This window comes from Thalassophryne amazonica, chromosome 10 (genome assembly GCF_902500255.1).
Source record: "Thalassophryne amazonica chromosome 10, fThaAma1.1, whole genome shotgun sequence".
NCBI lineage: Eukaryota > Metazoa > Chordata > Actinopteri > Batrachoidiformes > Batrachoididae > Thalassophryne > Thalassophryne amazonica.
Window position 1 is genome coordinate 64482523 of NC_047112.1, and position 110198 is coordinate 64592720.

The 110198-nt window shown below is 41.7% G+C and overlaps 3 protein-coding genes and 1 long non-coding RNA gene across 6 annotated transcripts; 2 read left to right on the forward strand and 2 right to left on the reverse strand.

The window, feature by feature from the left end:
- Positions 1-418: 418 nt before the first annotated feature.
- plvapb (plasmalemma vesicle associated protein b) lies at positions 419-17292 on the reverse strand. Of its 2 annotated transcripts, none has more exons than XM_034180130.1 (9): positions 16848-17290; positions 15654-15830; positions 15346-15448; positions 15030-15231; positions 14731-14950; positions 8341-8490; positions 5721-5858; positions 2047-2132; positions 419-801 (listed from the first exon to the last, which is right to left on the reverse strand). In XM_034180130.1, exons 1-9 carry the CDS (start codon positions 17049-17051, stop codon positions 798-800), a joined length of 1284 nt encoding a protein of 427 aa, XP_034036021.1. In that variant the 5' UTR covers positions 17052-17290; the 3' UTR covers positions 419-797. The 2 variants fall into 2 exon arrangements, with proteins under 2 accessions (XP_034036021.1, XP_034036020.1); XM_034180129.1 differs by lacking the exon at positions 419-801 and adding an exon at positions 1201-1779 and having other exon boundaries at positions 16848-17292.
- On the forward strand, positions 4579-24164 carry LOC117518889. The gene is made up of 3 exons (XR_004563113.1): positions 4579-4588; positions 8708-8711; positions 24046-24164. It is a non-coding gene; the product is annotated as an uncharacterized LOC117518889 (long non-coding RNA).
- A 3290-nt stretch (positions 24165-27454) lies between these two features.
- On the reverse strand, positions 27455-32838 carry babam1 (BRISC and BRCA1 A complex member 1). The gene is made up of 9 exons (XM_034180131.1): positions 32685-32838; positions 31306-31754; positions 31149-31207; positions 30648-30768; positions 30440-30518; positions 30174-30198; positions 29717-29846; positions 29500-29586; positions 27455-27808 (listed from the first exon to the last, which is right to left on the reverse strand). The coding sequence occupies exons 2-9, from the start codon at positions 31729-31731 to the stop codon at positions 27608-27610; spliced, it is 1128 nt and encodes a 375-aa protein (XP_034036022.1). The 5' UTR covers positions 31732-31754; positions 32685-32838; the 3' UTR covers positions 27455-27607.
- A 7041-nt stretch (positions 32839-39879) lies between these two features.
- On the forward strand, positions 39880-73082 carry ushbp1 (Usher syndrome 1C binding protein 1). 2 transcript variants are annotated; one of them, XM_034180133.1, is made up of 14 exons: positions 39880-40148; positions 44932-45155; positions 45263-45384; positions 46738-46901; positions 49786-49968; positions 50076-50323; positions 52275-52415; positions 52546-52634; positions 57458-57596; positions 63638-63851; positions 68136-68291; positions 68946-69043; positions 70133-70255; positions 72844-72982. In XM_034180133.1, exons 1-14 carry the CDS (start codon positions 40143-40145, stop codon positions 72848-72850), a joined length of 1914 nt encoding a protein of 637 aa, XP_034036024.1. In that variant the 5' UTR covers positions 39880-40142; the 3' UTR covers positions 72851-72982. The 2 variants fall into 2 exon arrangements, with proteins under 2 accessions (XP_034036024.1, XP_034036023.1); XM_034180132.1 differs by having other exon boundaries at positions 39881-40148; positions 72840-73082.
- The last annotated feature ends 37116 nt before the right edge of the window (positions 73083-110198 follow it).

Consider the following 110198-nt stretch of genomic DNA (forward strand, 5'->3'; position numbering starts at 1 on the left):
ATAATAATGGTTGATAATTTCCAACACAGTAGGCCCAAGGATGGAACCACAGGTATTTAAACAGTTTTGTTGGTGTCGGATCCTCCCAGTCTCTCCTACAAGGTTCACCATCATTGCCAACATGAGCTTTGAAATCTTCCGGTAGAACTAAGAAATCCCCAGCAGATGTGTGAGTATGAGAGAAATTACAGCCTCACTTTCTATTTGATCAAAATATTTATCTTTATTCCAGTGATGAGGCAGATGTGATGTAAATAAACTTCAGTTGTATTTATCCATACGAAATATACCAAATGATATTTACAGATAGTGAGTGTGCGATGTTTTTGTTTGTCGGTTTGCTTGCGTCGGTTTCTTAGCCAGAGAAGCAAAGTACAAAAAAAAAGGCAATTAAGACCTACAAATTTATTACAATGTAGGGGTAAATAAGTCATTTTATTTAAAGGGGGGTACAGTGCACAAAAACCCTCAATGATGAGAAAAATATACATGTATAAATATTAAATCAGTGTGACGAACTTTTTGCTTGTTTTTTACATTTACCAGAATATAATAAAAAAAATAGCAGGGCTTTTCACAGTCTATTGTTTAAACTCAACAGTAAAATATACATTCTGAAGCAGACACGGCAAAATAACATTAAATATGTTATCAGTATGGAGTTCCCAGTTTACAAAATATTTACAGTTTGTCAAGATTGTTTTAGTCACTGATTTGTACGTTTTAAAAAAATATATAAAAGCAAATTGTTGATCACTGTATGCCCTCGAAGTACTTTTTCTCATGTTTGTTTCCTGTCACCTGCAAGAAAAAAAGAACAATTATTACTTCTGCTAAAGAAGTCATGTTTTTACTGTTGTGTTTTTTTTTGTTTTGTTTTGTTTTTTTGTTTTTTTTTTTTTTGCAGGGAGAGATTAACTTAGAGGAGCGCCTTAGAAATAGCCTCCCCCGAGCCTAGTAATAGTGACCACCAAGACCACTGCAACATTTTCAAAACATATTTTTTTTGGTAATGATCTGTTGCATCAAAGCTAACCATGTTTAATCTGTTTATCCTCATTTCATACGCAATCTTTTAATTTGGAGAATGACTATATATATATATATATATATATATATATATATATATATATATATATATATATATATATATATATATATATATATATATACTGTATATGAATTATGTGTTAACCTGCAGGAAATATGTATTTAGTCCTTTAGTTATCATCATAAGAAATCGCTAAAAAAAACACATTTGAATATGACTGAATATGAATCAAAATGTTCCATAATGTTTGACTCAAAGTACTTTAAATAGCTCTTCCATATTGGAAAATCTCAATATTAGATTAATTAGTCATAGGGGCTCCTCTGACAAACAAAATAAAAGAGAATATTTGGAAAGTCTGTTTCATTATATTCCACTTCTCTGTTTTTGTATTGAATTCCACAGCTGAAGTAAATTTCAGTTCAATTTATTTTATATGTATAGTGCCAAATCACAACAATGCCACTGCTTATGCCATTCAGTTGCAAGGTTTCAACACATTTTACCAAAACGTCTTAACAAACAGAAGAAATGAAAAAGAAAAACAGAAGTGCAACAAAAATAGAGCCCTTAATTGAAACTAGAAGCAGTCCATCTTGGGTCTTTAATCTATGTGTGTCTGTGTCCAGCAGTGGTAGGTCCCAAAACGATACAACTTCCAGTCATTGGAGCAACAGGCAGGGCATCCTGCGGTCAGGGCCAGGATTCGTCGAAGGTCTGGTCAGTACCTCGGACAGAGAGAAAAATAGCACAATCAATTGGCTGGAAATACCTGCACCTAAGGCATTATTTCACCAGCAGTAAATCAACAGGGAAGCAGAGAGATTGCTAAGGTGGTTGCCGGCAGCTAGAACTGTGCTTCACCAACTGAATGACAATTTAGATGTTAGTTCAAAGTGTTTTACTTTGCAATGAGTGTTTTAATACTTTACAGCCATCAACAGCACAATGTGTGATTAACACTCTGAAACATGCATGTGTAATATAAAAAGTACCCCTGGGTGATGCCAGATGTTCTGATGCTCCCGGACTGTTTGTTTGCTGTTTGCGGGGCCACCTGTTGGCCAGAGGGCACACCAAGCTGCAAAACAAAAGAGTCATTAAAATGTCATTTCCACACCCTTGTGTTGATACCCACACACCACCACCATGCAACAATTCCTAGAAAAAGTGGCAGTACTAATGTGATGCTGTGTGAACTTTTGACTAATTAAAAACTTTCTCTTTATCTCGCCTGCCCATCCTTCCTGCTGCTGCCTTTTTGTGCCAACTTTGCACATGCCACCTTACTGTAATCATTGTGTTCAAACTCATTAACAGCACAAAAGGGTGGATGGTTCCAATGTTAAATCCCATGACTGGCTTTGGGAACTTAAGTTGAGGAAATACGATTTACGCTTTTCATGTGTGCACTATGGGTACAACCTTTGTGAAGGACCTTTAGCTGTCCATGTAAAGTTGAAGTTTATGGGTTTGGTTTCATCACACCGCAAAACCTGTTATTTCACACGTTCCTGATGCGTGCCCTTAAAACTCCATAGGATATCTTTTAAATCACTTCAGAAGTGTTGTCTGGTTACAAGAACAATGTTTTTAGATTTAGAGCTTTATTTTTCACTAACCTTTACAAAATATATGAGAAACACATTAGAGTTATACAGGAACGCAGCTGTTTCTGAGTGTATTCCGTCTCAGAGTGATGCTGAAAAACTAATTCATGCATTTATTTCCTCTAGGCTGGACTATTGTAATTCATTATTATCAGGTTGTCCTAAAAGTTCCCTAAAAAGCCTTCAGTTGGTTCAGAATGCTGCAGCTAGAGTACTGACGGGGACTAGCAGGAGAGAGCATATCTCACCCATATTGGCCTCTCTTCATTGGCTTCCTGTTAATTCTAGAATAGAATTTAAAATTCTTCTTCTTACTTATAAGGTTTTGAATAATCAGGTCCCATCTTATCTTAGGGACCTCGTAGTACCATATTACCCCATTAGAGCGCTTCGCTCTCAGACTGCAGGCTTACTTGTAGTTCCTAGGGTTTGTAAGAGTAGAATGGGAGGCAGAGCCTTCAGCTTTCAGGCTCCTCTCCTGTGGAACCAGCTCCCAATTCAGATCAGGGAGACAGATACCCTCTCTACTTTTAAGATTAGGCTTAAAACTTTCCTTTTCGCTAAGGCTTATAGTTAGGGCTGGATCAGGTGACCCTGGACCATCCCTTGGTTATGCTGCTTTAGACGTAGACTGTGGGGGGGTTCCCATGATGCACTGTTTCTTTCTCTTTTTGCTCTGTATGCATCACTCTGCATTTAGTCATTAGTGATCGATCTCTGCCCCCCTCCACAGCATGTCTTTTTCCTGGTTCTTTCCCTCAGCCCCAACCAGTCTCAGCAGAAGACTGCCCCTCCCTGAGCCTGGTTCTGCTGGAGGTTTCTTCCTGTTAAAAGGGAGTTTTTCCTTCCCACTGTAGCCAAGTGCTTGCTCATAGGGGGTCGTTTTGACCGTTGGGGTTTTTCATAATTATTGTATGGCCTTGCCTTACAATATAGAGCGCCTTGGGGCAACTGTTTGTTGTGATTTGGCGCTATATATAAAAAAAAAAGTTGAAGTTGATCTTGGATTATTTACAGCAACCAGCCTAGTCACTCGGATTGGCAGTCGGTGTGCTGTGTTGCTTGGTAATTACATAAAATAGACTACAAGTGTATTGTGGCACCGCCTAGCTGGTGGCAGAGCGATCACTGTCTCGTGCAACTGCGAAAATTCCCACTTTTATTCAAAATGAATGGCAAGTCACCGCTTTGCCTCTGTCGTTTGCAGCTAATGTGACCGTACCTTAGCTCTCACACCGGCAGGTCAGAAGACAGTCTCGGACACGTGCGTTAGACCCAGTGTTGCCACAGTTACTTTGAAAAAGTAATCCAATTACTGATTACTCCTTGAAAAAGTAACTTAGTTACTTTACTGATTACTCAGTTGGAAAAGTAACTAAGTTAGATTACTAGTTACTTTTTTAGTTACTTTCCCCAGCTGCCGACAACAACCCTCTGCCACCTCAACATGACAATGATACTTGTTTTGCCAAAACTCACTTTATAGTCACCCTTTCTTGACTTCAATGAAAATAAATACTTGTTTTATAAAAAGTAAAATAAAGACCTCTTTCTTGACCTCATATTTAACTGTTGACAGCACTGTAACAGTAAAACTTGAAATTTCTAACCTACATTGTTTATAAATGTAACTATTAAATTTTTTCTAACATTTAAATTCTCTGTAAACATTTTACTTGTCGAAATTATTATTATAAGTAGTATTAGTAGTTGTAGTAAAAAAACGACTTCAAAACTGGACCTTTAATCTAGGGGTGTTGTGGGGGGGTACATCCCTGCCCCACGCCCCCATTCCATCTGGATTCATCCCTGCCTTGGCGTTTGGGCACAAAGAATGGATAACATTTACTTACGCAGGAAACATGACCAGATTTACAGGTAAGAAAGTTTTATTGTGTTTTCACATCATGTGGTCCTCAGAAAGAGAGTTTAGGTGCATTTGAGTGGAAAATAGTGTTAGTTGTTGACGTGCCTGACGCGTGGCGGAGGACCAGCTGTTTTTAGCAGCAGATACGGAGCGGCTCAGAGAGAGAGAAAAAAAAGCATAAAAATGTCTTTGTAAAGCTCAGTGCATTTGTGCTGTTGTCACTGCTTTAAGAGGTGAGGACAAGTCGTAGCTGCTGCCCGGGAGCTGCTGCAAAAAACCGTGGATGAGCTCGCAGCTCACTTAAAGTGGGCAGTTCAGTCCTCCTGCCCACGGACCACGTTTAATGCTGCTATCGACCCACAATGCAAAAATAATAGTAACGCACAGTGACATGGAGAAGTAACTTTAATCTGATTACTGATTTGGAAAGATTAACGCGTTAGATTACTCGTTACTAAAAAAAAGTGGTCAGATGAGAGTAACGCGTTACTAAGTAACGCGTTACTAAGTAACGCGTTACCGGCATCACTGGTTAGACCGCACCACCACACACAGCACCGTGACACACAGCAATACTGTATATGTTGCATAAATATGAAGGTTCCCGAAAAGTTTTAGCATGCAAAGATCAGATGATGCTCAAGATGTACATAATTAACTAACTGAACAAATTAAACAGTATCTTAAATTCAATCTTCGGTTTATTCACAGTACAGAAAGTATTAAATGAATAAGAAATTAAAATACAAATGGAAAATCATTTTAATGATCTAATTAACGCATTTAAGGGCTTGACCTGCTCCTTCGTCTCCTTGAGGGATGCTTACTGCCGACTCGCGACTTCAGTTTCACTTGTTGGATTCAAGGAACAAATGTATGATTTCAGAGTTTCCAAACACAGATGTTTAAACTGTATTTTAAAAAGTGTTAATTGACTTAAAGTTAGCAGAAGTAAATGTAATGGAAGCTAATCGGTCTGCAAATTGTTTTCAAAGCTTGCTGAGAACCTGTTCTGGTAATGAAAAAGTTAGTTTTGGTAATTAGCTGTTGGCTGAACTGTGTCCACCTGTGATCATCACGAATATGCTTCCATGTGTCTAAAGCTAGTGCTGCTCCAAACAGTCAGCACATAAGCATCTCTGTGAAGTTTTTCTAAATGATCACCCATGTGATTTTTGTCGGGACACCTCACCTTGCAGTTGGGTTGTGCAGTGAGTGTTTGGATCATCCTCTTCAGGGCTTGAAGCTCTGTGTCTTGACCAGCCAGGCGGTCTGCCTGCACCTTCTTCTCTTCTCTCAGCTGGTTCTGCTCTTTCAAATACATCTCCATCTAAACAAAATGTGCACATCTGATTTTTAAAGGGGCCCTATTGTGTACAGTCAGTTTCCAGATACTTTTTACAGTTACACAAGATTGTTTCACAGTTGTATGCCAACAGTCTCTCAGGTTATAAGCAAAACCTTGTCCTGAAATGACTTGGTTTACACTTCTGGTACATAAAGTCCTGCCAACTCTGTATGACACACCCACTTGGAGTGTAGGAGGAAAAGGGAGGTCTGATGAACACCTCAAAATAAGTGTTTGTTTGTTTGTGGAGACTTTAACATAGATTTTCTAAATCCTCATAGTCAAATACAAAATAGCGGAATTTTTAGATTCTGTGTTTTGTATGGGATTGTATCCAGTGATAACACATCCAACTAAGATTACTATGACACAGCGACACTCATTAACAATATATTAACAAATGTTATTCTTGGGAATTTAATGGGTGGGTTACTTATTAGTCATATTAGTGATCACTTGCCTGTTTACTTACAATTCCTTAGTTGATAAAATTGATCATATTGAAATTACAAATTTCAAAAGGAAAATAACAGAAGAAACTGTGGCAAATCTTAGAACGGATTTAATGCACCAACATTGGTGTGACATTTACACCGGAAGTGAATTAGGTTTATAATTAGGTTTAAAATTTATATTTTCTTTAAAATTAAATATTTGTACTAGTTATCATTGGTATCCAAATAAATTCACACATTCATTCAAAATGATACCTTATTACCACAGCATTTCAAGTTTTCATTGAAGGTTCCCAAACATATCCTAAAAGACCATAAACACAATCTTAACCTAAAGTCACTGTAAAATAAATAAAAACTCATTGTTTTTATAAAACTATAAATACATAAATACCTTTGCAGAACAACTTGAGAAATGTTATGGTATGAAGCTGCTGAAATTTTCAAAAATTTACATTTCAAACCAGTAAATCCAAAAGCATTTTTCTGCTAAATTATCATTATGATATTAAAGTAATTATTTCTGTAGAATTTAAATGGAATTTTTACATTTGGACATTGAATCCCATTTGGTCTGGGCCACCATAAGAGGTATGGCACGAGATCCATATGTTGAACTGGTTTTTTAGCACAAGTCCAGCTGTATGTGCTGGTGAATGGGCCTCAGGCAACCTTGAACCTGGGATATTCTGCTTGTTGCGTGTTTACCGTTTGTTCCACTATGCTGTCACACATTAATAACTACTCTGAAAATATACTGAATTGTATATCATGTTTTCATATTAACACATTTTTACTGTATTTGTAGAAAGTATGAAAATAAGAGGAGTTCTGACAATATGTCTGTTTAGAATTGAGTAGGCTACATATCAGTAGGATAAAAGGGATTCTGCAGTGAGCATGCTTATTTCCCAAAGAGAACATCTCTGGTTCCAGGCTGCCTTTACCTGCCAATCTCATTTATCAGTTTATTTGCAAATTACAATGGGTTTTATCCTATAAAACTATAAGTTACAGTCTCCATCTATCCATTTTCTATACCCACTTACTCCAACTAAAGGTCACGGGGCGATGGAGCCTATCTCAGCAGTCGTAGGGCATGAAGTGGGGTACTCCCTGGACAGGACGCCAGTCTGTCGCATGGCCACATACAGACAGACAAACATTCACACTTGCACACACACCTACTGACAGTTTAAAGTTTCCAAATCACCTAATCTGCATGTCTGGGTGTGGGAGGAAGCTGGAGCACCCGGCAAACATGGGGAGAACATGCAAACTCCACACAGAAAGAGTGGGAAGAAATCCCACAATACTTCTTGCTGTGAGGCACCAGTGCTAAACACTAAACCACCGTGCTGCCTAGCTACAGTCTCTTATACAGTGAAAGTAGAATATAATGGATTCAGGTGGACCAGCAAATTTTGTCCGTTATAATCGAAATCTGCTATATGTATAAAATGGACAAAATCCATTATATGTATGTAACAGATTAGTTACAATCAGGAGATGCCCAACGATCTACGGGGTAGCCCCAGCACCAATTAGGCTTATGTATTTCCTCGATAAAAAGCCTGACCTTGAATACGGGCCTGCCTCATTTAATGGTCGGGTCAAAACCTCATCGGAAAAAAATAAAACGCCTGCCTTAAATAAGCACTGGGCATTACATGCATTTAAAGGATTACATTTGGTCGAGTCACTCTTTTTTCTAACTAACTGTGACCATGCAATGGCATTGACATGCACATGACCTTTTTAAAGTTCTCCGTCATGTTGGTGGGCGTCTTAATGCAATTTACAGCAGGAACAGTGGCTTTTCTGGATTAATTTGTCCCTCAATGAGCTCCACAAGCCATGTTTTAATAAACCTGGTGTCCTCTTGTATGTTACTAAATGCATCAGAGACATCTCACCATATATGATGAAATCAGTTTTTAAAAATCAGCCACGCTTCCTGTGTGTGCCCTGTGGAGCTCACTGTGGGTTAATATGATTATATCACATACCTGGCTGTCATGAGTCTGCTGCCTCTGCTCGAGCTTTCTGCTGGCCTCAGCCATCTTCTGATCATGACTGTTTTTGCACTGCTCCAGGTCAGAGGTCAAGTGTGAATTGTTCACCTCAAGACGACTGGAAAGGGATTGGATGTCAGCCACCTGGAGGGACCAAATGTGATGTCCTTCTCACCTGAGACAGACACTAAACATTTTGCACTTGCTTTTAAATCTCAGAGTAGAAGTTAGCAAGAATGATGGAAAAAGCAAAAAGCAAGTTCTATTTATTTTTGTCTGTGTGGAAACAACTAAAGAAGAAAGGGAAAGAAAATCTGCTCTCGTGTATCATTTTGCAACCAATCAAGTCAGAATGAAATAGTGTTGTAAGGAGTAAAAACACACTTGCTGAGGATGTGTGTTGTTATCAGCAGTCCTGCTTTGACCCCCTGAGTTCTCCTCAGAGGACATTTGACTCTTTAGCCAGCTTTATCATCAACTTCCTCCCCTGAGAAGCTGGTTTCCCATCCAAACCCTGCTGTGGAATATTCCAGTCATTTCTAAATGACGTTTAAGGCGGGGGGGGGGAGGGACTGACAAGGTCAGTGTGGAAAAGAAAGGGTTTGGATATTAAAAACAATAAATACTACATGATAAACCTAAATAAGTTGGCCATATGTTAAATAAATGAATAAATAAATAAGTTGAAGTAACTGATAACCTAATTGTTTTCATGTACTATTTTCAAGTTCATGTACTCAATTATGTTATTAGAACTTAAATATTTGAAGTTAGTCTTCCATATATCATTTGATTTCATCTAAATTAAAATGCAATGTAATTAAAATGTTTCAATTTACAGCATTCAAGTTAGTACAACATAATTTTAAGTACTAATGACACTTTTTTTCAAACAATACTCAAGGTAGAACTGCAGATTTGACACGAGGTATACCAAAGGTACTGTATACCATTTGTGCCCGAGGAGCACAAATGAGGGGGAAAATAAAGTAAATTTTCACTATTCTTTTACTAAAACTAGTTAATACTTCTTATTATTATCACTTACTGAGGCGTTGCTGGGCCGGTAGCATATATTTACATTTATGCTACCTGTCCATACCTGCCCACAGTAACAGGCAGGTATCCCAGTACCCGCCCGCTGTGCATAAAGTGATGACGTCATAGCATGCGCAACACAAGAACTGTCCGCAGACGATAACACGAAAAGGTGAGAAGTGTGTGTTGATCCCAATATGGATATTCCAGATGATTTTATCATGGATAGTCCAACAATGAACAGCAGCCAAAGCAGCCAGCTTGATGAGGACACCCTGGCGAATTTGGAGTGCAGCGCGCGCCAGCCGACACGACAAAAGTGAGCCGTTTTATGTACGCGTTTGCTGGGTGTCATGCGTTTTGAAATGACATTAAATATTGTTAATGTCTTTCCACGTGTTGTGTATCTCAGTAAGTGATAATATTGCAAATAACATGCAGTTGTCGTGTGGTATGCATTTTCTGAGGCCCTCCGTCCACACCCAGTCGCCAAAAATGACAGATATTCGCCGTCGTCTAACTCTGGCGAATACCTGTCATTTTTGGCGACTGGGCGTGGATGTCGGGCCTCTGAAAATGCATACCGTCCTCCAAACGCATGTTATTGTATTAATATAAAAAAAAAAAAACACAAGCCCATATTGATTTAACTACACTGTAAACCTGGATTTTGTTTAACTTAAACTTTTGAGTGATCATTAATTATTATTCCTTTGTGTTTTGTAAAAAACATTCTCATATTAACCTAAATTAGTTGATTGCACTATTCAGCTGAAATTTTCAGTGCAACGATCATGTTAAGCAGAGTTAACTTTATGTCTTAAGTTTCTGTAAGGGAGGGGAGGGGCCCATTTGAAATTCTACCTAGCAACCGGTGTGCGCGTATGTCCTGTGTGAAGACCGCTCATGGCGCTGTGCTCAAATTCAAAAGCTGTGGATTTTTGAGAGCAACACATAACTTTCTGGTCAAAAGATGGTTTGGTGACAAGTTAGCTAAATGCTGAAATTAGCTTAGTGTTTAAGTGCTGCTTTTTTTTTTTCTTCTTCGCTTGACGCCATGTACACTTGGCCGCTACGGCTGTAGGTTTTTGAAAGAAACACTGATTTAAAGAAAGTGGAATGTAGGCTTCAAGTTAGTTATTTGTTGATAACATTCTGGAAATTAGTTTAGCCAAAAGACTGGTCCAGTGACAACATGTTAACTAAACTGAAGTTATTTTTGGGCAATATAACTACTAGTTATATTGCCAACTCTTCATTTGGCGTGCTATTACTAAATCAAACATTTCAACATTTCAACTGTTGCTTTTATTAACATGCACTTAATTTTTTTGTTTAGGTTTAGATAAACAAACAAAATTGTAGAACTTAAAATCTACTCAATTATATTATGTGCCATTTTGTTGCCTTTTTTGAGTAAACATTTGTCACATTTTTTACAGTGCAGTTTTAATGTATGTCAGTATTTTTCCTGTTCACAATATGGCAGGTATTGTTAAATGCTGTGTGTTCATAGTCCTTCTTGGAATTTTCGATTTTTCCTGTTTTTACTTGTCTGTTCCTTTGTAATTTTTAAAAAAATAAAAGTCTTTGGAACATTTAAATGTATTGTAGCAATCGCCGGGCTGGTCGCTACGACTGTGAACTGTTATGCCACAGTGCATCATGGGAGTATGGGGTTTTGGGAGTTTTAAGTGTTGTAACTGTGTTTCTTGTTAGTTTAATAGTGTGGTTAGTGTTATTGATTCATTGTGATGAATAGTTCAATTGGGTTAGTCAAGTTTAGTTAAGTGTTCTGTTGCCACCATAAGTGAAAAATGTATTGCATTTGATGCTTTCCACCACTTTCTGTGTTGTTGGGGTTGAAAATAAAACAGCATCTCCTTCTGGCAGAGTGCAGAAAAGCTCTGTGTCTCGTTCGTCAACACTGCTTGCCCCAATATTCTTTCATTCCTTTCCTTCCATACACTTTTACTGAAACAATGTATTATGATCCAAAACCAAGATGGTATAATGAATTAAATTACAAGAAAAGACATTACTTAAATTAACAAATTGTTTTAAGTAGTGATTAATAATGTTTATTATCTTGTTATATATGTTTATGTATGTTTAACTTAAAAGTTATTTTATACATCAATGACAAATCATTTATGTGAATTAATAATTTTGAGTAACAACTACTACTGTGATGTGTTCATACAACTTAACCTCATTAGTTTTAGCTTGTGGAAAAACTAAAGTGGTTTAGGCAACGGGTTTCCATGTAATTTTCTATTAAACTCAACTAATTTGGGTTAAGAGAGTACATAGCAAAGCCTATTAAATACCAATGGTGATAATAGTTTCCTCACCACCACCCCCACCTCCACCCAAAAAGTGTCTCATGATGAGCTCTTCTCAAAATAAAATAAAAAAAACATCCCAAACTGTCTGGTGCCCAGGGGAGGAAAAAAAAGAAAAGAATAGGAGGAAAAATGGGCCCAAGGCAGAGGTATAGTAAAAATGTTATGATGAATGTGGTCGACATAGGCAGTAAAGCCGAGCACATTTTGGTGGACTGTCTCAAGCCAGCCCACCTGGATCTGGACAGACCCATGGGGCTTGCCTGTCCTCCTCCATGGGCCTCCTACTCAGTCCAGGCTCCCCGTGGGAGGCCTAGGGCTTCCTTACCGGGGGCCTTACCCCACAGTGCCTCCCACACTCTGGTGCGGAGGAGTGCGGAGGAGTCGGGTTATTTGCCCGCTCCTTCAGTGACATTTGTTATTTTTGTTTATGGTGAATTCTGGGGGGTTGTATGTGGCGGAGATAATTCAACATGTAGTTTACATTGTGGACATAATTCACGGGTTGTCATTTGTGGTTACTGTGTTCTGTGTTGTGCGATGTACTAATGTATGTCCAGCGCACATCAATGTTCGTCTCACTCTGAGCTACACAGATGTGACCTCTCTGATGTTTTTGCGCTGTTACTGTTGTGTTTTTGATGGTCCATTGTGTCAAGCTGGTTTTGAAGTTCGTGAGTTTTTGCACCTGTGAAACAAAATAAATGAAACACTGTTGCATTGTCAACATGGGAAGCTCTCGTTTTGTTTTCCATCCATCACAATTTCTACAGAACACTGTTATCTGGATGGGTATCCATTAGCTAATTTATTACCTCCACCAACGAAGTTGGAGGAGGTTATGTTTTCACCCCTGTTTGCTTGTTTGTTTGTGAAGAGCCCGGAGCCCACAATTTTTCATATATTGTTATGAAATTTTTACTGACGATTCATATCCTGACAAGCAAGAAATGATTACATTTTCAAGGGCAAAGGTCAAAGTCAGGAAAAATTTTGGAAAAGTGGAAAAAAACCCAATTGAACAAATTTTCAAAAAATTTTCAGAACTCTGTCAAAAAAAATCAATATTTCATCATATTTAAGAGCGTTAATATGAAGACTCGATATTGTGTATTTTACTTTTGCGCACAGAAACAAAATTATTTCAGAAAAATCAAAAACTACCAGGGTCAAAATTATTAGCCCCTTAAGAACGGACCTTTTTGTTGAACTATAGCACAAAGAGGTTAATATATAAAAACTAGAATCCATAGTCGCACTAAACACTGTTTACACTTTATTAAATGTTAGGCAACATTTAATACTGCATTAACTAATGTCAACTCATGATTTAATTAATATATTAAATATGATAGAGAGATACTGAACACCCTTAATAAATGATTACTGCACTAAACACTGTTAACACTTTAGGCCCCCTGACACACAATACCACGCACATCATCATGATGATCCCACCCGCTGTGATCCCAGCTGGACGCAGTTCTTTGTTGCAGAAAGCGTTTTGTCGTTTTGTTTTGCCATCTATAAAGGTAATTATTTGTGATGTTTACATTGTCATGGCTTGGTAAAACAGCTGCGTGTTCTTTCTTTCTTGTGTGCAGCTGTTAAATATGTTGAACACACTCAGAAAAACGCTCGCAAAGTTTGTGTTAAAATGCCATTCTGACCTGGATATTGAGACAGTAAAATTTATTAACATTAAATTATGTAAGGAAAGGAAAGTATTAAACTTACTCTGACACCCACACATTCCAAAATATTTGTGTTGAAAGTTACACGTATCTCATATGTTCAAGCTGCGCTGCTGAGATGTCCTGCTGCTGCTGTGATCAGCGCAGCACGGTTCCTAAAACATTACAATACATTTATATATATTGGATTTTTACACAATTATTTTTGACCGAGTGTGGGTGCATGTCTCTGTGTGAGGCTGTGACTGTTAGCGGCCCAGCACCGGTCATTATAATCTCCGAGCAGCGGTTCGGTTATTTAAAGTGCAAAATTAAAAAAAAAAAATCATTGGTCTTGTCAAACAATTTTAATCACTAACGACAAATATTTTAACTAGACATCAGTCCAGCAGGAGAAAATATCAACTAGACATAAGTGAAGAGTCAATGGTCCGTGTCCTCGGACGACACAGGCAACATACACCTGTTTATTGTCCAAACGTCACAGACAAAGTGACAAGAATAACCAAAGCCACTGATTTATGGAAGGAAATATTGTCTCCCTTCTTCCTCTGTTTGTGGCTTTGCCAACATGCACAGCTTTCCGGCATATTCCACCTGTTTCTTGACAAGACTGAGCGTCTATGGGCGCTTCCCAATGAGTTGCCCGGAATTAAAATGGCGACCATGCCTCCTTGCCGGGACAGGGCTCAGTGTCACTATGGACTCTAGTTCTCATATATTAACCTCTTTGTGCTATAGTTCAACAAAAAGGTCTGTTCTTAAGGGGCTAATAATTTTGACCCTGGTAGTTTTTGATTTTTCTGAAATAGTTTTGTTTCTGTGTGCAAAAGTAAAATAATGTAAGCATCCAAAATAAAACTAGGATGCTTACAAATACTGTTTTGAAAATTCCTTGCTCTGTTAAAAAAGCACTTGTGAAAATTTTAAGAAAATGTTAATTTGGGGCTGGGCTAATAAATTTGTCCTTATCTGGTTTGGTAATCCAAAAAGATTTTGAATGAAATCTAATTTGTTGACATTGTTAATGTGATTAAAACTTTTACACAAAGTTTGTCATCACAGTGGTTCAGTCCTCTTCGACAGTCAGCACGGTCTGGACCAGAATCCTGACTGTAGAATTTTTAATCATCGTCTTTCTCACATATGGTTGTTTCCATCATTTCTCTGATAATATGGCCAAATCTTGACACACAAAAAAGAACACGTACGCAGTAAAACCTGAGCCAAATTCCATTAAAAATCTGTAATAATAGAGATATTTTGAAGGAGTTAAAACATTGAGACACTAAAACTGGTGCACACACCTTGTTGCCCACGTTGTCTAAATATATCTGGAACTTGTTCTCTACATCTCTGGACAGGTTTGTGCAGCTGTTCCGTATCTTCTCCATTTGCTCCTGCTGGCTGTCACAGGTGAGGTGAAAGGTCATCTGGTGGGGAAACAGGTTGTTAATCTTGGACAGGAAGGCACTGGTTACAGTCTTGATCCCATCCAGAGACTGAGCAAAGTCCTCTTTGCACTTCCTGGGCACAAATCATTGAAAATAAAGGTCACATTTTGGCTCACATTTGAACTCGTGGATAGAATTAAAGGGGTGTGTACTTGGTGTAGGTGGTGAGCTGCTGCTTCAGGATGGTGTTTTCTTTGCGCAGCGTGATGGCATCCTGGTGGTGACCGTTTCGGTCTTTGAGGGCATCGTTTCTCTGCTGGCTCAGGTCTTGAACCATTCGGGTGAAGTTGGCATTGATCAGGTGTATCATGGCGTTCTGCTGCTCGTTCAGGCTCTGCAATGTCTTTATTTCACCTGCAGGCAAACAAAATTATCACTACTAACATTAAGCACCCATTAAACAGAGTTTTTTTTTGGGGGGGGGGGTTGGTCATGTTTCCTGATGTGTGGAGTCACATGATTACGTACTGCCACTGTTGATCGCCACAGAAGCCGGCTGGGCAGAGCTGGAACATGGCGCCACCGCCGCGCTCCGTGCCAATGCTATCTTTTTAAAACCTTCACACTGAGTCTGTGAGGAAAGAAAGCATCCACATTTACACCATGATTAATGATCTGTGGGTCATGTTTTATTACCACAGAGACTCATAGGAAACCTGTGACAATACTTAAGGAAATTATCATCTTGTTTGACTCGGAAACCAAACACCTTGTAAAAATGTCACTTTAAAGACTATGTTTATTTTATTTTTTAAATGAACACACGCTTCACGTACTAATTTCAGATTGAGTGCAGTCTCCGTTTTGTTGGCTTTGATCTTCTCCTTTTCCAGATCTTTCTCCAGTGCAGCTTTCTCGGCCATGCGAGCTCCAAGCTGAGTTCTGATATCTGCTTTCTCCTTCTTCAGCTCAATGTTTTTGTCACTCAGGATGTTGAAGCTTCGCTCCAGGTCCTGAATAATAACAATAATCAGATTATTAATCATCATCATTGCTGTATGTTTACAGCTTTGTTGTTGTTGTACTTTCCGCTGCTCCTGTTTTTGTTTGGGGTCACCACAGCAGACACAGCCTGATCCGCATTAGTATTTGACACAGGTTTTGGCACATGCCCTTCCTGACGCAACTCCAGTTTTACCTGGAGAAATAAAGACAGCTGCTGGTGTTCCAAAGGTCTCCCATCCAAGTATTAATCAGGTCCTGCACTGCTTAGCTTCTGAGATCTGACAGGATCAGGCTGACACAGAGCAGACCGACTGAATCTGTTGAAAACGATTTTGTTTTTTGTTTTTTTTTAGAATTAGTCATAAAATGTGTGATTTTTAAAAAAAAATCCCAAATCTTAAAAAGTTGGGATAACATGGAAAACGCCCCTCCACACACACACACGCAAAAAAACAAAACAAACAACAACGCAGTGATGTTTCTATTGACTTTGACTTCTATTTCTACAGAAGTCTATAATTCTTTGAGAGCTGTCATTGGTATCTTGGTGGCTTCCCTCACGAGTGTGCTTCCAGCAAGGTCACTCAATTTTTGAAAAATGCCTGCATCACACAGATTTTCCATACAGTATGACACTGTTAGTAATTCTTAATGGTTGATATAAATGAAGTCCAAGCCACATTTAGTTCACATCTCTGTCCACTGACCTGTCTGAAGAAAACTGGCTGTAAAAGTGATCAGTCCTTATATTTAGAATAAGTTGCCCACATCCTATCGATTTATTTATTTATTTTTTTGTTGTTATTTGGAAATGTGTGGCAGGCCTTAAATACATTAACAACTGAAATTAAGTTGACTTAACAAACTTTATATCTTGGGTTCATGCAGTCTGCAATGAAGGATAAGTCAACGTAAATGCCAGAATCACTGCAAGTTTTTTTTCTCTCTTTTCTTTTCCCATATTGTCCCATCTGACCAGGTTTACACAAAATATTTAAAAACACTGAAAATGTCAGATCACTGACCTTGACCCTTTTCTCTTCTGCAGACTTCTCTGGCTGCCCATAGATGAGGAAAAGCACCAGGCTGACTATGATCAGAGACTGGATCAGCGAGGAAAAGAAGAAAATGATCCTCATGTAGTATCCACAGCTTTTCCCTCTGGACCTGTGCAGTGGCTCTCTGGCCTCCAGGCCAAATTTGGCTCGGGAGTAGTTGGAGCTGTACATGGCTGCTGGAGGTGGAATGATGGCAGGAGATTTGGAGATTTGCTGCTAAGCCGGGAGGTTTCCCTTCTGATGTGAGTTCCTCTGCAGTGCAGGTGCTACGTTTTCAATCTGAAGTGTGAAAAAAGTCGTTGATGGAGAGTGAATTTGTGCTGTCAGCAGGAAAGGCACAAATGGCGTGGATGGATGGATTGTAATGGTAACCCTAAGGTGTCTAAAGGGGCCATGTTTATAAAGGCTGCTGGAGACTCATTTCCAGTCCATCCTGGCCCTCCCCTCTCCCCCCCCCCCCCCCCCCCCCCCACATCTGTCACTGTGACATGTCGGATGAGCGTTGCTGCTCACGTTATTTTCCTGGACGCTGCAACAGAATCAACCCACTGAAACAACATTTTAAATTAGTCATTTTCAGCTATCAACTATTTTAAATAAATCTGCTGGGAGTGCACGCTGGCACTGCACTTCACCGCATCCACAACACCGCAGAACCCCCTTGGGTCCTGCATGGCAACCACCCAGGAAGTCAACTGGTCCCTCGTGCTGCGTGTCATATGATAAAAATCAATTAATTTACAGAAATTTAACTGCAGTGTGTCAGAGTATCTGATAAATTCTACCATCTGTGGATTTGATAGGTGGGGGGGGGGGGGGGAATTCCGCCATATCCTGTCCCTAGCCAGCACGGAAAGGAGTCAAGGCAGTAGAGGAGTGAAAAAATGAAAACAATAGGGACCTGTCATTCTTTAGGAGTGAGGGAATAACAAATTCTCCCTGCAGTGCAGACACACTGGATCCTCCCCCTCACCGTTATCTGGGTGTGAAAGGGGAAAGGTCGTCTGAGCCGGTGCTTTTCCTGCTCCCCATTGTCTCCCTGACAACCTGTCCTCACCGGAAAACCTAATTTATGAAGTTATGTTCGAATGACAGAAAGCGAGTGACTATCAGGAGACTGGTCTGACATCAGCTCAACTTCTGAACAATAACAGGAAACCTAAACGCTTAAAGACCAAGATTAAAAGAAAAATAATAATAACAATACGATTACAGAGCAGACACCATCAGGGTAAAAAAAAAGTATTATTTTATTCTTGAGGTAATATCCATGTCTTATAAGAGATAAGACTTCACAGTGGAACTTGCTACACAGATTCACACAGGTGGTGTTATTCTATGTGTTTCCTTTCGTTCTTTTTGGTAGTGGGCACATAATGTAAACACTACAGATCTTTTAACTTTGAGAGTAAATAAATAAGGGGACTGGTGTCAGAATGGATTAAACAGGATTAAAAATGTCCCCATTCCCCACCCGCTTTTTCACCAAGATCTTCTGGCCTTCTGCTATTATGGCACATCATCACACACACACATATATATATATAAGTCCCTTCGGCTGCTCCCTTGTTTGCACTCGGGGTCGCCACAGCAAATCCAAGGTGGATCTTCTTGTTGAATTGGCACAGGTTTTACGCAGGATGCCCTGACGCAACTCCACAACTCCACAGGGGTGACAAAGAATGGAGAGGTCTGTCATTTTTATCGTAGGTACACTTCAATTGTGAGAGACAGAATAAAAATAAATAAATAAAAAATAAAAAAAAATCCAGAAAATCACAATGTATGATTTTTTAATAATTTATTTGTATGTTACTGTTGCAAATAAGTATTTGACCCTCTACCAACCAGCAAGAATTCTGGTTCACACAGACCTGTTAGTTTTTCTTTAAGAAGCTGTTGTGTGGGCCGCCAGAAGAGGAGGTACTGCTGGCCCACCACCAGAGGGCGCCCTGCCTGAAGTGCGGGCTTCAGGCACGAGAGGGCGCTGCCGCCACGGACACAGCCGGGAGTGACAGCTGTTACTCATTATGTCCTGACAGCTGTCACTCATTCTTCATCATCCCACTCCATAAAACCCAGACGTCATCTCCACCTCATCGCCGAGATATCGTACTTCACTGGAGGTAATATCCTCAGCCGTTTGTGTATAATCTGTATATTGTGAGTGTTTGCAGGAGTACCGGTCCCTCTGTTGGTGGAAGCTGAGTGAGTGCAGGACGGCACTCTTTTCCCCTGAGGACTCACTGCATACTCTGCAGCATATTGAGTGAGAGGTGGAGGTGGCATTCCCACCGTTGTTGTTACGGGGTGTACACACACCCACACTTGACTGTCTTTGTTCTTTGCCGGCAGTACCAGATCCGACAGTCGGGGACAGTGATCACCTGGGAATTCGGGACTTGGCGGCTCCAGTATTCACCAGGTTCGGTGGCGGCGGAAATCGTGTGGTTCCGGCTCTTCTCAGGACAGACGTCTTCTATCCTCGAGCCTGCCCACACGTCACCTTTGTGGATTGACTGTAATCATATTCTGAGATTGTCTGTGTATTCGTTGTGCACCTTCACAACATTAAATTGTTACTTTTTGGCTCATCTATTGACCGTTCATTTGCGCCCCCTGTTGTGGGGCCGTGTCACTACACTTTCACAACAGAAGCCCTCTTATTCTGCACTCTTTACCTGTGTTAATTGCACCTGTTTGAACTTGTTACCTGTATAAAAGACACCTGTTCACACACTCAATCAATCACACTCCAACCTGTCCACCATAGCCAAGACCAAAGAGCTGTCTAAGGACACCAGGGACAAAACTGTAGACCTGCACAAGGCTGGGATGGACTACAGGACAACAGGCAAGCAGCTTAGTAGATGGCAACAACTGTTATGATTATTTATTAGAAACTGGAAGAAACACAAGATGACTGTCAATTTCCCTCGGTCTGGGATGCAAGATCTCACTTTGTGGGGTAAGGATGATTCTGAGAAAGCTCAGAACTACACAGGAGGACCTGGACAATGACCTGAAGAGAGCTGGGACCACAGTCACAAAGATTACATTAGTAACACATGATGCTGTCATGGTTTAAAATCCTGCAGGGCAGCAAGGTCCCCCTGCTCAAGCCAGCACATGTCCAGGCCCATTTGAAGTTCACCAGTGACCATCTGGATGATCCAGAGGAGGCATGGGAGAAGGTCATGTGGTCAGATGAGACCAAAATAGAGCTTTTTGGAATCAACTCCACTTACCATGTTTGGAGGATGAGAACAACCCCAAGAAAACCATCCCAACCGTGAAGCATGGTGGTGGAAACATCAAACTCTGGGGGTGCTCTTCTGCAAAGGGGACAGGACGACTGCACCGTATTGAAGGGAGGATGGATGGGGTCATGTATTGCAAGATCTTGGCAAACAACCTCCTTCCCTCAGTAAGAGCATTGAAGATGGGTCATGGCTGGGTCTTCCAGCATGACAATGACCCCAAACACACAGCCTGGGCAACTAAGGAGGGGCTCCGTAAGAAGCATTTCAAGGTCCTGGAGTGGCCTGGCCAGTCTCCAGACCTGAACTCAATAGAAAATCTTTGGAGGGAGCTGAAACTCCAAACCTGAAAGATTTGTGTGGAATCTGTATGGAGGAGTGGACCAAAATCCCTGCTGCAGTGTGAAAACTTGGTCAAGAACTACAGGAAATGTCTGACCTCTGTAATGGCAGACAAATGTTTCTGTACTAATTGTTAAGCTTTGTTTTTCTAGGGGGTCAAATATTTATTTTATGCAACAAAATGCAAATTAATTATTTAAAAATCATACAATGTGATTTTCTGGATTTTTTTTTTAGATTTTGTCTCTCACAGTTGAAGTGTACCTACAATAAAAAATACAGACCTCTCCATTCTTTGTAGGTGGGAAAACCTGCAAAACTGACAGGGGTCAAATACTTATTTTCCCCACAGTATGTGTGTGTGTGTGTGTGTGTGTGTGTGTGTGTGTGTGTGTGTGTGTGTGTGTGTGTGTGTGTGTGTGTGTGTGTGTGTGTGTGTGTGTATATATATACACACACACACATATATAAAACTGTTGTTCCAAAAACTAAAAAGAACTCATATCAGCGGTCCAGCGATGGTTCCACGACTGTGCAGAGGTGCCTCAGGACGAGCCTCTCATGTGACTTCATAACATGTGATGTTTGGGCCACACGTCTGTAGTCATTAAGTGTGTTGGGGTTCTTCTTCTTGGGCACAGGAACCAGGCATGAGGTTTTCCGCTGCTCAGGAACAACCATCGGGCTCAGGCTCAAGTTGAAGATGTGCTGGAAAATCCTACACAGCTGGATAGCACATTCCTTCAACAATGGACACAGGCAACTAAATTCTCTTCTCACATCCTCAGCAGTGATGGTGATGGGAGGCTTAGAGAATAGTGAGGGAGTAGTGGAGGGAGCGGAGTGGGGGCAGGTTGGTGGGAGGAGGAGGAGGAGTGCTACGTAATTGGGGTGTGAGGTGAGTGCACATGGGATGGGGAGCACTGAGAGGAGCTGAGGTAAGAGTGGGAAGAGTCCATGTTGTCAAACCTATTGAAGAACATGTTTACCGCATTGGCCTCATTTTGGTCTCCTTCCATCACCTGGTCCATCTTCTTAACCTGACCACTGATGGTTCTCATCCCACTCCACACCTCCCTCATGTTGTTCTGCTGAGGCTTGCTCTCTAGCTTCCTCCTCTAACTGTCCTTCCCCTCTGTGATCTTCTTCATCATTTCAAGCTGCATCCTCTTCAGCTCCTCTCTGTCTCCACTCTTGAATGCAGCCTTCTTCCTGTTCAGTGTCGCCGTGATGTCCTTGGTCACCCATGGTTTGCTATTGGTGTAATGGCGCACAGCCTTGGTTGGGATGATATTGTCTGTTCAGAAGTTGCTATAATCCGTTATTCGGTACTTTTATGTTTCCCATAATGCCCCTGGCAGCCCCCTGTGCTTCCCAGAATGCACTGAGGTGCCAGCAGAGTTCCGGTGTCTCACAGTGCATGTAAACAATGGCTAACGAGGGTGTGGATGGCGTTGATCCAGCGAATTCACGGGTGATTATGATGATGACACATTCTCCCAAGTTGAGAGGGTTATCTAGAGGAGGTGTAGCACCTGTGATGAACTTCTGCCGTGCCCCGATGTTGTCTTGTTGTCCAGACTTGTTGCCCTGAACCGTAACTCTGCTGAAACTCTCTCGCGTGAGTCACAGCCGTGAGACGGCACGAGATTCACAACTGCGAAACACTGAATACAGTCCGTAATGCTTCCAATGTCCTCCCCCTGCACATCACAGAGCACGCCCCAGTCAGTCACCTTAAAACATCCATGAAGACTGCCTTCTGTCCTGTGACCACCTACATACCACTCTGGTGTTCACAGGTTACAGCCAAACTGCAGGGATGTAAATTGGCCCCAAACAGACCAGGTTATGGTCCACTTTGCTGTAGGGCTGTGGCACTGTATGCTTCCTTGAGATTAGCATACAGCAGGTCTATTGTCTTATTGTCTCTTGTTTTAGAATCAACAAACTGCACTGGGGTGCAGCGTCTGTAGCCTCGCCTTTGTGAAGGTGATGACGTCACATTCATGAATTTTCTATACCTGCTTCTTCTAATTAAGGGTCAAGGTGGTGCTGCAGCCTATCCCAGTAGTCATAGGGTGTAAGGCGGGGTACACCCTGAACAGGACACTAGTCTATCGCAGGGTCACATACAGACAGACAAACACATTCATACCAAACACGCACACCTATTGTCAATTTAACGTTTCCACTCAACAAAGCTTAATGTCTTTTGGAGGAAGCTGGAGCACCTGGAGGGAACCCACCAAACACAGGAAGAACATGCAAACTCCACACAGAAAGGCCGTAGATGGGAAGCGATCCCACCACCTTGCTGCTGTGAGGCAACAGTGTAAATCACTAAGTCACTGTGCCTTATAAGCAAAACAATGCTGCGTTTTGGTTTGATGTGATTTGTGTCAGATTTGTCCATATTTTGATCAATATGCCTTCATTGCATGTTCTGTGAAATTGGAGATATACAGGATTATAGCATATATTTTGTATTGTTTCATTTATGCACTCATTGCATTTGGGGTACATAATGGTACCTCTGTTTTTCTAAAGCTGAGCAAAAATAAAGAACAGCTGAATAAACTCACTTCTGGGGGTGACCTGATTGCAATGTTGTGGTAAACCTTCTACAGTTATTCTGATGAAGCTTTTTCTTGAGCACTGACTTAAATAGATAAAACATCTTTGGCCAACTGTTGTGAACAGGATACAGTTCTATCATCCATCACTCATTCTCTGGGTCTTCTGGTGTTCCGGAGCTCACTGAAGCCTTTTTTTACTGAGTCTTAAATCGTTTGTTTCATGACCATATGATGTGAACTTCACCAGAAGTGATGGACCTCACCTTATTAGCTGACAGCAACAGATTCCAAATGTAACACTTGAAATCAACTCCAGAACATCTACCAGCTCACTTGTAAATTAAATGATTCAATCTCTCACAGTCGTGGTTATGTAGGAGTGGACAGCCTACTGTCCTGTTACTTTTGATTCCGTAAAAAATGAATTTGGGTCCCATATACAAAAGAGTTCAATTTTGTTATCCACATATTCTCCATCAACTTAATGACAGAGATACTTTTGGACTTTTCACTATGTGTTAATAGCAATAAATTCAAGATGGATTACTTTTTAACCCATTTCTTGTAAAAGACATCACAATGACTCAAACACACCTGGCCATAAAACCAATGGTTTCTCAAATTTTGGTCCCACAAAAAAGAAGAGGATTCTTAAACCACTCACCTAATTCAGATGTAACTAATCTTGAACTAAGTGTATAAATCTGCATTTTAGCTCATTTGCTTCTGTAGCTCTTAACAAAAGAATAGCAACAAGTTTAAGATACAAAGGCTGAAACAATTTTTAAAATAGAAGCTGTTTTGTATCCAAAAACAGTTATGAGCGTCACTCGAACCTCAGGTCAAACAGCTGAAGTTCAGAGTTTCTGCTCTCTTAAAGGAAACTGCTGACATCTGCTGGTCAAAAGGTACAAAGCACAAACCAAAAAGTTAACATAAAAAATTTAATCTGCAGAAACCAACTCAAACAAGTGACAGTATGAGGAGTCGTTTTCATGATTCAATTATTCAGAGAAAGAAATGTCAAAGAACAAAACACATCATATAGGACAATCCTACATTACTGTACATTCTCTGTCTAACACAAAACTACGTGAAGAAGATTGGAAAACAAAAGACTAAGGAAGAAAGAAAAAAGGCAGCAGCAAAATCAGGCAAAAAGAAGAAGAGGGAAGAATAGGAAGAACTTGTGTGTGAGTGAGAGAGTGAGAGAGAGAGATGGTGCTCTGAGACCCGTTGCTTTCCCCCAGATTCTATAGCATGAAGTGGATGAGAGTCGACATCTCCCCCCGGGATGGGACGTCAGAGGTACTTGAACAAAAAAAGCTTCAATGACTAAATTAAGCAATAAGAACCAAAAGACACCATGACAAAGCTGTGACAGGTAGTGGAGTTTGTTAGCAGCACAGAGCTCTATATAAGAACAAGAGCAATCAGAGATATATGACATCTGCCAATCCAGATCCAGATCACCTCCAAAATTTAATGGCTTCTTCCATGGCCTAATATGTAGTTTTAACGTAATCCTCCTAACATAGACATACACTCATCTTCAACCGCTTAGTCCAATTAAGGGTCGCGGGGGACTGGAGCCTATCCCAGCAGTCATAGAGTGTGAGGCGGGGTACACCCAGGACAGGACGCCAGTCTGTCGCAGGGCCACAAACAGACAAACATTCACACCCACTCGCACACCTATGGACAATTTAAAGTTTCCAATCCACCTAACCCGCATGTCTTTGGATGTGGGAGGAAACCGGAGCACGGGGAGAACATGCAAACCCACACAGAAAAGCCACAGGTGGGAATTGAACCCATAACCTTCTTGCTGTGAGGCAACAGTGCTGCCCATCCTCCTAACAGTAATCCTTCAAAGCTTATATAAAGTGAAACTTGATCCAGAATCCGGATCCGGATCACCTCCAAAATTTAATGGTTCTTCCATGGCCAAATATCTGTGTTGAAAATTGAATCAAAATTCGTGCAGCAGTTTTGACGTAATCTTGCTAACAGACAGACAAATAAATTAACTCTGATGATTTTATTGCTTGGTGGACTTAACTGGAGTGCGCAGTCACACTGAGACATATCCCAGCAAGGGGGCATGGTCACCATTTTGGATCAGGACAACTCAGTGGGCAGCACGGCCTGACACTCAAAGAATGTAGTCAAGAAACAGGTGCAAAATGCTGGAAAGCTGCGCATGACAAAATTCCTTCCATAAGTAAGTGGTTTTGGTTATTCTTGTTATTTTTCCGTGACTTTTGGGCAATAACCTGGTGTAAATCTTGCTTGTGCCCAAATCTGAGGATTCAGTAACCACCTGGAATTTTATTCAAAGCTGAGTGTATTCAGTACTATACAAAAAACGGATTTAATTGTGGAATTAATTAATTAATGCACTCACTCTGTGTGCCCATCTGGATTGTGTGATATTGTGCCTTCATGTCTGCAGAATTTGGAAGCTGGAACATATTGGATCTGTTTAAACATTCAACACTAAAATAATATAATAATTTCATAGCTGATGACCCATTTGCTTTTAGAACTATTGGGATTAAAACCCATCCGCTCACAGAATCAGAAATCATTTACAGCTGCAGGTGTCTCTTCCGTGTCTCACGGTGTATAACTCACTTGGAATCCTCTCAAAGTTATATAACATATATTGTAATGGATTGATGAGCCGCACTGTGCTGAACGCATCAACAGCGGCAGGACGTCTCAGATTAGCTCAGCTGTGAGCAGCTGGAACAGATCAAATCTGTGTAACTTTCAACAGTAATATTTTGGATTATATAAGAGCTGAGTGGATCCTTGTCATTTTATTGGTGCGTTCTATGTCACGTGACATGGATTATTCATTCCATTTACCATGTAAATTTGGTTCCGTACGTTTTGTACCATTGCATGCTACGAAACCCGCCCACGCACACTAGTGGAGGCAGCGTTTAGCTAAACGTGACAGAGTTTGTTTTGCTGAGGGACGTCAATTTGAACAAGCTAATTCTTCTAACACACACACACAAAACAAATCCACTATGCTGTAAGCTGTCTGGAGACATGAAGAGCCGTTAGGATGAAAAGGTGGAGAAATTAATGACAATTTTTCACTTGACTGACGAAGTACTTGATGTTGTCTCCCCCCCCCCCCCCATTTTTTTTTTTTTTTGAAGTATGACAGACTCCATCTGTTTTTCCAAATTGACTGAGAACAATTTTGGACTCCTATTAGTGTTAGACTGCTGAAGTCAAAGCAGCAGTGATGCATTAAAATGTAAGTCCCTTTTCTGTTATAAATTAATATAATATCAAATGACAAGGATCTATTTCAGCCATTATGTAAAACAATGTTTTTACATTCTTTCAGTGGTACGAATATTTCATGAGGTGAAAGATGGAACGTTCCATTCAACGAGGTGAACTATTCGTACCATTGTACTCATAAACATTCATTATTTGTATAATGTGTGGGTGGGCGGGGTAAGTTTAATACTTTCCTTACATAATTTAATGTAACTTAATTTTGCTGGCTCGATATTCAGGTCAGAATAGTATTTTAACACATGGGTGATTCTTTAACTACGGGCACTATTGGCCTTGTAAATGTAATTTCCACCACACCACTGCCTTACAATATAAAGCGCCTTGGGGCAACTGTTTGTTGTGATTTGGCGCTATATACATGTGCTCTGATGTCACTGTTTATCTCCATAGAAACTACCCAAACAATCTTTCATACAAACTGTTTAAAGGGACATTACAGTGTTGTGGTGGAAATTACGGCAATAGTGTGGGACAACTACATTTTGTTTAAAAAAAAAATCACAACAGTTGTATGACATTGAATACCCCAATTATGTTTTGATTATTTTACTGATATTTTATTCAGAGATATTTTAAAACATTAGAAAAAATGTTTCTTTACCATTCATTTTTATCATTGAAGATCAAAAGTCTGGGTGTGGGACAAGCACAAAACGGCAATATTTGCATATAATGATGCTGAAAAAAGGTGAAAAAGTCATCACAGACTACTAGAACAAATTTCTTAACACACTTTCATTGTAAAGATAACTATAAAAGTGTGAAATTTCCCCTTTTTTCTGTTTTTCATACAATATGATCAAAGGACATAATAAGTGCCCGTAGTCTAAGAATCACCCACAAATGTTGCAAGCTTTTTTCTGTGTGTTCACTTGCGTATCTCATTTAAATGCACATGAAACATTTCACATCCGGGCACTTCGTCAGTATATTTTGCCCGGTTAGGAGGTGTCATGTTGCTCTCCATGAGGGGACACTCACGGCAGCACAGAGTGCGCATTCTAGTTCTTATACAGAGCTCTGTGGTTAGCAGTCACAGTGTAAGACTCACAACAGAACAGTGCTGTCAGAGAATGAAGAAACTCTAGTTTTTTTTATTTTGTTTTCCTCATCTTATTCTACACCAATCTTGTGTTCACCAGTTCTCAGTCTTTAGTAAAAAGTCAAATTTTCCCATCAAGTTAGGCTGGGCTATATGAGTGAGTCCTGTTGAGGAGTTTTAGACCATAGCCTCAAACTCCTGGGGGTCGTCCCCCTCCAGCAGGCTGTAAGATGCATGACTCTGGAACGGTCTCTGCAAGGGGTGAGCCAGAAGTTTGGCCATGCAGTTGTGCAGCTCGATGGCAGGTCCACTCAGGGACACCTCAAAGCGATAGCACATGCCCTTTGAGTCCAGGTTGCTGAATGAAGTGTAGTTGTCCTGGTAGAAAATAAATAAATAAATAAATCAGTAGGTACAGGAGAGTAAAGTGCTGGAATATATTTAATGCAAATATAAGAATCATTTAGATTCGACACTGCTGTATGACTGAACAGAAATCTTCACACGGTGCGTTCAGTTCCAAGTAACTGACATCACACCTGGAACCACAGTAGTATTGGTTCTACAGTTTAGCCACTCTAACTGGACCAGCGGCTTTAGACACCAATACATGAAACACCCACTGGATCAAAATGACACACTATTAGGACCATTTTTCCTAATTACATGGGGTACGGGGGGGTGACCCCCTGTTTAAGATTTGGTAACAACCAAAGGAGGTAAAAACATTAACTGGGGGACAAGGGTGTCATAACACTTACAGTAACCTTCTAATCTTTAACTGTAACTATTATATGTTTGCCATATAATAGAAATACAATTTCACACAGTCATAAGTGGACCATATCATGTCTAAACGGTAGCTTATTTATTTATTTGCAATTTGTGTAAAAGCTAAGTAAAACAGCATCACAAAATGACAGCGTTCCCAATGAGTGATGGAATGTGACTGCCGGTGTCGCAGACCGAACGGTCCCCCTAAAATTCAGTCCACCCTGCCTTCACTGCGCATGTGTCATTTCTGAGTGTCACCAGCGTTTCACCAATTATGACCTTGTTTCTGTTTAAAACTGCACTCCAGTCATCATCTATCTCAGCGACAGATATCTGAAGCTTTTGTACAACAATCATTTCCACATAAATTCAGCTTTATGTCATAATAAAAGAAGGGGGAAGCGATCAGAGCGCCTGCGTTCACTGCACCTCCGCCATTTCAAAGTGTCAGTAGCGACTCACCGATTATTGCCTTGTTTCTGCTTAAAACTGACTTTAGAATGATTGAAGAGGTTTTACTTTGTCATCTGATGGTTAATAATCACATTATTCCCTTTGATCACTTTGGGTGTAGAGACTCAGAGTCAGACATGTTGCGCATGTGCAGTGAAGGCAGGGTAAACCAATTTTTTGGAGAGGACTGTTTGGTCTTCGACACTGGGTTTTGTGCTCTCATGATAGCCATTACTCCAGCAAAAGATCTCGCAACAACTGTAATTCCAACAGTCATGGCGATGGATGGGAAAGTCCTGCTAAATATTGTCACATCTTTGTTTTTTTTAATTCAATATTGCTGTAATGTTATCTTTTATAAAGTTTACAAGCACTCTGTCTACACATAACACACCATGTATTTTAGAATGTCATATGTGAGTGTAATGTCATATTTTAGAATGTCATGTGTGAGTGTAAATGTTTGGTTTTTTGCAATACTTGAGGGTTGGGTGTGTTTTTGGTGTTTGTAATATAAGCATTTTTATTAAGCATAATTTCAATTTGCTGCTTCAAACTGAACAATAATGGAGGGTAATGGAAACCCACCTGCAGTCGTCACTACAATGACTTATTTAAGTCTACGATTCAAATATCAAAATTAATGACAAATCAAAGTTATCTGACGAATGCAATGTTTGAATCTGTTTTCCATCTGTCTCCTTCTGGTCAGGTCCAAAATTTAACAGACTTTAACACTTCCAGTTTCCAGCACTACTCAAGTTCCTTAACAAAATGTCACCCCAGTGATGTCACGCTATGTGTGCACACAAAACAGATGGCTGTTCAGCTTCTGCACTCACCCTCCAGCTGGTCTCATCCCCCTGCTCCTCTGTGCCATTGTGGAGGTACACCACATCAAAGAAAAAATATGGAGACTGAAGCATTTTCTGTCACACAAAAGCAACATGTTCAAGTCAAAGACGCATCAGAAAGAGAAGCAAAGTGTCTCCTCACATGAGGTGAAATAAATGCAGTTTAATAAGTGCAGACAGTAAAGGGGTGCAAGGTCATACTTACACTAACGGCCTCAGATGGGTTAAATTGCAGCTGGCATGCATGCCGGCTGTAGATGAGCACAGTGCGCACCACGTATGGAGGAGGGATGGTCTGAACATTCTCCATCAGCGGCAGCTCAATCTTCTGACGGCTAAAAAAGAAGAACCAGTTACTTCAGCTGAACGACTGACATTGTTTTTAAAAGACAATCAGGCCTTTGACCAACAGCTCATGTTTTATTAGCAACATCACTCAAAAGAAGAACTTAGCATTTTGGAGAACATGAGTCCATTATTGCCTTGTGCAACATTATAAGCATCTGACTTAAAGTGAAGGACATTCAATTTGCTCAGATTTGGATAAAGATCCAGATGTGGTGAATTGTTAAATTACATGTGCTTGAATGGGTTCTGCTTGATTTTCATACATGAGCACTATTGTTCTCAAGCTTCTTTTTTTTTAAGTTTTCATCACTTACATTACATTAAGAAGATCTTCTAGGTCTAAAGAGCATTGTTAAGGCTCCACAGTCATGAGTAGATCCTGGTTGCTGTTTCATTTTATATATATATATATATATATATATATATATATATATATATATATATATATATATATATATATATATATATATATATATATATATATATATATGTGTGTGTGTGTGTGTGTGTGTGTGTGTGTGTGTGTGTGTGTGTGTGTGTGTGATCACTGTTGAAGGATTAACTTTCAATTAAAGGATACTGAAGGACTCGCACACATTCGTTTCCAGGTCATACAGACAGCTGCACAGCTCCCTGGGGTCAGAAGTGAAGCCTGACAGCTGAAGCAGGTACAGCAGGTAAGAAAAAAAAAGTAGAAGACAATAAACCATCAACATATCAGACACAATGCACACAGAAAAACACTCTGGAATAACACTGAGAACAGAATAAGAAGCTCCTGCGCTCACCCACAGAGCGTCGTCATTGACGACAACCAGTGCAAATTCATGGCGCTTGTCAATCTTGTGTTTTGTTCTAACAAACATCTCAATCATCTTCTGGGAAATGTTCAGAGCATTAGTTTTGGATCTGCATAGAAAGATATCAAATCAGCCACTGAGAAAAGGCATGTGACAAAAGCTGCAGTCAATTATTATTTTTACCACTGATTGATCAGTGCATCTATGATTTACATAAATCAATGACAAAAAGACCAAAAATTCAAATGTACAAGGGGTGATTGAAAAGTTCTGCGCCTGACCCAGAAAAAGTAGGGTGTGGTTTGTCCATCGCTTGGATTCTGAGAAACCAACATTTCTCAGCTTTGAACCCAGTGAGTCAAAACTTCACACATGCTCAAGAAATGTGGTTTCTCAGAAGGCAAACTATGGAGGAACCGCATCCTACCTTTTCTGGGTCAGGTTTCTCTCACACGTTGAGAGAAATGTTACCATGCAACATTTTCTTACCCATTAAATGACTCCAACTTCTGTAAAGACATCTCTTCAGAAAGATCTAAGCAGATAATCTGTGATATGAAGACAGAACATGACATCATGAACCTTAAAGCGCACACCTCGATAACATACGAGTAAATCTGTTGAAGCTTCTGCAGAGCAGCCTTACCACTTTCTCTGGGCAGTTGACACGAGGAACTCGTATCTGATACTCTACTGGCGGAGAGGCAGATGTTGTTAGTGCAGCTGGTTGCTGTGTGGGTTTGGGCCTCTCTTTGGGTGCCGCCACTGTAGACAGTGATACTACGGCACTGGCTGCTGCCGCCACAGTGGCTGCAGGAGCCACAGTCTGCGCTGCAGCTGCTGACATGGCAGTGGTGATGGAACTCGGAGGGCTGTCAGAGGTCGACGCCTCTCCTTCTCCATCGACACGGCTGCCCACAGCAGGCTGAGAGATGCCAGGGCTGCCGTTGCCGCCGAGGCTGCCCGTGCTGCTACGGCGGTCCTCTGCACCTTCAGGGTTGGAGCGTGTCCGAGGTCGCAGCTCCACCAAGCGCTCCTCTCCATCTGCTGGACCAGGTTCTGGTGTCTCCATGGATATGCAGTTGCAGGGTGGTCCTTATTTTACAAAGTTTTGAAATTTAATACTCTGACCCCCTGAATAGGCTCCAACTGATGAGAAAACATGCTGTGTAAAATTCTGTTTGCATGAATACATTTTTAGAAGTAGCTCAAAAGCATTGAAATTTTTGCTATTTTCTGCTATATAACGCTATACAAACTGAAGCTTAATGGTGCCCCAACCCATCCTAAACAACATATAAAAAGTCCTGATGAATTCTCCTGGTGTTCACTGAGAAATTCAACATGACCTCCACAGGTGATTCTAGAGCTTTTCAATGTCAACATTCAACTTCAACATTTCACACCTCTAAAACTTTATTTATACAAACAAAATTTTACACAGCACGTTTTCTCATCAATTTGAACCTATTCAGAGGGGCCAGAGTATTAAAATTAAAAACTGCAAAATAATAATAATAAATAAATAAATAAATAAATAAACAAACAAACAAGAACCATCCGAACGCAGTTGACTAAAGAACGATGTGTTTGGTTTGGTAGCGCGTCAACTCAGCTGAACACAGAAACTAGGTTGGAAAATGTTTGTGATAATTCTATCAGAGCACAAATCGACAACTACTCATGTTGTTTGATAGAATCAACAGTCCAAAACTATAAACACTGTTCCACAGAAATAAAAAAAAACCCTCAATGGAGAACCTGGATGATTTTGTTTGTTTTTTAAACTACATCATCATGACAGCTTCCAACATAAAGTTCTACGTGTAGCTAACTTAAATTGCGTGAAATAATTATCATTATTTGGATTTGCAGGATTGGCCTTTTTTTTCTTTTAAACTATTAATATTTTTGATGAACGTCAGTGCATGGAGCTAATCACAACTCTATGAGCTGCTAGCATTAGCTTTAATAGGAATTACATACAAATAAACGACTGGTAAAATAAAACATAGATATACTTACGTGATTAACAAGTTTGACGCTTGTATAGATTAACAGTTGCAGAGATCAGTGTAAATTGAAAAACATACTAACGCACTAATCTCTATATTCAGATCAGTGACACTAAGACCAAGCGAACCTTTATTTTGAACGGAACAACTTCCTCAATGCCCGAACAGGAAGTGAGCGGTCACACAGCATTATGGGAAATGAAGTCCATTAAGAAAGTACCTAAGCATTTTTTTTCCGAGAATGTAACTAATTGTTTTTAAACGATTCATTATACTGAAGGCATGATACGACATGCTAATGACTGTATGACCCTTGCTGCATGTTATTTTTAATCAATCAACTTTCAATCAACTTTTTTTTTATATAGCGCCAAATCACAACAAACAGTTGCCCCAAGGCGCTCTATATTGTAAGGCAAGGCCATACAATAATTATGAAAAACCCCAACGGTCAAAACGACCCCCTATGAGCAAGCACTTGGCTACAGTGGGAAGGAAAAACTCCCTTTTAACAGGAAGAAATCTCCAGCAGAACCAGGCTCAGGGAGGGGCAGTCTTCTGCTGGGACTGGTTGGGGCTGAGGGAGAGAACCAGGAAAAAGACATGCTGTGGAGGGGGGCAGAGATCGATCACTAATGATTAAATGCAGAGTGGTGCATACAGAGCAAAAAGAGAAAGAAACAGTGCATCATGGGAACCCCCCCACAGTCTACGTCTAAAGCAGCATAACCAAGGGATGGTTCAGGGTCACCTGATCCAGCCCTAACTATAAGCCTTAGCGAAAAGGAAAGTTTTAAGCCTAATCTTAAAAGTAGAGAGGGTATCTGTCTCCCTGATCTGAATTGGGAGCTGGTTCCACAGGAGAGGAGCCTGAAAGCTGAAGGCTCTGCCTCCCATTCTACTCTTACAAACCCTAGGAACTACAAGTAAGCCTGCAGTCTGAGAGCGAAGCGCTCTAATGGGGTAATCAAATGTTATCTTTAATCATTATTGTTATACTATATAATGTATTATATCTCCACCAAGTTGGAGGAGGTTATGTTTTCGCCCGTTTGTTTGTTTGTTTATGAACAGCCTGGAACCTACAGTTTTTCATAAATTCTTATGAAATTTTTAGAGAGGATTCATGTACTGATAGGCAGGAACTGATTCAATTTTCAAGGTCAAAGGTCACAGTCAGGAAAAATCTTGGAAAAATCCCTATCCTTTAACATTGAACAATTTTTCAAAAATTCATAACTGCAAAAAATACTGAATTTCTTTCATATTTGAGTTCATTATGTAGGATGGTATCCTTTATTGCCTGACAAAGTTTGAGCTGGATATGATCCAGATTACAGATTTTGTGGCCATTTAAATTTAAAATTGAAAACATGTATATTTTACATTATATCTTAATCAAACGTGCCTCAAGGTGATCCAGATTACAGATTTTGTGGCCATTTAAATTTAACATCGAGAAGATGTATATTTTACATTATATCTTAAAAAAACGTGCCCCAAGCACTGTCATATTTGAAAGTGAGGTGCAGACTAGCATTCACTATCGCCTGACAAGGTTTGATCTGGATTTGATCCAGATTGTGGATTTTTTGGACATTTGAATTTAATATTGAAAAGCCCATTTTGTATTATATCTCAATCAAAAGTGTCTCAGTCACTCTCATTTTTCTCTTATGGATTTACCTACACCACCAAAATTGGATGGAGGTTCCAATTTTATGCCAGTTTGTCTATCTTCCAGTTATCAGTCAGAAACCAATTAGCAAAAAGCATTGACAAATTGTGCATAGCAGAGATAACTAATGTTCTGTGAAAATTATCTGACAAAGAATTCAGAACCAGAAAAAGTGGTGAAAAAACCTGACAACACCACAAAATTTTTAATTCAAGTGCATGAACTAAATACATACTCCTGACATTTGATCACATCTAATTTAGCTCATGAAAAGTCACTTCTAACAGGACTTTGACGTTGAAAAATTTTCCCAAGGTAAAAATTTGTGGAATTGGAAACTAGTGTTAGCGGAGGTTTGCACTCTACGAGTGAAGTGCTCTAGTTATTATTATTATTATTACTACTACTTGGAACAGGAAGATCAAGTCTGAGTCAAGGCCAAGATTTTTGGGATTTTGGAGTGGTCAAGATGAAGTCTCTGGGAGATGCAAGATCTAGTTCATTCCAGGAGTGGATTCAAGTTCTACAACACTATAAGTATAGTATGTATATATTTTTATTTATACTACCCCAACTATTCATGTATCCATTGAGAGCACTGACTTTCTGTGCAGAAGGTTGCCTAGTCAAGTCCAGGTTGGAACTGGCACCCAATGCCCCCTGCTGCCCACTCAGCAGTAAAAGCTGTATCTAATAGTTGGGAGAGGTGGCGAGAAAAGAAACTACCTCATCATGCCATGATGCCGCATATGTGCAACTCTAACTAGCACATCCATGCAGCTCAGTGAAAAAATATGGGACCTTGTCTAGTGATATGTATTTACAGTTTTTATTGATTGCTTTGACGCAACAGTCAACTCAAAATCCACATTTTCAAAATAGTTAACACAGAGGCCTAAACAGTGCCCCCAATGGTCAAAATGACACATTTTGTTTGCAAAAGGCTCTAACTGTGCCAAAACATTTAAAATAAGAAACAAAAGCAAATTTTGCCTTCAAACAGCACAACTTGCCCACAGGTGTATGAACACTTACAATCAATCATAACACAATGGACAACAAAATACAGCACTCAGTGTGAATCAGTGCACCATTGGTTGACATTGTAGCCCATAACTGTTACATGCAGTGCCGTTTGCTGCCTTCTTGCAAAAAATGGATCCAGAATCAGATATGCTTTGATGCAAATTTTATTGATTCCTTTACATTTTTTCCAGGCTTTTTCATGGCTGACAACTGAAATATTCCTACAGAAAGTATGTAAATCAAAATATGTAAAATCCATTACTGTAGGCCTATGAGAAATTAGGAGAAAAAAAGGTAATCTTTTACAAGAACAAAAATCTTTAGTAGGCCTATACCAGGGGTAGGCAACCTGTTCCAGAAAGAGCCATGAGGGTGCAGGTTTTCTTTGCAGCCACTGACTCCACCAGGTGATTTTACTGATTAATATCACTTTGAGCAGATGGAATCAGTTAATCAGTGAAATCACCTGGTGGAGTCAGTGGCTGCAAAGAAAACCTGCACCCTCATGGCTCTTTCTGGAACAGGTTGCCTACCCCTGGCCTATACTATAAGAGAATAGATTACAGTAAGAGTACAGTACAATTGATACTCTGTCTCTTCTGTCTTGACGAACGGGCCACATGGCCTCATCCACATCCCATTCAATGTTCTCTCTGGCAATGCTGCGAGGGAAAAACCTTCTGGCATGCCTGATCCAGCCTTGGCATGCCTCTGCATCAATATCTTGGGCTGCAGCAGTCACTGCATTGAGCAAGGGCATCCGATCATAGGGGTGATGATCATAAACCTTCCATCTCCAAGCACTAAAGAATTCCTCTATCAGATTCAAAAAAGGGGAATACGGTGGAAGGAATTGCACCATCATCCGAGGGTAGACTGCAAACCACTCATTTACAATATGAGAGTGGTGGACTGCCACATTGTCCCATATGATGATGAACAGTGGCAAGCCAGTCCTCAACAGCCCTCTCTCCTGAAGTGGGATCAGCATGTCATGAAGAGCATTCAGGAATGCTATGAGGTGCTCAGTGTTGTAGGGCCCAATGGTGGGGATATGACACAGGACGCCATCATTGGAGATGACAGCACACATAGTTATGTTGGCGCCCCTCTGCCCTGGACCTGCAATAGTGGCCCTATGCCCAATGAAGTTCCTTCCTCGTCTCCTGACTTTACACAGATTGAAGCCGGCCTCATCAACATAAATGAAGACGTGATGTGCCTCCTCAGCTTCAAGCTCCATTATTCTCTAAAGAAAAAAAGTCAAAATTACAATTAGGTACAAGTCACTCTAGTTGATTCTACAGTAACTGCATGATATGACAGGGCAGACAGTAACAGTATAGTAATGTTTCCTTACCTCCACATATTGGCATCTGGCCTCCTTCACAGCATCAGAGTTCCTTTGAAAAGGAACTCTGTAGAGCTGTTTCATTGCCATATGGTTCCTCCTGAGGATGCGGTCTATGGTGGTCTCACTCACAGTATTTATATTTCTTAAATACTCTCTGATCTGCAATTACTGCAGCCCTGATTTCTTGCAGCCTAATGGCATTATTTGCCACAACCATGTTGACAACAGTTGCGTCCTGCTCAGCATTCTAAATTCTTCTTCTACCACCAGTGACTGGTAGCCTTTCAATTCTATAAAAAAAATACATGAAATGGGAATGTGGAAAAAATTACATGAAGTGCTGTATATCACTGTACTGCAAATATTTCTGTATATATTGTAGGCCTACAACAACATTACCTGTTCTCCTGTCAAAAATCTCTGACAAATGAGGCAACAGTGTTTCTGTTTACAACAGGTTGGACTCTTTGTCCAGCCTCTCTAAGTGAAAGGCCATAATTTATAACATGATCAATTATAGTTGCCCGAATTTCATCAGCAACTTGAGCCCTTCCAACTATACCTCCACCTCACACACGGACTCCTCCTCCTCAGACTCCGACCTCTGAATCTCACTCTTATCTGCCTTAGACCTCCTTGATCCATGCTTGCAAAGAACAACACAGGCATGGCACCTTTTAAGGCCTACTACAGACTGATTGCAAGTTGAAGATTTGTATGAAGTGTCAAACAGGTGCTTCAGTGATTGCATACTGATCAGATAGTTTCTAATAGCTGGGAACATATGGTTTCTGTTAGGATACCGTAGCTAAAACAATGGAGTTTTGACTGCTTGAATGACATCTGTGTTAACTGGTTTGAAAAGGGTGGGGGAAATGTGTCAATCCAATGAGAATGGGTTAACACATTTGCAAGAGGTGTCTTTTGCTCTACTGAGATGGTGATGATGAAGACTGAGAGGTTCCCAGTTTCTTCAAACGGGTCAAAGCGATCAATAAAAACTGTAAGTAAAACTCAAACTTTAATTTAAGTCAACTACTATATACAGCAACACACACACACACACACACACACACACACACACACACACACACACACACACACACACACACACACACCACACACACACACACACACACACACACACACACAACATTACTGTAAATCAGTATAGGGTAGTTGTATTTTTTCATAGGGTAGTTGTATTTTTTCTTAGTGTAGTGGTTTTATTTTTAAGGTAGTGGTTGTATTTTTTTATACGGTAGTGGTTGTATTTTTTCATGGGGTAATAGTATTTTTTTCTTAGAGTAGTTGTATTTTTCATAGAGTAGTTATATTTTTTTCTTAGGGTAGTTGTATTTTTTCATAGAGTAGTATTTTTTCATAGAGTAGTTGTATTTTTTCTTAGGGTCATTGTATTTTTCATAAAATAGTTGTATTTTTTCATAGGGTAGTTGTATTTTTTCATAGAGTAGTATTTTTTCATAGAGTAGTTGTATTTTTTCATAGAGTAGTATTTTTCATAGGGCAGTTGTATTTTTTCTTAGGGTAGTTGTATTTTTCATATAATAGTCGTATTTTTTCATAGGGTAGTTGTATTTTTTCATAGAGTAGTATTTTTTCATAGAGTAGTATTTTTTCATAGAGTAGTATTTTTCATAGGGCAGTTGTATTTTTTCTTAGGGTAGTTGTATTTTTCATATAATAGTCGTATTTTTTCATAAGGTAGTTGTATTTTTTCATAGAGTAGTATTTTTTCATAGGGCAGTTGTATTTTTTCTTAGGGTAGTTGTATTTTTCATAGAATAGTTGTATTTTTTGATAGGGTAGTTGTATTTTTTCATAGAGTAGTATTTTTTCATAGAGTAGTTGTATTTTTTCTTAGGGTCATTGTATTTTTCATAGAATAGTTGTATTTTTTTCTTAGGGTAGTTGTATTTTTTCATAGAGTAGTATTTTTTCATAGAGTAGTTGTATTTTTTCTTAGGGTCATTGTATTTTTCATAAAATAGTTGTATTTTTTCATAGGGTAGTTGTATTTTTTCATAGAGTAGTATTTTTTCATAGAGTAGTTGTATTTTTTCATAGAGTAGTATTTTTCATAGGGCAGTTGTATTTTTTCTTAGGGTAGTTGTATTTTTCATATAATAGTCGTATTTTTTCATAGGGTAGTTGTATTTTTCATAGGGTAGTTGTATTTACATAGAATAATTGTATTTTTTCATAAGGTAGTTGTATTTTTTCATAGAGTAGTATTTTTCATAGGGCAGTTGTATTTTTTCTTAGGGTAGTTGTATTTTTCATAGAATAGTTGTATTTTTGATAGGGTAGTTGTATTTTTTCATAGAGTAGTTGTATTTTTTTCTTAGGGTAGTTGTATTTACATAGAATAATTGTATTTTTTCATAAGGTAGCTGTATTTTTTCATAGAGTAGTATTTTTTTCATAGGGCAGTTGTATTTTTTCTTAGGGTAGTTGTATTTTTCATAGAATAGTTGTATTTTTTCATAGGGTAGTTGTATTTTTTCATCAGGTAGTTGTACGTTTTCATAGGGTATTTGTGTTTTTTTTCATTGGGTAGTTGTATTTTTCATAGGGTTGTTGTATTTTTTCATTGGGTAGTTGTACTTTTTCATAGGGTATTTGTGTTTTTTCATTGGGTAGTTGTATTTTTTAATAGGGTACTTGTATTTTTTCATCGGGTAGTTGTACTTTTTCATAGGGTATTTGTGTTTTTTCATTGGGTAGTTGTATTTTTTAATAAGGTAGTTGTATTTTTTCATCGGGTAGTTGTACGTTTTCATAGGGTATTTGTGTTTTTTCTTAGGGTAGTTGTATTTACATAGAATAGTTGTATTTTTTCATAAGGTAGTTGTATTTTTTCATAGAGTAGTATTTTTTCATAGGGCAGTTGTATTTTTTCTTAGGGTAGTTGTATTTGTCATAGAATAGTTGTATTTTTTCATAGGGTAGTTGTATTTTTTCATCGGGTAGTTGTACGTTTTCATAGGGTATTTGTGTTTTTTCATTGGGTAGTTGTATTTTTTCATAGCGTAGTTGTATTTTTTCATCGGGTAGTTGTACTTTTTCATAGGGTATTTGTGTTTTTTCATTGGGTAGTTGTATTTTTTCATAGGGTAGTTGTATTCTTACTCGTTCTGTTCTGCTCTTGGATAAACAGGAAAGAACACAGGAGTGACGAGGACTGGGTGGGGATGACTTTTTCAGTGTTTCCACTTGCTTCATTCATTGCAATAAACACTGTCATGCAGCCAGCAGACTGTCGGTGCTACAGTATTACAACTAGAAATAACTGCACCAAACCACTATACAGCAAGACCAAACTATCATCTTTGTTTTGTTCAGGTACGAGGAACTGAGTCACCACTGAGGACATCGAGATCTTAAGCATGGAGGTACAAGCATATTGTAAATTCTTATGACTGTCTGCTTGCTACATGATCGTGATCACAACATTGTGTTTATTGAGTGCAACTATCATATTTGGTCCAATTGTTAAAGTAGTTACTGGGATACTTAGTTGTTACCACTGTGAATGAATAACACATTCCCTGGTTTTATTAGCATCATTCACTTTCTTGACATTTTCTAAAGAGCTGCAGCTCTAGAGATTGCCATTAAGTGTGAATGTGACAGTGTTCATCTGGTGTTCCTTGCTGGATGTTTTATTATTATTACTATTATGGAGCACTGGGTGCAGTGATAAACTGCCAGAAATCACTGGATGTGGTAAATGTTCATATGCACAGGAGGCACACAAAGCCTTGATAGCTGGCGTGTCCAGACTAATGGTTTGTTGCCACCTTTCATGTGTCTATGCAGTATAACAAGAAAAAGTGATCACTGGAAAACAACCTGCATCAGGTTATAGCAGAATAAAAACATCCTGAAGTATGTACTTACTTATCTGTTGGTTTTAGGTGTTTAATTGACATTTTCTGTGCACAACAAAAGATGGCTAGCTCTACAAATATTTACAAAGCAGGAAATCTGGTCTCAGGATGTTTTAGTTTCCTCCTTTTCCGCTGCACCAAACAATAGCTGTTCAATGTTCATCAGCTTTTTTTTAAAACAGCATAACAGAAATTCATATTGATGGATAAATGTTGAGAAGTTATTTGGAGATTTTGGAAAAGCCCAGATATATATCCTGTAAAATTTAGATAGTGAACAGATAGGTAAATGAGTCCATTCCATATAGTGTGTTAATGCAGCAATAATGCAAAATCAGTAAATATCATCTCACAAGTTAACAAGTTAAAAGTGCATATACAACCCCTGGCAAACATTGTGGAATCACCGGCCTCGGAGGATGTTCATTCAGTTGTTTAATTTTGTAGAAAAAAAGCAGATCACAGACATGACACAAAACTAAAGTCATTTCAAATGGCAACTTTCTGGCTTTAAGAAACACTATAAGAAATCAGGAAAAATAATTGTGGCAGTCAGTAACGGTTACTTTTTTAGACCAAGCAGAGGGAAAAAAAAAATATGGAATCACTCAATTCTGAGGAATAAATTATGGAATCACCCTGTACATTTTTATCCCCTAAACCAGTGTTTCTCAACCTTTTTTGAGTCGCGGCACCCTTTTTATATTTACAAAATCCTGCGGCACACCACCAACTAAAATAATATTATAATTCTATTACCTCTGGTTTTGCGCAAAACCCAATTATCGCAATAGAAAATCGATACAGAAAACGTCGCATTTCGAAAATCCTCAAGCATTTTGCGCTCTGATCTCAAGTAGGGCTGTCACGATTAGACATTTCTGGAGACGATTAATTGTCAGACAAATAATTGCGATTGACGAATATATTGTCTATTTTTTTTCTTTTTTCCCCCCTTCTTTATATTCTACTATTGTAGTATAATTACACAACTCTGGAAGAACGTTTGGCTTCTGTGAGTGGAGAAACTGGGAATGGTGCAACATTTTTATTTTTATCTTCATTTTACATACAGTCCCAACTTTTTCTGATTTGTGGTTGTTTCTGTTGCATTTCTGAAATTGTTTCTCCTCATCAGTCACGTTTTGTGCTTAAACACTGCATTAAGCTCAAGACTGAACAAATAAATACCTTTGGAAAATAACAGCTGTTAAAGTTCAGAGTTCTCACCTGCTTTTTGTGATCTGTGCGTCTGAACATTTTTTTTTTGTGTGTGTATCTCAGTTCATTCATATATTCTCATTTTTAAATATGTTTTTAAAGATATTTGACCGTTTATTTCATCTCATGATCTCATAAATTCAGCATACGACGCGCACATGGTGTGAACAGGACGGTAACGGCAGAATCACACCTTTAGAGAAAGTTCAGAGAGAAGTAAAGGCAGCTTCATGTTTCCGTTTTGTTAACATGTTCACTCCATTTAAAATCCTCTCTCTGCTCCGCGCTCGCTGCGCACTGAACGTGTCGCGCCTGCATTCAGGAATCTCCCTCACCCCTCCCCTCCCCTCCCCCCCCCTCCCCTCCCCTCCCCTCCCCTCCCTCGCAGTCTGGAGCCTGTTAACTCCGCGCGCGTGCACACACAGGCACAGACACACACACCGACAACTCCGCATTTTAGACGCGGCTTTTGAAGGAGACGGCACCGTTTTAATTGGCCGTCAGCCTCCTTGTTATTGTCCCGCCTTAAGACGAGAGCGAGGCTGCCGAACAATGACGTCAGATTCTGAGTCGTTTTATGCTTTGTGGATAAAATAAATAATTCACGGTAATCGCGAATATGAAAAATAATCGCGAATATGAAAAATACCCACGGCACCCCTGACGATCGATCACGGCACCCTAGGGTGCCGCAGCACCCCGGTTGAGAATCACTGCCCTAAACTAACACCTGCATCAAATCAGATCTGCTCGTTAGTCTGCATCTAAAAAGGAGTGATCACACCTTGGAGAGCTGTTGCACCAAGTGGACTGACATGAATCATGGATCCAACAGGAGAGATGTCAATTGAAATAAAGGAGAGGATTATCAAACTCTTAAAAGAGGGTAAATCATCACGCAATGTTGCAAAAGATGTTGGTTGTTCACAGACAGCTGTGTCTAACTCTGGACCAAATACAAACAACATGGGAAGGTTGTTAAAGGCAAACATACTGGTAGACCAAGGAAGACATCAAAGCGTCAAGACAGAAAACTTAAAGCAATATGTCTCAAAAATCGAAAATGCACAACAAAACAAATGAGGAATGAATGGGAGGAAACTGGAGTCAACGTCTGTGACCGAACTGTAAGAAACCACCTAAAAGAAATGGGATTTACATACAGAAAAGCTGAACGAAAGCCATCATTAACACCTAAACAGAAAAAAACAAGGTTACAATGGGCTAAGGAAAAGCAATCGTGGACTATGGATGACTGGATGAAAGTCATATTCAGTGATGAATCTCGAATCTGCATTGGGCAAGGTGATGATGCTGGAACTTTTGTTTGGTGCCGTTCCAATGAGATTTATAAAGATGACTGCCTGAAGAGAACATGTAAATTTCCACAGTCATTGATGATATGGGGCTGCATGTCAGGTAAAGGCACTGGGGAGATGGCTGTCATTACATCATCAATAAATGCACAAGTTTACGTTGATATTTTGGACACTTTTCTTATCCCATCAATTGAAAGGATGTTTGTGGATGATGAAATCATTTTTCAAGATGATAATGCATCTTGCCATAGAGCAAAAACTGTGAAAACATTCCTTGCAAAAAGACACATAGGGTCAATGTCATGGCCTGCAAATAGTCTGGATCTTAATCCAATTGAAAATCTTTGGTGGAAGTTGAAGAAAATGGTCCATGACAAGGCTCCAACCTGCAAAGCTGATCTGGCAACAGCAATCAGAGAAAGTTGGCGCCAGATTGATGAAGAGTACTGTTTGTCACTCATTAAGTCCATGCCTCAGAGACTGCAAGCTGTTATAAAAGCCAGAGGTGGTGCAACAAAATACTAGTGATGTGTTGGAGCGTTCTTTTGTTTTTCATGATTCCATAATTTTTTTCCTCAGAATTGAGTGATTCCATATTTTTTCCCTCTGCTTGGTCTAAAAAAGTAACCGTTACTGACTGCCACAATTTTTTTTCCTGATTTCTTATAGTGTTTCTTAAAGCCAGAAAGTTGCCATTTGAAATGACTTTAGTTTTGTGTCATGTCTGTGATCTGCTTTTTTTCTACAAAATTAAACAACTGAATGAACATCCTCCGAGGCCGGTGATTCCATAATTTTGGCCAGGGGTTGTAATGAGAACACACTCTTCAAAATGTGGTGTACATTAATGCATCGGATCATTCAACAAAGCAACTTTGTTTTGCTTGTGTAACATCCCATAGACATGTCTGCCACCTGCTGGGTTGTTCGTAGTTGCTGGACTGATGATGAATTAGGAACAGGTGTAGCTGTCGATAAGACAGAACACACATAGAAATGTGTTAAATTAGAGAACAAGCTGCTTTCTGATTGTTTTGCAGCAGTAATGCTACACACTAAGAAAATGTACAATTAATATTAAACCAACATTCAACACACAATTAAAATATACAATTAACTGTAACAACTTGTTACAAATTATACATTTTTACATTTAAACAACCAAGTTTAGTGGGATTGGATGACAAAACATGATTTAGTAACTACAGCACAAAATTTTTTCAAGTGTAAAAGTCAAATAACGCGGTCATACCTCCATACAACCCTGTGGAAAGGATTTTGTATGAAGTTAGTTGTTACAAAAAGACAGCAAAGATGCTGGATGCTGGAGTGACGTATACGTATATGAGAGAGATCTTTGCAGCAACAACATTTGCAAAATCAAAGAAATCTGTTCCTTTTCTGACTGTTTCACTGCAGGTACTACATTCTAAAACTCAAATAATAGTCACGTCATCCACACAACCCTGCAGAAAGGATTTTGTATGCATGCAGTCGAAGCAGGCATTTCTTCATTCTCTCTCTCATCATACTTGCGGTTTTGAAGTTATATGTATTTTAAATGAACTTGTTTCTTTCATTTCCAAAACCTATGTTTGGTGGCCACTAAGACCATCACTCCTAATTATTTATATGTATCATTAATATTAAATGTAAAATGAAAAAACAAACAAGAATATGATTTAATGTAAAAACTTAAACTATTACTAAAATACTGAGCGTGAATCCCAACTATTTCACTGCAGGATTTCAGACTTGTCAGATGTGATAGTCTGGATGCTGGGTCAGACTGTGGCAAGGATGTGATGATTCCAATGGACTGCATGACCTTTGAACCTGAGAGTGCTGACCTTACAGTGACTCCTGAGCCTTCAGCTGCAGAACTGGCTCAGTGTGAGGTTGAACTGAACGCTCTGCTCAGCATCATCGCTGAGCTGAACAAGAAAATGGGATCGGTAAAAGCACCGAGGTAACAGTGACGTTGTGACTGTGACCCTGATCCTATGATTAAATGAATCAGTATTAATGAGGTTGCATTTGTAGTATCTACTATTGGGGATGTATGTTTCTCTGCAGTGAACAATCAGCACCATGTAGACCTTTGGTTCCAGACCTCCTGTCTCACAGGCTGATCAGAAGAAGCCCAGAGAGGAGAACCGCTGTCAGTCCCACATACACACCTGTCCTAACCAATCAAGGTTGGCACTAGCAAAATATGTTTGTGTCTGTTCAGTAGCTTTTGGGTGCTGAGCACTTACTTTGAGCATTTATTTTCACTTTATGGCAAAAATGCAAAAGAACATCCAGTGTGTTATTTTTCAAACATGCAGCACAACTGTGTAAGACTATGGTGAAAAAGAAGTTAGCAGGCTACATGGCTTCCTTTTATAGTGGTTCCTTTTTCTTGTGTGATACAGTGGCTTGTAAAAGTGTTGGTATTTCACGCATTTTAATTTGTTTATACCTTTTCATATACAAAAAGTAAATCAGGCTTCTCATGATAAAAATTTCTAAAATGATCTTATTTAAACTCAAACTCAAAGCAAATCTCTACAACTTGATATAAATGAATTAAAAATATAAATGCCAAGATGATGGGTTGCATAAGTAATCAGCCCCTTTGGTATAATACTTGTAAATAATCAATTTAATTGCCAGTTTTCTTCAGACAAGTCAGGGGATGGATACATGAACATTTCCAAGTCACTGAATATGTCTTGAACTTTATTTACATCAATTATCGAGAAATACAAACAATATGGCACTCTGTGGTAAATCTGCGTGGAGTAGACAGTTCTCAGACACTGAAGATTTTCATTCACCAAAACATCAAATCTAGGCTTGCATCTCAGATGTACCTTCTGGCAAAATTTAACTGAATTTCAGGTCTTCTTTTTAATAAAATCCTTCTCTTTACCACTTCATCATGAAGCTGTATAACTGGGGATACAAAATGCAAAACATGGACTGTGCACAATTTCTCCAATCACAGCTAGAGAAGCCTTTAACTTCTTCTGGGTTGTCTGGGTGTCTTGGTGGCTTTCCTCACTTTTCTCCTTCTTGCACAGTCACTCAGTTTTTGAGAACTGTCTACTCCACACAGATTTACCATTAGTGATGCAACCCATCATCTTGGCTTTTATATTTTTAATTCATTTATATCAAGTTGCAGGGATCTGCTTTGAGTTTGAGAAAGATAATTTTAGAAATTTTAGAAGCCTGATTTTCTTTTTGTATTTGAAATGTCATAAATAAATTAAAATGTGTGAAATACCAAGGGGCTGAATACTTTTGTCCACTACTTATATTGTCCACAGCCATATGCTGTGGACAATATAAAGCCACTGAATTATTCAGTGATTTTTATTTATTTATTTATTTATTTATTTGGCAGTATAAATAAAACTAAATTGAACTGAAAGACCAGTAACACTCATTCTTGCTTTATATGCCAGATGAAAACCCTAAAAACAACATATTGAACGCCATTTGCTTTTCACTTGAAACAAGAAATGCAACCGCACAATGCACATCTACTTGTCATCCACTAGGAGGCAGCAACGTGGTGTGGACAAAACTTGAGGAGGTTTTATCAGCAGTGGAAGACTCTATCAGCTGCAGAAGGTCCTGGGCTGAACCAATCACAGCCTCCGATCAGGCCAAAGTCAAAGAGCAGCAGAGAGCAGCTCAGGAAAGTTGGATTAAAGCCACTCAGGTCTCATGCATCATGTTTCATTTATGCTTTTGAATTTAATGTAGAAGTGCAAATTACTCCAGCATGCTGTTCTGTGAAAATATAAATCTAAAGATATCACAGGCTATGCTCACATAACTGGATGATATGACCTGAAAATTGGATTTTTTTTTTTTTTTTTGCCTTTTTGGGAAAGAATTCTGGCATTCTCCAGGTATGTGTTGTGGTTCCTACTCTGTTCAGTGCCTGCATGTACCAGGTATTGGCTGTGGAATACAGAAACCTGGGTATCTTTGCTGCTGAGGAAATATTTATTTACCTTGATTTTGCAGATGATGCTGTAATCTTTGTGGAATCAAAGGATTCCCTAACTGCAGCACTCAGCGAGGAGTCAAGAGTGTTTGGGTTTTGATTGCTCTGGATAAAGCCTAAAATTTACACTTTCAGTGACTTTCTGTGGAAGCTTCTGTTAGACGTATATATCTCTTTGTAGTTACAGTGTGAAATAGGTCAGAACCACTCCAATAAGAGTCTTGTAAACCAGAGTCATCCAATGTGTATATCGTCATATAGCCAAAGAAGGCATGCCAGCTTTGTCATACAACTCACAGTGGTGGGTGAGGCGGCTACAACCACTGATGAATCTCAAGGCACAATGATACTGCAGGGTTAAGGACTGTAGACAACTGGTTGAAGCACACCTATACACCACATCACTGTGCTATGGTTGGCATGCTCCCAGCCCAACCTGACCCATATAGGGCACAGATGTCATATTTTCTGATTAGTGCAAGCAACCCAAATTATTATGATCATTTTTTTTAGATCAGCTACATCGAGTGTCAAACCAGTACATTCTGATTGCCGATCCCAAGCCAAGCAAATGAGAAGGATAGATGGAGGAAGACACACACTGTAAATTTTGTCACATTGGCTGCACAAGCTAGTGCCTTCTGAGTGCTGGTCCCAAGCTCAGATAGGGTAACATCAGGAAGGGCATCTGGTGCCGAATCAAACATGCAGGTCACAAATTAAATTTCCAAATCAGTTGAGGTCCTGTTTAACAATGACTGCCACCAGTCCAACTGGGTGCCAACAGAAAATGGCTACTGTTGGGTGAAAAAGAAGAGCTGGAGAAGGTGTCTGGGGTCAGCAAGAGAAGAGGAAATTTAAAAGTATGAAAGTGAGAATATGGACTTTGAATAATGGCAGTATGACTGGTTAAACAGAGAGAGTTGGCTGATATGATGAAGAGGAGAAATTAAGACATACTGTGTGGACAACAGACCAAGCAGAAGGGAATGAGGCTAGGAGCATCAGAGTGGTGTTCAAATTGTTTGGTCATGGTGGGGATGGGAAGAGAAATGGTGTTGGGGGTCACTCTAAAGGAAGACTACTCAGAGTGTGTTAGACAAGTAGTGTCTGTCAGGGTGATGAGGGTGAAGTTGGATAATGAAGGGGCAATGATGAATGTCATCAGCACATATGGTGGCGGTCAAAGATCTGTGAACCCTTGAGCTGTTACATGTCTGAATTTTGTACTGTCATAACATTCACTCACTCACTCATCTTCAATTGTTTACTCCAATTAAGGATCAGGGGGGCTGGAGCCTATCCCAGCAGTCATAGGATGTGAGGCGGGGTACACCCTGGACAAGACGCCAGTCTGTTGCAGGGATGTCATCTAATTTAAAAAACATAATTCACTGTTATGTGTCGACGCGGGTTGAGGAGCGAACCTGCATCAGACGGAACCCAGCGCTAAAAATAACCAGAAAGCGGTTCCAATAACAAAAACAATTTATTTATTCACCCGCTGGTGTATAATAAAGTGTAAAAACTAAAATAGCGTCCTTCTGGTGGAGTGAAGGCTGGCACGCTCTCCAGCGCCCAAAAGGATCGAAGCCCACCAGTCCTGGACCCACTACCACCGCCAAACACCCCCCAGGTGGACACGACAAACCGACCCTCTGCGAAGCATAGAAGAGGCGAGGCAAGTCAGCAGTTACAACCAACATCCTTCAAAAGACACACACCATCAGCAACACATTCAGGTCCGCACTTTAAGCTCTATGCAAATGAGCAGCTTCTCACAACAGGTGGAGGATCACCTGTCCGCACGCCACAGCAGTGAGAAGCAAGCTGCACAACTCCCATCACAATTCAAACATACTGCACAACAAAACACCAAGCCACTATCAACAATCAGTCAAACACTTAATCACCTCTGATGTGTGCTGACAGCATGTGTCCCTCACCCCTCCTGCCTCACGGGCTCGATGTGTCAAACCCAGGCGCGGTCATCAGCGTCTCACAAACGAACATCACAAGGTCGAGTTCCCGGCAGCTCTGCCCGAATCACACATGACCCAAATGCAGAACGCCATCCAATCATCTGCTCCAGCCAAAAGTCTTCAAGGCTGCACGCGAGCACCATCCACAGGCGCTGCACATGATGTTGATGAGGGTGAAGGACTCTTCAGCCAGCACCTTCTCCACAGACAAATCAGTTTTCATGCCACCTGGAGAGCAAAGAAAAGAAAAGAACACCAAAATGTCCAGCCACACACCCCCCAACACACAACAATTCACGCTTCTTTATATTAAAAAAAGTCTAAACAATGGTGTACGTAGATACACACACCTTGAAGTAGTATATAACACAACAAAATTATCACTTTTATAGCCAGAGCCACTTGCATAAAGTGTGCAGCCCTACATCAGTCTTTGGCAAATATTTTCTGTACCGATTATGTTGTTTATTTTGATTATCTTTGAAACATTCATTATCGTTGGTGTCATACTTTATGTTGGTTGACAGATATTTACAGGACAGATATTTTTGATGAAATCTGCTGCATTCCTTTTTAATTTTGCTACCTGCCATACATGTAATCCATTACAGATACTGGATGAGATGGAAAAAGAGTTTGGAATTTCGTGCCCGTCAGGTTTGCCGAAGTACCAAGACGATAATCTGGATTGGGACAAACAGGAGAAAACTCACAGAAGTACTGTGCAAAATCACCAGGAGAAGATGGAGAGAACAAAAAGCACCAACAGGCAGATGGAGGAGGAGAAGAACAAGGTGAGGGATACTGAGATGCCAGTTTGTTTGTTTTGTAACAGTGCAACATGAATCATCAAGTGGTTTTCAAGTAGATCCAGTGTACCTCTGCTTTACTTGCCTTTCAGATGATGGTCCTACATGCAGCCTGGAAGTCAGGCAGCTGCTCTTCTTCCTACAAACCCTCAGGAAACTCCCCTGCTGGCAGTCTCAGTCCTGACTGGGCCTCTCCTCCTTTCCCTGGTTCTCCTTCAGTCCTCAGAAGAAGAACCCAAGCAGGAGCTCCTGGTGGGGACAGTTCTCTACTGGCTGCTGTTAACTCAGGAAGTCAATGTCCTAGTCCTGGTTCGGAAAATGAGACTGAACGGCTGAACAGGTGAGACAGAGACACAGCTCGTGATATTTCAAAGACTCTCAGCGGGAACATCTGTTTGTTTGGATGGTGACTCTGTTCCATTTGTGTGAAGACCACCAGAATTGTCAGTTATAATCACACTGATACACTGATGCTCGGACGACAAGGTGCTGACCTGCACCACCGGGTATAACGTGGGGGTTCGCGGCTTGCACAGACACTTCAACAGATGACAGAAACCAGTTTCAAAGTTTTGAAGTCCATCAGTGACAGACACTTACTGTAGCTTTAATGACTAAGCTTTGGTCACTTGAGCATTTAGAAGAAAAACAGTTTTGTTAATACTGCATGAAACATTATTACTTGACAGAAGCAACTTTTCCTTGGAAATGAGTCAGGAAGTGCTATGCTTTAAATACAAATAGCATTTGGTCATTTGGCCAAATTTCATTTGGTCTGTGCTACAGCCTTCCTGTTAGCCAAAGGAACAGTTCGACTCCCAGCATGCTGTTTTTCTTACGAGCAGCTATTGTTTTGCAAGCAGACCTTTTACCATTTTAGTGAGAGGTGTCTCAGTGGAATGATATGTTCTAAATGCAGACTGCAGTGGCTCAGAGAGATTATTCTCAGTAAGTCAAAGTCAAATAAAATAACATTTCCATCCTCTTATTTTGAACACTTTAATAAAAGGATCAAGAGAACACTTAGTCATACCTCTGCTGAGCCTGAACAGTCTTCTGTCAGTCTGGATTTAAATGGATTAAAGGGCAGGTCGGGGGTATTGTTTTTCCAAAGTACAAATAACACATAGTAGTTCAAATAATGTGAAAATCAAAGTGAGCCATAAAAAAACATTTCTTTAGGGCTTTTCTATCTGATGGAGATGCTTAACCACTTTACAATGATGCCTCACATTCGCATATTCACTCAGACATTCGCACATACAGACAGCCAGGATAACATGGCAGCACCGATGTCACCGTGGTGCCATGCAAGGTGACCCACCAAATTGAATTAAAATCTGCACACATGTAGAGAGCTCAGAAATTTGTGTGATCTGGTGAATCTGGACCCCATGTCCATCCATCTAAGGCCAGCCATCCTTTCAGTAGAGTTTATGACAAACTAATTTGCACCAACCCTTGGTGATGGTAACATCACCATTTTTGGTTTAAAATCTATTGCCTCCATTTACAAATAATGTTATTGATACAAGAAATAATGGCAAAAATGCAATTTTCAATTTTTTGTCTAGTTTGATCTTGAAAAATCTAATTTGGTCATTTTTGTCAGGTGACACAGGAATAGAACCCAAATTTAGGACATGAGTCATGACACTTGTTTTTGAGCACAATACATGGCTCTATTGACTGAAGTTCAGGGTTCAGTTTATAATACTCAGAACTGGAAATTCCAAAACACATATACTCATGGACAAACTGGCTGACTGGACTTGAACACAAACAAACCATAACAATAAATCGATAAATACCAACTGAGCACATGGACAGATACACTGGGACAAATGCACAAAGATGTAAGACAGGTGTGTAACAAAGCAGAGACAAGCCACAGAATACACACACACACACACACACACACACACACACACACACACACACACACACACACACACACACACACACACACACACACACACACAACACACACACACACACACACACACACACAGAGGAAAAAAACACTGCATACACAACCAGATGGATGCACAGACAAAACCCATGTTACTTACACAACAGGAGGGTAAACTAAATTTAACTCTGCTCAAAATGGTGAAAAACTAAAAATCTCAAAACTCACAAGGATGAAAACAGAAAGTTAAACAACAATAAATCATCATAATTCCTTGTTTGGATCTGTCAAGTTGATTAAATTATTATTTTTTTGCCATAAACGTTAACCACGCAGATGCTGATCCTGACCTCCTCCCCTTCCTCTCTGGGTATCACAGGTGCATCGAGAGGCTGAAGGTGAGAAATGAGCGGCTGACCGCAGCTCTGGAGAGAAGGAAAGGAGAGTCCGAGCTGACCAGCATCACCCTCAACAAACTGGAAGCTGACTGTTCTGCCATGCAGACTGCTCTCAGATACCAGTACCCACATAAACACACTCATAACATCACTGTGGTCATTATTCCTTATGTGTGTTCTTCTAACAATCACACAAAGTCTGCAAATGGAACTATATTATAAATGATGTTATTTTGTGGTTTTGATGGACAGTGAGGAGTGTGAAGAGGCCTACAGTGAGCTGCTGTCACTTCACGAGGCCCAGAAACAGCAAAGTGCTCCTCTACAGACACTCACAACAGGTGCTTGAATACACTCAACAACACACTTATTGTATGAATACACCACTGTCATTCATACACAATAACACCAGTAAGTCATTTTTTAAATAAAAGAATAATGGTAGTTTTTTGGGGTTGGCTTTGTTTTATACTGCAGACTTTAAAACAATGTGCATAATCAGTTTGTAATAAAATTTACAGGTGGGAAAGAGGTTGCAAAATACGACAACACATTCATTATGATGATAGTTTGTAAATCAGCTGCTTCATGTGATCTTGGGTGCTGTCTTCTACCCTGAACAAAATAGTGCACGGTGCCGTGCGAGTGTCATTGTTAGTTTCTACCTGATGCAGTTTTCTTTTTCAAGCCCAGCACCTGTCTTCTTTTGATTCAAAATGTACCCATAAGTGTGGGTGTCTAAAAAAGAGGTGTGGGTCAGGTGCAAAGCTGAGGTGCGACTATCGTCCGCCAAAAGAAAGTATTTCTAGTTTAGACTACCACAAAGCAGCATTTTAAGAGTGCAGCACTCAAATGCACTTTACACAAGTGGATTCACCACATGTACACTCTGCACATTGTGGAGAAACAGGTGTTAAAAAGAATTGACAAGACTACTGTCACTGTAGTTTCCAGCATTATATCTGCTTTCCTCCATTCAGTATCATTGCGCTGTGCGCTGTGCATCTTGTAAAGTCCTGTTTAAAGGGGATGGCAGGTGACACTCACAGGTGATTGGTTGATATTATGATACACCTACAGAATGTCCACAACACACCCTTGCATAATGTGGACCTGCAGTCCAGCCTCTTTGTACCCAGTGCTATGCTTTTTATACCAAGGTATAGAACTCCAAGACCAACACTCTGAAGTTTCAGGACTCCAGCACTGAAAATCATCAAACTAATTCACTCAAAATAATTCTAAAGTGCTGGTTTGGACTGTGGTATAAAATACTCAATTGAGTAATGAGTTTCAGCTTCAGCTTGACATTTATGAATTGCAGTTTGTGGCAGCTTGACCATAATTATTTCCATTTTGAGCATAATGTCCAATATGTTGTGCACAACCTGACTACAGTACCACACAGCATTTTTCAGCTACTTCATGAAATAGAATGTCTGATTTTTGTTCTTTGTTAGTGGGTCAACAGAAAATTCAGACTGAAATGTCTAAACAGTTCTATTCAAGCAAAATATTTTATTTTGTTTTATTTTAATGAACAAATTATTTCTGTAGTTACAAACAAAATTTCGTAATGAAAAAGAAAAAAAAGGTTATACTCCCGTCACACATAGCCAGAATCACGCAGAACAGCGTCAGAATGACAAATTGTTGTACATCTGAAAACTGTCGGTTTCAGTTCCAAGAGAGTCCACACTGTTGGTCAAAATCAGCTGTGATGCACATGTTCAAAACCCTCCAGGCACCGTCAACATGGGACACCTATCCAATGGCGGTCCATGTGCAATCTGAGGACCATCTGACTGCAATTTACATATTCTGATGGCAGCAAAACAGGATGTGAAACGATTTGAGCACATATGAGTGAACCTCAAGATGGATCTGGCATGGCAAAGCCTGCCGGTATGACCTGCATGTGCCATGTATAATAATGTCCACCCCCCTCCCCTGAAGTGCAAAGGAACTGTTGAAATGTATGTGTCACACTTCACATGATATTAATTATGAATTATTATCATGTACAGTGAATATGAACAGCAGCTATTAAAGTGAAAGCACCGTGTGCTACTGTGCGCATGCAGGCGCAAATCTGAACAGGCTGTTACATCCACAATAGACCTTACAGGACAGATATTTGTCCATTCCTTCCCATGGGCGACTTAAATAATGTGAACTATTGTCTCCATCATATTTGTATATAACACGGGCAACTGCGCCTTCTCCGTGGTGCGCAGTAACGCGTCAGTGCACGCATCAGGCTCTGAGCTGATCGGACCTCCCCTTGTAATATATGATCACCTTCTAACTCTGTAGGAGATATGACATGGAACTGTTGTGCCAGGCGCAGTGTGGACGTGGAGCTGAGACGGCAGCCTGTGGTTAAAATCCTCTCACCCGGCTGGTGTGTGCTGGAATGAACCACGACAAAAATAAATCTGATGTGATAATCCAACTATTGCGGTGTCCAGAGTTGCATTGTACTACTGAAGTGAACCAAAACACACAAAAAAGAAATTAAAGTTTGCTGGAAAGGCCGTGTCCGACGCATGGCACAGCATGGCTCACTGCCAGCAAACTTTTAGCAAAGTTGTCCAGTGGCACACATGCACATGTGCCCCGTGCATGCTTAGTGGCTCATGCAGCGTTATGTACACACACACACACACACACACACACACACACACACACACACACACACACACACACACACACAGCTAGGAGACAATTGCAGCCCCACACGTGCGCACTCGCGTGCACGTGCGCATGAGGAACACATCGCTCTCTTCCACTCCAGTCCCATGTTTGCCATCCAGATGTTTGGACATCGGGCAGTCTTCAGCGCCTTTTATGGCCGTCTGATTACAGTCTGCGTGATCTAAAAAGTTGTCTACATGCACTTTGGATGCCATCGTGCAGGTGTGAACGAGGTACTCTGGATGTGTTGTGACACTGCTGACCACTCCTCTTTTCCTCCCGACTGCTTCGGTATAATGGCAATATTTGCCGTGTCGGGCTGGTTCCTGCGCATTCTTGCTGTGTGACAGTGGTGTACCGGCTAGTTGATGACACAAAGCCAGTTCCTGATGATTACTCAATAATAAAACAATTGCAACAACCTTATTAAATACAACCTGACATTAACAATGAATTTTAAGGTGAAAAATAGTGTAATGTTTTCCATAGTCATATTTATTCATAAATATCACAGATTTAGGAGTGTTTCATTGTTTTTCCTACTTTATTATTTTTTACAAAACCTGTATATGTACTCTGTAGGTGGATGAATAGATAAGACCATCCCCTACAGAAGGTGAATACAATAACTGAAAATCATAAATGTTATTTTGTGTTTCCACAACTCAAAAGACATTTAATTAGGATAAACTGATGGAAAATCTGGTGAATTTGTGATGCACAAGATCAATAGCAAATTTGTGTCACTTATGCAATAGATGGATGATGGAAATTAGGAGCAGGAGTGGTTGAACTTACATGTAACTTGAAACATGTAGCTTTCTTTCATTTCCAAAGGCTAGATCTGGTGGCTATTAAGATCTCCACTGCATGTTAAAGCTTTTAGACAGGAATGTGTGCACATGCTGTCATCTCTCTGAATTAAAGGTCAGACAATGTATGAGGAAAACAACAGGAGCAGAATTTTTCTGTCACAATTTAGTTCCTAAATGAGAAACAAACAGCTTCTGTAAAGGCTGGTCATGAATTAGAGAGCTATGAATCACAGCTTGTTTCAGAAAACATTCTATCCAGGATGATTCAAATTCAGCCTGTTTTCCTATTAATTTTGGAATCCTGAAAATGTTCTTTCATTATATTGTTGATAAAGAAAGCTTAAATGTTGTCAAAATCTTAGCAATATGTTTGAATATTGGATGGATGGATGGATGAGATTTATTGTCATTGTCATTACAAGTGCAACAACAACGAGATTACGTCCACACTCACATTTCCACAGACAAGATACAGCAATTAGTCCACAATTATTACTTGTTTACCGTGATAATGGCACACATCAGAATGAAGACACACATATACATTTGACATTGGTTTATGTGCACCTAAACTTGAAACAGTCCCGTTTTCTCCAATTGAGGTGATGTGAGTGTGTGGTAGCCGCTGCACACAGGAAGTCGTGCCACCACTAGCTTGGGGGGAACGGGGACCTGCCCGCAGCTAAACGTGCAGCCCTCGAGGGGAGAAGGGGTGGTTTTGAGCGGTGGCCGGGATGGGGTGTGTGATGGGGGGCAGGAGGGGAGGTAAGAGGGAAAGTGGAGCATGCTTCAGTCTTTGTCCATGTGTGAGTCTGTCTGTCCTTGTGTATTGGAGTAAGAGAGATAAGGAGGCAGCCAATCTTCCCAAGGCCATAGAGATTCTTCTGGAGGATAAACAATGGGCATTTTATCCTTGAGAGGCTGATAAGCCGGCTGTGTTTGTGGTTGAGCAGTGAAAAACACTTTTCCAGCTTCACATGAACAAACCAGATCCCAATTATTAAAAATTCCCCGGCCTCTGAAATCTTCACCTTCTCCTACAAGGCACACATTTGCTCCGAGATGTTATCCAATTTGCGTCTGAGTTCAAAGTTTAACACAGCCTGAGAATGCATCGTCTTGCCCAACTCATTAATCATGACGGACAAGCGAGGGGTTGTGGTTTTGGCGGCAGCGGTCTTGCCAATCTTCCGGTAGGTCAGGGCAGCACATAAGCCAATAAGTACCAGCCCTCCTACTATGAAACCAAATATGAATAAATCGACGACGTCCTCCACAGAGAAAGGCGGAAAGCATGCGACCCGCCACGTCTCCCAGGTGTCGAGAACATAGCCCGCAGGGTAAGTTCCATCTGGGCACGCAGGGTCCCCCGGCCCTGATCTTGTTGTAGAAAAAATGGTGTCAATAGCGTTCAGAGACCAGCTGATCAATTCCATGGTTAATCCAATATAGTTTGAAGAATTCACAGCTTGGTGAAGTAGGGACTTTGAAGGTTGGAGCAGAGATAGAGGAGAGAGGAGGAGATGCGACCGCCCTCGCCGGAGTCCCAAGGTTCTGTGATGAGGAAACAAATTGTGATCAAAAATGTATTCTATTTCATATTACAGCTTCTGTCTTGTTCTTGAATCTCACTGCGAATTTTCTTTCTTCAGAACGAGTCAGTAACATCATGCAGCAGCCTGACAGTCCAGCAGATCAGCACAGACATATAGGAACGGAGGAGATTTCCACGTCCTTCTCAGCAGCAGAGAGCGCAGAAGAGACGCACACACAGAGTCACTCAGAGCAAAGGTGCCATAAAGTTATGGGCGCATCCAGAGGCTTCTTCTGGGTGGGGCTAAGTTTGGGGATGATTATTTACTGGTGGACTGACAGAATGTGTCATCAATTCTGAATTTTTATGTGAAATTCAAATGACTGCTATAGACATGTTAATTCACACATCCATGTACTGACAGAAACAACAACAGCATTTTTGCTTAAAAATAATAATTTCCTTTATGACAGGATACAAATGCAAATTTGGCAAATTTACAGGCAACAAAAGCACAACAACCCATTCTAATCAGACAGAAGTCTAAACTGCTACGGCAGAGATTCCCAAAGATTAGACTGTGGCCTCCTGGTGGGCTGCAAAAGTACTGGAGGTGGGCCAAGAAAGGTCATAAAAAAAATCAAATCATTTATAATATCTGCAATTTCAAATTTTGTAATAAATTTTAAAATGACCTCAAATCATTTATTTTTAAAATGTAATTCAACAAAGCCATGGGCTTCACAATACGCCACAATACGTCATTTGGTAATCAAAATTGTGATTAAAGATGTTGGTAGGCCCCAGATGATTTTCATATTTTAAAATTGTCCCTGGTGTTCTTAAGTGTGGGAATGGCTGTGCTACGGCTTTTTTTTTTTTTTTTTTTTTTAAGATTTACAAAATTTTATACATTTATTGCAATTTGTAATGGTAATGTAGCAAATGTAATGTAATGTAAAGGTAATGTACAAAAATGTAGCCATATCCTGCCTGAAAATTGTGAAATGCTGCACCTTTTGGGCTACAACATGGATATAAAGCATACCTTTTGTGTGTTTGTATCTGTTATTACAGAACTGCCATGGTACACCATTTTTTTATTGGTCAATTACAGATGAATAAAGCTTTTGATTGCTTAATTTCAATTTAAGACAGAACAGCTAAGTGAAATAGAAATTACTCATTAGTGTAACAAAGTCTAGCATTTGGAAAGTTACAGTTTTGTGTAATGTTTTCTATAAAATCTTAAAAAGTCATGCACACCCCTTTTGGAGGTCATAGAAGTAAAGAATACTGTATACGGCTGTGGGTAGCTCAGTTGGATACTTAGGACTTGAGTCACCGACACGTCAATGTGGGTTTGATACACAGTCACACTACCTGTCCGTGTCCTTGGACAAGACTCTTCATCTGCATTATAAAAGGGTACCGGCGGTAGCTTTGGAAGTAACCCATGATGGATTGTCTACCCCTCCAGGGGGAGTCATAGACTCTTGTTTGATTCCTGTTATAGTATCCAGAGATATGGAAAGTGTGTTGTGTGGGCCGCTGAAGAGGAGGTACTGCTGGCCCACCACCACCAGAGGGCGCCCTGCTTGGAGTGCGGGCTCCAAGCACAAGAGGGCGCCAGACCCAGAGGAGGTGACAGCTGTCACTCATTACTCCAGCTGTCACTCATCTACACCACCATATAAGCCGGACTGCAACTCCACCTCCCCGCCGAGAAATCGACTACCAGTACTAAGGTAATTCTTCTCTGCTGTTGTTAGTGTATCTAAACTGTGATCTGTGTGCAGCCGCGTACCTGTGAAGTCTGTGGAAGACTGGATTGGCGGATAGTGAGAGGACGACGGTCTTCGTCTCTCACTCCATCCAGAAGGAAGACAAACAGGAGCTGCACAAGTGATAACGTATCTGGAGGTGGAGGTGCTCCCTCCTAACGGTGTCTGGACTGTTAATCACTGAGTGTGCGGACTCACACTCACACATCATCTTTCTGTTTTCTGCCAGCAGTACCAGGGTCGACAGCCGAAGACAGAGGCCACCTGGGGACTCGGGACTTGGCGGCTCCGGTGTTCTTCAGGCCGTTGGTGGTGGAAGCCGTGTGGGACGCGGCTTCTCTCTCGTCGGGCGTCTTCTATCTTCGAGCCTGCCCACACGTCACCTGGTGTTTATTGACTGTGAACATTAAGACACGTTTCGTTGTGTAATATCACAACATTAAATTGTTACCTTTTGGCTTACTCATTGTCCGTTCATTTGCGCCCCCTGTTGTGGGTCCGTGCTACGACACCTTCACAACAGGATTTCTCGGCCATCGTCATGGACTCCGAGGGGCGTCAACTCCAGCTTGAACGGCCAATGGAAGAGCCAGGAGCGCAGGCGTCAGCGGGAGGCGGGTTGAGTGAGCTGCAGCAGATCTTAACCGCCTTCAAGGCCCGGTTAGTGTTTGTGACCGAGCAGAGTGTCCTCCTTAATCGGAAGGTGGAGGCTCTCACCGCAAGGGTGGAAGCGCGCGATCAGGGCGCTGCTGCAGCCACTCCTCTGGCTGGTCCTGGGCCCGTATCAAACGTTCCACTGGTCGTTCAACGAACCCCCCCACCGTCCCCTGAAGCATACATAAGCCCTCCGGAACCGTACGGGGGCTGTGTCGAGACGTGCGCGGACTTCCTCATGCAGTGTTCGCTCGTCTTTTCACAGCGCCCCGTCATGTACGCATCAGACGCTAGCCGGGTGGCTTATGTTATTAATTTGCTTCGAGGAAAGGCACGCGCATGGGCTACGGCGCTTTGGGAGCAGAATTCACGGCTCCTAACGTCTTATACTGGGTTCGTACGGGAATTCAAACAAGTGTTTGATCATCCCAACAGAGGCGAGACCGCTTCGAACGTGCTGCTGTCAATGAGACAGGGGCGCCGTAGCGCAGCCGAGTATGCAGTCGACTTCCGCATCGCGGCAGCGAGGTCCGGCTGGAATAACGTTGCGCTCCGCGCCGCCTTTGTAAATGGACTTTCCCCGGACCCTGAGACCCATGTCCAGCATGTACGTCAGGTCCTACAGCGGTTGTTGGAGAACCGGCTGTTTGTGAAGGGCGAGAAGTGCGAGTTCCACCGCACTTCTTTGTCCTTCCTGGGGTTCATCATCTCCTCCAACTCCGTCGCCCCTGATCCGGCTAAGGTTGCGGCGGTGAGAGATTGGCCCCAACCGATAAGCCGCAGGAAACTACAGCAGTTCCTAGGCTTTGCAAATTTCTACAGGAGGTTCATTAAAGGTTACAGTCAGGTAGTTAGCCCCCTGACTGCCCTGACCTCCACCAAGGTCCCCTTCGCCTGGTCGGATCGGTGCGAAGCCGCGTTCCAGGAGTTGAAACGCCGGTTCTCGACTGCACCAGTTCTGGTGCAGCCTGATCCTGATCGCCAGTACATAGTAGAAGTGGACGCCTCTGACTCAGGGATAGGAGCCGTGCTGTCCCAGAGCGTGGAGGCTGATAAAGTCCTCCATCCTTGTGCCTTTTATTCCCGCAGGTTGACCCCAGCTGAACGGAACTATGACGTCGGCAATCGGGAACTTCTTGCGGTGAAGGAGGCTCTTGAAGTGTGGAGACACCTGCTGGAGGGGGCATCGTTGCCCTTCACGGTTTTCACGGACCATCGGAACCTGGAGTACATCCGGACCGCCAAGCGGCTGAACCCCAGGCAAGCCCGCTGGTCTCTGTTCTTCGGGCGCTTTGACTTCCAGATCACGTATCGCCCCGGGACCAAGAACCAAAAACCAGATGCATTGTCCCGGGTTCACGAAGAAGAAGCCAAAGCGGGGCTGTCGAACCCCACCGAGACCATCATCCCCGAGTCCACTGTCGTGGCCACCCTCACCTGGGACGTGGAGAAGAACGTCCGGGAGGCCCTGACAACGAGCCCGGACCCGGGGACTGGCCCCAAGAACAGACTGTACGTCCCACCAGAGGCAAGAGCTGCCGTATTGGACTTCTGTCACGGGTCCAAGCTCTCCTGTCATCCCGGAGTGCGTAGGACCGTGGCAGTAGTCCAGCAGCGCTTCTGGTGGGCGTCCCTGGAAACCGACGTCCGGGACTACGTCCAGGCCTGTACCATCTGCGCCAGGGGCAAGGCAGACCATCGGAGGACGACGGGACTCCTCCAACCCCTGCCAGTGCCTCATCGTCCCTGGTCTCACATCGGCCTGGACTTCATCACGGGCCTCCCGCCGTCCCAGGGCAACACCGTTATTCTCACGATAGTGGACCGGTTCTCCAAGGCGGCCCACTTCGTGGCCCTCCCGAAGCTCCCGACGGCCCAGGAGACGGCGGACCTCCTGGTCCACCACGTCATGCGGCTGCATGGGATACCATCGGACATCGTGTCAGATCGTGGTCCCCAGTTCTCTTCACAGGTGTGGAAGGGTTTCTGTAAGGAGCTGGGGGCCACCGTGAGTCTCTCGTCCGGGTACCACCCCCAGACCAACGGCCAGGCAGAGCGGGCTAACCAGGAGTTGGAACAGGCCCTTCGCTGCGTCACCTCCGCGCACCCGGCGGCCTGGAGTCACCATCTGGCCTGGATCGAGTATGCCCATAACAGCCAAATCTCGTCTGCTACCGGCCTCTCCCCTTTTGAGGCATGTTTGGGGTTCCAGCCCCCATTGTTCCCGCTGGTGGAGGGAGAGGTCGGTGTGCCCTCGGTCCAGGCCCACCTCAGGAGGTGCCGCCGGGTGTGGCGGACCGCCCGCTCTGCCCTATTAAAGGTCCGGACGAGGGCCAAAGCCCATGCGGACCGCCGACGTTCCCCGGCCCCCACATACCAGCCCGGGCAGGAGGTGTGGCTGTCAACAAAGGACATCCCCCTCTGTGTGGACTCACCCAAATTAAAGGACAGATACATCGGCCCATTCCCCATCCTCAAGATCATCAACCCGGCCGCAGTGAAGCTCCGACTCCCAGCTTCACTGCGGATCCACCCTGTTTTCCACGTGTCCCGTATCAAGCCACACCACACCTCGCCCCTCTGTGCACCTGGCCCTACGCCGCCTCCTGCCCGGCTCATCGACGGGGAGCCTGCTTGGACGGTCCGCAGGCTCCTGGACGTCCGTCGTAAGGGCCGGGGGTTCCAATATCTGGTGGACTGGGAGGGGTATGGACCCGAGGAACGCTCCTGGGTGAAGAGGAGCTTCATCCTGGACCCGGCCCTCCTGGCCGATTTCTACAGCCGACACCCGGACAAGCCTGGTCGGGCGCCAGGAGGCGCCCGTTGAGGGGGGGGGTCCTGTTGTGTGGGCCGCTGAAGAGGAGGTACTGCTGGCCCACCACCACCAGAGGGCGCCCTGCTTGGAGTGCGGGCTCCAAGCACAAGAGGGCGCCAGACCCAGAGGAGGTGACAGCTGTCACTCATTACTCCAGCTGTCACTCATCTACACCACCATATAAGCCGGACTGCAACTCCACCTCCCCGCCGAGAAATCGACTACCAGTACTAAGGTAATTCTTCTCTGCTGTTGTTAGTGTATCTAAACTGTGATCTGTGTGCAGCCGCGTACCTGTGAAGTCTGTGGAAGACTGGATTGGCGGATAGTGAGAGGACGACGGTCTTCGTCTCTCACTCCATCCAGAAGGAAGACAAACAGGAGCTGCACAAGTGATAACGTATCTGGAGGTGGAGGTGCTCCCTCCTAACGGTGTCTGGACTGTTAATCACTGAGTGTGCGGACTCACACTCACACATCATCTTTCTGTTTTCTGCCAGCAGTACCAGGGTCGACAGCCGAAGACAGAGGCCACCTGGGGACTCGGGACTTGGCGGCTCCGGTGTTCTTCAGGCCGTTGGTGGTGGAAGCCGTGTGGGACGCGGCTTCTCTCTCGTCGGGCGTCTTCTATCTTCGAGCCTGCCCACACGTCACCTGGTGTTTATTGACTGTGAACATTAAGACACGTTTCGTTGTGTAATATCACAACATTAAATTGTTACCTTTTGGCTTACTCATTGTCCGTTCATTTGCGCCCCCTGTTGTGGGTCCGTGCTACGACACCTTCACAACAAAGTGTGTCCAAACTTTTGACTGGTCTTGTATGCTAAGTTGTATTATAAAATGTTCATCGTGAGCTCCATTATATCTCTGCGCGAGTCATAGAGACAGCTGTAATTGACGTCAGGGGACCTCAGCTGTATGGATAGTGGGTTTCTTAGGGTCATAATATATCGATAAAGATGTTTTAAATATGTTAAAAGTTGGCATCCCGATTCAAATTCACATTTATTCAGTGTTTCACACCCTGCTTTCTCTCATACAGGACACCTGACTTGATGAAGCGAGAAGCTGCTCTACGTCAACAAATTGAGCGCCTGAAGAAGAACCGAGCTGCCATCTGTGTTCCTAAATCTGGTCCAGGGACAGACGAGAAACTGTGCTCCGATACTGGAGGACCTGGGCTTACAGACAACACCAGATTTCCTGACAACAAGAAAGAAAGAGCTTCACTGTTCTATGAGCTTATCTCCGTCAGGGTAGGAACTACAAGATTATAACGTGTATTATGTAAAGAAAATTAAGACCCTCTAACTTTCAGCCATGCAGCCAAATATAGAAAGTGAACAAAATGGAAAAAAGAGGCACCCACAGACTTAGTGAGATAATGATGACATTTAGAAGAATCAGCAGAGAACAAAAACCTTCACATTATCTCAAAATCCAGTCTTTCCAAGATATACACATAGAAACAGTTTTGACATTTCATAACTGTGCTCTCTGTGTTCAGTCTAAAGCCACAACTGTTTTGTTTGTTTCCATTATAGTTGAGGATAGTTTTTGTGCTATTCACTGCAATTTCACATGGCTTTTTGCGGAAGTGCAAAGTACAATTTCCCTGGATATATTGACACCTTAGTATAAATCTGCATCCAGATAGTGTTAAAATGTCAGAAATATCAGTATGTAGACACGTTGATTTGAATCATAAAAGAAATGCATAATACACATAAAGCATGAATATAACTGTTTTTAACTTGTAACAAAATATTAAAAACCTATGAATGAATTATCTTTTTTTTAAAGATGCCACATTTAGAAATACATCACATGCATTCTCCAAAAAATGAAAAGATGGCAGGAGTGATTTGTGGCAGAAAAGTAGGGGAAACCGGGGCACAGTGAATCAGTAGCTATATCTGCAAAACTACATATACGAGGTCTGTTAGAAAAGTATCCGACCTTTTTATTTTTTTTCAAAAACCTGATGGATTTGAATCACGTGTACTCGCATGAGCCAACCTTGAACCTTCGTGCGCATGCATGAGTTTTTTCACGTCTGTCGATTGCGTCATTTGCTTGTAAGTAGCCTTTGTGTGAGGATGGGTGGAGTCTCTCGTCGTTTTTTCTTTGCAAGAAAAATGGCGGAACGACTGGAGCAGCGCGACTGCATCAAATTTTGCCAGAAACTGGGCAACAGCCAGGTGGAAACCATTCGGATTATTCAGACAGCTTTCGGTGACGATCCTATGGGCATCACACAGATTAAGGAGCGGTACAACCGGTTTAAAGACGTCCGCACAACGGTGGAGAACGAGCCACGCTCCGGTCGGCCATCAACATGCTGAAATGACCGGATCATTTCCAAAGTGAACGCTTTGGTGATGCGGGACCGTCGTGTGACTATCCGAGAAATTGTGAAAGAGGTGGACATCAGCACTTTTTCGGAACATTCCACTGTGACAGAAGATTTGGCCATGAAAAGAGTTGCAGCGAAATTCATCGGCACGAAGCTGATGGTGCAGCAAAAGCGCCACCGTGTTGAAGCCTCACAGGACATGCTGGGACATGCCCAGCTCGTCCACAATTTTTCTGCATAAAGACATCCCCCTTATAAATTCGTTTTGTTTTTGGATACATTAAGGGTAAAACTAAGTGGCAAGCGAAGTCAGTTTTTTCCTATCAAAAGCAAAATTTGTGGATGTCAGTGTCTTTGTATTTATTTCTCACAACAGAGGAAAGGTGGCCCAAAAATTGTTATTAGTTAGAAGACTACCCCGTCCAACTGATGAGCATGTTTTATGTCTTCTCCAGACTATAAGCTATTTGATAACATGACTCATGTGTGTCACATCGACCCGGGGCACAGTGATACCAAATACTCAAAACTGAGACTGGTTGAAGACAGTGGTGCTAAGAAAAAGACAGGAGGCAGAGGTGGCAGAGATGAAGACGTGATTTTATTTGGGAGTGACAAGGATGGACAGGATGAGGAATGAGCATGTCAGTGGGGTAAAGTCAGAGAGGTGAGATTGAGATGTTTTGAACATGTGCAGAATACTGACCCAGGGTATATAGGGAGAAGGATGCTGAGGATGGAACCACCAGGCAGGAGGAGAACAGGGAGGCCAAAGAGGAGGTTTATGGGTGTGCTGAGAGAGGACATGCAGGTGGTTGGTGTGACAGAGGAAGGTGCAGAAGACAGGTTATGATTGAGATGGATAAGTTGTTGTAGCGACCCCTAACAGGACCAGCCACAAGAAGAAGAAGAGAAAAAGGTAATATTGAGTGTCTTAAAAACAAATATTAAACTTTGTAGTTAAGCACACCCAATAGACAGCGAAGGGATAAAATGTTGCTGCTATTCTTAAGGCTCCTTCACACATAACATGAAGTTGGGCGAAGCAGGCCGAATCAGGCTGAATCAGGCCGAATGGGCCAAACCCAATAAATTTGAGCTGCAGTCGGGAGGGCTAGACATTCAGACAGGCGTGAACGGATGGCGTCTGATTGCTGCCCAAATACCCAGTATATGTTATGAAGCTGGTCCAAATGGATTGGGCAAAGTCAGAGAGCAGCAGCGCCCAAATCCAGGTCGAATATGCCAAGAACACCGAACAGATACCCAGAAATAGGCCGAATGCAGTCAGGACATGAATACCACCAAGACCAGAAGACTGCAAGAACACCAGGCAGGATGCAACCCAACTGCCACACAACACACTCAGATGCCATTTGTGTCGCTCGGGGGGCCAAATGACACACTGGGATGCCGTCCATGTCACCTGGGTGGAGGGACACATGACACACTCAGACGCCATTTGTGTGGCATTCGGTCAAATCAGCCACCATTCATATCACTGAGGGAGCCGCACAGCACACTTGGATGCCATTCGTGTTGCTCGGGGGGGCACAGTCGGTTGCCATCAGTGTTGCACTCGGTGCCCACTTGGTACATCCTGGGCCCATGCAGGTATGATCCACCTCATCCATGCCACAGCCAGGCCAGTCGGCCACGGTCTGTGGTGGCTGGCCATTGTGGTATGTCAGCCAGCCGCATTCACATTATTTTGACGGCTGTTGAGGTGTCGTTTCAACCACTTGGATTGCAGCCAGATGGCGGTGAGACAGCTCCTTGACTGCCCTAGGACTTTAACCACCTCGAGTGCACCTTGAAACTGGTGTCATGTGCACTACATTTGGGCTGGCCGCGGGAATGAGCCCGTCTGTTATAAGTGCACTGCAACTACAGGTGGTGGTGTTTGGATTGCGACTGCACATCGAGTTTGGCCGAGTGTAGGTCGAATGGCCATCTGGGTGTCATTTGATCTCATTCATCCTGTAATGAGACTTTCTGCCAGGATTTGATGTTGCTGAACATTTTGTACACCCTCTCGACCTCAGTCCGAATGGTCCGAGTTGTGTATAACTCACTGTATGAGTGTTGGGACTGCAGTCAGATGGCGGTACGACCTCATCTCAGCTGCCGTTTGATTGGGTTACCAACGCAAGTGCGCCGCGATTGTGATGTGCCTGTGCGGTGGTGGAATGGCTGTACCGACTGCTGTACGAGCTATTCAGATGTGGCTCAACTTTTCACGAATGTCATTCGAATCCTCCTTCGTGCATCATTTGGCTTCATTCGTGTTATGTGTGAAGTGACCTTTAGCCAAATCCCCTTATAAAAGACATCTCTCTGGTATAGGACTAAGCTGATTAAACACAGGCTAAATTGAAAATTATGATAATAATAAAGTGCATATTAAGGTCTCTAAGAATCAGCCTGTTTCTAGGCCTGTTGCTTTAAATGGAAGGAAACTGCTGCTCACCAAGTCCCCTTTCTAAAGGGAAAAGGTTCCATCTGTGTGACCATCTCACAGTTGTTGTGGGTGTGTTACACAGACTGGATAATTTGGGTATTTCCAACACAACAAGGACTTTAAATGGACTTCCGTGATAAACATTCAGAAGTTCAAAACGATCATTACAGGCCTTAATTTTGTTTATAATAGGGTAGTTTCTAAATATATGGGCATAGAACTGTGGGATTTTGATCACTTTTAACATGAAATCCTAGAGATATTTACATGTACGTACGTAAATATGGGATAAAAACTGATTTTGCACAATATGACCCCTTTATTTGTACAGGAACTGCAGCTTGTTACACCCTCTTTCCAAGTGGAAGAGTAACAGGAGATTTTCGAAGAATTTTGGGTGTTGATTGTCCAAATGTTTCACTAGAAGTTAACTCAGGATTTCATACTTGTGTAGCTTAGTTTTTAAATGGTAAATATGAAATGGACTGCATTTATATAGCACTTTTCCATCTGCATCAGATGCTCAAAGCGCTTTACAATTATGCCTCACATTCACCCCAATGTCAGTTTTTACATGCACAGTCTGAACTGCGGTACTTTGGTGATGTTTGACATGAAAGTCTGATCGGACTTATACCTAGAGAAGGTAGATAAGGAGTTTAGCTGTTCAACATGACCCTCTTTATGTAGTTTTAAGTATCTGTGGGGACCGGGTCATTGCAGGAGGAGATGTCAGACATGCGAGCTCTAATCCGCTTCAAGGAGAAAGAACTGAGGAGCCTGGAGTGGAGGTTAATGGCTCAGAAAGCTCAGGACGCAGCTGGAGCTCTTGTCCCAGAAAGCCTCCGAGAGGAGCTGGAGGACCGTAGGAATGATCAGGTAGTTGGACACGCTCCTATAGCAGTGCTTACCATTTTCCACTTTCACATAATATGGAGTCAAGGTGAACTGAGCAATAGAGAGCAGGATGTTGGTCCACTGTGACAGACCTGATTCAGATCTGGGTGTGCCACACGGGAAATCACAGATCTACCAAAGCAGAATCCCTCCAGGCCAAGGAAGATATTTTAGTTCCACAAGGTCTTCTGATTTCTGTCTCGCCGCACACCTTTGTCATTGAAGAACGAATTGTAACACAGAAACAGTACACAACTTTCTGCTTCAATCTGAAGTACTACTGGAAAACCACTGAACCTTTCCAACAGGCTGTTAAAAATGTCATGTTTTACTTTCTATATGGTTTTCTGTCTGATATGTGATATGTGAACATTAAGTTCCAGCCCTTTTTAAAATGGAATAAAACCTGTTTGTGCAGAGTACCCTTTAAGTTTGTTTTGTCGCCAATAAATTTAATTTATCCTGTAGATTATTTAAGATAACATCACAGTAGCTACTCTGTAGGTTAGCAAACATTTACATGGTACACTGTTTTTTTCTCTTAGAGTTTAATGCAGCCTGTAATAGGTATGTCAAGCTTTTCAATGAAAATACAATGTTTTTAGAGAGTAATTCCAGAACTGAATGTTATTTTAGAGGCTGTCTGAAAGTGCAGCTAAGACAGGCAGTGACAGTGACACACCGGGCCCTCGGACCGGACCACTTCTAAAAGAGCTACAAGTCATCCTGCAAAGGTGAGTCTTTTAGTAACGGTTTGTTGTTAGTCGTCAAAATATCTCAAAAGCACATGAATAGATTTCAATGTCATTTGGTGGAGACGTTGGCCTTGGGTCAAGAAAAAGTTGATTAAATATTGGTGTGGATCAGGATCCAGGGGTGTATCTTTGAGCTATGATTTCTGAGCCAGATTTCTTTGATTTGCAAAGAAGATTAATGACTTCTTCCTTGGTTGACATGGCGCGGTGTAAAAATGGATGATGTCACCTTTCCATCTGATGCCTCTAACTCCTTAATCATTTCATTAGCCGTGATCTTCAGGTTTTGGTGGACCTTTAGAACAAATATTTGATCCTTACTCGGGTGTTAATTTGGGCCTACGTCCTCAAAGCAAAGTGTCTGTGGTCCCAAGCTTGTTGTATTTTTGTGCAGTAGATGGTATAGTTGCTCCTGGTGCCATGAATCTTTTGGAGATGGCTCCTAAAGAGGAACCAGACTTGTGGAAATGCAAAATTGTGCTCTGGATGACTTTGCGTAATTCTTCACCTTTTTCCCTGCTCTTGAATGGAAAAACGCATGGGTTCTACAGGTAGTCCTTTAAATACATCCAAAGGTTCCTCAATTAACCCTGAATTAGTCATTGAGGAGCATGTACAACATCAATCTTCCACACTGTTTAGAGGCACTCATCTTACGTAAACCTTTGACCCACTGAAAAGCTCACATAGTGAATAACACCTGAAATACTCATACATCTATCTTCTGTTATTTTTTTTTTAATTCATAAAGGAAAAAGTGGCCATAATTGAACACATTTTGTTTAATAAAATTTAGTATGTGTAACTGGAGAAAACTGAGTTAGAAAGATGTTATCAAAGGTGTACAGTATGTGAACAGATGACCTCAACTGTATGCATGTCGACAAGGATTTGTTGCCTGGGATTAGACTGTTGCTTAGAAACACTATCAGCACAAAGGAAGACTTTGGACAGAAATTTCCACTCCAGGTGCAGCATCATTATTTTATTTATTTATTTATTCCAATGTTGAGTCCAACAAAGTCCTTGTATACATATACAAGTATTTATGTATGTATTTAATTTCAGAGAACAAGCCCTGAAGAGGAGACTGGCTTTGGTTCAGGATTCATTGAATATGGCTCTATCAGATGTTGCCTCCCACAGGAGAGACAGTGGAGAGCAAATTGCTCGGCTCACTCAGGCTCACAGGTTAGAGACCTTCACAATCCATACCATAGCTGTACAAGGCCTACCTGAATTTAGCCTGCAGTACTGTGCAAAACATACTCACCCTAGAATTTTATCATTAGAATTAGTTTTCTTCCCCATCACTGACTTATTAGAAAATCAAATTGGAAATGCCTAAAAATTCTCATTCCAGCAAAAATCGAATTACAGATCTTGTTTTGCAAACGGCTGTCTTTGTATACTGCCCAACATAAGATAACACAAAGTCAATTACTGATGATCACTCCGTAATAAAATTATTTATCCTGATTAATTACTACCCAATTTTCTTATAAACTGAAAGGAAACCACCTAAAAGAAATTATGTAGTTTCTTCACCTAAAAAGTTATATATATTTTAAATATGGTAAAATAACTAAATTTTACTGATTCATATTTATTAACAAATATAAAGCCCCCTTCATATATAACATGATTGAAACCGACTAGTGCATGAAGGAGAAATTGTATGCCATTTGTGAAAAATCGGAGCTGCCTCTAACACCTTGTTACACGTGTCGCTACAACTATTCGCACACACCAGTGGCCGAAATACAGAGTGTGCCCTGTGAGAGCCCATTCGATCCCTCTCATGGCAGGTGTCGGCCAAATTCCAGGTGACACACACAAATATCCAACACTGCTTGCTGGGCACTTAGAAAATGTGGTGCCATTCACACTGTTAAATGGTAAATGGACTGCTTTTATATGAGGTCTGTTAGAAAAGTATCAGACCTTTTTATTTTTTGCAAAAACCTGATGGATTTGAATCACATGTGCTTGCATGAGCAAACCTTGAACCTTCATGCGCATGCGTGAACTTTTTCACGCCTGTCGATTGCGTCATTTGCTGGTAAGCAGCCTTTGTGTGGGATGTGTGCAGTGTGCTTGGCGGATTTTCATTTCAAGGAAAAAGATGGAACGACTGGAGCAGCGCCGCATCAAATTTTGCCAGAAACTGGGCGACAGCCAGGTGGAAACCATTCGGAAGATTCAGACGGCTTTCAGTGACTTTTCAGTCGTGTGACTATCCGAGAAATTGTGGAAGAGGTGGGCATGTCACAACATGTCCTGTGAGACTTCCAATACGGAGGCGCTTTCGCGCCGCCGTCAGCAGCAGCATGAATTTCACAGCCACTCTTTTCATGGCCAAATCTTCTGTCACAGTGGAATGTCACACAACGGTCCCGCATCACCACAGCGTTCATTTTGGAAATGATCTGGTCATTTCAGCATGTTGATGGCTGACCGGTGCGTGGCTCGCTCTCCACCGTTGTGCAGACGTCTTTAAACCAGTTGTACCGCTCCTTAATCTGTGTGATGCCCAAAGCATCGTCACCGAAAGCCGTCTGAATAATCCGAATGGTTTCCACCTGGCTGTTGCCCAGTTTCTGGCAAAATTTGATGTGGCGCTGCTCCAGTCATTCCGTCTTCTTCCTTGAAATTAAAATCCGCTGAGCGCACTGCACATGTCCCACACAAAGGTTGCTTACCAGCAAATGACATAATCGACAGGCGTGAAAAAGTTCACGCACACGCACAAAGGTTCAAGGTTTGCTCATGCAAGCACACGGGATTCAAATCCATCAGGTTTTTGCAAAAAATAAAAAGGTCTGATACTTTTCTAACAGACCTCGTATAGCGCTTTTCCATCTGCATCAGATGCTCAAAGTGCTTCACACAATAATGCCTCACATTTCCCCCTATGTGAGGGTGCTGCCATACAAGGTACTCACTACACACCGGGAGCAACTAGGGGATTAACGAGACCTTGCCCAAGGGCCCTTAGTGATTTTCTGGTCAGGCTGGGATTTGAACAGAGGATCCTTTGGTCTCAAGCCCAACGCATAACCACAAGACCATCACCTCCCCTGTAGCATGAAAATAGTGAGCAGACGACCACTTTCGAGCTGGATGTGAAACTTGTCTAAGTACCCCCACAAGTGTGGTGTTGCAATGCAACACACGTGGCATACCAATGTGTCAGCTCGCCCCAACATGTGGTATGCATATCGCGACCAGTCACGTCTGAGCACACACAGCATGGCGAGGCACCTCCCATACTATGGAATTGCTGTGATCACTCAAATAATGTGGTTTATTTTTCAAAATAATTGGAGCGTTTTAAAATTTTGACCTCTGTGTAACTCTTCATTGACCCCTACCTGGCTACAGCTACCACCCTGGGATGGCTATCATACATTTTGGGTAGGCCATGGTACACTGAGGATTGGATTGTAAGTGGATTGTTCAGTCAAAACTGGCTCATGGACTATGTGGGCAAAGAAGCAAAAAATATGAAGAAAAACAAAACCGTGACCACTAGATCTGCAACTTCACCACTTGATGACACTAAATCCTACACACTTTAACTTTAAATATGAATAAACAACGATGATAGTGAATCACTTGCATCCACTCCAGTCTGGTGGTGTATAAGAAAACTAATCCCACACCTGATTATAGTGCAGGTTTTCCTTTTTTGTGTGTGCTCATTTCTTTCTACTCACAATTTTATGTACATTTTCATTGTTCTGTCCATGCTGTGGCCTGTGTTCTGTTCCAGCAAGGCCTTGAACTCTTACCGGCACATTCGCAGGAAGTATAGAGAGCAGGTGTGGAAGCTGGAACAGAAGGTTTCATCCATGTCAGAGACTCACCACAACCAAACCGAAGCACAGAATGCCGCAGTGGAAACCTCTGAGTGGAAGCGGGAAGAGACAGTTCTGTGATTCTTCAGCCAGTGATTGAGTCGTCCTCGCCTGATGTTATCCACATCAACGAGATAGTCAGGGTGGACAGATTAAAATACAACACCGTCATATTTTGAGTGCAAAGACAGTGGCAGCATGCAGTGAAGCAGACGTTTTAATTTAACCAGGAAGAACATGATCAGTAACTAACAAGGGTTAACAAAACCTGATCCCAAATGCAGAGGGACTGTGATTAAACGTTTGGGTGGGCCACAGAAGATTTTCAGATTTCAAAGTGAGCTATGGTGTTCTTAAATTTAGGGAAGCTGGTCTAGTGTACGGGGCATCACACAAAAAATTCTAATATCATGAAGTTCAATATTTTTGTCAGTTATTTCAAAAGTGAAAACTGTATATATTCTAGACTCTTTACACATAAAGTGCTGGATCAAAGCATAATCATGGTTGGAAAAGCTACACAAGCAACAGGAATTGCCACAGCCTTGAGAAGAAATTACAAATGCAATCAAGAATAAGCAACACACTGTAGGGGTTTTCTTTGATTTACAGAAAGCATTTGACACTATAGACCATAATCAGTGTTGCCACAGTTACTTTGAAAAAGTAACTTAGTTACTTTACTGATTACTCAATTGTAAAAGTAACTTAGTTACTTTACTGATTACTCAATTGTAAAAGTAACTAAGTTAGATTACTAGTTACTTTTTTAGTTACTTTCCCCAGCTGCCGACAACAACCCTCTGCCACCTCAACATGACAATGATACCTGTTTTGCTAAAACTCACTTTATAGTCACCCTTTCTTGACTTCAATGAAAATAAATACTTGTTTTATAAAAAGTAAAATAAAGACGTCTTTCTTGACCTCATATTTAACTGTTGACAGCACTGTAACAGTAAAACTTGCAATTTCGAGCCTACATTGTTTATAAAGGTAACTATTAAATTCTAACATTTTTCTAACATTTAAATTCTCTCTAAACATTTTACTTGTCGAAATTATTATTATTTTAAGCAATATTAGTTGTAGTAAAAAACGGCTTCAAAACTGCACCTTGAATCTAGGGGTGTTGTGGGGGAGGGGGCACATCCCTCCCCCACGCCCCCATTCCATCTAGATTCGCCCCTGCTTTGGCGTTTGAGCACAAAGAATGGATAACATTTATTTATGCAGAAAACATGACCAGATTTACAGGTAAGAAAATTTTATTGCGTTTTCACATCATGTGGTCCTCAGAAAGAGAGTTTAGGTGCATTTGAGTGGAAAATAGTGTTAGTTGTTGACGCGTCGCGGAGGATCAGCTGTTTTTAACGACCAGATACAGAGCGGCTCAGCTCAGAATTCTAAATAAAGGAGGAAAAAAAGTATAAAAATGTCTTTGTAAAGCTCAGTGCAGGTGTGCTGATTGATCACCGCGCTTTAAGAGGTGAGGACGAGTCGAGCAGCTGCAAAAAACCGCGGATTAAAAGCTCACAGCTCACTGAAAGTGGGCAGTTCAGTCGAACCCCGACCTCCTGCCCACAGACCAAGTTTAATGCTGCTATCGACCCACAATGAAACATAATAGTAACGCACAGTGACATGGAGAAGTAACTTTAATCTGATTACTGATTTGGAAAGATTAACGCGTTAGATTACTCGTTACTAAAAAAGTGGTCAGATTAGAGTAACGCGTTACTAAGTAACGCGTTACCGGCATCACTGACCATAATTTACTATTGGATAAATTACAGAAGTATGGTATCAGAGGACTGGGACATGATTGGATAGCTAGCTATTTACACAACAGATATTAGTGTGTCCATATTGGTGGGATAAATTCTGAATTTTTGAAGATTACATGTGGGGTGCCCCAGGATTCAGTCCTTGGGCCATTGTAGTTTTTTAATATATATTAATGATATATGTTTGGTTTCCAAGTCCGTGAGTTGTATTTTATTTGCTGATGATACGACTGTGTTTTGTAGTGGGGATCATTTGGGACAGCTTTTGGACATGATGGAGAGGGAACTTCAGAATTTCATGCAGTGGTTTGATTCAAACAAATTATCACTTCATCTTGGTAAAACAGTGTATTATATTTGGAAATAAGCCCAGGAATTTAAGTAGAAATGTATTATTAAATTATGCTGAAACTGAAATTGTAACTGAAACAAAATTTCTTGGAGTTGATGATAAATTAAACTGGAAAACACATATTAATTATATTAAATCTAAAATTTTAAAAGCTATTGCAATTCTGTATAAAGCACAAGACCTCCTCTCGCAATGTTTAATTATTTTATATCATTCATTACTTGTTCCATATATGACATATTGTATTGATGTTTTGGGAAACACATATAAAACAAATACATCTTCAACATTTTTATTTTTCAAAAGACAGCTATAAGAATTATCAGAAATAAACCATATCGTGAACCAATGAACCCACTATTTGTCTGTTTACATATTTTGAAATTCTGGGACTTGGTTGACAACATCACAGTACAAATCATGTATAAACTTTTACCACAACATGCCCAGGATCTGTTGAGGGAGTCCAGTTATGATTTTAAAGGAACATTATTATTTGATAAATTAAAGACTCGACCTACTACTGTAAAAAGTCATTGTGTTTCCGTAAAAGGAGCAAATACAGTGGTATGTAAAAGTTTGGGCACCCCTGATGATTTCCATGATTTTCCTTTATAAATCATTGGTTGTTTGGATCAGCAATTTCAGTGAAATATACTCAACAAAAATATAAACGCAACACTTTTGGTTTTGCTCCCATTTTGTATGAGATGAACTCAAAGATCTAAAACTTTTTCCACATACACAATATCACCATTTCCCGCAAATATTGTTCACAAACCAGTCTAAATCTGTGATAGTGAGCACTTCTCCTTTGCTGAGATAATCCATCCCACCTCACAGGTGTGCCATATCAAGATGCTGATTAGACACCATGATTAGTGCACAGGTGTGCCTTAGACTGTCCACAATAAAAGGCCACTCTGAAAGGTGCAGTTTTATCACACAGCACAATGCCACAGATGTCGCAAGATTTGAGGGAGCGTGCAATTGGCATGCTGACAGCAGGAATGTCAACCAGAGCTGTTGCTCGTGTATTGAATGTTCATTTCTCTACCATAAGCCGTCTCCAAAGGCGTTTCAGAGAATTTGGCAGTACATCCAACCAGCCTCACAACCGCAGACCACGTGTAACCACACCAGCCCAGGATCTCCACATCAGCATGTTCACCTCCAAGATCGTCTGAGACCAGCCACTCGGACAGCTGCTGAAACAATCGGTTTGCATAACCAAAGAATTTCTGCACAAACTGTCAGAAACCGTCTCAGGGAAGCTCATCTGCATGTTCGTCGTCCTCATCGGGGTCTCGACCTGACTCCAGTTCGTCGTCGTAACCGACTTGAGTGGGCAAATGCTCACATTCGCTGGCGTTTGGCACGTTGGAGAGGTGTTCTCTTCACGGATGAATCCCGGTTCACACTGTCCAGGGCAGATGGCAGACAGCGTGTGTGGCGTCGTGTGGGTGAATGGTTTTCTGATGTCAGTGTTGTGGATCGAGTGGCCCATGGTGGCGGTGGGGTTATGGTATGGGCAGGCATCTGTTATGGACGAAGAACACAGGTGCATTTTATTGATGGCATTTTGAATGCACAGATATACCGTGACGAGATCCTGAGGCCCATTGTTGTGCCATACATCCAAGAACATCACCTCATGTTGCAGCAGGATAATGCACGGCCCCATGTTGCAAGGATCTGTATACAATTCTTGGAAGCTGAAAATGTCCCAGTTCTTGCATGGCCGGCATACTCACCGGACATGTCACCCATTGAGCATGTTTGTGATGCTCTGGACTGGCGTATGACAGCGTGTACCAGTTCCTGCCAGTATCCAGCAACGTCGCACAGCCATTGAAGAGGAGTGGACCAACATTCCACAGGCCACAATTGACAACCTGATCAACTCTATGCGAAGGAGATGTGTTGCACTGCATGAGGCAAATGGTGGTCACACCAGATACTGACTGGTATCCCCCCCCCAATAAAACAAAACTGCACCTTTCAGAGTGGCCTTTTATTGTGGACAGTCTAAGGCACACTTGTGCACTAATCATGGTGTCTAATCAGCATCTTGATATGGCACACCTGTGAGGTGGGATGGATTATCTCAGCAAAGGAGAAGTGCTCACTATCACAGATTTAGACTGGTTTGTGAACAATATTTGAGGGAAATGGTGATATTGTGTATGTGGAAAAAGTTTTAGATCTTTGAGTTCATCTCATACAAAATGGGAGCAAAACCAAAAGTGTTGCGTTTATATTTTTGTTGAGTGTATATCATATAGCAGACAAACACAGTGATATTTGAGAAGTGAAATGAAGTTTCTATTATTTACAGAAAGTGTGCAATATTTTTTAAGCAAAATTAGGCAGGTGCATAAATTTGGGCACCCTTGTCATGTTATTGATTTGACTACATTTAGCACTAATTATTGGAACACAAAATGCTGTATGGGAGATCACTGCAGCCTTTTCTGTGTACACGTCACAAACAGAGTCACTTGAGGTATGCTAAAGCACATTTGGACAAGCCAACTTCATTTTGGAATAAGGTGCTGTGGACTGATGAAACTAAAATTGAGTTATTTGGACATAACAAGGGCCAGACAAAAAGAACACAACATTCCAAGATAAACACTTGTTACCTACAGTAAAATTTGGTGGTGGTTCCATCATGCTGTGTGGCCAGTGCAGGTACTACTTGTAGGAATCTTGTTAAAGTTGAGGGTCACATGGATTCCAGTCAATATCAGCAGATTGTGGAGAACAATGTTCAAGAATCAGTGACAAAATTGAAGTTTCGCCGAGGCTGGATCTTTGAATAAGACAATAACCCTAAACGCTGCTCAAAATCTACTAACACATTCATGCAGAGGAACAAGTGCAACATTCTGGAATGACCATCTCAGTCCCCAGACCTGAATATTATTGAAAATCTGTGGTGTGATTTTAAGCGGGCTGTCCATGCTCGGAAACCAACAAACCTGAATGAACTGGAGATGTTTTGTAAAGAAGAATGGTCCAAAATACCTCCCACAGCATTAAGGACATATTTAACTATAAAAAAAAATATTTTCCCATCTCAGGCATTAGTTTTATTATTATTATTGGTCATCATTTCAAAATGTGGTCTCTGTTATTCTTCAACCCCGTTATGTACACTATGGAAGCTGTCTGAATATGGCCATAAAATGTATTTTTAAAGAAATTAATATTTTTATATTAATCAGAGGTCCCCCACACTGATTCAATCATTTTAAATACAAAAATAACATAAACTCCCCCATTTTTGTTATCCTAAAGCCTGAAAGCACTCTTTGGATTTTTCATCAATAATATAGCTTTTGTATTGTAATCAAAATCAGTGATCTTATGAAAGCTCTCAACATTTTAGAAAGCAGTCAACAAACACTAATTTTTTTTAAACTTTTAAAAAAAATAGTGTATGAAAATGTAAGTGTGATGGGGCTCAGACTAGGATAATGGGGTTGAAGATGGTAACGGGGTTGAAGGGACAAATACAGCTTTACATATAAATAGTTGTTTTTTTACTCTCAAACTTAGTGTATAGAATATTCTATTTAATTATGCAGCTATAAGCAGGACAACAAATCTAAATTACAAAACTACTGAACCAGAGACAATGTTTAAAGAGTCTTAACTTGGCTAAGGAGAAAAAGAACTGGACCGTTGCCCAGTCATCCAAAGTTCTCTCTTCAGACCGAAGTAAATTTTGCATTTCATTTGGAAATCAAGGTCCTGGAGTCTTCAGGAAGAGCCAGTGAGGATTTGGGGAGTCAGGTCATGTGCTGGAGCTGAATCACTGTGTTTTATCAAGTCCAAAGTCAACGCAGCTGTCTACCAAGAGATTTTAGAGCACGTCATGCTTCTATATGCTGACAAGTTTTATGGAGATGCTGATTTACTTTTCCAGCAGAACCTGGCACCTGCCCCGTGCCAAAACGACTAGTAACTGCTTTGCTGACCTTGCTATTACAGTGCTTTGGCCAACCAACTCATCTGACCTGAACCTTGTAGAAAATCTATGGAGTACTGTCAAGAGGAAAATGATACAAATGAGATGAAGGCATCTATCAAAGCAACGTGGACTTCCATAACACCTCAGCAGTGCCACAGGTGGATCACCTCCATACCATGTTGCATTGATGCAGAAATCCATTCAAAAGGAGGCCCAAACAAGTACTGAGTCCATAAATGAGGATACTTTTAGAAGTTCAACATTTCTGTATTATAAATCCTTTTATAGGTTGGTTTTGTTTAAATATTCTTGTATTTTGAGATATATTTTGGTGCTTTTTTTTTTTTGCTGTGGGCTGTAATTATGAAAATTATAATAAAAAAAATGCTTGAAACATTTTAGTTCATATGGAATGAGTCCAGAATATATAATATTTTCACTGAAAAAACTGATAAAAATTTTTTTCAAGATATTCTAATTTTTTTTTTTTTTTTATGTTTTTCCTGGCACCATAAAGATGGAAGTCTCATCACATGTTCACACAGCACCTGTACAGCAGTGACACTGTATATGGTTTTGTGTTCATCCGTTCATCTCCAGTATTTATCTATCAGCACATCACTGTTCATTCATTCATTCTCACTTTTCACTCATTGTAAGATGGTTCACTATAGAGAAAAGGAACTTGACCTTTGTTTAGCAGCATTCTTACACTGTGCTTCTTTTTCCTCTCATGCAGTCGTGACTGTTTGATGCTTGCTCACGGAGTGAACTCGGGTCTGACCTCAGAGCTCACATATTTAAAATCCTACAAGCCAAAGCCACTCCCAATCTTGCTTTGGTAACAATGGGGGGGGGGCACAGAATAATAGCTGATGTGCACACAAAATAGACATCCTGACCTTTTATCTTTGTTGCACTTTCCCATTTTGCTCATTTTCTTTTTCACATTTTCCACCTCACATAATAATCCAGAATATTTCTCTCCCTTGTTTTTTCCTCTGATGTCTACATGCATTTCACATTGAACCTTCCTTTTCTCTTCCTCCTCCATCTTTCCTTCCTCATTCATCTCTCTCTCTCATCTTCTCCCCCTGACCCCCGTGCCCTGACCTGACCGAGCCGGCCCGCTGCAGCTGTGCCCGGTGGTCAGGAGGTTAAGGCAAAGGTTGAGTGTCACACCCACAGGGTCACAGCGATGCCTGACTGTTGTGTTTGCGTATGAATAGAGGGTTCAGAGCGCCAGACGAGATGGCGAGACCCTCACGCCCTGACTCTTGCCTGAGCTTGCCCTTTCCCGCGCAGAGGTCACCGTCCCCCAGCTCCCCCCACACCTCCAGGTCACAGTCACATTGTTATAATGGCGGCCATTAGAGCAGATGACACAATTATTGTTCCATTTTCTTCTCCCCTTCTTTAAGATCTGTATTAGATGGCCACGTTCATCAAAGGTTTTCTGGAGTACATGATTGTTGTAACCTCTGGTTGACTTTTGCATCAAAGCGACTGCAAAATGATGAAATATCTCCAGGAAAGCAGGTGGTGTTTTCTGTTTATTGTGAAATGGCCAATATATGTGGATCCATATTGTGCAAAATAAATGTTTATCTACGTTTTACAGACGCTGGTGGTTGGTGTTCCTGAAAATCTCAGATTTCTCAGAATGCATGCAGAAACACTCTGGTTTTTAGCAACATTTAGACCTGTAATCTCTTTAGACTTCTACAACACACGTGAGATTTCTGTGATTTTCTCAGGATCAGAACTCACTGAACTGTTGGAGTTTTTCCCAGTGCAGGTTTGAAACATGTTGAATCAATAAAACTCGAGATGAGTCAGACGTTTGGATACTGCAGAAAATGTGTGACTGCAGCAAAAGATCTGGTGGGGTTTAAGGGCTTGCAACTGACGCACCGCTGACCAAAAGTGTGATAGAATATGAGAAAAGTCGTACATAAACAAGTCTGATTGACAAATGCTGCTGCATGCAAAGTTAGATTTCCCGTGTTTAAAGTAAAAACTGCGTATTAAAAATGATGACGAGAGCGTGGAAATTTAGCTTCTGCCATAGAATGCTTGGGGGGTTGGAGCATGCCCCTGGATCCCCCCGAATCATAACCCCTCCCTTCACCTGAAACTAGCTCCATCGCTGGACTGTAATGAAAAACGCATTGAAATAAAGTTCAGATTCAGAATCTTCATTGTCATGGTGTGAGGCTTTCAGTGCAAATATAAACCTGAGTAAACCACATGCAGACTTAAAAGGTCTGGGGAAGAAATGAAAATAAACATAAAATTTAACAGAGTGAAAAATGTGTGTTCAAAGCACAAATTAAAAAAAGAAAAAATTATAAGTACGTAGTAGCAAAAAAGAGATTTTATATAAAAAGAGTACATGCAGAGGAACAAGTACGATGTTCTGGAATGACCATCTCTGTCCCCAGACCTGAATATTATTGAAAATCTGTGGTGTGATTTTAAGTGGGCTGTCCATGCTCTGAAACCAACAAATCTGAGATTTTTTTTTTAAAGAAGAATGGTCCAAAATACCTTCAATCAGAATCCAGACTCTCATCGGAAGCTATTGAGGCTTTTCAGGTTTCAAATCCCGCAAAATCTCAGAGAGTTCGCCGCGCTGTGAGATCTCAGTAACATTGAGAACTGCACTGAGACGCTCTGATCACGCTGCACTTTAACCGCTGCACACGGACAACACCATTAACATGGCAACATAAAACTATTTTTATATTGTGCCTAAAACTCTCGTGAATATATTCTCTGGGTTTTTAGATGTTGTTATTGCGTTTATTTTATGTAAACATGCGAAAATCACAGGCTGTCTCTCCGTTATTTTCAGTGGGAGCTGCTGTGAGCTACGCTCGCTTCCTGATCATGTCGTTCTGGGGGAAAGTGAAGTTTGCTCTGTAACGTCTTGATTATTGTTCTTTACAACAATGTTTGTCCTCTTTGTTCCAGACTAATATATATAATATGTCTGAAATTTGGTTTGCGCTTATTACATTCCACGCAGATTAAACGTAACAGACACGGATTATTTGTTATAATTGTTTTAGCAAGTTTTCAGGGTATCATGCAGCAGTCTCTTATTAACATGACGAAGAGCATAAAAAATTACATTTTTGTAGTATAATACTCATTTACAACTGTCATTGTGTGGATTCTCTATGTTGTTTTGACTGCAGCGACTCTCTGGCACACAAGGGATTATGGGATACATGAAAACCAAGAATAGGAAGTGTTTAGAGGCTGTTATTTCTGCAAAAGGAGGATCTACTAAATATTGATGTATTTTTTTCTGTTGGGGTGCCCAAATTTATGCACCTGCCTAATTTTGTTTAAATAATTATTGCACACTTTCTGTAAATACTATAAATTTCATTTCACATCTCAAATATCGCTGTGTTTGTCTGATACATGATATATTTAACTGAAATTGCTGATCCAAACAACCAATGATTTATAAAAGAAAAACATGGAAATCATCAGGGGTGCCCAAATTTTTACATACAACTGTATATATAGCGAACGTCAGAAGAATAAGAATAAAACTCAACCATGCTCTTTCGTCACTGTATATAGGTCCCCGGGCCCATATTCTGAATTCTTAAATGAATTTTGTGAGTTTATCTGTAATTTGGCAACCTGTGCAGATAACATTCTGATTGTTGGTGACTTCAAAATTCATATAAATAAGCCTTCTGACCCCCTCTGCAAATCATTTTTGGACATTTGGGATGTATTAGGATTCCAACAATGCAGTCAGAGTTCGGCATACATTAGTGGAAATACCCTGGATTTGGTCCTCCTTCGCTGTATCGCTGTCACAAATATTGACATCATGCCTCTTGCGTCAGTTGTCTCCGATCACTCACTTATTAATTTTACAGTCTCATTACTGTGTTTACTGGAACAGGAACCTTATTTATCATTGCGGCGATGCATCAACTCTTCAACTACAATTGAATTTGGAGCCAGACAGCCTGATATCTTTGCATCACTTCTGGAAAATGACTATTCAATACACAGTCTTGTGGACATCTTAAACTCAGCCCTCACAACCACACTTGCCATGATCGCTCCACCTATATTAACCCCCCCCACACACACACACACACACACACACACACACACACTTGGGCATATATTTTGGTGTTTTGGGATTACCTTTCATTGCTATGCTGATGATACTCAGTTGTACATGCCGCTAACTGCTGGTAATCTCACACACATAAAATCCTTAGAAGATTGCCTTGCGTCAGTGAAAACCTGGATGTCCAGCAACTTCTTACTTTTAAGCTTGGACAAGACTGAAATGATGGTTCTCAGCCCAGCAAGACATCGGCATCAGTTTGACCAGCTAACGCTTAACTTAGGCTCGTGTGTCATACATCACACTGACAAAGTGAGGAACTCTTTTTGATTTCACATTGTCCTTTGACCTACACATTAGAGATATTCTTCACCTGTGAAATACAGCAAACATTCGTCCCATCCTGTCTATGGCTGATGCAGAGACCCTGATCCATGCATTTGTCTCTTCTAGACTGGACTACAGAAATGTTCTATAATCTATCAGTTTGCGTTTAAGGAAGATAATTTTAGATTTTTTTTTTTTTTTGTATTTGAAATGGCATAAACAAATTAAAATGTGTGAAATACCAAGTGTTCCAATACTTTTGCGGGCAAAAGAGAAACACTCGGGCATCTTACATCTCAAATAAGCAAACATGAATTAGCTGCTGCCTGCTCGCCGGAGAAACACATGTGTATAAGGCAACCTGAATTAAAGAAGAAATGCCACTTTTAACAACCTGGACCTCATTTCTGGCATAAAATACCGCCATTTATTCACCAATATATCTAGGAGTCCTTGGTTCAGATGATGCTTTCAGCTTCAAATCTCAAACATTTTTCTTCTTCTACTAAGGTGGATTAGAACTTTTTTGTGGAACACAGCACCAATTACTGTACAAGAGGGACCTAGCAGTCAATGTGTCACCATTTTCAAAATGGCCCTTTTCAACCAGACATGTGGTGCTGTGACATGTCAATCATCTGGGTGGCACTTGGGGTGTCCAATCAGATTTCAGGGGAGTCCAGTGCAACCCAGCTGCACTCATGCCAGGAAGTGTTCAACATTTGACATTTCCTGTTTCACTGTGGACTCAAAATTTAGCACTTCCTGTTTCAGTTGCAACTTACCACTAAATTCCCGCGAGATCCCACGAAATCTCATTTATTGTCAAACCAAGAAGTGTTCAACATTTGACATTTCCTGTTTCACTGTGGGCTCAAAATTTAGGACTTCCTGTTTCAGTTACAATTTACCACTAAATTCCCACGAGATCCCACGAAATCTTGTTTATTGTCAAACCAAGAAGTGTTCAACATTTGACTTTTTTATTATTTAATGAGACATAAGTTACACAGAAACCTTACAGAGGATTAAATATAACTGTCACGTTTTGGCCCTGATCAGAGCTTTGATTAAATTTTTGCCTCTTTCTTTTTCTCACCTTCTGTTCCCGCTTTGATTTATTAGTTGCTTGTTTACATTATGTGTTTATTCTATGTTCCATTTTGCTTTGTCACTTTGTTTTCTTTGTTACTTTTTACTTTGGCCTTTCGTTCAGTTCTGTTCTAGTTTTCTTCAGTCAGTTGTGTTTTCATTTAATGTTCATTAATTTATCACTTGTTTATCTAGTTCCTCTCTTTGTAATATCTGTTGTGCTTTAATGTCAGGTTTTGTTTTCTGTTATCGTAGTCACTGCTTTTCTTATGGTGTGTTTTACTGCCTTGTTTTCTTAGTCAGTTTCTGTTTAGTTTAGTTTTAGTATTTATTTCTATTTCTTCTCATGTAGTTTTCATTAGGTTATCACTTGTTTATTTTGCTGTTATCATTATTGTCACCAGTCATACTTAGTTATCGGGCTTTGTTTTCTGTTAATTATTTAGTCTTTGATTGTTTTTTCTGTCATCTGTTTATTTCCTTGGTTCATAGTTCCCTGTTTCCCTCACACTCATCCGATTATGTTCTCACTCCACATCAGTGCACCTGCCTCACGTCTTTGTCTCTCACTTTGTTTCTGTCTCCTTTGTGTTTACATTCACTCACGCTCTTGGCACCTGTTCACGTATCTTTGTCTTTTCTTCACTCCAGTTGTGTTGTCCTCCCTCACTGTCTTGCACCATGCTTAATCTTCATTTACTGGCTACGCCCCTTTCTAGATTGTTCCTCATGTGCACCTTGTTAACTCCTGTCTTATTTAATCTCCTCCCAGCCACCACTCCCCTGCTTATTTGTTGTCTTTGTACAGTCACCAGCTCTGTATCCAGTCCTGTTTTTGCTTTGCTGTGTATCCAGATCCTGCTTTGTATTTTTGACTGCACATTTTGCCTCATCTCTGATGTCTGTGTCTGCTTGTGCCTCTAAACCCTGCTTAACCATGACTGCATTTTTGCCTGACTCTGTTTGTGCTTCTGCCATGCTGACTGATTACCTGTGTACCATACCTGAGCCTGAATTAAAGACCATGATTTCTTTTACACCAAAGCCTAGTCCAGGAGTCTGCATTGCGGGTTCTACCGCTTCGGGTGCCTGGCACCCGCCCTTTGTGACAATAACAGCAAAAACAACGTACCAAAGAACAGGTTCATTAAAAACACACATCAAAACTAGGGGGAATTATATTACAAAAACACTTTCCAAAGTTAAACACATTTGACATTTCCTGTTTCACTGTGGACTCAAAATTTGGCACTTCCTGTTTCAGTATCAACTTTCCACTGAATTCCCAGGAGATCCCATGAGCTCGCATATACTGTCAATGCAGGAAGTGTTCAACATTTGACATGTCCTGTTTCACTGTGGACTCAAAATTTGAAACTTTCAGTGTGAACTTCCACTGAATTCCCGCAAGATTTCACAAGATCCTGTCTGCTGTCAATCCAGGAAGTGTCGATCCAGGAAGTGTTCAATATTTGACATTTGCTTCACTGTGGACTCAAAATTTGGCACTTCCTGTTTCAGTATCAACTTTCCACTGAATTTCCATGAGATCCCGTCAGCTCTCATATACTGTCAATGCAGGAAGTGTTCAACATTTGACATGTATTGTTTCACTTTGGGCTCAAAATTTGGCACTTCCTGTTTGGGACTTAGTGTACCATGAGCAGCGGCGTGAATCTTGTATAAAATTATTGATGGACTAACACCTCCCTATTTAGCTGACTTAATTAAATCCCATGTACCGGCCTGGGCTCTGTGTTGTCAGGGCACAGGACTACTTTGTGTGCCTAGGGTGAATATAAAGTCTGCAGGCCACAGAGACTTTGTCTTATCGTGCACCTGTTTTGTGGAATGAGCTCCCTACGGCAAAAAAAAAAAAAAAAACCCAGCCAGATTCTGTATAGACTTTCAAGTCCAGACGTAAGATGCATTTATTGTCCCTTTCGTATGGCTAGCATACTGGCATAGTACTGGGCAGCTTTAGCCATGCCCTAACAGTTCTGTGGAAAGGTGGGAGGTAATAGCTTTGTTGGAGAAGATGGTTTTCATTTCAGTTTCTGAATCAAACCTGCCCTGGGAGGGGTAATTGGCTAGTACATATCTATATATATATCTTTCAAGTCTAGGCTTAAGACACATCTATTCTCCCTTTCGTATGGCTAGTATATGGTACTATGCTTCCTATCTCCTTTAAAAGTCATTTATTTTCAACGGAACAGGTCTCGGCCTCAACTTCATCTAAATTCTGGATCTGTTAGTGAAGTTTTTGGCTAGCGGTCGGTCATCACCTTCGTATTTTCTCTGCTTTGAATTATACCTTAGGTGTGGTTTTTCCAGTCAACTGATTCTACTATTTTTTCTCTGTCCGAGGTGTGGAGGGAAATGTGCACGAGTGGCGTCTGTGGACAACAGGATGCTGGACCGTCTGCGACATGCTATGCCTAAGGCTGATGCAGCAGATCTTCTGAATTCCTGTTTTCTGTCTCTTCAGCTCTGTAAAACTTTGTAAAAACCTTGTAATGGTTAGAATGGCCTAAGCAGTGGGTCACCCCTCTGAGTCTGCTTGAGGTTTCTTCCTGAATATCATCAGAGGGACTTTTATCTTACCACTGTCGCCTGTGTGCTTGCTCAAGGGTTGGTAAGGTTAGACCTTACTTGTGTGAAGCGCTTTGAGGCAGCTTTGTTGTGACTTGGTGCTATATAAATGTAATAAATTGAATTGAATTAAATTGTAGATCAATCTGGTTTTACAAAATATGACCCCTTTAAACATCACATACTGTGGACCAAGAGTTAAGCCTGCTGGAGAGGGAACTTTGCTGTGCCTGGGAAAAATATCCAAGCCATTATGAGACAATGATACAAGCTGTCAATCAGTGTGGGGGTGGATGCAATCACACACACACATTCACACAAATATGCACACAAGGGGCGCAGTGACCCAAAAGCTTTAGGTCAAGTCATTTGCTCTGGGCATCCGTTCCTCATTTTAATAAGTTGTCCCTCTGTAAGCCGTATAAAGAGATCACAGCCTGTGTGTCTCCTTCTCAAAGCCATTAACTCACCTGTCACCCCATTCTCTGCCTGTGCACTGGGACGCTGCCAGCTGACCTGACAGTCTGCTGAGCTTTAGGACACTGTTTGGCCCGTGGAGAGGTCAGGAGGATCAACGTTTAGAGCCAAAGAGTTGTGACCTCAATCAAATGGCCAATCACAGCCGCTTTGTCCCTTCACCCACTCACGTAAGCACAGCAAAGAGCGCCGACCAGCCCACAGCCAGGCCACAAGACCGTCTTGCCGAAATCCGACAAAATGTCTGTGTAGCCACACATTCAAATTCTTCCCGTCTTTCAGAGAACTGTTATTGTTGTCATTTAATAAATGGTGAAATTACAAACACAACTTGACTTCACTTCTGTGTTTATTATCTCAAATTGGACTCCATTTGCAAGTGCACGTAACCACTGAACAATAACACTCAGCACGTCACTTCAAATTGGCAACAAATTGTTAAACTTACTGTATGTCGAGCATCATGATTGATGTCACACCACCTTCAAAAGATTAGGTGGGTCCATAGGTATTTTTTTGTAATTTGCCTCCACTGACTTCATTTTCAGAGGTCATAAGTAATTGGACAAACTAAATATAACTAACTTTTTAAATGTAAATCACCACTTTTACCTTCAGTTTTCTTTTGACAAGGAGATGGATACATTAACATTTCCATGTCACTGAACATGTCTTGGATTCATAGGAATTCTATGCAGCTGTGATTAAACAAACTGAGTAATGCAACATTCCTCTGTTGTATCATCAGTTATACATGACAAAGGATTTTCTCAGGAGACCTGAACCTAGATCTTATCTGTTTCCTTGCATGAAAATCCTTCTCCGTGCGACTCCTCTGTGAAGCTGTGACTGGCGGAGCAAGACATAAAAGTTGTACTGGACCAGCCAGTCTCCCCTCTGGAATGTCTCTGGATGATGGCTTTCACAGAGTTCAAAGGTGAATCAGACATTGTTTGCATTGTGTGAGTGTTGTAGCTGCTCCTGTTTGCTTGCAGTCTCCACAGCAGATCCGGCATAGATTTGCTTGGATTCGCTTATTGATTAGGCACAAGTTTTACACCAGATGCCCTTCCTGACACAACTCTAGATGTATGAGGAGACTGGGGTATGGGTGGGCTTTGAACACTGCACCTGGGCTTAAATGCATTTAAACATGGACACACATATATCATTTATTATTGTTATCCTCGATAGTCTGAAGTGAAATGTCAGAGTCAGTGCTCCTGTAGCTCTCCAGTCAGAAGTCTCGTTTTTCAAGTGCGTGTTGAATGAGCCACAGATCAGTGTCAAGATCAGCGTTGACATTACAAATCTGATGGGCAGATGAGCTAATGAGGTCACACGTTGTGAATGATAGATTACAGGAGTAAAGTGTTTAAAGGGGAAGGATGGCAGAGGGAGTGACTTCAGTCTCATCCTCTTATAGCTTTTGAGTCTTCTTCACTGAGCCAATTAGGTTAAAATTGTCAAAGCACAGGCACTGCGCCAGTCTGACAGCAGAGCGCACCGGCTACAGATTAGACGCAGAAGAAGGTGAAGTCAGGAAACACCATGAAAACGTGGCTACTGAAAGAGTTTAGGGCTCTCCTGTCCACATGGCGCAAAGTACTGATAGTACTGCTAGTTTCGCCCGATGCAGTTGTGGTTTTTATACCTGGTGTCCACATTCTTTAAATTGCATGCACACTTCTTGGTCTAAATTCATATCATCCATTACCACAAATAAAAGTGTTTACATGAGCAAATAAAATCAGGTCAAAAGTCAAGAACCTTCTATTTCTTGTATTGAAAGAGGACAACTGTCAGAAGCTTCATATGGCGGATGGTAGGGAGACAGCACGTATACACACACACACACACACACACACACACACACACACACACACACACACACACACACACACACACACACACACACACACACACACACACACACACTCATCTTCAACCACTTATCCAAGACTGGTTCAACCTACAACAAATTTAAAGTTTCCAATCCAGGTAATATATATGTCTTTGGATGTGGGAGGAAGCCAGAGCACCCGGAGAAAACCCACGCAAACACAGGGAGAACACACAAACTCCACACAGAAAGGCCACAGCTGGGAATCGATCCCATGACCTTCTCACTGTGAGGCAACAGTGCTAACCACTGAGCTAACATGCTGCTCACAGCAAATGCAATCTTCACAAATTGAACACAAAAAATTAACAATAAAATAAGGGTAACTGATAGACACCCCCCCCCCCCCACACACACACATACAACAAGAAAATATAAATAAATAAACAAATACAGTTATGACTCTAGTTTGTAGCATATAAAAAAACAGTGGTATGTGTGTCTCTCCTCAAGTCTACCAGAGGTCTGGAGGTTTGACGCAGTATCTTAGTTGTTCCTAGGACTAAATTCTTATTGAACTCTTCTGGACAGACACCTCTGAGGTTGTGCCTGGAATCTGTTGGAGCCACTCTTCCAATTTGGGGATTACAGCTCCTAGTGCTCCTGTTGCCACTTCAGACTTTACCTTCCACATCTTCTCCAGTTTCTCCTTCAGCCTGATCTCGATTTTCTCATGCTCTTTCTTTCTGATGTTGCCATCAGCTGGGATTGCCACAATGATCACAACTACGGTTTTCTTCCCTTGTCAACCACCACTATGTGTGGTTGGTTGGCCAGTAGCTGCTTGTCTGTCTGGGATTTAAAGTCTCACAGGACCTTAGCCCTTTCGCTCTCAACCACCTTTGGTGGCGTCTCCCATTGGGACTTGGGGACTTCCGCATGCAGCACAGATGTTCCTGTACACAAATTCCGACACTTGAATGTATGTCGCAGTGTATGCTGTCACAGCTTGCATTTTGTATCCTGCTACTATGTGCTGGACTGACTCTGCGGCACATATGCACAGCCTGCAACTTGGATCGTGTCGGCTGTGGTGGACTCCTGTCTCTATGGATCTGGTGCTTAGGGGTTGTTCTTGTGCAAGCATAATCAGAGCCTCTGTGCTTTAGGCTGGCCTTTTCTAGCCACTGGTAGGTCTTCTTGATGTCAGCCACTTCATCTATCTGTCGATGGTACATCCCATGGAGGGGCCTGGTCTTCCATGATATCTCCCCCTGTTCTTTATCACCATCTGTCTTCAGCTGCCTGAGGTATTCTTGTAGCAGCTGATCTCGGGGGCCATTTTTCTGATGTCTTTGTGGATGTTTCTCTTCTCATCCTAGATTGTGGCTCTGACACTCACTAATCCTTGCCCTCCCTTCTTCCGTTGCTGATAGAGCCTTAGGGTACTGGACTTTGCATCGAAACCTTAATACATTGTGAGCAGTTTTGTCTTGACATCAGTGGCATTTATCTCCTCCTGTGGCCAGCTGGGTATCTGATGAACGGTGGGGTGTATGTATTGATGGCTCGGATCTTATTCCTACCATTGAGTACCTTCTCAGCACCTGTCTTACCTTTTGGAGGTATTTAGCTGTGGCTGACCTTCTTGCATCTTCATCATGGTTCCCATTGGCTTGTGGGATTCCAAGGTACTTGTAGCTGTTCTGTATGTCTGCTAGCCTGCCTTCTGGCAACTCCACCCCCTCAGCCCAGATCACCTTCCCTCTCTTTACCATCATTCGGCAACAATTATCCAATCCGATGAATGGTGAATGGTTGAATGGTGTTCTAACACCATAGATGGATGGATAGATAATTTAATTTATTTCAGTTATGTAGTGCCAAATCACAACAAAGGTGCCTCAAGGTGCTTCACAAAAGCAAGCACACAGATGACAGTGGTTAGGAAAAACTCCCTCCAATGATATTGAGGAAGAAACCTCAAGCAGACCAGACTCAAAGGGGTAACCCTCTGCTTAGGCCATTCTAAAACTTACAAGGTTTTTACAAAGTTTTACAAAGCTGAAGAAACAGAAAACAGGAAATCAAACAACATAATAATATTAAGAAGATGACAACTCCACACAGGCCTCAGCACCACAGGCAGGGGTCATCCAGCATTACTCACGCCGTCAGTGAGTCTGTTCAGGGTCACCCTCAAATGCAGACCATAGCATGCAGCACCCATCTCGCCCCTGAATCTCACAGTTCGGCCTCCTGCGGTTTGGATCCAACAATCCTGCTACCCACGCGACATTGTCTGTACAACCCCAATTCCAGTGAAGTTGGGACGTTGTGTAAAATGTGAATAAAAACAGAATACAATGATTTGCAAATCCTCTTCAACCTATTTTCAATTGAATACACCACAAAGACAAGATATTTAATGTTCAAACTGATAAACTTTGTTGTTTTGTGCAAATATTTGCTTATTTTGAAATGGATGCCTGCAACACGTTTCAAAAAAGTTGGGACAGGACAACAAAAGCCTGGGAAAGTTGATGAATGCTCAAAGAACACCTAATTGGAAACATGTGAGTGTCATGATTGGGTATAAGAGCAGCATCCCCAAAAGGCTCAGTCGTTCACAAGCAAAGATGGGGTGAGGATCATCACTTTGTGAACAACTGCATGAAAAAATAGTCCAACAGTTTAAGAACAATGTTTCTCAACGTTCAATTGTAAGGAATTTAGGGATTCTACAGTCATCTACAGTCCATAATATAATCAGAAGATTCAGAGAATCTGGAGAACCTTCTACATGTAAGCGGCAAGGGCAAAAGCCAACACTGAATGCCTGTGACCTTCGATCCCTCAGGCGGCACTGCATTAAAAACCAACATCATTGTGTAAAGTATCTTACCGCATGGGCTCAGGAACACTTCAGAAAACCACTGTCAGTTAACACAGTTCGTCGCTACGTCTACAAGTGCAATATAAAAACTCTACCATGCAAAGGGAAAGCCATACATCAGCAACATCCAGAAATGCCGCCGCCTTCTCTGGGCCCAAGCTCATTTGAAATGGACAGACGCAAAGTGGAACAGTGTGCTGTGGTCTGATGAGTCCACATTTCAAATTGTTTTTGGAAATCATTGACATCGTGTCCTCTGGACAAAAGAGGAAAAAGACCATCCCGATTGTTACCAGCGCAAAGTTCAAAAGCCAGCATCTGTGATGGTATGGGGGGGGGGGGGGGGGGGGGTTACTGGCCATAGCATAGGCAACTTACACATCTGTGATGGCACCATCAATGCTGAAAGGTACGTCCAAGCAACATCTTTGTCAGGGACATCCCTGCTTATTTCAGCAAGACAGTGCCAAGCCACATTCTGCACGTGTTACAACAGCGCTACTTCATAGTAAAAGAGTGCGGGTACTAGGCTGGTCTGCCTGCAGTCCAGACCTGTCATCCACTGAAAATATGTGGCACATTATGAAGTGCAAAATACGACAACGGAGACCCCGGACTGTTGAACAACTGAAGTCGTACATCAAGCAAGAATGGGACAGAATTCCACCTACAAAGCTTCAACAATTAGTGTCCTCAGTTTCCAAATGCTTATTGAGTGTTGTTAGAAGGAAAGGCGATGTAACACAGTGGTAAACATACCACTGTCCCAGCTTTTTTGAAATGTGTTGCAGGCATCCATGTCAAAATGAACAAATATTTGCACAAAAACAATAAAGTCTTTCAGTTTGAACATTAAATATCTTGTCTTGGTGATGTATTCAATTGAATATAGGTTGAAGATGATTTGCAAATCATTGCATTCTGTTTTTATTTACATTTTACACAACGTCCCAACTTCATTGGAATTGGGGTTGTACTTCAGACAGAGAAGAAAAAAGAGCTGAATCAGTTGGTCAGAAAAACTACACTTCAGGTATAATTCATCAGCAGTAAATTGACAGTAAAGCAGAGAAATTACTAAGGTGAACACCGGCCGCTGGCCCTAAGCTTCGCTAACAGACACAGAATTTAGATAAAGTTGAGGCCAAGACCTGATCCGTTAAAAATAAATGACTTTAAAGGGAGACAGGAAGCATAGTACCATACTATGCCATTATGCTAGCCATACAAAAGGGAGAATAGATGTGTCTTAAGCCTAGACTTGAAAGATATATATAGATATGTACTAGCCAATTACCTGTCCCAGGGCAGGTTTGACTGAAATGAAAACTTCATCTTCACCAACAAAGCTATCACCTCCCACCTATCCCAGATTCCAGAGAACTGTTAGGGCAGCTGCCTCAAGAAGAGACCTCTGCTATTACTACTAAATCAAATCAAATTTATTATTAAATCAATTTTATTTATATAACGACCCCCTGTGAGCAAGCACTTGGCAACAGTGGGAAGGAGAAACTCCGTTTTAAAAGGAAGAAACCTCCAGAAAGAAACCTTAAGAAACCTCCTCCTACTACTAAGCTACTGCTAATATTATTTGCAAAAATGAAGAGGTTAAAAAGTTCAAAGGAAAAAGAACAGAATAGAAATGTAAGGCGCCAACCAGCACAAAAGTGTTTCTCCCCTTAACTTCTACCACTACCACTCCTACTACTACTATGACTACTACTACTACTACTACTACTACTACTACTAAAATGCTTAATAGCCTATGTCATTCCCCGTATGCTAAAGTATATGTATGCTAAGTATATGTGTGCCGTTTGGACAGGAGAGGGACACACACACACACACACACAGTTGTCTCTTAGTACACAGATATTTGATAGTGCTTTTCATCCTCTTTGTGGCAGGTGGATGAATGAGGAATTCAGCTTTTACAGGAGGTCCAAACTATAAACATGGTTGAAAACAAACCCATAGACTGCTGATAGTATGTTTGCCATATGCCCAGCAACCTGTGCTCTGATACAAAAATGCTTTGCAAACACTTATCTCATACTCCAATTTTAACAGAAAAAGAAAGCTTGGCCAGTTTGTGCCAAAGAGCTCAATGCCAAAACCCAGTTGAGGATGGACTGTATAGTTATTCATTTGGTTTAAAATGTACTAGCAGGGACATTCATTCAAGAAGTTATGTGTGAGGTCCATCTCAAATATCCACAGCCATGCATGGTGGTGAACTCTGTGCACACACAGTGGATGCAGCAGGTTTTAACAGACATAATAATTACATACGTGTTAATCCAAATGTACTTGCAGAGTCCAGGGTTATGTCTCTGACAGCACAGGCATGTTTCCACATCAGAAATCCTGTCGCATTTCTCACTTGCGTTCACTTCATACCACAGCACTGAGCACCTGGTGCACGCCGGTTTAAAGGGAACGACAGCTGCATCTATGAGTGAGTGAACTTTGTTCAACCCGCCCCTTGACTAATGAAGATGATAAATCCAGCCTCTTTCTACCCACTGCCTGGTTTACGTGCTGTCTCAGTTGCATACAGAAATTGGACACGCCCCCAAAAGCATCATATTACCTTCCAAAAAGAAGGTCCCTGGATCAAGGCCACCTATGCCCCATTCAAGTTACACATCTGGAGTTGTGTCAAGAGATGCATCTGCTATAAAACATAACAAATCAACAAGTGGATCCTCAACGGATCCGCTGTGGTGACCCCGAGCAAAAAATAAATAAATAAAAAAGAAAGCAAGGCAGGAAGTCAAATAAAACTAGTTTTGGTTAAAACCTACGGATACTGTTAAACACAGTATATGACCTTCCTATTGGTCAGATCATTTGAAGCGTGAAACTAATTTAGAATAGCTATTTTAAGGAATTGGTTAAAGATATACCTATAATTTATTATGAAAAATGAACATGAAATCTGTTTCACTTTGTCACATGACCTTTGACTTTGGGAGACTTTGGGTAGCCTCGACCAAATGTCTGTAGTACAACTGAATCACAAATACTTAAGTCAGATATTACAATGAGTCCCTCTTTGAGTTTCTTTGATGTTGTTTTCTTTTCTTTCTTAATCTTTTTTCTCTGTGTTAAAAAAAGGTCTTCATATAAATGTTGTGAATGTGTGTTGTGAGGACACATCTAACATTCTTTAACTTTGCCATAGTTTTCCACATTTGTGGTGGACACATCTACTCATGGTGTCATCACTGTGCCCACTACAGCTCCTGCAATTTTCAGTTTTGAAACAGGGAACAACGTTTTAAAAATTACATTTTTTTTGTGAAACTGTAAAAAACCCAGTGTATGTTGTTGAAACTCACCATAAGAAATACTGAGGAACGACGTGTCGACCCCCCGATCCTGATCTTAACACCCACCTGTTCCTGTTGTGTAAAGGTCACACTATTTCCTGTGCTGGAATGTAACCGTGGCATCAGCCATTTTGGGTCCACTGCATATTCTTCCAAAATAAGATTCCGTTATAGACAGGACAGCGTTTTTGATTGTTTTTTATGTGGCAGCAACACTGATGCAAATGAAATCCACACAACTTTGTTAATTAGCTTCCCTAATCTTCCATAGATGTCACAGATTAATCGTAATCAACTAAAACTACGGGGTGTCCCAAAAAAAGTGCCACAAAAATAAAGCCATAGAAGATCTACACACTTTTTGGATACTGATATCTGTCATGTGTCATCTTGAAGCATATCTCAGGGAGTTTTATCTCTGTTCATTTCTAATTTCACCTCGGTTGGCATTCACAAAATGTGCTCAGTATGTGCACCGCTCCTCTGGCTCGGCCAGATCTCCCTCTGTTAACACTGTGAACAGTTCTGTCAGTTTGAAACTTCTTTACAATCCTCCATCATGTCTTTCTGTCTGGAGCTTGTCTAACTGCAAAATGACATTGATATTGTCGTTGGGTATGCACGATCGATTTGGTCTCAAAGTAGAATTCCACCAGTGTCTGTTTTTTCTCGATTGTAAGCGGCATCCTCATTGGATCAGTCTCAGTACATCAAAGAAATTCCTCACATATATCTTGATGTCTGAAAAAGAAACAGATTCTGATGAGCCGTTGCAGAATTAGAGACAAATGATTCTGTGGTACTTTTTTGGGACAACCTGTATAAGAGTAGCGTGAAATTATTTATTGACTTTGTACATAAGAGTGATTTAAAAAAGAGCAAAAATCTAAAAATAAACATGTTCACAGGCTCTTTGACCTTCCACATTAATCTCAGGGGAAAGTTCATAAAACTGTACAATTCTGTGTGTTAATGTGCTGGTACATGCATAAATATTAACATGATGGTTGCGACGGAAACAAAAAGGACAAATTTTAAAAGTTTGATTTAATTCTGATTTTAGATGATGCTGACAGACATGTTTTTGCTACCTGGTGTCTTGCAATTACTAGATTTTTATCTTTTTGTCACCTCCAGAGTGTCACTAAAGGTATATCATTCATTATAAACTGTTCACTGAAACTAAATACCAAATACCCTCTATTTACATTACATGCCTCCCCGGCCTTTTTTTTGTGAAAATAATTTCCTCATTAAAAGTCCAGGTTTCCTGGATGATCCTCTTTATTCATGTCTGCCCCCAAAATTTCAAGCTTTCATTATGCAATACATCCAAACTTTTCAAAAGTTTCATAAAATTTAATTAATTACTTTTTGAGTAACTATGTTAACTACAACCCCAATTCCAATGAAGTTGGGTCTCTGTTGTCGTATTTTGCACTTCATAATGCGCCACACATGTTCAATGGGTGACAGGTCTGGACTGCAGGCAGGCCAGTCTAATACCCGCACTCTTTTACTATGAAGCCACGCTGTTGTAACACGTGCAGAATGTGGCTTGGCATTGTCTTGTTGAAATAAGCAGGGACGTCCCTGAAATAGACATTGCTTGGATGGCAGCATGTGTTGCTCCAAAACCTGGATGTACCTTTCAACATTGATGGTGCCATCACAGATGTGTAAGTTGTCCATGCCATGGGCACTAACACATCCCATACCATCACAGATGCTGGCTTTTGAACAATCTGGATGGTCTTTTTTTCCTCTTTTGTTCGGAGGACACGATGGCAATGATTTCCAAAAACAATTTCCAAAAACTGTCCATTTTAAATGAGCTTGGGCCCAGAGAAGGCGGTGGCTTTCACTTTGCATGGTAGAGTTTTAACTTGCACTTGTAGATGTAGCACCGAACTGTGTTAACTGACAATGGTTTTCTGAAGTGTTCCTGAGCCCACGAGGTAAGATCCTTAGCCTAAGCCTAAGGGATCAAAGGTCACGGGCATTCAATGTTGGTTTTCGGCTTTGCCGCGTACATGTATAAGGTTCTCCAGATTCTCTGAATCTTCTGATTATATTATGGACTGTAGATGATGGAATCCATAAATTCCTTGCAATTGAACGTTGAGAAACATTGTTCTTAAGCTGTTGGACTATTTTTTTCACGCAGTTGTTCACAAAGTGGTGATCCTCACCCCATCTTTGCTTGTGAACGGCTGAGCCTTTTGGGGATGCCTCTTTTATACCCAGTCATGACACTCACCTGTTTCCAGTTAACCTGTTCACCTGTGGAATGTTCCAATTAGGTGTTCTTTGAGCATTCATCAACTTTCCCATTCTTTTGCTGCCCCTGTCCCAGCTTTTTTGAAATGTGTTGCAGGCATCCATTTCAAAATGAGCAAATATTTGCACATAAACAAAAACATTTATCAGTTTGAACATTATATATCTTGTCTTTGTGGTGTATTCAACTGAATATAGGTTGAAGAGGATTTGCAAATCATTGTATTCTGTTTTTATTTACATTTCACACAATGTCCCAACTTCACTGGAATTGGGGTTGTAGTTAACAAACAATCCAACAGCAAACTAACAGACACACGCAGGCAAATTGTATATTTGATGGCAGTAATAATATATTGTGTCTAATAGATGGACTCTGCTCAAAAATACAAAAGTATGTATATCAACAAATTTATGTAGAATGGATAATGTTATGTACAACTAAACACTGCCTCATATGCAGCTAAAGTTTCATTCACAAATAAATGGGAGCTATGTTTGGACAATGAAATCAGATTTTGCATAAAAACTATCAGAGGTACCTGTCTTTGACTGGCTGAAGAGTAGTTGCCAGGTTGTAAGCATTTTTCATTAAAAAAAAAAGAAAAAGAAAAAAGTAAGCACACCACTTGAACCAATGCAATGATTTTAAGCTACAAACCTCAGCACTCACAAAGTGCTATTGTTCAGTCTTTTAAAAGGGCTATATATTGTGCTAAAACTATCAAACTTGTGCTGTTTCCTAACAGTGTTCAGATTTTTATTTTACATTATGATTATTTCACTTTTTTCATTGAATTGTTTCACGTTCTGTATTGTATTGACTTATAATAATTAATTGCATGATTCCATTCACTCCAACGCAGTACATGGCAGCATGCATAAGATGGCTTGTGATTCACCAATAAACACAAAGAAGACATTATTATTGTTATTATTATTAATTTACAAGCGCTAAGTTTAATTTCAGAGTGTGGCTGACAACATGACCAAGGTGATCGCATTAAAGCAGTGATTCATTAATTTAATTATTCACATAGTGAAAACAATGTCATCTTTTACATAGTGGGACGTTAACGTTAACATGACCGAATGACTATAGTGTGAGAATTTTACTACGTATGTCTGTAATAATAAGGTATGACTTACTGCATGGATAATTAGCATAACGAATAAAGTCGAAGAACCGTATGCTGCAGTTTTTCCATTGAACGAGGTGTTACGCACACAAAAGAACCACTACACCGGACACGCGCGCGCGCACACACACACACACACACACACACACACACACACACACACACACACACACACACACACACACACACACACACACACACACACACACACACACACACACACACACACACACACAGCCACTGAGCAACTACTGCATTAAAGGGTGGAGCTGATTGCTGTACCCTGCATTTATCCCTGTAAGGATATGATGTTTTTGGCAGCAGGCAGTGTACATTATATATCTGGATAGATCACCATGCATGTCAGCAAAGCAGTGCCCAAAAATGCCTAATTTTCCTCCACTGCACTCCTATTGCACTCTGCAACGAGTGCCAACCTGAATATGGGGGTGTTATTTTGCATTTGAATTACTATGAGAAATGGCCCTGTCTTCCTCCTGGCACAAAGCAGTGGAAGTGTCAATGCTGCAGTAGTTTCCAACTGACAGGTTAGAATAGAATATTCTACTAATGAGGCTCATCTCTGAGCGTAGCCCTAATTTCAAATAGTTCAAAATTTAGCAATAACAGCATGTGGCAGTTTGTGTACAAGGTACGAGGACAAACAAGGATTTTAGAGGCATGTTTGTAGTGAGAATGAGGCTGTAAAAGTCCATTATCTGAGCACCTGGCGGTTATGAGGACAGGACAGGTTATTTTGGCACAGCCCTCTTGTGCACTACAATCCCATCTGCTTTGTGCGCCGGACGCTGTATGTAAAATAATTATTTTGTAGTGGATTAATCCTTTTCTGTCAGTTTGGATGTTGAAAACACCTCTAATCACTTCTGGAATCACAGAGGACATTTGGAGCTTTTTTCCTCTGTCCTGTCTCATGCACTGAGGTGGAGAACGTATTTGGAACAGCCTAAAAGGTAATTATTTGTAAAGTTTATATTGTAATAGCTTGGTACAACAGTTGCATGTTCATTCCTTCTTCATAAGTAGCTGTAAAAGTATGTTTATGACAGATTTAACATCTTGTTATAATGGATCTGATGAGGCACGCTCTGTGCACGCTGTTGCAATGACTCGCACTCACGATGAGCATTTGCGCAGAACGCGAACTCACAAAAGAGCAATTTTGCAGACAATAACGGACAAACACAAAGTTAAAAGTTGGATCACGGTGTCAAAATGACTGTATAAAGCCACGGAAGAAATAAAGCCAGCGAGAAGAAGTGCAGAGGCGACTGTTCAGGTTCATGTTCAGTTCTAAGCTGGTCTGGTTACGGATGATCGATCCACACAGGTGTATACAATTAAAGTGGCCACCTCATTGTGGTGTCTTTTTTTTGGTCACACAGAGTTGGGAGAACACACAGAACTGCTGCATTTAATGGCTCTGGACCACAGGTGAACAACAGCCTGGTGCATGTATGCGCAGGACTGTGCAGGAGCGTCTTTTTTTAGACTGCGTTTAAAAAATCTGACAACATCTTGAATGGATGCTGTGAATTGAAAACCCACACTTTAAAGGGACCAAGTGTGGGAGGGCTGGAGGTTTGGACCAAACCCACACAGTAAAATCACCAGTGTTGCATTAACACCGACAGTGAACATATGGTCCCACTCTGGCCAGAATAGGACCATATGTACACTGGCAGTGTTAATTTAACACTGTCAGAGTTTTACATTGGTGATTTTACTGCTCATGCCTAAATGTGCACCAACGTCGTGTTACATGGCACTACATGGATCATATGTGGCTTGCTATGGATCATATGAGGCGACACGAGCCACTCGAGGCTGGGCGGGGCTCAAATGACAGGTCAGCCGTGGCTCACTAGAGGCTGATACCTGACACATGTGAGGTACAGAGAGGCACATAGAGACGCCTTAGTAGTAGTAGTTTGGCAGCGTTCATCCTTGACCCAAAATACATAAGCATACCAAACAGCAAATGTCAGCTCTCCACAGTTTCTCTGTGATCGAAGTTACACACACGCACACATAGGCCACTTGGAATGGAAATGGAAATGGAAAAATTCAAACTTCAATTGATCGCTTTAACTCTCATGCTTTGATACATCGGCACAAATCTGTTAATGCATCAAGAAACCTCTCAATTAAGTCCTCCACTATCTAAATTGCAGCTCACCGGTTGCTAGTGCACCCGAGCTCTGAAATACGATTTGTTGGTTTAATTCATGTTACTTTCAAAACACATCTGAGACTAATTGTGTATTGGTATTCTCGTTTGAGAGTGGGCGCTAAAGTGATCAATGAAAGAGCATAATTCTACTTACGGGGACAGCCCTCATCTGTCCCCATCAGAATCATAACACTTTCTCTGAATTTTTAGGAAATTTACACCGCAAACAAAGTGAAAATGCAAAGAAAAAGTGAAGTTTTGCAGCTGAACATTCAGGTCTTCATTTTAAAAAAAATCCTCCTCTATACCACTTCATCATGAAGCTGTGTAACTGGTGATACAAAATGCAAAGCTTGCACTGTGCATAATTTCTCCAATCGCAGCCAGGTAACCCTATAACTTCTTCTGGGTTGTCTGGGTGTCTTGGTGGCTTTCCTCACTCTTCTCCTTCTTGCACAGTCACTCAGTTTTTGAGAACTGTCTACTCCACGCAGATTTACCATGGAGTGTCTGTGGATACTGTGGAGACTTTTAAGTCATGTTTAAAGACTCATTTGTTTTCCTTGTTTTATCATTAGTGTTATGATGTGTTTTATTCTTGTATTCTTTTATGGTTGTGTTTTTATTGTGTTTTAAATTTTTAATTCAATTTTTTTTATGTTGTGTGAAGCGCCTTGAGACGATTTCATCGTGAATTGCCGCTATATAAATTAATAAATTTGAATTTTGAATTTCGTGTCATATTGTTGTATTTCTTTGTAATTGGTGTAAATAAAGTCCAAGACATATTCAGTGGTAGCTTCACCATCAGAGAGCCTCGTACACAAACTACCACAAAAGACTCCAAGCTGTCGTTGATGTTAAAGGGGCAACACACGGTATTACGAATGGGGGTATGTAAACTTTTGATCAGGGTCATTTGGGTAGTTTCTGTTGTTATTGTAATTTTAAAATGGCAAACACAGTTGTTTAACAATAAATGGCTTCACCCAACCACTAACCATGAGTGAAAAATAAGTTTTTGTGTTGTCATTCATATTATCTGAAAAATGGCCAAAAAAGCAAAAATTCTGCCTGGGTATGTAAACTTTTGAGCACAACTGTATATGTAGAGTATGTATCATGGAAGAATGGATAATCAGAACATCAAGATCCAAATACTTGATCTGGTTTGAACCCTAACATTTATTTTTATAACTCATTGAATTAACATCTTATTTTCACAGCAGATAAATAGAAAAAAAAACCCACCTCTGTTCTTACCACGTCTTCTACAAACAATGAGCTGATACCTTGGTCACAGTAACAAAAGGATGGCTGATTTGAATGACAACAACACAAACCAAATGGGAAGTTTCCCACCATCTCCAGCAGGTCCTGGGTGGGGAGCAGGGCAAATATTGATTGGACACCGTGTGTTGCCCTGGAGTCACCCCAGCAGATGTTTTTCTTTAGCAGTTTCTACTGCACTGTTTATTTTAAATTGCTCTTTCGTTCTCTTGAGGTCAAAGCCCCAAGGATGGAGAGACCACTGAGAGAAAGGGAGAGGGAGAGCGAGAAAGAGAAGATGATGTTTTTTTCTTCTGGCCTCTGGGCCAAAGGGCAGCAGGGCTAATGAGGAAGGAGCAGCGAGTCATGTGCTCTCACTTGTTCACACTGAGTTAAAGTTTAACTACAGTTGCAGACTCTTCAGTACTTTAAGTAAAGAGGCCAACATGCCTCCAGCCTATGAGGTCTTCTTGAGTCTCTAAATATACAGAATATATGCGTACACTGCAAAAAGGAGTATTTAAAAACAAGATAAAAACAGTAAATCTCAGTGAAATTATCTTGCTGCATGGACAGATATTTTTACTTGACAAGATGTCTTGAATTAAAATGGTTAAATCTAGAAATAAGCATGTCGACCACTTATAGAAGTGTTAGATAATTTGTCTTGTTGGTAACACTTTACTTGAAGGTATTGTCATAATAGCGATAAGTCATAACTGTGACATGACACAGTCATGAATGTGTCATAAACATTATGTCAATGTCATAAATGTTTCTGACTGCTGTCATTTAGTGTCATTCGGTTTTTGTAGTGACAAGTTGACAAGGTAGCATACAACTGAAGACCATAAAGGCCAAAGACAACTTCCGGTTATGTTGCTTTGATTAATATCAAGTTGTCATATTCAAGACAACCCAATAAATATCAACTTGTCATTAGAAAAATCAATGACAAGGATATATGTTTTATATATATATATATATATATATATATATATATATATATATATATATACGAGATCTGTGAGAAACGTATCGTACCTTTTTATTTTTTTCAAAAACTATATGGATTTGATTCATATGTTTTTACGTCAGCCAAGCTTGAACCTTCGTGCGTACGCATGAGTTTTTCCACACCTGTCGGTTGTGTCATTCGCCTGTGAGCACGCCTTGCGGGAGGAGTGGTCCACCCCTCTCGTCGTTGTTTCATTGCGAGGAAATGGCGGAATGATTTGGGCTTTTTTTCCATCAGTGTTGTGAAAGTGTAGGAACACGGACCCACAACAGGGGGGAGCAAATGAACGGACAATTAAGGAAGTCAAATAACAACACTTTACTGTTGTGAATAAGCACAACAAACACAGCAGATTACAATGGTAGACAAAGAAGTCAATTCACGAAATGTGTCATGTGGGCAGGCTCGAAGATAAGAGACGTCTGTCCAAAGCAGAACCGGAACCACACGATTTCCTCTGCCACCGAGCCCCGGGAATACTGGAGCCGCCAAGTCCCGAACTCCCAGGTGGCCACTGCCTCCGCTTGTCGGATCTGGTACTGCTGGCGAGGAACAAAAACAGTTAAATGTGGGTGCGTTTGCACCCAGCAACACGTATGGTGGGAAAACCACCTCCACCTCTCGTCGGAAGAAATGTCTGCTATCCAACGCACAAAGTAACAAAGTATTAATGTCAGGAAGACAACACAGTCGGCTGAGTACTTTACCTCCTTGGTAGAGCGATATCTCGGCAAAGAGGTGGAGATGTCATCTTGCTGATATACCACTGAAGATCAGATGATTGATGACAGCTGTCGTAGGTGATAAGTGACAGCTGTCACCCCGGCTGCTCCTGTGAGGCGGCAGCGCCCTCTGGTGCCTGGAGCCCGCACTCCAGGCAGGGCGCCCTCTGGTGGTGGTGGGCCAGCAGTACCTCCTCTTCAGCGGCCCACACAACAGGACCCCCCCCTCAACGGGCGCCTCCTGGCGCCCGACCAGGCTTGTCCGGGTGGCGGCGGTAGAAATCGGCCAGGAGGGCCGGGTCCAGGATGAAGCTCCTCTTCACCCAGGAGCGTTCTTCGGGTCCATACCCCTCCCAGTCCACCAAATACTGGAAGCCCCGGCCCATCCTACGGACATCCAAGAGCCGGCGCACAGTCCAAGCCGGCTCGCCATCGATGATCCGGGCAGGAGGCGGTGCCGGACCCGGAGCACAGAGGGGTGAGGTGTGATGCGGCTTTATCCGGGACACATGGAAAACAGGATGGATCCGCAGTGAGGCCGGAAGCTGAAGCGGCTGGACTGATGACCTTGAGGATCTTGAAGGGACCGATGTAACGATCCTGCAGTTTAGGGGAGTCCACTTTGAGGGGAATGTCCTTTGGCGACAACCACACCTCCTGCCCTGGCCGATACGCAGGGGCCGGGGTCTGCCGACGGTCTGCATGGGCTTTTGCCCTCGTCCGGGCCTTTAGCAAAGCAGAACGGGCGGCGCGCCACACCCGACGGCACTTCCGCAGGTGGGCCTGGACCGAGGGCACACTGACCTCTCCCTCAACCACCGGAAACAACGGGGGCTGGTACCCCAGACACACCTCAAAAGGAATTCCGGATCAACCCGGCGGCTAAAGAGTCCCGGATGTAGGTCTCCACTGATTCGCGCTCAGGTCGTGAGAGGTTGTACAGCCTGCTGGACGGGAACTCAACGCCTGGAACCAAATCAATGGCACAATCGTACGGACGGTGCGGGGGAAGGGTGAGCGCCAGATCCTTACTGAACACATCCACAAGGTCATGGTACTCCACCGGCACTGTCCCAAGATTGGGCGGGACTCTGACCTCCTCCCTAGCCTGGGAACCGGGAGGAACCGAGGAACCTAAACATACCCGATGGCAGGTCTCGCTCCACTGAACCACTACCCCGGATGGCCAATCGATCCGGGGATTGTGTTTTAACATCCAGGGGAACCCGAGAATCACACGGGAGGTGGCAGGAGTCACAAAAAACTCGATCTCCTCCCGATGGTTCCCTGACACCACCAGAGTTACAGGTGGTGTCTTATGTGTGATTAGAGGGAGTAGGGAGCCATCTAGTGCCCGCACCTGCACAGGTGAAGTAAGCGCTACCAGAGGGAGCCCTGCCTCCCTGGCCCATCTGCTGTCTAGCAGATTCCCTTCAGAGCCCGTGTCCACCAGTGCTGGGGCCTGCAGGGTTAAATCCTCATAAAGGATTGTAACTGGGAGTCGTGTGGCAATATGGGTATGTCCCACGTGAATGTCTTGGCCCACCCCTAGCCCAGTTTCTAGGGGTGGGCGTTGGTGTTTAACCGCTCGGGGCAGTCCCTCACTTGATGCTCTATTGAGCCACAAACAAAGCATGCTCCGCGGACCAGCCTCCTCTGTCTATCTGGTGGCCTAAATGTGGCCCTGCTCGTGTCCATAGCTTCATCAGCAGGGGGAGCTGTAACCACACAGAGCATAGAGGCCGTGGAGCGTGGGGAGGGCGGAACTCGGTCAGAACCGGAAGGGAGAGGGACGGCGCGTGCCCGGCCACGCCCTTCGTCTCGTTCCCGATGGCGTTCTTCTAACCGATTGTCTAATCGTATAACGAGATCAATAAGCCCGTCTAAATCCCGCGGTTCGTCCTTGGCCACCAGGTGCTCCTTCAGGACCAACGACAGTCCGTTTACGAAGGCGGCACGGAGGGCAGTGCTATTCCAGCTGGACCTCGCAGCCGCGATGCGGAAGTCGACTGCATAAGCAGCTGCGCTCCGGCGCCCCTGTCTCATTGACAGCAGCACGGCTGAAGTGGTCTCTCCTCTATTTGGGTGATCGAACACTGTTCTGAACTCCCTCACAAACCCATCATATGTCAGAAGGAGCCGTGAATTTTGCTCCCAGAGCGCTGTAGCCCAAGCGCGTGCCTCACCGCGAAGCAGATTAATCACATAAGCTATCTTACTAGCATCAGTCGCGTACATGACGGGACGTTGTGCGAAGACAAGCGAACACTGCATAAGAAAGTCCGCGCACGTCTCCACACAACCCCCGTACGGCTCTGGAGGGCTTATGTATGCTTCAGGGGAAGGTGGGAGGGGTCGTTGAATGACCTGTGGAACGTCACTGTTGCGCACAGGATCGACAGGAGGGGGAGCCGCAGCAGCGCCCTGAGGGCGCGCTTCCACCTGTGCGGCGAGAGCCTCCACCCTGCGGTTAAGGAGGACGTTCTGCTCGGTCATTAGATCCAACCGAGCCGTAAAAGCGGTGAGGATTCGTTGCAACTCACCGATCATTCCTCCTGCAGACGCCTGTGCGCCCTGCTCTTCCATTGGCCGTTCAACAGCCGGTTGACGCCCCTCGGGGTCCATGACGATGGCCGAGATATCCTGTTGTGAAAGTGTAGGAACACGGACCCACAACAGGGGGGAGCAAATGAACGGACAATGGAGGAAGTCAAATAACAACACTTTACTGTTGTGAATAAGCACAACAAACACAGCAGATTACAATGGTAGACAAAGAAGTCAATTCACGAAATGTGTCACGTGGGCAGGCTCGAAGATAAGAGACGTCTGTCCAAAGCAGAACCGGAACCACACGATTTCCTCTGCCACCGAGCCTCGGGAATACTGGAGCCGCCAAGTCCCGAACTCCCAGGTGGCCACTGCCTCCGCTTGTCGGATCTGGTACTGCTGGCGAGGAACAAAAACAGTTAAATGTGGGTGCGTTTGCACCCAGCAACACGTATGGTGGGAAAACCACCTCCACCTCTCGTCGGAAGAAATGTCTGCTATCCAACGCACAAAGTAACAAAGTATTAATGTCAGGAAGACAACACAGTCGGCTGAGTACTTTACCTCCTTGGTAGAGCGATATCTCGGCAAAGAGGTGGAGATGTCGTCTTGCTGATATACCACTGAAGATCAGATGATTGATGACAGCTGTCGTAGGTGATAAGTGACAGCTGTCACCCCGGCTGCTCCTGTGAGGCGGCAGCGCCCTCTGGTGCCTGGAGCCCGCACTCCAGGCAGGGCGCCCTCTGGTGGTGGTGGGCCAGCAGTACCTCCTCTTCAGCGGCCCACACAACAATCAGAAGTTTTTCAGAAACTGTTAGAGACAGGCAGCTGGAAACCATTCGAAAAATTTATTTGGCTTTCGGTGAAAATTTTACGGGCTTCACAGAGAATAAGGAGTGTTACTAGAGCTTTAAGGACGCCCCACAATGGCGATTTTGTCATGGAAAGCCGCGCGGAGGCTTCGCGCGTCACGACCGATTCGCTGATCGAGTGAGACAAAGGAACACTTCCGTTTCGGAGTGTTAGAGGACAAGTTGGGACATGCCCAGCTCTCCACAATTTCTCTTATACTCACTCGACTGGTAAGCACTGAAAGCCGAGATAGGCATGTCCCAACTTGTCCTCTAACACTCCGAAACGGAGGTGTTCCTTTGTCTCGCTCGATCAGCAAATCGGTCGTGATGCGCGAAGCCTCTGCGCGGCTTTCCATGACAAAATCTCTTGTTAAAAGTGAAATCTGCCGGAAAATGGCTGATGTCCAGCTCTTGTGATAACCAGAGAAATTGCACACGACAGTCCCGGCTCCACACAGCCATCTGTTTAGAAATGATGTGGTGGTTTCTGCCTCTCGATGGCGGCTCGGAGCGCGGCGCGCCGTGCGCCATTGTGGGGCGTCCTTAAAGCTGTAGTAACACTCATTCTCTGTGAAGCCCGTAAAATTTTCACCGAAAGCCAGATAAATTTTTCGAATGGTTTCCAGCTGCTTGTCTCTAACAGTTTCTGAAAAAATTCTGATGGAAAAAAAGCCCAAATCATTCTGCCATTTCCTGACAATGAAAATCTGATGAGGGGGCTGGACCACTCCTCCCACAAGGCGTGCTCACAGGTGAATGACGCAACCGACAGGCGTGGAAAAACTCACGCATGCGCACGAAGGTTCAAGCTTGGCTGACGTAAAAACATATGAATCAAATCCATATAGTTTTTGAAAAAAATAAAAAAGTCCGTTACTTTTCTCACAGACCTCGTATATATATATATATATATGTGTATATATATATATGTATGTATATATATATATATATGTGTTGTGTGGGCCGCTGAAGAGGAGGTACTGCTGGCCCACCACCACAAGATGGCGCCCTGCTTGAAGTGCGGGCTTCAAGCACGAGAGGGCGTTGGAGCAACCAGGAGTGACAGCTGTCACTCATCATCAGCACCAGCTGTCACTCATCCACTACTCATCACCATCACCATAAAGGCCGGACTGCAACTCCACCTCCCCGCCAAGAAATCAGCTACCATAAAGGTAATTCTCTGCTGAATCTAAACCGAACAATAGTCTGATCTCTTTTGCAGCCGTTTTCCTGTGACAGTTTCCTTGTCTGCTGTATTGGCGTTTGGTGTGGATTGCGACGGCTTCGCCTCACACCCCAACCAGATAAGTGGTTTCACAGGAGCTGCACGAGTGTGTTATTGGAGGTGGAGGTTCTCCCTCCTTAAGGAACACAGACTGAGGGATTACTGAGTGTGCGAACTCACACTCATCTGTGCTGTCTCTGTTCTCTCTGCCAGCAGTACCAGGTCTGACAGCTGGAGACGGTGGCCACCTGGGGACCCAGGACTTGGCGGCTCCGGTGTTCTTCAGATCCATTGGTGGTGGAAGCCGTGTGGGATCCGGCTCGTTTCTGGACGGACGTCTCCTATCCTCGAGCCTGCCCACATGTCACTCAACGTATAATTGACTGTTTTTCCAAACGTGTTTTGTCTGTATTCCGTTGTGCACGTCATAACATTAAATTGTTACTGTTTTGGCTTATCCATTGCCCGTTCATTTACGCCCCCTGTTGTGGGTCCGTGTTCCTACACTTTCACAACATATATGTGTGTGTATATATATATATATATATATATATATATATATATATATATATATATATATATATATACATACATAGAAAGACACTGACATCCACAAAATTGATTTTTGACAGGAAAAACTGACTTCGCTTGCCACTTAGTTTTACCATTAATGTATCCAAAAACAAAACACTAATTTATAAGGTGATGTCTTTATGCAGAAAAATATGGCATAACTGCTGCAAATATATCAGCCCAGTCTCACATTTTCTTTGTTTTTTTTGTTTTTTTTTTTTTTTCTTGTGCTCCCGTCACAAAATGATTCAAATTTTCATGACGAGGGTTTTTTTAAACTCACTATTATTAAACCTACTCCTACCAACCCTAACCTTAACCATAACCTAACCTTACTCCTTCCCCTAACCCTAACCATAACCATCCCCAACCCTCCTACTGCACTTTTAATTACTTGCAGCCATCACAGAATGAATTAGAATGAATTTGTGCTCCCATTATAAAAATTTAGCACTTTTCGTGACAATATGACACACCAATAGATTAATGTATACTGTATTTTATGCTGCTGAATCACGACAATGAGACTGCTTTGAATATATATGTAGTTTTACAGATATAGCTACTGATTCACCATGCCCCGTTGCAAAGATCACACAAACAAAAAAAATACTTGACCTTTGTTTTTGTGCCACCAATACCAGCTA

Bases quoted from the DNA above. Each gene is read 5' to 3' on its own strand.
- ushbp1 (XM_034180132.1), top strand. The intron at 63,852-68,135 runs GTAGGAACTACA...GGGTCATTGCAG, and splicing joins ATGAGCTTATCTCCGTCAGG to GAGGAGATGTCAGACATGCG. The intron at 70,256-72,839 runs GTTAGAGACCTT...GTTCTGTTCCAG, and splicing joins CGGCTCACTCAGGCTCACAG to CAAGGCCTTGAACTCTTACC.
- babam1 (XM_034180131.1), bottom strand. From the start codon at position 31,731: ATGGAGACACCAGAACCTGGTCCAGCAGATGGAGAGGAGCGCTTGGTG. The intron at 30,199-30,439 runs GTATCCTTTAAT...AATGCTCTTTAG, and splicing joins GAATGTGTGCGAGTCCTTCA to ACCTAGAAGATCTTCTTAAT. The intron at 29,847-30,173 runs GTAAGTGATGAA...CTTCTTTTTTAG, and splicing joins GAAGATCTTCTTAATGTAAT to CCGTCAGAAGATTGAGCTGC.
- plvapb (XM_034180129.1), bottom strand. From the start codon at position 17,051: ATGTACAGCTCCAACTACTCCCGAGCCAAATTTGGCCTGGAGGCCAGA. The intron at 15,232-15,345 runs GTACGTAATCAT...GTTTGCCTGCAG, and splicing joins TGTGGCGATCAACAGTGGCA to GTGAAATAAAGACATTGCAG. The intron at 2,133-5,720 runs GTGAGGTGTCCC...TTTGTTTTGCAG, and splicing joins CTGCACAACCCAACTGCAAG to CTTGGTGTGCCCTCTGGCCA.